This window comes from Phyllobates terribilis, unplaced genomic scaffold, assembly GCF_046119375.1.
Source record: "Phyllobates terribilis strain yellow unplaced genomic scaffold, ASM4611937v1 Scaffold_8__6_contigs__length_399053987, whole genome shotgun sequence".
Classification (NCBI taxonomy): domain Eukaryota; kingdom Metazoa; phylum Chordata; class Amphibia; order Anura; family Dendrobatidae; genus Phyllobates; species Phyllobates terribilis.
This window is the reverse complement of record NW_027362768.1, coordinates 212,241,917-212,386,095: the sequence shown is the minus strand read 5'-3', so window position 1 is coordinate 212,386,095 and position 144,179 is coordinate 212,241,917.

The window sequence follows — 144,179 nt, the reverse complement described above, 5'->3', positions numbered from 1 at the left end:
ACGAATAATACGGTGAAAGCTGTGGTCGTGGAAAGATTTAATCGCACGTTGAAAGCTCGTATGTGGTGCTATTTAACAGCTCATAAAACATTTAGATATATAGACGTATTACCTGATTTAGTGCACTCTTACAATAACGCTTATCATCGCACTATAAGATGCAGTCCTGCCTCTGTCACGAAAGCTAACTCCATGACCATATGATGCAGCGATTATTAAGACGCCTCTACAGTGAAAAGATTTAATCCTCTATTAAAACTGAGGGATAACGTCCGGATTGTATGGCATAAGCATATCTTTTCATATCTTTTCAAAAGGCTACGAGCAAACCTACATGCGTGAAATTTTCGTGGTCTCGTCCGTAAATACACGATTCAGAAAACCTCTCTACGCATTAAGCGATTTGAGCGGTGAAAGCATAGAAGGGTCTTTTTATGAAGACTAACCACAAAAGGTGCCGCAAGACGCTAATAGGACCTACAAAGTTGAAAAAGTGTTGAAAAAACGCAGGCATCGCGGTGCAACTCATTATTTTGTGAAGTGGCTCGGATATCCTGATAAATTCAACAGTTGGATAGAAGAAAATCAATTAACGTCCGTATAAAGCATGGAAGGCAATTAGTTTTACGTTACACTACCTAGCAATTCATCATCCAAAATCTACCCCAAAAATACTATTTCGAGTTACACCACCAAGTTAGCAAAGGCCATTCATCTTTCAGGAGCTTATGAAGTGGCATTAACGGAAATACAGTACCCCCATACGTGGAACACGATCGATGCTTTTGAAGGGAACTTCTACGCTGCTAAACACAAAGAGCCGTTAGAGGCTTATCATGTAAAATCAGGATTTTACCCAAACATTCAAAAGCTGGTCGGTACAGTCAATGTGCGAATAGAAACGTACAGTCAAGGCGCGAATTTATACACGCCTGCCTATAGGATACGTTATGATGATCTACGTCGAGAGGTAATCCTACCCGACCCATCCCCTATACAGTTTTCTCTGGGTACTAAGCTAAAATTTATTTTCTGACTACAGACCATCGATGATTCACCCGCAGCTTTAATGCTGTGGAATCGCCGCTTTTACCCCGATTCAAAGGCGGGTTTTTATTCGCTTTTTGTATACACTGATATAATTCAACATCAGCTTGTGGGCGACAGCTACGTTCAACTGTTACGGACTGTAGAAGTTAGCGGCGATGATAACGATATTGTCACAGTGCGCTACTCACGGCCAGATTACATACCGCTGTGCAAACAACACTTTGACTCCGTAACTTTTACTGTCATGTCGGACCAGGGTACGCCGGTTAAATTCAGATACGGAAAGTGTATAGTGCGATTACATTTTAGGCCTCGCAAGACTACGCCACGGTAAAAATGATGTCTCAAAGAGTTTATGGCGATCCCTCCTTGTACGCCCAGTACTATTTAGCTCAAGCAGGGCATGGCTTAGAGGGGTTCCGCGGTGATGAATACATGTACGGCGCCAGTCTCGGCGGTCTGTTTAGAAGTCTTTTTAGAAGAGCAGTACCGCTTTTCAGAAAAGGCCTAGAACTGGTCAAACCGCATGTAAAAACAGCCGTAAGAAACATTGCTAAAGACGCTATCACGAGTATGTCCATGGCCATAGTGGACAGATTGAATCGCACCTCTAAAAACAATCAAGAGGGCGACGGACTAATCTACGTAACCACAAAATTGCGTAAAAAAAAAAGAAAAAGAAACTCTTTGCCACGAGCGAAAAGACCCCGCTCACAACGATCCCCGCCGTGCCTCATGAATAACACCGCTCAACGTAAATCGAGTTCTCGTCAGAAGTCCGCAAGACGCCTCATGAGTGACATCTTCTAAAAACAGGTCATGGCATTTATTCACGATGCGTTGATAGAGTGCGCTAAAAGCGAACTGGATATCTTTACCATACCTCCCACGCAGACTAGCGTCAAAAAATCTTTTTTTGTCGAGGTACAACCCATCGCCGCTCTAGCTGATAACGCACCCCTGGAATTTTTCGTATCGGGAAGCAGGGAATATTATTACATTTTAAATAATACACTCTTGAACCTCCAGTGCCACATCCTGAAGCAGGACAGTACGGCTCTCGCTGCCAGCACGCGTGTGGGACTTATTAATTACCCTATAGCCACACTTTTCAATCAGGTGGACATTACTCTGGGGGACCGGTTGATTTCACAATCTGATAACCTTTATAGTTACCGGGCTTACATTGAAACGCTTTTAAACTACAGTACGCAAGCGTTGAGATCGCAATTTACAGTGGGGTTATTCTATAAAGACACGGCAGGCCATCACCAGACCAGACTGTACTCGACGGCGAAAATCAAAATCATGGGTTCGCACGCAGAGCCCACGCAACCCGTCTCTCAAGGCCTGTGGAACTCGTGGGCCTGATCTTCGGTGACATTTTTAATCAAGCGAAACTCATTTTGAACAGTCTAGATCTTAAGATCAAGTTATCAAGAAATAAGGATTCATTTTGCCTCCCGAATAGGAACCGTTTAAGGTTCAGATCGTGAACTTCGCCCTCTACGTAAAAAGAGTACAAGTCTCTCCAGCCATCAGGATCGGTCACAGCCAAGCTCTTCTATCAAGCCCCGCTAAATACGCTCTAGATAGAGCCTGTTTGAAAGTCTATAGCATCCCTGGAGGAACGAGAAATAGTAATCCTGAAAATCTTTTTCTGGGCCAGATACCAAAAATGGTGATTCAATGCTTTGTGGAAAACGAGGCCTTCAGCGGCAGTCACCAGAAAAACCCACTTTGCTTTCACCATTATAGGATCAACCACGCTGCTCTGTATTTGGATGGACAGCAGATCCCACGCCATGCCGTTTCGCCCTAATTTTGATGCTGAACATGCTGTGAGGGAATATATGGCTCTCGTTCACATCTCCGGAAAACAAAAAGCCGCCGCAGGATTAAGCGTAGACCGTGATGATTTTATGAGCAGCTACACTTTCTTCGCATTCGATTTGTCACCGGATCAGGAACCGAGCGCTCACTTTTCGCTCATTAAAATGGGTAACCTATGGGCCAAAATTCATTTTGCGGACGCCACACCACACACGGTGAATATGATCGCTTATGCTGTCAACACGGCTGTACTGGAGATTAACCAACGTTGAGAAGTCCTATACGATTTTAATTAAACTTTTGTGACTCCACAGTGGACACCATCTATAATGAATACTATGCAACTGTCATGCATTTTGAGCCGAAATCCCGTTACTCGGAGTATGTTTGGCGGCATATTTCCCTGCGACCTCTTACGACGCCACGTTATCAGGTATTGACCTAGAGCCTATATCGTCAACACAGATTCTTGGGAAGAGTCCGGTATGCATTGGCTACTCATTATTCTATGCAGGAACAAATCCTTATTTTTTGACAGTTACGGGTTACAACCTGATGCCGTCGTATTTCCGAATACGATTATACAATTTTTAAGAAGAAACACCACGACCTATTGCTATCAGAACCGCCAACTGCAAGACTCTATAGATTTGCTTGTATAATAATAATAATAATGTTTATTTTTATAGCGCCAACATATTCCGCAGCACTTTACAAATTTTAAGGGGGACTTATACAGACAATACAAAATAAGCATATCTCATATCGAAAGGAGTGAGGTCCCTGCTCGCAAGCTTACAGTCTATGAGGAAATGGGGGAGACACAAAAGGTAGAATGTACATATATTGTATAATGCAGCCTTAATATACTAAATAGGATAAATAATACATGGACTGATGTCCTGCCAGTATGTGTACAGTCCTGACCAAGGCTATTAAGTACATGGTTGGTATGAACCTGAAATTGAAGAAGATTTTAATATGGGGGAAAACTGGGACGGACAACTGGGATGGACAGGTAGTGTTTGGAGGCCATACGCCAGTCTAAAGAAATGGGTTTTTAGGGTCCGCTTGAAACTGTGGGTATTGGGAATTAATCGAATTGTCCTGGGTAGTGCATTCCAAAGAATTGGCGCAGCACACGAGAAATCTTGGAGACGGGAGTGGGAAGTTTGGAATATGGAGGATTTTAGTTTTAAGTCACTGGCAGAACGGAGGGCACGTGTAGGGTGGTAGACTGAGACAAGGGAGGAGATGTAGGGGGTACTGAAGTATGGAGCGCTTTGTGGGTAAGCGTGATAAGTTTAAATTGAACTCTATATTGGATGGGTAACCAATGCAATGACTGGCACAGGGAAGAGGCATCGGAGTAGCGGATGGTGAGGAATATGATCCTGTCTGCTGCATTAAGGACGGATTGGAGAGGGGAGAGTTTAGTAAGAGGGAGCCCGATAAGTAGAGAGTTGCAGTAGTCCAGACAGGAATGAATAAGAGCTACGGTAAGAGTTTTTGCCGAGTCAAAGGTGAGAAAAGTCCTGATTCTTGAGATGTTTTTGAGGTGTAGATAACATGAACGAGCGAGTGATTTGATGTGAGGAGTGAAAGAAAGATCTGAATCAAAAATGACCCCAAGACAGCGGGCTTGTTGCTGGGGAGTAATGGTTGAGCTGCAAACGGAAATGGCAATATCGGGCACAGGTAGGTTAGTGGATGGAGGAAAGACGAGTAGTTCAGTTTTTGACAGATTCAGTTTTAGGCAGAGGGAGGACATAATGTTAGAGACAGCAGAAAGACAATCACTGGTCTTTTGTAGTAATGCAGGGGTGATGTCCAGAGCAGAGGTGTATAATTGGGTGTCATCAGCATAGAGATGGTACTGAAAACCGAATCTACTGATTGTTTGTCCAATGGGAGCGGTGTATAAGGAGAAAAGAAGGGGGCCTAGGACTGGTCCTTGAGGAACCTCTACAGTAAGGGGAAGGAGAGAGGAGGAGGAGCCGGCGAAAGACACAGAGAAGGAGCGGTCAGAGAGATAGGAGGAGAACCAGGAGAGAACAGTGTCCTTGAGGCCAATAGTGCTGAGCATAGTGAGGAGGAGCTGATGATCCACAGTGTCGAATGCTGCAGAGAGATCCAGGAGAATCAGCAGGGAATAGTGACCATTAGATTTAGCTGTTAGTAGATCATTAGAGATTTTAGTGAGGGCAGGTTCAGTAGAATGTAAAGAGCGGAAACCAAATTGTAAAGGGTCAAGAAGAGAGTTGTCTGAAAGATAGCGGATTATACGGGAATGGACCAGGCGTTCCAGGAGTTTAGAGATAAAGGGAAGATTGGAAACAGGTCTGTAGTTGGCCGTGTAGTTCTGGTCAAGGGATGTTTTTTTAAGTAATGGATGTATACTGGCATGTTTAAAAGAAAAGGGAAAGATACTGGATGAGAGGGAGAGGTTGAAAATTTTAGTTAGGTGAGTGGTGACAGCTGGAGCAAGGGACTGAAGGAGATGTGAGGGAATAGGGTCATTGGTGCAGGTGGTAGGGCAAGAAGATGCAAGGAGCCTGATCACTTCATCTTCCGTGACTGGTTCGAAGTCAGAAAGTGAGCAAGATACAATGTGGCGGGGGAGAGCATGTATAATGTTGTATTTTTAGATCTATTTACACCTTTTGCCATATCTTGATTTGTGTATACCTCTAAGTGAAGCTACAATAAATGTATATTTTTTAAACACTTTTATTATGTCATTATTATGAACACTACAGAATGCTACCATTAACCCTAGGGATCCTGGGGCTGCCTTTTCTCATAAAAACATGTCTTGACATGTTTTTCTTACATACCGCACATACACTTTAACCTACAACCTTGGGGGAAGGGAAATTCGGCTTACACAAAGGTAATGGTGAATGTGCCAAGATTACACTTTACCCTACAACCTTGGGGGAAGGGCATGTGGGCGGTCATGGAGGATGTAACAGAGACTGAACAGGGGCTGCTTCCGGGGCGGGGACGGAACTTACGTAACAGGTATTGACACACATAGGGTCGGGGAGTGGGCGGAGTATTGGGAGGAGAGGGGAGGGGTTTAGACAGAGGAGTGGGTGGGGTTAGTGTTAGAAGCTGCCAAAAGGGGCGTGGCACCTGTCAAAACCAAAAGGGGGCGTGTTGATGAGAGGTGGGTGCTCTTACTACTTAAGTAGTTTGAACAGCAAACTGCTGTGAATTGCTTCACTGACACACTAAAGGAAATTTTTAATGGAGGCCAGAAATGGCAGTATTTTCTGACAACATACTGTATATGTGATCCGTATGAGGATTAAGATTAGAGATGAGCGTTGTTCTACTCGAACTGTTCGCCAATCTCAAATTCGAGCTGTTTTGGGCGGTGTTCGAGCCGTTCGGCGAACACGAACAATTTGAGAAAAATTCGGCTGTTCGAGGTTATGTTCGATAACTGTTCGTGCACCAAAATCATAACTGGATTTTTTCTCAGTAATGATGAAAATTAATGTTAATACGCAGTTTGAGTGTACAGCGGGGTGGGGGGAGGGGCAGGGGATGGATCTCTGCAGGAACAATGAAGATCTCCATTTTTTTTTCTCTTTCCCGCATTTGCAGTGGGGAGGTGCAATCTGTCAGCCTATCAGCAGCGCACACACGGAGCGAAGTGCTTTTTTTCACACAAGCAAGGGCATGTGTCATTGGCAGTGTATGTCACATGTCCTTGCCCTATAAGACCAAGCCATTTTCCCCGTCGCCACCATTTTCTCACTGCTGCAGCTGCGTGTTAGACGGCACCGCTGTTGCTGTGTGCGCTATACCTTGCTAATTTCAAGCCAATTTTCGCACAAATATACAGATAGCTTGGGAGTAGGGAATAGTTGTGATTGCAGTCCTTTTAAGGACTAGGTTACAGCATTTCCTACGACTTTTATCAGGGAGGTCTGTGCTCTTAAATAGATAGGTTGTGGGAGTAAAGACTAATTGTAATTGGAGTCCTTTTCAGGACTAGGTTACATCAGTTCCTATCAGTTTATGCCAGGCAGGTCTGTGCCAGTGCTGTGCAAGTTTTTTTCACAGCATTTGGCTGAATCTAGCAAAGCTAATCCTTTTTGGCCTATTGCAGAGTGTGTTAGTCAGTGGAGTAGCCTATCTGTGTTGCAAGATATACCACCTGTGTATAGAATACCAATTTTTTTACTGCACCTAGTGAAGTAAAATCTTTTGGGCATAGCATCATTCTATTAGTCCATCTATACTGACCTCCATCAGGTTGCAAATCAAAACTAATTTTTATCTGCATCTACAGTACCTCTGAAAAAATATTTGGGCTTTTAGCAGTGTGTGGGACTTGTTGTATTAGTCCATCTATACTGACCTCCATCAGGTTGCAAACTGAATATATTTTTTTCCTGCATCTACCTCTGAAAAAATACTGGGCTTCTAGCTGTGTGTGTGTCTTGTTCTATTAATCCATCTATACTGACCTCCATCAGGTTGCAAACTGAATATAATTTTTTTCTGCATCTAGCTCTGAAAAAATATTTGGCCTTCTAGTAGTGTGTCGGACTTTCTCTATTAGTCCATCTATACTGACCTCCATCAGGCTGCAAACTGAATATAATTTTTTTCTACATCTAGCTCTGAAAAAATATTTGGCCTTCTAGTAGTGTGTCGGACTTTCTCTATTAGTCCATTTATACTGACATCCATCAGGTTGCAAATTAAAACTAATTTTTATCTGCATCTACAGTACCTCTGAAAAAATATTTGGGCTTCTAGCTGTGTGTGGGACTTGTTGTATTAGTCCATCTATACTGACCTCCATCAGGTTGCAAACTGAATATATTTTTTTCTGCATCTACCTCTGAAAAAATATTGGGCTTCTAGCTGTGTGTGGGTCTTGTTCTATTAATCCATCTATACTGACCTCCATCAGGTTGCAAACTGAATATAATTTTTTTCTGCATCTAGCTCTGAAAAAATATTTGGCCTTCTAGTAGTGTGTCGGACTTTCTCTATTAGTCCATCTATACTGACCTCCATCAGGTTGCAAACTGAATATATTTTTTTCTGCATCTACCTCTGAATAAATATTGGGCTTCTAGCTGTGTGTGGGACTTGTTCTATTAATCCATCTATACTGACCTCCATCAGGTTGCAAACTGAATATCATTTTTTTCTGCATCTAGCTCTGAAAAAATATTTGGCCTTCTAGTAGTGTGTCGGACTTTCTCTATTAGTCCATCTATACTGACCTCCATCAGGTTGCAAACTGAATATCATTTTTTTCTGCATCTAGCTCTGAAAAAATATTTGGCCTTCTAGTAGTGTGTCGGACTTTCTCTATTAGTCCATCTATACTGACCTCCATCAGGTTGCAAATTAAAACTAATTTTTATCTGCATCTACAGTACCTCTGAAAAAATATTTGGGCTTCTAGCTGTGTGTGGGACTTGTTGTATTAGTCCATCTATACTGACCTCCATCAGGTTGCAAACTGAATATATTTTTTTCTGCATCTACCTCTGAAAAAATATTGGGCTTCTAGCTGTGTGTGGGACTTGTTGTATTAGTCCATCTATACTGACCTCCATCAGGTAGCAAACTGAATATATTTTTTTCTGCATCTACCTCTGAAAAAATATTGGGCTTCTAGCTGTGTGTGGGTCTTGTTCTATTAATCCATTTATACTGACCTCCATCAGGTTGCAAACTGAATATATTTTTTTCTGCATCTACCTCTGAAAAAATATTGGGCTTCTAGCTGTGTGTGGGACTTGTTGTATTAGTCCATCTATACTGATCTCCATCAGGTTGCAAACTGAAAATATTTTTTTCTGCATCTACCTCTGAAAAAATATTGGGCTTCTAGCTGTGTGTGGGTCTTGTTCTATTAATCCATCTATACTGACCTCCATCAGGTTGCAAACTGAATATAATTTTTTTCTGCATCTAGCTCTGAAAAAATATTTGGCCTTCTAGTAGTTTGTCGGACTTTCTCTATTAGTCCATCTATACTGACCTCCATCAGGTTGCAAACTGAATATATTTTTTTCTACATCTGCCTCTGAAAAAATATTTGGCCTTCTAGTAGTGTGTCGGACTTTCTCTATTAGTCCATCTATACTGACCTCCATCAGGTTGCAAGTTAAAACTAATTTTCATCTGCATCTACAGTACCTCTGAAAAAATATTTGGGCTTCTAGCTGTGTGTGGGACTTGTTGTATTAGTCCATCTATACTGACCTCCATCAGGTTGCAAACTGAATATATTTTTTTCCTGCATCTACCTCTGAAAAAATATTGGGCTTCTAGCTGTGTGTGGGTCTTGTTCTATTAATCCATCTATACTGACCTCCATCAGGTTGCAAATTCAAAATAATTTTTTTCTTCATCTAACCCAGCCAATATTTTTGGCCTATTACCACAGTTTGGCCACTCAGCTCTGCTCGGTTACCATCCATTGTTTTTTTGTGCAAACAACTCCAGAGTTGTGAATTAGTTAACCACCAAAATGAGTGGAAAAAGGCCTGCTGCTGGTGGAAAGGGGAATAGGCGTGTTGGGAAGGGGAAAAAAGGTTGTGTCCGTGGGGTAGGTGCAGAAGAAAGACCATCTTCCAGCCAAACTAAAATGTCTACTTCTTTTAGCGGACAATGTGATAAGATCCCTTTCTTACGGCCACGCCAATCGCTACAAATTCCAGATGAGGCACAAAAACAGCAGGTGCTTCAACGGATATCAAGTGCTCCTTTAAGTGGGCCCTCCTCCACATCAACTTCAACATCACAAATACTCCAGTCCTCAAAGGTGTCACCCAAATCGCACTTGCTTCCTCACAGCTCCCAAATCTCCAGCTGCCCGTCTGAGTATGAGGTAGAACAGATGGTTGAGTCTGCAGAGCTGTTTACTCATACTATAGCCTGGGAATCAGAGGTCGACTCCAGCGCTTCTGTGAATCCAGACGAGGAAATGATCTGCACTGATGCCCAGAATCTTTATGAGTCGGATCCAGGACCAGACGCAGAAGGTTCTGACCATAATGTAGACCCTCATTCCCAAACTGTAACTCCTGTTGGTGGAGACAATGAGGAAGACGATGATAAGACTCAAATACCTGATTGGAGCGACAACTTTAGTTTTTTGTCAGGGCAGGAACAGGTTGGCTCTGAGGACGACGGGTGTGATAACGCACAGGGTGATGATGATGAGGTCGGAGATCCCACTTACTGTCAACCCACAGTCAGCCAAGAGATGAGGTCAGCAGAGGAGGTGGAGGAAGATGCTAGTGACGACGAGGTCAGGTTGCGCCTTCCTGGACAGAGACGTAGTACTGGAAGCACGTCAACAACTGCATCCTCAAACACAACTCTGCCTCTCACCACAAGTCGTGGTGGCTCTTCAGGTCGCATGGGTGCTAAGCCTTGCATAGCCTGGGCATTTTTTCAGATCGATAAAGATGACCCAACTCGTGTTATCTGTAACATTTGTCAGCAAAAGCTAAGTAGAGGCCAAAAAATACATAGTTTGAGTACTTCATGCATGAACCGGCACATGGACATGAAGCATAAGTTGCAGTGGGAAGCTCAGTGTGCTACAATGCGGCCTAGCCGGCCGGGCCAACCACCGTCTGCCATATCTTGTGCATCCGCGGCCTCTTCATCCTCTGTGACTGGGGGGACAGCAGTCACACCTGTTTTGGGGCGCAGACCTGCCACCTCTTTACCCGCAACAGCCAGCGTGATTGGCAGGTCATCATTTTCTTTGGAGGTGGTAACACCAGCTGGTGTTGAGCGCTGTCCGACATCGATAGCACCACCTTTGGATCAAGGCAACCTAACATGTCCGCCTGCATCTTCCTCACAGACCGGCAGTTTGTCGGGGACACCCTTATCAACACCGTCTAAGCACAATAGCCAGCCCTCGGTCCCTCAGATGTGGACAAGTAAAAGACCATTTCCTCCTAGCCATGAGAAAGCTAAGAGGTTGAATTTCACCATCTGCAAGCTCTTGGCTACAGAAATGCTGCCTTTCCGCCTGGTGGACACAGAGGATTTTCGAGACCTTATGTCCGTCGCAGTGCCCCAGTACCAGATGCCCAGTCGGCACTACTTCTCAAAGAAAGGTGTGCCTGCGCTCCACCAGCATGTCGCACATAACATCACCGCTTCTTTGAGAAACTCTGTGTGTGACAGGGTGCATTTCACCACAGACACTTGGACGAGTAGGCATGGACAGGGGCGTTACATGTCGCTGACTGGACACTGGGTAACTATGGTGACAGCAGGACAAGGGGCTGCTGTCCAAGTCTTGCCGTCCCCACGAGTTGTGCGTCAATCCTCTTTATGTCAAAGTTCCTCCACTGCTTCTGCCTCCTCAACCTCCTCTCGGTCTTCCACCTGCACCCAAAGCCTGTCTGGTCATGCCACAAGCTTTCTAACTGCGCGGAAGGGATCCTGCACATCTCCTTACTATGCTGGCAGTAGGGCTCAACGTCATCAGGCGGTTTTTACATTGAAATGTCTGGGAAATGTGAGTCACACAGCTGAGGAGTTGTGCTCAGCTCTGGAGAACCAATTTCATGAATGGTTGTCTCCACTGGACCTGAAACCAGGGAAGGCCGTGTGCGACAATGCTGCAAACCTGGGTGCGGCCCTTCGCCGGGGCAATGTCACACACGTGCCTTGTATGGCTCACGTGTTGAACCTGGTTGTCCAGCAATTTTTAGCCCACTATCCCAGACTAGATTGCCTTCTGCAGAGGGCACGGTCGCTGTGTGCTCACTTCCGCCGTTCGCATCCCGCAGCTCAGCGACTTACATCTCTACAGAAGTCATTGGGCCTGCCACTTCACCGGCTTAAATGCGATGTGCCTACCCGGTGGAATTCAACTCTGCACATGTTGCAGCGACTGTGGCAGCACCGACAAGCCCTGGTGCAATATGTTCTGACGTATAGCCTGGGCCAACGAGATTCAGAGGTGGGGCAAATCACGCTGGAGGAGTGGTCTCAGATCAGGGACCTATGCACCCTTCTGCACAGTTTTGAAATGGCGACGAAGATGTTTAGTGCTGACGATGCCATTATCAGCATGACTATTCCGGTGATTTACATGCTGGAGCACATGTTAAACAGAATTCGGAGTCAGGTGGTGGCACAAGAGGAGGTGGAGGAAGTAGAGGAGGAGGAGTTGTATGCGGAAGGGCTAACATCTGCAAGGTCCAGACGGTCGGCAGCACCAAGGCGGCAGGCATGTGAGGGTGGGGGAGATGGTTTTACCAGGGCGCATGGTAGCAGCAAAACTAGTGAGGAAGGTGTAGGAGCCCAGGAAGAAGTGGAGGACGAACTGATGAAAGACTCATCAGATGAGGGAGACCTTGATCACATTTCTGTTGTGCGAGGTTGGGGGGAGAGGACAGAGGAAGGAAGCATGAATGTTACCTCGCCACCAACACAACAGGGACTTGGTGCTCCTGGATGCGCAACACACATGAGTGCCTTCTTGCTGCACTACCTGCAACATGACCCTCGAATTGTGAGAATTAGAAATAATCCTGACTACTGGGTTGCCACACTGTTAGATCCCCGGTACAAAAGTAAATTTGCAGAAATTATTCCTGCCATAGAAAGGGATGCACGCATGCAGGAGTATCAGCAGAGACTGTTGCAGAATCTTACATGTGCTTTTCCACAAAATACCAGTGGTGCACGTAGTGAATCTCACAGTTCCAACTTGCCAACCGTGGGACCGTCAAGTGTTCAGCACTCAAACCGTAACAGAACCACAGTATCTGCTGGTAACATCAATTTTGCGGAATCATTTCACCACTTTTTTAGCCCATCCTTTGCAAGGCCACAGGAGACAAGAAGTCTGACACGTAGTCAATGCCTAGAGACGATGGTACAGGAGTATCTCCAAGTAAACATTGAAGCCACGACTGTGTCACTGGACCCTTGCTCTTTTTGGGCTTCCAATCTGGATAAATGGCCGGAGCTAGCCACTTACGCCTTGGAGATCTTGTCATGCCCCGCAGCCAGCGTTCTGTCTGAACGTGTGTTCAGCGCTGCTGGTGGTGTGCTGACAGATAAGCGCACGCGGCTCTCCACTGATAATGTAGACAGACTCACGTTCATAAAGATGAACAAATCATGGATCCGAAACGACTTTTCTACCCCTGTGTCATCCTGGGGAGAGTAAAAGCTTGATGATTGGTTAAAATCACCCTACCAACCGTTTTAAGCTTTCAAATTACTAATCATGTTTATCTGTATCTTGACTGGAAAATAATTTGGGCTTTGTAGCAGTGTGCAGCACTGATCCTATTAGGCCATCTATACTAAAGCTTCACCAGATTTAAAATTAAAAATAATTTTTAGCTGCATCTAGCCCGGAAAATAATTTTGGGGCTCCGAGATGCGCAAGGCACATAAGTGCCTTCTTGCTGCACTACCTGCAACATGACCCTCATATTGTCAGAATTCGAAGTAATCATGACTACTGGGTTGCCACACTCTTAGATCCCCCAAACTTTTCGATCAACCTTTTCATTTTAATAAAGACCAAAAAAATGGTCATTTTTGAAATTATAAGCATTAGCAGGTTGTTAGAAATTGAAATCAAACAGTTTTCAACTCAAAACTTTATTCTAGGTGATGTTACATTTTCACATAGGACCCCTTGTTCGAAAGGAGCTTCTGAACTCTCTCGTCCATTGAATTTGTCAGGTTTTGGATGGTTTCTGCTTCAATTGTTTTGCATGAGGACAGAATACCCTCCCAGAGCTGTTGCTTAGATGTGAACTGCCTCCCGCCATCATAGACACTCCTTTTAATGATGCTCCAAAGGTTCTGAATGGGGTAGAGGTCAGGGGAGCATGGGGGTCACACCATAAGTTTGTCCCCTTTTATGCCCATATCAGCCAGAGATGCAGATGTTTTATGTGCAGCATGAGATGGTGCATTATCATGCAGAAAAATGATCTTGCTGTGAAATACACGGTTCTTCTTCTTGAACCATGGCAGGAAGTGCTGTTTGAGAAAATCCACATACATTATGGAGTTCATCTTTAGCGCCTTCAGGGATCCTAAAGGGGCCGACAATCTCTCTCCCCATGATTCCAGCCCAAAACATTACTCCACCTCCTCCTTGTTGGCGCTGTAGCCGTGTTTGCGTGGGGTGTCCATCAACCAGCCATCCTCCACTCCATCCATCTGGACCATCGAGCGCTGCACGGCACTCATCCGTGAACAAAACAGTTTTGAAATCAGTCTTCATGTAATGTTTGGCCCACTGGAGCCGTTTCTGCTTGTGTGAAGTGGATAGAGGAGGTCGACAGGATGGCGCATGCACAGCTGCAAACCTCTGAAGGACCCTGCATCTTGTTGTTCGGGGGACGTTGGAGGCACAAGCAGCTTCAAAAACTTGTCTGCTGCTATGACAAGGCTTTTTTGCTGCTGCTCTTTCAACCTGACGTAATTGCCTGTAGGAAAGAGTCCTCAATTTTCCCTTATCAGCTCGCACACGTGTGTACTGTGAATCAGCTACATACTTCTTGATTGCCAAGACACTTCATCCTGATCATCGCACAATGTTGATTGTAGTCATGCCTTGACCTAAACACTCCACAATTTGTTGCTTCTCAGCAGCCGACACATCCTTTTTCTTTCCCATTTTGGCAGAAAATGTAGGCTGCTTAATAATGTGAGAGAGCCTTCTTAAGTAGTCTTGCCTTTCATTGGACACACCTGCCAAACTAATTAGCACAGGTGTCTGCAATTGCTTACAGTGATATAAAGAGCCCTGACACACATCACCATCAATGAGTTTAACTGACAAACAAACAAATTCTTCCCTTATCACTCCTAAACACTTTTTGCATAATAATTTGGAACGCAGTGTACATGTGCTTTTCCACAAAACACCAGTGGTTCACGTAGTGAATCTTACAGTTCTAACTTGCCAACCGTGGTCTGTATGGAGTTGTTCAATAAAGGGCCCAAAATTAAGATAACATAGATGGGAGAGGTCTCTATGAATAGGAATTCCTAAGTATTTGATACCCTGTGAGGGCCAGGCAAAGGGAAAGTTGGACTGGATGGAATCCTATATGGATTTGGGGAGGGAGACATCGAGGGCCTCAGACTTCGCTGCATTGATTTTAAAATTTTACCATGTAACAAAGTGATCTATTTCAGCCATAACAGCATGGATGGATATATGTGATTGAGTGATATATACTAGGACATCATCAGCAAATAGAGAGCACTTGTACTCGGTGCCTCCCACCTCAATCCACCTAATATTGGGGTTATGGCGAATTGATGAGAGCAGGTGCTCCGTCACTAGGATGTATAAGAGAGGGGACAGAGGACATCACTGCCTTGTCCCATTGGTGATTGTGAAAGGTGATGAAAATGTTCTGACGCACCCCCTCGGCCTTGGGACACCATGAGCCGGACCCTTTTTGGTGGATGCTGGTGGTTGTAGTCTTCGTGGCGGCAACCCGGTTCCGTGGCTCAGGGCGGTCAAACCTGTGGCGGAACTATTTATGTGGTTTTGATGTTTAAATGTCCGACTACGCCACCCGTGGATTGCGGTCAGAGTGAACCGCCGCTACAGGGCAGACCGCTGAGGCTGGTGTTGTGGGTGCAGCAGAGCGTAGCATAACTCCTAACGGGAGGAGTATAGCCTCAGGGCAGTGTATGCGGAGGATGGGGGTGATGGTGCAGGGCAGCAGCAGTAACGACACGGAGTCAGTGATGCAGTTCAGGGCCTTTACTCACAGTTCTTATTATCCAGACCACGTCTGCAGGTAACGGCTGCCCACGTCGTACTGTGCTCACCAGGTGAGGGGCTCAGACAACTCCCAGATAACTTTGGAGCACTTCACAGGACCCCCTTTGTGTGTCCTTTGTCTGGCCTTTCTTACCAACACTTCTGTCCGGCTGCCTCGGGCCTCCTCTTGGTAAACTTGGCGCCAGTTTCCCTGACCCTATGTGGTGCCTTCCTAGCGGGTGTAGCGAGGGGCTGCGCCACATAAAATGTCAGAGCCTCTGGTTTCTAGCTGAGGGTCGTTTCCTGCCTCCACTAGTTCGGGGACCGGTCTCCCCCTTTGGCCTGACCCCTCCACGCAGGTGGATTCGGGCGTGCGGTGGCGACTCGCCCGTCCGCACCCCTGGGATCCCTTCATTCCTCGTTCCTGGAGCCTTCTCCACTCCTCTTCCTTCCTTCTCCCTCTTCCAGGCCTGGGCCTCTGTTACTAGGCCCGCCTCCGGAGCAGAGCTCATGCAGAGCCCCTGCTCCCTGACACTTCTGCTCAGACTTCTCTGCACTGAACTAAGATGGTGCCCACCTTTTATACTCCCTTCTCAATGCACCCAGGAACTGCTTCCTCCCTGCTCCTGCACTACAGGGTTCCCCTTCCTCAGTGTTCCCTCCCCCCACTCCAGCCAGGGACAGGGACTGTCGTGCCCATCTCAGGGGCATATTGGTCGCCCTGCCTCACGGCAATGTTGTGTAATGCATGCAGGTGTCGGGTCCTGATCCACACTCCATTCTTACCTGAGAGTGAGATATCACACCTCTGGGTGAGGTGCAATACGTCTGTAGCAACCGAGCCCTCAGGGTGCTACAGTTCCATTTATCTTCAGCCTAGGTGACGTATTGCGATACAGGGCCGTGATTTTGGCTATAAAAGGGTCCCCTAGACCCCTACCCCAAGCTTTTTAAGAGAATCATATATGGCGTGCCAGGAGACTCTATGGAATGCTTTCTCAGCATCCAACGAGAGTATCTAATTACAAATTTTTAACTGCATCTAGCCCAGGAAATACTTTGTGCCTAGTAGCAGTGTCTGCGAGTCAGCGGATTATCCCGGCTGTTAAGCAAGCTGCACCACCTGTAGTTTAGACACTTAATTTTTTCAAAGGAAATGCTTCGGGACCATGGGATACTTAGTGAAGAGCATCAGGAGGCACCCCAAGGCATAGGGGCTGGGACTGGCAGTAGGATGCCTTGCGGTGGACAGCCGAGCTCGATCCTTATAAAAGCTTTTTAACTGCAGCAGCTTTAGTGGACGCTACTGGAGCTGGAATTACCGCGGCTGCTGGCATGAGACTTGCCCTCCAATAGATCCTTGTAAATGGATTTAAAGTGTATTCATTCAAATTAGAGAGACAATTTAAATTAAAAAGCTTAGAGCTGCCTCCACCACAGGGGGGCTCGCTCGACCCACCAGCGGACAGGCACCAGTATTGGGAGAGGGGGGCTGGCCGTCAGGGTTCACCGCGGCTCTGGCACAAACCCGGCGACACGGAGGTGGCACGGGCAGGAGCGGACTGGCCGTGTCGGCTTCTCACTTTTTGGATTTTAGAAGGGCATGACATGCCTATATCTGTGTCTCCCCCTCCTTTTACTCCTCCACCTCTTTTATTTTCGCGTGACTATATGTACTTGTCACTTTTCCATGTGTTAGTTATGTCTTCTGAGCAGTTTGTCAGCTTTTGGACACCTTTGAAGGTGTTTTCTATGTGTTTTTGTTTGCCTGCCATTGGTTTTAATGGTGTTCGAAGGTGTTCGACGAACAGTTCGACGAACAGTTCGGCGAACACACGGGTGTTCGACGAACCGAACCGAACTCGAACACTACGGGGGTGGCTCAACACTAATTAAGATCCAAAAAAAAGTATTCCTGGCCCCTGAGACCTGGGTCTTTGTATAGAAATATCTAACAGAAGCAGAAGGCAGAATTGGAATGGAGTCTCTTGTGCTATATGCACTGCAGTCTGCTATATACACTGCCTGCCTGCCTATATGCACTGCCTGCCTGATATCTCTGCAGATGGATTAGTTAGTCCTCAAAAGGACTGTTTGTTAAGATGGATATTTGTAATGTACGTTTTTTCTCCCTACACTACCTAATACACAAGCAAATCTCTCCCTGATGCAGCAGCACCTCTCCCTACTCTGCCTGATTCTGGAGTGACTGTGACAATCACAGTGGCGCCAGGTCTGATATAGACCTGATGACGCTGTGCGGCCAGCCAATCACTGTACTGTCACAACCACCATGGCTGCAGCAGTACAATGAGTGGCAGGCAATCCCTGCATGTTAATTGGTGCTCTAAAGAGAGCCAAACATGTAGGGAGGGGACCCAAGCTCCCACTGAGCAACCCCGGAAATACTCGGCGAGCGCCGAACATCTCGAGCAGTGAGATACTCGGGCGAGCATGCTCGCTCATCACTACTTACAGCCAATGAAAACACAAAAGTAATTTTCTCAGTAAATTAAAATAATTAACAAACAACACCTGCAAAGGCTTCCTAAGTATTTAAAAAGGTCCCTTAGTCTGTTTCAGTAGGCTCCACAATCATGGGGAAGACTGCTGACTTGACAGATTACAGAAGGCAGTCATTGGCACACTCCATAAGGTCCCAGGGTTACAATTTTCATTTTGAAATCAAGGTCCCAATGTCGGAGGAAGAGTGGAGAGGCACACAATCCAAGCTGCTTGAGGTTCTAGTGTGAAGGTTCCACAATCATATGCTGGTGTAGGTCCACTGTGTTTTATCAAGACCAAAGTCAGCACAGCCATCTTCCAGGAAATTTTAGAGCACTTCATGCTTCCCTCTGCCGACAAGCTTTGTGGAGATGGAAATTTCATTCTCCAGCAGTACTTGCCCCCAGTCCACACTGGCAAAAGTACTAATACCTGGTTTACAAACAACAGTATCACTGTGCTTGATTGGCCAGCAAACTCGCCTGACCTTGTCAAGATGAAGATGAGAAACACCTGACCCAACAATGCAGATGAGCTGAAGGATGCTATCAAAGCAGCCTGGGCTTAAAATAACACCTCAGCAGTGCCACAGGTTGATCGCCTCCATGCCACGCCGCATTCATGCAGTAATTGATGCAAAAGGAGCCCCGACCAAGTAATGAGTGCATTTATTGAACATACATTTCAGTAGGCCAACATTTCGGATTTTAAAAACATTTTTCAAGCTGTTGTTATAAAATGTTCTAATTTACTGAGATAATGACTTTTGTGTTTTCACATCATCAACATTAACACAAATAAACATTTGAAATAGATCACTATGTTTGTAATGAATCTATATAATATATGAGTTTCACTTTTTGTATTGAAGAACTGAAATAAATTAACTTTTTGATGATATTCTAATTCAGTGAGATGCACCTGTACATACATATATATACATACTGTGCATATATACATATATATATATATATATGTATATATTGTAATGCAGCGGCTTGCTTGACATTACTGTAATGGTCCAGGAGGTGTTTTGGGCTGACCATGTACCTCTCCCTCAGGTGACTGGTCAAATGACTGTGACATAGCACAGGTCCTGTGCACACAGAATGTCTGATCACATGACTATGACATCAGCACAGGTCATGTGGGTGTGTACTACAGGATATATAAACCCTGGTAGTCTTGAGACAGGGGGTGTAAGGCGTGAGGACTGTTCCTGTGTGGGACACCGCTAGAGTGTGAGGCCTAGTGAGGCCTATTGAAGCCTGGTGAAGCCTGAAAGGCGGATGCTGGAACCTTAGCTGTGTAAGTGATCCCAGTAGCCTTAGAGGGCCAGAGACTTGGAAGGCAAGAGCCTGAAAGGCAGAGGCTGGATGTTGGCTGTGTAAGCATACCAGTAGCCTTGGATGGTACGAGGACTGGAGGCCCCCATCGGGGAAGCCATAAAGCCACAGTGGTGGCAGAATAAACCTGAAGCAGCTAAAAACCCGCCAAAGGTAAAAAGACTGCGTTATGTGGACATTTATGTTGTTGCCTAGCTGAGGGCTGTAACTGGCGCCAAGTGGACGTGTCTGTCGCTGGAAAGGCTCCCGAATGTTATGTGTGTAATATGCCGGTGAGCCACTAAGGTGGACTGTGTGATAAGCAGTTATGAAGTGCAATAAACTGCTGAATTTGGAAAACTGAAAAACGTGGCTGGTGTGCTTTAATTGATCCGGTGCAGCGAGTATCCCCCAGTATGATGACTTGCGCTGCCTTACATGTGGTGGAGAATGCGGGCAATTGCAGCCCGGTTGCTAGGGGCAACGGCAGCCTTGTTGCTAGAGGTAACGGCATTGAGCGACGAGTGTGGATGCAAGCATCTTGCAGTGGCTCAGCGGGGTCACGAAGATTAAAGCATCTGGCTGCAACTCGGTGGGGTTGCGAAGATTGCCGTTGCACTCAAACCCGGTTTTGCTGTGGCTCGGCGGGGTCACAAAGATTAAAGCATCTTGCTGTGGCTCGGCGGGGTCATGAAGATTAAAACATCTTGCGGTAACTCGGCAAGGGTTACGAAAATTGTCGTCGCACTCAAACCTGGTTTGCTGTGGCTCGGTGGGGCCACGAAAATTTTCTGGGGAGAGCGGTGTGTGTGAATAGTGTACCGCGATGGCTTTGAATGGAGCAGCAAAAGAAAATGAAGCTATTGAGCGATTGAAGTGCCGGTTAAAACCGCAGCAGGTATTTGGGAAACTTCTATTGGACATGGTGCAGGAACCGCAGGAGCGATGGGCACCGTATAGAATGGCAGCAGTGGACCATTCTGTGAACTCTCCGGGGGCGTGATTGTTGTTCCAGAGTGCCCAGGGAGGTGGTAAGTAGAGATGAGCGTTGTTCTACTCGAACTGTTCGCCAATCTCAAATTCGAGCTGTTTTGGGCGGTGTTCGAGCCGTTCGGCGAACACGAACGATTTGAGAAAAATTCGGCTGTTCGAGGTTATGTTCGATAACTGTTCGTGCACCAAAATCATAACTGGATTTTTTCTCAGTAATGATGAAAATTAATGTTAATACGCAGTTTGAGTGTACAGCGGGGTGGGGGGAGGGGCAGGGGATGGATCTCTGCAGGAATAATGATGAACTCCATTTTTTTTTCTCTTTCCCGCATTTACAGTGGGGAGGTGCAATCTGTCAGCCTATCAGCAGCGCACACACGGAGCGAAGTGCTTTTTTTCACACAAGCAAGGGCATGTGTCATTGGCAGTGTATGTCACGTGTCCTTGCCCTATAAGACCCAGCCATTTTCCCCGTCGCCACCATTTTCTCACTGCTGCAGCTGCGTGTTAGACGGCACCGCTGTTGCTGTGTGCGCTATACCTTGTTAATTTCAAGCCAATTTTCGCACAAATCTACAGATAGCTTGGGAGTAGGGAAGAGTTGTGATTGCAGTCCTTTTAAGGACTAGGTTACAGCATTTCCTACGACTTTTATCAGGCAGGTCTGTGCTCTTAAATAGATAGATTGTGGGAGTAAAGACTAATTGTAATTGCAGTGCTTTTCAGGACTAGGTTACATCAGTTCCTATCAGTTTTTGCCAGGCAGGTCTGTGCCAGTGCTGTGCAAGTTTTTTTCACAGCATTTGGCTGAATCTAGCAAAGCTAATCCTTTTTGGCCTATTGCAGAGTGTGTTAGTCAGTGGAGAAGCCTATCTGTGTTGCAAGATATACCACCTGTGTATGGAACACCAATTTTTTTACTGCACCTAGTGAAGTAAAATCTTTTGGGCATAGCATCATTCTATTAGTCCATCTATACTGACCTCCATCAGGTTGCAAATTGAATATAATTTTTTTCTGCATCTAGCTCTGAAAAAATATTTGGGCTTCTAGCAGTGTGTGGGACTTGTTTTATTAGTCCATCTATACTGACCTCCATCAGGTTCTAAATTGAATATAATTTTTTTCTGCATCTAGCTCTGAAAAAATATTTGGGCTTCTAGCAGTGTGTGGGACTTGTTTTATTAGTCCATCTATACTAACCTCCATCAGGTTCTAAATTGAATATAATTTTTTTCTGCATCTAGCTCTGAAAAAATATTTGGCCTTCTAGCAGTGTGTGGGACTTTCTCTATTAGTCCATCTATACTGACCTCCATCAGGTTGCAAATTAAAAATAATTTATATCTGCATCTAGCTCTGAAAAAATATTTGGCCTTCTAGCAGTGTGTGGGACTTTCTCTATTAGTCCATCTATACTGACCTCCATCAGGTTGCAAATTAAAAATAATTTTTATCTGCATCTAGCTCTGAAAAATTATTTGGCCTTCTAGCAGTGTGTGGGACTTTCTCTATTAGTCCATCTATACTGACCTCCATCAGGTTGCAAATTACAAAATAATTTTTATCTGCATCTAGCTCTGAAAAAATATTTGGCCTTCTAGCAGTGTGTGGGACTTTCTCTATTAGTCCATCTATACTGACCTCCATCAGGTTGCAAATTCAAAATAATTTTTTGTCTGCATCTAGCTCTGAAAAAATATTTGGCCTTCTAGCAGTGTGTGGGACTTTCTCTATTAGTCCATCTATACTGACCTCCATCAGGTTGCAAATTAAAAATAATTTTTATCTGCATCTAGCTCTGAAAAAATATTTGGCCTTCTAGCAGTGTGTGGGACTTTCTCTATTAGTCCATCTATACTGACCTCCATCAGGCTGCAAATTAAAAATAATTTTTATCTGCATCTACCTCTGAAAAAATATTTGTGCTTCTAGCTGTGTGTGGGACTTGTTCTATTAGTCCATCTATACTGACCTCCATCAGGTTGCAAATTCAAAATAATTTTTTGTCTGCATCTAGCTCTGAAAAAATATTTGGCCTTCTAGCAGTGTGTGGGACTTGTTCTATTAGTCCATCTATACTGACCTCCATCAGGTTGCAAATTGAATATAATTTTTTTCTGCATCTAGCTCTGAAAAAATATTTGGGCTTCTAGCAGTGTGTGGGACTTGTTCTATTAGTCCATCTATACTGACCTCCATCAGGTTGCAAACTGAATATAATTTTTTTCTGCATCTAGCTCTGAAAAAATATTTGGCCTTCTAGCAGTGTGTGAGACTTTCTCTATTAGTCCATCTATACTGACCTCCATCAGGTTGCAAATTAAAAATAATTTATATCTGCATCTAGCTCTGAAAAAATATTTGGCCTTCTAGCAGTGTGTGGGACTTTCTCTATTAGTCCATCTATACTGACCTCCATCAGGTTGCAAATTAAAAATAATTTTTATCTGCATCTAGCTCTGAAAAAATATTTGGACTTCTAGCAGTGTTTGGGACTTTCTCTATTAGTCCATCTATACTGACCTCCATCAGGCTGCAAATTAAAAATAATTTTTATCTGCATCTACCTCTGAAAAAATATTTGGGCTTCTGGCTGTGTGTGGGACTTGTTCTATTAGTCCATCTATACTGACCTCCATCAGGTTGCAAATTCAAAATAATTTTTTGTCTGCATCTAGCTCTGAAAAAATATTTGGCCTTCTAGCAGTGTGTGGGACTTGTTCTATTAGTCCATCTATACTGACCTCCATCAGGTTGCAAATTGAATATAATTTTTTTCTGCATCTACTTCTGAAAAAATATTTGGGCTTATAGCAGTGTGTGGGACTTGGTCTATTAGTCCATGTACACTGATCTCCATCAGGTTGCAAATTAAAAATAATTTTTATCTGCATCTAGCTCTGAAAAAATATTTGGGCTTCTAGCAGTGAGTGGGACTTGTTCTATTAGTCCATCTATACTGACCTGCATCAGGTTCTAAATTGAATATAATTTTTTTCTGCATCTAGCTCTGAAAAAATATTTGGGCTTCTAGCAGTGTGTGGGACTTTCTCTATTAGTCCATCTATACTGACCTCCATCAGGTTGCAAATTAAAAATAATTTTTATCTGCATCTAGCTCTGAAAAAATATTTGGCCTTCTATCAGTGTGTGGGACTTTCTCTATTAGTCCATCTATACTGACCTCCATCAGGTTGCAAATTCAAAATAATTTTTTGTCTGCATCTAGCTCTGAAAAAATATTTGGCCTTCTAGCAGTGTGTGGGACTTTCTCTATTAGTCCATCTATACTGACCTCCATCAGGTTGCAAATTCAAAATAATTTTTTGTCTGCATCTAGCTCTGAAAAAATATTTGGCCTTCTAGCAGTGTGTGGGACTTTCTCTATTAGTCCATCTATACTAACCTCCATCAGGCTGCAAATTAAAAATAATTTTTATCTGCATCTACCTCTGAAAAAATATTTGGGCTTCTATCTGTGTGTGGGACTTGTTCTATTAGTCCATCTATACTGACCTCCATCAGGTTGCAAATTGAATATCATTTTTTTCTGCATCTAGCTCTGAAAAAATATTTGGGCTTCTAGCAGTGTGTGGGTCTGGGTCTATTAGTCCATCTATGCTGACCTCCATCAGGTTGCAAACTGAAAATAATTTTTTGTCTGCATCTAGCTCTGAAAAAATATTTGGCCTTCTAGCAGTGTGTGGGACTTGTTCTATTAGTCCATCTATACTGACCTCCATCAGGCTGAAAATTAAAAATAATTTTTATCTGCATCTAGCTCTGAAAAAATATTTGGGCTTCTAGCAGTGTGTGGGACTCATTGTATTAGGCCATCTATACCAAGCTCCACCAGCTTTGAAATTAATAATAATTTTTAGCTGCATCTAGCCCTGAAAATAATTTTTCCCAATAGTGGTAGCAATAGAAATATGGAGCGCGCGCCTGGCTAACAAAAATATACGCTTCATAACACAAAACACCAGCCTAGCGCACTGCATTAATAAGATGGCATCATCGTCTCTCCCAGTGCTAGGCCTACTACACAGGCTAGCATTCCTGTGCCTAAAACACAATGTATGGGTCCGCGCTAGCCACTATGCTGAGGGGTATAAAGCTGCTGCTAACGCTTTATAACAATTCAATTGGCAGATTTTCACAGAGCTCTTCCACAACGCCCACCCATCGGGCAACAGTTGCCCACCCTCCCTATGGGATCTAGTGGCGAATAGTTGATGCCATTATTCAGAGCGTCAGTTGCCCCATCAACGTGGCAAGCATACGGTAAGGCATGGGAAGAGTGGACACGACTAGTAGCAGGCAGACGGGTTGACCAATGTGAACAAGCCAGATCACAAGTCACCATAGAATTTCTCCACCAGCTAATGATGAGGGGCATATCAGGGGCGTCAGCGCAGCGGTGTCTGACCGGAGTAGCATTTCACTTCCAACTACTGAATTGGGGAGATGTGACAAAGATTCATCATCAGACAATCCATAAAAGGGTGGAAAAGGGGTCAGCCAAGTCAGGAATGTAGACGTCCCGTCCCGTGTCACTAAAACTGATTTCTCACATCTTATCCCTAACACCATTAACATGACACTCACAATTTGAAGCAACACTAATGTCTACTGCATTTGTGATCGCCTTCTTCGGGGCGCTATGTATAAGCGAATTAGTCCCTCAATCCAAAATTACCACCAGTGGAGGCTTATTACACCAGGACGTAGTCATAGCCAATAATGCAATACGTCTAAGCATACACCAATCGAAAATGGTTCCAGCGGGCAGTGGTACTTGGGTACTTCTACAACCCACAAACGGTACACTGAGTCAGGTAACAATAGTAAAAACATATCTAACTATCAGATCACAAAGTAGTTTCTTCCTATCACACATTGATGGAACGCCATTATCAAGATATCTGTTCCAAGCTATATTTAATAAATGCATAACATCGGCAGGGAACCACCCCAAAGATTACGGGACACACTCATTCCGCATAGGTGCGGCCATGGAAGCAGCAAGAGCAGGACTGTCAGAAACGGAAGTTCAGAGGATAGGGAGATGGCGATCCACGTGTTTGGTGAGATACATAAGACCGGACTTGTCATCCTAACATGGTTTGTTTCTTTTACAGGTGACGCTAAGCCAACAGTGTGAGTGATAGGCCACTCGTATATATATTGGGCACAAAAAAGGGCGAAAGTCCGCCCAGGCGGGAGGAAATTAGAGTTTCATAACACATATTTCAACTGGAGAGGTATTAGAGGCCTGCTATTGCCACAGGTACTAATGGAGGTAATGAAGGTAGGGAGAGAGGCAAGAGGTCCGGTCATCTTAGTTATACAGGCCGGGGGAAACAACCTAGGTCATCACAAGAGCACATAACAAATGGCAATAATGAAACTAGACACTGAGCGATTCAGAGAATTTTTCACAAAATTAGCTATAGTATGGTCAGAGATTGTGCCGATAGCGGTATGGCAAGGTGCGCGAGACATCACGGCCATCGAATGGACAAGGCGGGTAATAAATATTCGGATGGCAAAATTTAGAAGAGACAGAGGCGGTGTAGTGATACGACACCGACAACTGGAAGGAGATAAAGCAGGCCTCATACGGCCCGACGGTGTTCACTTAATAGATATTGGACTGGACATATTCCTGTCAGGACTCCAGGACGGAGTGGAACAAGCGTTAAGAGTGATGGGTGGGGGTCAGAGTCCTGCATACGAGTACGCTGGATCCTCCGTGGCCTGGAAATAGAAAGGACAAGTTGGAGAGTTACACTTGTTGGCCAACTTGCCGGAGTGGGGACCCAGGGCATGCTGCAACAAGCTGAATTATTTTAGAAATAAAATGCCTTTCTAATGGAATGAGTATAAAGAGATAATAAAGCTGTGACCGATCCTCACCCATCCAGTTGTAAGAGTTACATTATTGTATTGTCCATGAAAGGGGGGCGGTAGGGGGGCTGAGCGTTTGGGTTTGGTTGGGGGTCCCCACAGTCTGCCTAGGCTAGATTCATTTAAAAATTCTTATTAGATACACAGGCGGTGCAGCTTGCTTCGCAGCTGGGCTACTACGCCCAAAGTATTGCCTAGGCTAGATGCAGTTAAAAATTCTACGCTGACTAGCAGACACTGAAGATTTGGAGCAGACCTCTGAGTAAACAGCTCTTCAGACTCAACCATCTGTGTTACCCCAAGCCATAGTGTATGTAGTTTCTTACAGTTAAAAGGGGGGGGGTGCGACCCAACCCACCTGGAATTGATGATGCCAACGTCACGTAAGACACAGCAAGGGGACTCCCAAAATTGTGGAACAGACACCACTTAACCCTAGAACGCATACCTGTGGCCTTGCAGGCCCGTCCAGTTAATTGTTTTCTATTTTCTGCAAGATTACTTTAGTTAGAATTTTGAAACTCTAGGTATTCTTCATGTATATAGTTGTTTGTCATTTGAGTTTGAGTTATTCCATGTTATTTGCACACGGGCCTAAAGGGTCCCAGGTATGTGAAAGTGTAGATTTTTATGGTCATGCGTTCTAGGGTTAAGTGGCATAAATTGCCCCACTGTTGCTTAAAACGGTTGGTGAGGTGATTTTACCAAATCCCCAAGCTTTTAGTCTCCCAAGGATGACACAGGGGTAGAAATGTCCTTGCGAATCCATGATTTGTTCATCTTTATGAACGTGAGTCTGTCTACATTCTCAGTGGACATCCGCGTGCGCTTATCTGTCAGCACACCACCAGCAGCGCTGAACACACGTTCAGAGAGAACGCTGGCTGCATGGCATGACAAGATCTCCAAGGCGTGAGTGGCGAGCTCCGGCGATTTTTCCAGATTGGAATACCAAAATAAGCAAGGGTCCAGTGACACAGTCATGGCTTCGATGTTCACTTGGAGATTCTCCTGTACCATCCTCTCTAGGCATTGACTATGTGTCAGACTTCTTGTCTCCTGTGGCCTTGCAAAGGATGGGCTAAAAAAGTGGTGAAACGATTCCACAAAATTGCTGTTACCAGCAGATACTGTGTTACTGTTACTGTTTGAGTGATGAAGACTCGACAGTCCCACCGTTGGCAAGTTAGAACTGTGAGATTCACTACGTGCACCACTGGTGTTTTGTGGAAAAGCACATGTAAGATTCTGCAACAGCGTCTGCAGATACTCCTGCATTTGTCAATACCTTTTTATGGCAGGAATTATTTCGGCAAATATACTTTTGTACCGGGGATCTAAGAGTGTGGCAACCCAGTAGTCGGGATTACTTCGAATTCTGACAATCCGGGGGTCATGTTGCAGATAGTGCAGCAAGAAGGCACTCATGTGTCTTGCGCATCCAGAAGCACCAAGTCCTTGTTGTGTTGGTAGCGAGGTAAGAATCATGCTTCCTTCCTCTGCCCTCTCCCTCCAACCTCGCACAACAGAAATGTGATCAAGGTCTCCCTCATCTGATGAGTCTTCCATGCCCATCGCCAGTTCGTCCTCCACTTCTTCCTCGGCTCCTGCACCTTCCTCAACAGTTTGGCTGCTACCATGCGCCCTGGTTAATCCCTCTCCCCCACCCTCCCATGCCTGCCGCCTTGGTGCTGCCAACCGTCTGGACCTTGGAGATGTTATCCCTTCCGCATACGACTCCTCCTCTACTTCCTCCACCTCCTCTTGTCCCACCACCTGACTCTGAATTCTGTTTAATGTGTGCTCCAGCATGTAAATCACCGGAATAGTCATGCTGATAATGGCATCGTCGTCAGCACTAAACATCTTCGTCGCCATTTCAAAACTGTGCAGAAGGGTGTGTGGCGCCCCTGAGGGTTCAGTCGCCACAGAGTTACTGCATCTCACCCAGAGGTGTGGTATCTCACCCTCAGGTAAGGAAGGTGTATGGCTCGGGACCCTAACTCCTGCATCCAACACATACCCGCAGGCCGAGATTGCTCCTAAGGGAGAGCACAGTCCCAGGTCCCTAGCTGGTTTGAGGGTCCTATGTAGTGGGTGCATAGGGGAGCAGCTTAGGGGAGCACATGACAAGGAGAGTATAAATAGGAAGCCATCTTAGAAAGAGCAAGCCAGACAGAGGAGGAAAAGTGACAGGAGCAGAGACTAGGCATGAGCTCTGCTCCGGAGGCGGGCCTAGCCTGGGAGGCCCAGGACTGAAGGAGAGAAGAGAGGAGTGGGAGCTGGAAGGCTCCAGGAACCGAAGGGACCCTACGGCTACGGGCCGTGCAGAAGGCCACCCGTACTCCTGCTGCTACCAGGAGGTAGAGGGGTCTGGCCAGATAAGGGGAACCGGTCCCTCAACTAGCGGAGAAACAGCAAGGCTCAACTAGAAACCGGAGGCTGCTGCATTTCATGTACTGCAGGCCAAAGTCCACTCCAGTCTCACTAAGAAGGTAGCCACATAGGACCCAGGGGACGGAACACACGTCACCCGCCAAGGCCCGAGGATACCGGATAGAAGTGTCACTGGGTGTGAGGTGCAGGGAGAAGGCCAGAGAAAGGACACACAGAAGGGGGTCCTGCTAAGTACTCCGGAGCTATCTGGGGGTGGACTGAGCCCCTCACTGAGTATGCACAGCACGACGGGGGAGATTGCTCTGATACCTGTAATCTGGACTACAACAACTGTGAGTAATATCTTGAGACGGCATCACACGGACTCTGTGTTCATTACTGACTCCCTGCACTACAACCACCATCATCCACCCACACTGCCCTGAAGCTACACTCTTCCTGTGGTGAGTAATAATACCGTTGCTGCAAAACCACCAGCTTCAGAGGACTGTTCCGCAGCGGCGGCCCCTTTGGCCGCACTCCACAGGTGGCGTAGTCAGACATTATAAAATCCATATATACAAATTACCCTTGGATTGACCGCCCTGGGTCATGGACTGGGTCACCGCCACAGTGACTACAACCCCCAGCGTCTACCGGCCCGGCTCAGGGTACCCCATGGCCCAGGGGGCGCGTCAACTTCATTGGTCCCTGATCTGAGACCACTCCTGCAGCATGATTTTCCCCACCTCTGGATCTCGTTGGCCCAGGCTATGCGTCAGAACGTATTGCACCAGGGCTTGTTGGTGCTGCCACAGTCGCTGCAACATGTGCAGAGTTGAATTCCACCGTGTCGGCACATCGCATTTCAGCCGGTGAACTGGCAGGCCCAGCGACTTCTGTAGAGATGTAAGTCGTTGAACTGCGGGGTGCAAACGGCGGAAGTGAGCACACAGCGACCGTGCCCTCTGCAGAAGGCCATCTAGTCCGGGATAGTGGGCTAAAAATTGCTGGACAACCAGGTTCAACACGTGAGCCATACAAGGCACGTGTGTGACATTGCCCCGGCGAAGTGCCGCACCCAGGTTTGCAGCATTGTCGCACATGGCCTTCCCTGGTTGCAGGTCCAGTGGAGACAACCTTTCATGAAACTGGGTCTCCAGAGCTGACCACAACTCCTCAGCTGTGTGACTCACATTTCCCAGACATTTCAAAGTAAACACTGATGCCGTTGAGCCCTGCTGTCAGCATAGTAAGGAGGTGTGCAGGATTCCTTCTGCGCAGTTAGAAAGCAGGTGGCATTGCCAGACAGGCTTTGGGTGCAGGTGGCGGACCGAGAGGAGGTTGAGGAGGCAGAAGCAGTGGAGGAATTTCGAGATAAAGAGGATTGACGCACAACTCGTGGGGACGGTAAGACTTGGACAGCAGCCCCTTGTCCTGCTGTCACCATGGATACCCAGTGCCCAGTCAGCGACATGTAACGCCCCTGTCCATGCCTACTCGTCCAAGTGTCTGTGGTGAAGTGCACCCTGTCACACACAGAGTTTCTCAAAGAAGCGGTGAAGTTGTGTGCGACATTCTAGTGGAGCGCAGGCACACCTTTCTTTGAGAAGTAGTGCCGACTGGGCATCTGGTACTGGGGCACTGTGACGCACATAAAGTCTTGAAAATCCTCTGTGTCCTCTAGGTGGAAAGGCAGCATTTCTGTAGCCAACAGCTTGCAGATGGTGAAATTCAATCTCTTAGCTTTCTCATGGCTAGGAGGAAATGGTCTTTTACTTTTCCACATCTGAGGGACCGAGGGCTGGCTGTTGTGCTTAGACGGTGTTGAGTAGGGTGTCCCCGGCAAACTGCCGCTCTGTGAGGAAGATGCAGGCGGACATGTTAGGTTGCCTTTATCCAAAGGTGGTGCTCTCGATGTCGGAGAGCGCTCAACACTAGCAGGTGTTTCCATTTCCCAATGAACTGACGACCTGCCAATCACACTGGCTGTTGCGGGTAAAGAGGTGGCAGGTCTGCGTCCAAAAACATGTGTGACTGCTGTCCCCCCAGTCACAGAGGATGAAGAGGCTGCGGATGCACAAGATGGGGCAGACGGTGGCTGGTCCAGCCGGCTAGGCCGCATTGTAGCACAGTGAGCTTCCCACTGCAACTTATGCTTCATATCCATGTGACGGTACATGCATGAAGTACTCAAACTATGGATTTTTTGGCCTCTACTTAGCTTTTGCTGACAAATATTACAGATAACACGAGTTGGGTCATCCTTATCGATCTGAATAAATGCCCAGGCTATGCAAGGCTTAGAGCCCATGTGACCTGAAGAGCCACTACGACTTGTGGTCAGAGGCAGAGTTGTGGTTGAGGATGCAGTTGTTGACGTGCTTCCAGTACTCCGTCTCTGTTCAGGAAGACGCAACCTAACCTCGTCATCAATAGCATCTGTGATGCCCCGCTGCGCTTGGTATCACAGATCCTAGAAGAGTGCATTGATGGAATCCTCCACAAGAGGCCCCCATAAACAGTCACACATCTCCACCTTCCACCTCAGACCAGCAGAGGGAGCCCGTTAGGGATATAAATAGGGAAGGTGGAGCTAGGCAGTTCAGTTCCTCTGAAGAGTTCCTGCAGTAGAGAAGCCTAAGAGAGGTCAGTCTGCAGTGGAGCTCAGTCTAGTCTAGAGAACGTAGTTAATAGTTCAGCAGTGGAGCACGAGGCTCCTGCTTGCTAGATTCAGGGAGCCCAGATAGAGCTTAAGGTGTGCCGGTGCCGTAAGATCAGTGAAGCGCGGCAAGCTGCCGTTAGTGTGTATAGCCTAGTGAGGGCCCGAGTAGGCGGAAGGCGAGTGGCGAGTTAGTACATAAGGGGCAGAGGAGATTAACCAGCTCACCCCGAAGCATTTACCGGACACAGGATCCGAGCTTACCGGTATCTCTATGACCCAGTAAGGCATAACCGGAATCCCTGGAGAACTACAAGTCCCAGGATCGCTAAGGTGCTGATATGTAACAGAGCCAGGAGACGCTTAGGCCCCGCATACTGGGAGCGTGAACTCCAAGAGAAGGCCCTACCACAAGGTCAGCCAGCGCAGGACAGAGACAAAGTTAGGCCTAGCTCCAGGCAGGTCAAAAACTTACTACGCAGAGGCAAGAAACAGGAGGCCCTACACCCACTCATTGGGGAGGATCCTGATATGCACCCTTCACCCTACAGTGCTCCGGGATGTGCCTGAATTTCCACCAGTAAAAGGTACTGAAGTGACTACCGTGTCCGTTCCCGTTCTTGCTCTGACCCAGCTGGGTCTCGCCTGTCCTGCATTCCCCCTGCATACGCTGCCCTGAGACCTAGCTCCACCTGTGGGGAGCTATACCATCGAGCTGCCTTATCACCGGCCTCAGTGGACTGCTGCAGCGCTGGTGCTTGTCACCAGATACCACAGGTGGCGTCATGAACTTTTATAAAATTAACAATTATCCACCCTTTTAAAGAGAGACCCCAGGGTACGGGCCAGGGAGCCGACCACCGCGACATCCCCAAGGCCAGGCAAATGCCCGGGTACCGAGTCATCCCCATCCCCAGGGCTAGTCACATCCTCCTCCACCTCCTCTGCTGACCTCATCGACTGGCTGACTGTGGGTTGACAGTAAGTGGGATCTCCAACCTCGTCATCATCACCCTGTGTGTTATCACACCCGTCGTCCTCAGAGCCAACCTCTTCCTGCCCTGACCGAAAAGTCAAGTTGTCGCTCCAATCAGGTATTTGAGTCTCATCATCGTCTTCATCATTGTCTCCACCAACAGGAGTTACAGTTTGGGAACAAGGGTCTACATTATGCTCAGAACCTTCTTCATCTGGTCCTGGATCCGACTTATAAAGATTCTGGGCATCAGATCAGATAATTTCCTCATCTGGATTAACAGAAGCTCTGGAGCAGACCTCAGTTTCCCAGGCTATAGTATGAGTAAACAGCTGTGCAGACTCAACCATCTGTGTTACCCCATACTCAGACGGGCAGCTGGAGACTTGGGAGCTGTGAGGAAGCAAGTGCGATTGGGGTGACACCTCTGAGGACTGGAGTATTGGTGATGTTGAAATTGAGGTGATGGAGAGCCTACTTGAAGGAGCACTTGATATCCGTAGAAGCACCTGCTGTTTTTGTGCCTCATCTAGAATTTGTAGCGATGAGCGTGTCCGTAAGAATGGGATCGTATCACATTGTCCACAAAAAGAAGTCGACATCTTAGTTTGGCTGGAAGATGGTCTTTCTTCTGCAGATGTTACTCCCCCCCCCACCGTGGCTCGACCCACCAGCGGACAGGCACCAGTATTAGGAGAGGGGGGCTGGCCATCAGGGTTCACCGCGGCTCTGGCACAAACCCGGCGACACGGAGGTGGCACGGGCAGGAACGGACTAGCCGTGTCGGCTTCTCACTTTTTGGATTTTAGAAGGGCATGACATGCCTATATCTGTGTCTCCCCCTCCTTTTACTCCTCCACCTCTTTTCTTTTCGCATGACTATATGTACTTGTCACTTTTCCATGTGTTAGTTGTGTCTTCTGAGCAGTTTGTCAGCTTTTGGACACCTTTGAAGGTGTTTTCTATGTGTTTCTATGTGTTTTTGTTTGCCTGCCATTGGTTTTAACGGTGTTCGAAGGTGTTCGACGAACAGTTCGACGAACAGTTCGGCGAACACACGGGTGTTCGACCAACCGAACCGAACTCGAACACTACGGGGGTGGCTCAACACTAGTGGTAAGAGCTGTTGTGAACTGAGTCCTAAGACTATTGTTGATTTTACGTGTAAAAATTCCCCTACCGGTGTGGTTGTTAAAAATGGGGCGGAGTCTAAAAAAGGGGTGGTTGTTCAAAACAGCGTGGAGCATAGAAAATCAAAAAAATTTACTGGTGGTGGGTTGGTACCGCCTAAAAATGACAATGTGACCGTTGATAATGGAGTAGCTCCAGTAGAATTGGGTGACGTCAAGGTGGGACGTGACTTTTTGGTCCATGACACCATAGTGAGTGACGCAGACCTCACAACTGACAGTGACACTACAAAAGTAGAAAGAAAGTTCAGTCAGGAGGGGCTAGATGAGGGGAGAACGTCCCCCTCTCGTCGTCGACGGCGCAAGGGCCACAAAAAGGTTGCTCCTGTAGTCTTTGCTGAAAGTGAAAATAAAGAAAGTGTGGTACTGTGTGCATTTGTTTCAAGTGTGGATCCTCCTTTAGAGGCAGAAGACGAGGTGATGTTGCCAGTAGCAACCTCTGGTACAGTACTGAGTCAGAAGGATCTGACAGCCCTGAAGGAGGAGACGGCCAGTCATGACCAAGAGCTGGAGCCTATCAGGCAGCAGTATCAGAGTGACGTGCAGCAACTAAGGAAAAACCTGGAGAACATGTCCTCAGACCAGCTGAACCTGGAGTCTGAACAGCAGAAAATATACCATGTTGTGAGGAACTGTCAGCGAGACCTGGAGGGAAGCGATGAGGAGGTTAACCAATGGAAGGAAGCGTTCTACGAAATAGAGGAGGACCGCCGCAAAATCAATGAGGAGGTTTTTCAATTGGAGATTGACAAAGCAGAGTGTGAAGATGAGTTGTGAGAGGTGAAAGGTCGCTTCTCTCTGGTACAGTAAGAGCTGTCTGCTCTCAAGGAGGCGCTGCAGGATATAGTTTCTGGGCGTGAACAAAACCTAAAACGACTGCGCGAACAGTTCAACCGGGAGCTGTGTGAATCCAAGAAGGAAAATAGTTAACGCAGTGGGGAACTGCAACAAATTAAAAGAGACTATGAGGATCTCCTCAGGGTTAAAGAAAAACTAGAGGATGATAAGGCGGGTGCAGAACACATGCGCCAAGTGGCTGAGACCACTCTGCAGGACACCCGTGATGAAAATGGAGTTCTCCGCAGAAAGACCCTAGGTCTGGAGGCTCAGGTGAAGGAGCTGCAGACGTTCTGTGATAATCTCCAGAGGGCAGAGCCGTGCCTTAAGGAAAGAATCAGCAAGATGGAAGCTGAGCGGAAAAAGATGGAGGAGTCTATCAGAGAAGCCACAGACCAGGCCAGGAGTTGGCCACTGGAGATGGGAGATATGAAACAGATACCTCCTCGAATAATGCGAGCTCGGATGATTCGGTGGATGTAGGAGCCGAGATCAAGGAGCTCAAGGAGTCGCTACAAGCCCATTTGAAGCAAGAGAAGCTTTAGAGACTGGCTGTTGAGAGCCGAGTGGGTGCATTGGAGACAGAGAGGTCTGAGAGAACTCTACTGTTAAAGGAGCAGCTGAAGCAGGAAGAGCTTCAGAGATGGGCTGCTGAGAGGCGAGTAGCTGAGCTAGAGGAAGAAGTTTTCAAGCTCAAAAGTCGCCTGGCAAAGTATCACTCAGTGAACGAGGCCTCCTTGGAGAAGGAAAAGGAAGAAAAAGTTGCACTCACTCCCTTGTACCATGAGAAGGTGGACCTGAGGAGAGCTAAGAGAGTGTTAACAGAGGATAAATATGAGATGGAAGTGGTCAAGACGAAAATTCTTGAAGTTGTAGCTGTGAGTCGGCTCAGGGGAAGCATACAGGGTGAAGAAGCTGAGGGTCAGTTGTCCCTGCAACCTGAGCCGGATGACTGTTTTGAACCCACTGGTGAGACAGCGGCATCTCAGTACGAGTGTCGCATAGATGTACCCGAGGATTTGAGGAAAGAATGCACCAGTGAGTCCGTGCATGAAGCGTTTAAGAAGGCCGTGGGAGCCTGTAAGGTGTACTCGACCTCAGAAGCTAAACAGCTCGTGGTCCTGTCCACGACCGAAGTCACTGAGAAGAGGGTGGCGATCCTAAGTGACATGCACTGGCGATGTATTCGCACGAAGTGGTTTCTCTGGTTGAAGACGGAACAAGCAGTTAGACAACTGGAGCTTATGAGAAAAGCTCAAAGTCTGCGGGAAGAGGTCATCCGGGTGCCTCATGTTCTGGTGAGAAAGCTCATTGGGAGGAATGGCCGAGCCATGCAGATGATGGTAAAGAAGTCTGGTGTGGTGAAAGTAAGCAGTCCACGTGATCGTCAGGACTGGATACCAGATGAAGACGGCATGGTGTCATTCTCCGATGTAGGAACAGAAGAAAGTCTTGCATATGTGCGCATGCTGATGGAGTACTGAGTGACCTACCTGCGGGAGGTAGAACAGTTGAATCTCGCTAGACTGCGAGTGCATAGACAGCATCATCTGAGCAGCAGAAGATGGCAGCCATCAAGAAATTGTGAGACCAGATGGAGAAAGGGCCCCCTAAGTAACAGAACAGCTACAGCTGAAGTTAGTGATCTTTCAAGATGTCCTGAGTAGTGTTGAGCCACCCCCGTAGTGTTCGAGTTCGGTTCGGTTCGTCGAACACCCGTGTGTTCGCCGAACTGTTCGTCGAACTGTTCGTCGAACACCTTCGAACACCGTTAAAACCAATGGCAGGCAAACAAAAACACATAGAAACACATAGAAAACACCTTCAAAGGTGTCCAAAAGCTGACAAACTGCTCAGAAGACATAACTAACACATGGAAAAGTGACAAGTACATATAGTCATGCGAAAATAAAAGAGGTGGAGGAGTAAAAGGAGGGGGAGACACAGATATAGGCATGTCATGCCCTTCTAAAATCTAAAAAGTGAGAAGCCGACACGGCCAGTCCGCTCCTGCCCGTGCCACCTCCGTGTCGCCGGGTTTGTGCCAGAGCCGCGGTGAACCCTGACGGCCAGCCCCCCTCTCCCAATACTGGTGCCTGTCCGCTGGTGGGTCGAGCGAGCCCCCCTGTGGTGGAGGCAGCTCTAAGCTTTTTAATTTAAATTGTCTCTCTAATTTGAATGAATACACTTAAAATCCATTTACAAGGATCTATTGGAGGGCAAGTCTCATGCCAGCAGCCGCGGTAATTCCAGCTCCAGTAGCGTCCACTAAAGCTGCTGCAGTTAAAAAGCTTTTATAAGGATCGAGCTCGGCGGTCCACCGCAAGGCATCCTACTGCCAGTCCCAGCCCCTATGCCTTGGGGTGCCTCCTGATGCTCTTCACTAAGTATCCCATGGTCCCGAAGCATTTCCTTTGAAAAAATTAAGTGTCTAAACTACAGGTGGTGTAGCTTGCTTAACAGCCGGGATAATCCGCTGACTAGCAGACACTGCTACTAGGCACAAAGTATTTCCTGGGCTAGATGCAGTTAAAAATTTGTAATTAGATACTCTCGTTGGATGCTGAGAAAGCATTCCATAGAGTCTCCTGGCACGCCATATATGATTCTCTTAAAGAGCTTGGGGTAGGGGTCTAGGGGACCCTTTTATAGCCAAAATCACGGCCCTGTATCGCAATACGTCACCTAGGCTGAAGATAAATGGAACTGTAGCACCCTGAGGGCTCGGTTGCTACAGACGTTTTGCACCTCACCCAGAGGTGTGATATCTCACTCTCAGGTAAGGATGGAGTGTGGATCAGGACCCGACACCTGCATGCATTACACCACATTGCCGTGGGGCAGGGCGACCAATATGCCCCTGAGATGGGCACGACAGTCCCTGTCCCTGGCTGGAGTGGGGGGAGGGAACACTGAGGAAGGGGAACCCTGTAGTGCAGGAGCAGGGAGGAAGCAGTTCCTGGGTGCATTGAGAAGGGAGTATAAAAGGTGGGCACCATCTTAGTTCAGTGCAGAGAAGTCTGAGCAGAAGTGGCAGGGAGCAGGGGCTCTGCATGAGCTCTGCTCCGGAGGCGGGCCTAGTAACAGAGGCCCAGGCCTGCAAGAGGGAGAAGGAAAGAAGAGGAGCGGAGAAGGCTCCAGGAACGAGGAATGAAGGGATCCCAGGGGTGCGGACGGGCGAGTCGCCACCGCACGCCCGAATCCACCTGCGTGGAGGGGTCAGGCCAAAGGGGGAGACCGGTCCCCGAACTAGTGGAGGCAGGAAACGACCCTCAGCTAGAAACCGGAGGCTCTGACATTTTATGTGGCGCAGCCCCTTGCTCCACCCGCTAGGAAGGCACCACATAGGGTCAGGGAAACTGGCGCCAAGTTTACCAAGAGGAGGCCCGAGGCAGCCGGACAGAAGTGTTGGTAAGAAAGGCCAGACAAAGGACACACAAAGGGGGTCCTGTGAAGCGCTCCAAAGTTATCTGGGAGTTGTCTGAGCCCCTCACCTGGTGAGCACAGTACGACGTGGGCAGCCGTTACCTGCAGACGTGGTCTGGATAATAAGAACTGTGAGTAAAGGCCCTGAACTGCATCACTGACTCCGTGTCGTTACTGCTGCTGCCCTGCACCATCACCCCCATCCTCCGCAAACACTGCCCTGAGGCTATACTCCTCCCGTGGGGAGTTATGCTACGCTCTGCTGCACCCACAACACCAGCCTTAGCGGTCTGCCCTGTAGCGGCGGTTCACTCTGACCGCAATCCACGGGTGGCGTAGTCGGACATTTAAACATCAAAACCACATAAATAGTTCCGCCACTGGTTTGACCGCCCTGAGCCACGGAACCGGATCGCCGCCACGAAGACTACAACCACCAGCATCCACCAAAAAGTGTCCGGCTCCGGGTGTCCCAAGGCCCAGGGGGTGCGTCAGAACATTTTCATCACCTTTCACAATCACCAATGGGACAAGGCAGGGATGTCCTCTGTCCCCTCTCTTATACATCCTAGTGACGGAGCACCTGCTCTCATCAATTCGCCATAACCCCAATATTAGGTGGATTGAGGTGGGAGGCACCGAGTACAAGTGCTCTCTATTTGCTGATGATGTCCTAGTATATATCACTCAATCACATATATCCATCCCTGCTGTTATGGCTGAAATAGATCACTTTGTTACATGGTAAAATTTTAAAATCAATGCAGCGAAGTCTGAGGCCCTCGTTGTCTCCCTCCATAAATCCATATAGGATTCCATCCAGTCCAACTTTCCCTTTGCCTGGCCCTCACAGGGTATCAAATACTTAGGAATTCCTATTCATAGAGACCTCTCCCATCTATGTTATCTTAATTTTGGGCCCTTTATTGAACAATTCCATACAGACCACGGTTGGCAAGTTAGAACTGTAAGATTCACTACGTGAACCACTGGTATTTTGTGGAAAAGCACATGTAAGATTCTGCAACAGTCTCTGCTGATACTCCTGCATGCGTGCATCCCTTTCTATGGCAGGAATAATTTCTGCAAATTTACTTTGGTACCGGGGATCTAACAGTGTGGCAACCCAGTAGTCAGGATTATTTCTAATTCTCACAATTCGAGGGTCATGTTGCAGGTAGTGCAGCAAGAAGGCACTCATGTGTGTTGCGCATCCAGGAGCACCAAGTCCCTGTTGTGTTGGTGGCGAGGTAACAATCATGCTTCCTTCCTCTGTCCTCTCCCCCCAACCTCGCACAACAGAAATGTGATCAAGGTCTCCCTCATCTGATGAGTCTTCCATCAGTTCGTCCTCCACTTCTTCCTGGGCTCCTGCACCTTCCTCACTAGTTTGGCTGCTACCATGCGCCCTGGTAAAATCATCTCCCCCACCCTCACATGCCTGCCGCCTTGGTGCTGCCGACCGTCTGGACCTTGCAGATGTTAGCCCTTCCGCATACAACTCCTCCTCCTCTACTTCCTCCACCTCCTCTTGTGCCACCACCTGACTCCGAATTCTGTTTAACATGTGCTCCAGCATGTAAATCACCGGAATAGTCATGCTGATAATGGCATCGTCAGCACTAAACATCTTCGTCGCCATTTCAAAACTGTGCAGAAGGGTTCATAGGTCCCTGATCTGAGACCACTCCTCCAGCGTGATTTGCCCCACCTCTGAATCTCGTTGGCCCAGGCTATACGTCAGAACCTATTGCACCAGGGCTTGTCGGTGCTGCCACAGTCGCTGCAACATGTGCAGAGTTGAATTCCACCGGGTAGGCACATCGCATTTTAGCCGGTGAATTGGCAGGCCCAACGACTTCTGTAGAGATGTAAGTCGCTGAGCTGCGGGATGCGAACGGCGGAAATGAGCACACAGCGACCGTGCCCTCTGCAGAAGGCCATCTAGTCTGGGATAGTGGGCTAAAAATTGCTGGACAACCAGGTTCAACACGTGAGCCATACAAGGCACGTGTGTGACATTGCCCCGGCGAAGTGCCGCACCCAGGTTTGCAGCATTGTTGCACACGGCCTTCCCTGGTTTCAGGTCCAGTGGAGACAACCATTCATGAAATTGGTTCTCCAGAGCTGACCACAACTCCTCAGCTGTGTGACTCACATTTCCCAGACATTTCAATGTAAAAACCGCCTGATGACGTTGAGCCCTACTGCCAGCATAGTAAGGAGGTGTGCAGGATCCCTTCTGCGCAGTTAGAAAGCTTGTGACATGACCAGACAGACTTTGGGTGCAGGTGGAAGACCGAGAGGAGGTTGAGGAGGCAGAAGCAGTGGAGGAACTTTGACATAAAGAGGATTGACGCACAACTCGTGGGGACGGCAAGACTTGGACAGCAGCCCCTTGTCCTGCTGTCACCATAGTTACCCAGTGCCCAGTCAGCGACATGTAACGCCCCTGTCCATGCCTACTCATCCAAGTGTCTGTGGTGAAATGCACCCTGTCACACACAGAGTTTCTCAAAGAAGCGGTGATGTTGTGTGCGACATGCTGGTGGAGCGCAGGCACACCTTTCTTTGAGAAGTAGTGCCGACTGGGCATCTGGTACTGGGGCACTGCGACGGACATAAGGTCTCGAAAATCCTCTGTGTCCACCAGGCGGAAAGGCAGCATTTCTGTAGCCAAGAGCTTGCAGATGGTGAAACTCAACCTCTTAGCTTTCTCATGGCTAGGAGGAAATGGTCTTTTACTTGTCCACATCTGAGGGACCGAGGGCTGGCTATTGTGCTTAGACGGGGTTGGTAAGGGTGTCCCCGGCAAACTGCCGGTCTGTGAGGAAGATGCAGGCGGACATGTTAGGTTGCCTTGATCCAAAGGTGGTGCTATCGATGTCGGACAGCGCTCAAGACCAGCTGGTGTTACCACCTCCAAAGAAAATGATGACCTGCCAATCACGCTGGCTGTTGCGGGTAAAGAGGTGGCAGGTCTGCGCCCCAAAACAGGTGTGACTGCTGTCCCCCCAGTCACAGAGGATGAAGAGGCCGCGGATGCACAAGATATGGCAGACGGTGGTTGGCCCGGCCGGCTAGGCCGCATTGTAGCACACTGAGCTTCCCACTGCAACTTATGCTTCATGTCCATGTGCCGGTTCATGCATGAAGTACTCAAACTATGTATTTTTTGGCCTCTACTTAGCTTTTGCTGACAAATGTTACAGATAACACGAGTTGGGTCATCTTTATCGATCTGAAAAAATGCCCAGGCTATGCAAGGCTTAGCACCCATGCGACCTGAAGAGCCACCACGACTTGTGGTGAGAGGCAGAGTTGTGTTTGAGGATGCAGTTGTTGACGTGCTTCCAGTACTACGTCTCTGTCCAGGAAGGCGCAACCTGACCTCGTCGTCACTAGCATCTTCCTCCACCTCCTCTGCTGACCTCATCTCTTGGCTGACTGTGGGTTGACAGTAAGTGGGATCTCCGACCTCATCATCATCACCCTGTGCGTTATCACACCCGTCGTCCTCAGAGCCAACCTGTTCCTGCCCTGACAAAAAACTAAAGTTGTCGCTCCAATCAGGTATTTGAGTCTTATCATCGTCTTCCTCATTGTCTCCACCAACAGGAGTTACAGTTTGGGAATGAGGGTCTACATTATGGTCAGAACCTTCTGCGTCTGGTCCTGGATCCGACTCATAAAGATTCTGGGCATCAGTGCAGATCATTTCCTCGTCTGGATTCACAGAAGCGCTGGAGTCGACCTCTGATTCCCAGGCTATAGTATGAGTAAACAGCTCTGCAGACTCAACCATCTGTTCTACCTCATACTCAGACGGGCAGCTGGAGATTTGGGAGCTGTGAGGAAGCAAGTGCGATTTGGGTGACTCCTTTGAGGACTGGAGTATTTGTGATGTTGAAGTTGATGTGGAGGAGAGCCCACTTAAAGGAGCACTTGATATCCGTTGAAGCACCTGCTGTTTTTGTGCCTCATCTGGAATTTGTAGCGATTGGCGTGGCCGTAAGAAAGGGATCTTATCACATTGTCCGCTAAAAGAAGTAGACATTTTAGTTTGGCTGGAAGATGGTCTTTCTTCTGCACCTACCCCACGGACACAACCTTTTTTCCCCTTCCCAACACGCCTATTCCCCTTTCCACCAGCAGCAGGCCTTTTTCCACTCATTTTGGTGGTTAACTAATTCACAACTCTGGAGTTGTTTGCACAAAAAAACAATGGATGGTAACCGAGCAGAGCTGAGTGGCCAAACTGTGGTATTAGGCCAAAACTATTGGCTGGGTTAGATGCAGAAAAAAATTATTTTTAATTTGCAACCTGATGGAGGTCAGTATAGATGGACTAATAGACCAAGTCCCACACACCGCTAGAAGCCCAAATATTTTTTCAGAGCTAGATGCAGAAAAAAATTATATTCAATTTGCAACCTGCTGGAGGTCAGTATAGAAGGACTAATAGAACAAGTCCCACACACTGCTAGAAGCCCAAATATTTTTTCAGAGCTAAATGAAGAAAAAAATTATTTTTAATTTGCAACCTGATGGAGGTCAGTATAGATGGACTAATAGACCAAGTCCCACACACCGCTAGAAGCCCAAATATTTTTTCAGAGCTAGATGCAGAAAAAAATTATATTCAATTTGCAACCTGCTGGAGGTCAGTATAGAAGGACTAATAGAACAAGTCCCACACACTGCTAGAAGCCCAAATATTTTTTCAGAGCTAAATGAAGAAAAAAATTATTTTTAATTTGCAACCTGATGGAGGTCAGTATAGATGGACTAATAGACCAAGTCCCACACACTGCTAGAAGCCCAAATATTTTTTCAGAGTTAGATGCAGAAAAAAATTATTTTTAATTTGCAACCTGATGGAGGTCAGTATAGATGGACTAATAGACCAAGTCCCACACACTGTTAGAAGCCCAAATATTTTTTCAGAGCTAGATGCAGAAAAAAATTATTTTTAATTTGCAACCTGATGGAGGTCAGTATAGATGGACTAATAGACCAAGTCCCACACACTGCTAGAAGCCCAAATATTTTTTCAGAGCTAGATGCAGAAAAAAATTATTTTTAATTTGCAACCTGATGGAGGTCAGTATAGATGGACTAATAGACCAAGTCCCACACGCTGCTAGAAGCCCAAATATTTTTTCAGAGATAAATGAAGAAAAAAATTATTTTTAATTTGCAACCTGATGGAGGTCAGTATAGATGGACTAATAGACCAAGTCCCACACACCGCTAGAAGCCCAAATATTTTTTCAGAGCTAGATGCAGAAAAAAATTATATTCAATTTGCAACCTGCTGGAGGTCAGTATAGAAGGACTAATAGAACAAGTCCCACACACTGCTAGAAGCCCAAATATTTTTTCAGAGCTAAATGAAGAAAAAAATTATTTTTAATTTGCAACCTGATGGAGGTCAGTATGGATGGACTAATAGACCAAGTCCCACACACTGCTAGAAGCCCAAATATTTTTTCAGAGCTAGATGCAGAAAAAAATTATATTCAGTTTGCAACCTGATGGAGGTCAGTATAGATGGACTAATAGAATGATGCTATGCCCAAAAGATTTTACTTCACTAGGTGCAGTAAAAAAATTGGTATTCTATACACAGGTGGTATATCTTGCAACACAGATAGGCTACTCCACTGACTAACACACTCTGCAATAGGCCAAAAAGGATTAGCTTTGCTAGATTCAGCCAAATGCTGTGAAAAAAACTTGCACAGCACTGGCACAGACCTGCCTGGCAAAAACTGATAGGAACTGATGTAACCTAGTCCTGAAAAGGACTCCAATTACAATTAGTCTTTACTCCCACAATCTATCTATTTAAGAGCACAGACCTGCTTGATAAAAGTCGTAGGAAATGCTGTAACCTAATCCTTAAAAGGACTGCAATCACAACTATTCCCTACTCCCAAGCTATCTGTATATTTGTGCGAAAATTGGCTTGAAATTAACAAGGTATAGCGCACACAGCAACAGCGGTGCCGTCTAACACGCAGCTGCAGCAGTGAGAAAATGGTGGCGACGGGGAAAATGGCTTGGTCTTATAGGGCAAGGACATGTGACATACACTGCCAATCACACATGCCCTTGCTTGTGTGAAAAAAAGCACTTCGCTCCGTGTGTGCGCTGCTGATAGGCTGACAGATTGCACCTCCCCACTGCAAATGCGGGAAAGAGAAAAAAAAATGGAGATCTTCATTGTTCCTGCAGAGATCCATCCCCTGCCCCTCCCCCCGCCCCGCTGTACACTCAAACTGCATATTAACATTAATTTTCATCATTACTGAGAAAAAATCCAGTTATGATTTTGGTGCACGAACAGTTATCGAACATAACCTCGAACAGCCGAATTTTTCTCAAATTGTTCGTGTTCGCCGAACGGCTCGAACACCGCCCAAAACAGCTCGAATTTGAGATTGGCGAACAGTTCGAGTAGAACAACGCTCCTCTCTAGTCCTGAGACTAGTGGATGTGGGTTTAGAGGTAGTGAGACCTCCAGTATCTCAGGTTTGAGTGGCCCATACAAACGACCTAATAGAGGACAGGACAGTATGGAGTCGAACCGGACCTTAGATACCAGGGCATGTGAGTCACACTGCTGTATTGACCGCTGGGAGCGGGGGAGGTCTGACAAGGTTACGACTGACCGCTGGGAGCAGGGGAGGTCTGACAAAGTTACGACCCGGAAATGTGACTTGACGAGGTCAGTGACAATGACGAATGGTAGGTCCCTAAGGAATGGGCTAATGTCGATGACTAATGTTCCAGGCGCTGAACAGCACAATTGTCAAGTACATGGTCTCGGTGTGAACTGTGGGTTATGAGGTAATTGTGTATACTATGTGTTCAACCCCACAAGTTTGAACAGAGGGGGGATATGTAATGCAGCGGCTTGCTTGGCATTACTGTAATGGTCCAGGAGGTGTTTTGGGCTGACCATGTACCTCCCCCTCAGGTGACTGGTCAAATGACTGTGACATAGCACAGGTCCTGTGCTCACAGAATGTCTGATCACATGACTATGACTTCAGCACAGGTCCTGTGGGTGTGTACTACAGGATATATAAACCCTGGTAGTCTTGAGACAGGGGGTGTAAGGCATGATGCCTGTTCCTGTGTGGGACACCGCTAGAGTGTGAGGCCTAGTGAGGCCTATTGAAGCCTGGTGAAGCCTGAAAGGTGGATGCTGGAACCTTAGCTGTGTAAGTGATCCCAGTAGCCTTAGAGGGCCAGAGACTTGGAAGGCAAGAGCCTGAAAGGCAGAGGCTGGATGTTGGCTGTGTAAGCATACCAGTAGCCTTGGATGGTACGAGGACTGGAGACCCCCATCGGGGAAGCCATAAAGCCACAGTGGTGGCAGAATAAACCTGAAGTAGCTAAAAACCCGCCAAAGGTAAAAAGACTGCGTTATGTGGACATTTATGTTGTTGCCTAGCTGAGGGTTGTAACTGGAGCCAAGTGGACGTGTCTGTCGCTGGAAAGGCTCCCGAATGTTATGTGTGTAATATGCCGGTGAGCCACTAAGATGGACTGTGTGATAAGCAGTTATGAAGTGCAATAAACTGCTGAAGTGTGAAAACTGAAAAACGTGGCTGGTGTGCTTTAATTGACCCGGTGCAGCGAGTATCCCCCAGTATGATGACTAGCGCTGCCTTACAATATATATATAAATTTATATATGTAGTGAAGAATATTGCCATAGAAAACTATGTGTAAAAGCCCTAGACAATTTTCCTATGTAAAAGCCCATCTTAAAATCGCATTGCATACGGATTGCATATGGATGTCACATGGGTATCATACAGATGCTAGGTGCTAGAAGCATAGCAATCGCATGGCACTCATATGTCACTCGTACATTTTTTTCTGTCCAGAAATCAGAAAGTTTTTTTCACACATATGAGTATGTGCCCTTAGAGTATGTGCACACGATCCTGAGCCGCTGTGGGTTTGACGCTGCGTGCTTATGCAATGTCAAACCCGCAGCGCCAGATGTTACAGCATAGTGGATGGGATTTGTAGAAATGTCATGTCTACTATGCGTTCATCTGTGCCTGCTGATCACCCGCGGACACGGACATGCGGCACATCTTTTAAGACTGCACCATGTCAATTTCTCTTGCGGAGTCGCTAGTTTCCACAAGAGAAATCTGTTCAGTATTGAATGCAGTGAATCCACATGGTTCAATGAACACAGACGGATTCATCTGCGTTCAATAGAATGCAGCGCTTTGACGCAGCATAAAGTATACTGTGTCCAAAGCGCTGCTTGTCCGGATCATGTGCACATACCTTAACCCTTTGATTATCGTCAGACCAGGAGTGAGTATTTTCGCTGTGTCTGAAACGCTGTGCTCTAATGCCGCACTTGTTTTGTCAGTACATTAGAATCCACCGCATGTAATGACATTTCAATCGGTCAAAATCTGCAGCGGACAGTTGAGTCTCTGCCACACAAATTGACATGCTGTGGGTGAGTTTATGCAGTGTGAAAAACAAGCACAGTGGGCATGGGATTTCTTATAAATTAAATAAAATGAAGAATTAAATAAAAAAAATTGTGTGGACTCCCGCATCATTTTCATAACCAGCAGCTGGGGGCTGATAATACTAGCTGGGGAGGAGGCCATTAGCTGAAGATGTTCCCTGGCTATTAATAACAGCTCACAGCTATTTGCTTAGCCTTTACTGGCTAAATTAAAAGGGACAAGAAAAACATTGATGTAGGGTCCCCCTATAGCATCTAACCAGCAAAGGCTAAACATACAGCTGTGAGCTGATATTAATAGCTAGGGAAGGGGCCATGGATCCTGGCCCCCTCTGAGGCTAATTGCATCAGCCCTCAGCACACCCAAAAATGGCGCATCCATAAGATACGCAAAATCTGGCGCTTAGCCTTGCTCTTCCCACTGCCGTGTAGCAATGGTGAGTGGGGTAATAGGGTTGGGGTTCGTGTCAGCCTTGTATTAGCGGCTGATGTGAAGCCCAGGTTAGTAATGGAGAGGTGTCTATAAGACGTCCCCATTAGTAACTGCACAGTAAAGGTTTATGGCGCCTTTTCAATAAAGACACCGCCACAATAAAATCTTTTATTGAAATAAAATGACACACGGTTTTAAAAATGTATTTATTCAGTCCCCGAAGCCCTTGATCTTCTGTAAAAAAATAAAAATAAATAAAAAACAACCATATCCCCCACCTGTCCGCCGTCATGACATAATCCGAGTGTCTCACGGCGATCCGGGTCACTCGGATGTGACTGCTGTAGCACTGTAAATTGACAGGAGTGTAATCACTTCTGTCAGTGTATAGTGCTGTGCTGCAGGGATGAGGTCACTTGTGTTCAAATAGCTGAAGATCAGCTGAGAGCTTAAGTGATCTCACTTACATGACAATGGAAATTGGCAAGTCATACGTTGGGTTACCTTAAACCTATACCATTCCCGCACCCCTTCCCCAAAATAAATAGGCTGACACCAGAAGTGGATTAAATTGGCCACAGCAGCCATTTATTTAACAAACAAAATGTAAGATAAAACCTATTAACATTGGAGAATGGTCCTTGAATTCTCAGACCTGCAACGGGCAGCGTCCATATATGCCTATCCACAACTGCTCAGGGTTGACTTCTACCTCTAGCCGTATATTACCAGCTCAGAGGCACCTGGTAAGCAACTAGACTTTTTACCCATAGTCCACTAAGGCTGGCCCTTCTAGCCTTAAGGTGGGAATTCCACTTCCCACTACCACTTACTTATGTTCACTTGGGGGGTCTAGAACCTTATGTGTCCACCCCACTATTTTTTCCACCAACCACCAACTTCGAGGACCATTCCCCCTTACGCCATTCTGCTATGACAAAGAAATTACATTATTACTAAAACAATACAAAGTGACAACGCCAACGGAGATGTAGCCCCCGCCTCTGCTTATCTAATGTACGCCGAACAAATTCGCTCATCTCTAATCATCATCCACCTTTTGCTACAGTAATTGCACTTTCCCACTGTCACCTTCGTGTGACCATGGTGGCTGAAATATTTAGGCATTGCTACATACGATCTCCTGTTGCCCCTGTTGAAGCGGACCGAGCGAGAGGCCAGAACCTATAAATGGAAAGATGAACAAAACAGCTCTTCAAGTGTGGGATCAGTTGTCTCAGGGCACTCAGCATGGTGGAAGGAAGGAGGATCAGGGTGAGGAATATGCTGACTCCAAGTAAAAAAAATCTCCCCGATCCTCACATTCCTCAAACAAGAATCTGCAAAAAACACTAGTGCATGCCCTCATCATCTCCCATCTTGACTACTGCAACCTCCTGCTCTGTGACCTCCCTTCTAACAGTCTCACATCCCTCCAATCTACCCTAAATTCTGATGCCCAACTAATCCATCTGTTCCCCTGTTATGCCTCGGCCTCTCCTCTCTGTCAATCCCTTCACTGGCTCCTCATTGCCCAGAGACTCCAATTCAAAACCCTAACCTTGGCATGCCAAGCCATCCATAACCTGTCTCCTCCATACATCTGTGGCCTAGTCTCCTGGTACTTACCTGCACACAACCTCCAATCCTCACAAGATCTCCTTCTCTACTCCCCTCTTATCTCCCCTTTCCACAATCGCATACAAGATTTCTCCCATACATCCCCCTTACTCTGGAACACTCTACCCCAACATATCAGACTCTCGCCTACTGTTGAAACCTTCAAAAGGAACCTGAAGACTCACCTCTTCCCACAAGCATACAACCAGCAGTAACCCTCGCTCCACTATATTGCTGCAAGACCAGCTCTACCTTCACTTACTGTATCCTATTCCTCACCCATCTATTGTAGACTGTGAGCCCTTGCGGGCAGGGTCCTCTCTCCTCCTGTACCAGACGTTATCAAGTTTTTGTTCAAGATTATTGTAATTATTTTTGGTATGTATACCCCTTTTTCACATGTATGGCGCTCTAATAATAAATAATAATTATAATGTGGTCCAGACTCATGGCTACTGAGACTGGACCATGTGGAAGACAGAGTGATGGTGGTTGCAAACTGACTGGAAGCATTATTTATTTATCTGCTATCCAACCAATAACCTTTTCACACTTGTCTAGCTTCAAGAGTGGTATTCCACGGCCCTCTAGAAAGTGGGACAGGAAGCTAGGTCGACATGATGCGGGTGCTTGTTGAGCTACCTCAACAGGCACAGTTACATCTTGCCCACGGCCTCAGCCTCTGCATGCACCATCACCATTACGCTCACTTCCCCGTCCCTTGCCATGCGCCTTGCCCAATTTAAATGGAGTTTAATATTTGTCACGTTGCCAAAAATGTCTGTACTTTTACCGCAATAATATACAACCCCTGGCAAAAATTATGGAATCATCGGGGCTCGGAGGATGTTAATTCAGTTGTTTAATGTTGTAGAAAAAAATCAGATCACAGACATGACACAAAACTAAAGTCATTTCAAATGGAAGCTTTATGACTTTAAGAAACACTAAAATAAATCAAGATAAAAAATGTGTTACTCAGTAAGGGTAATTTTTTTCAGACCAAGCAGAGGGAAAAAATTATGGAATCTCTCAATTCTGAGAAAAAAATTATGGAATCACCCTGTAAATTTTTATTTCCAAAACTAACACCTGCAGCAAATTAGATCTGCTCTTTAGCCTGCATCTAAAAAGGAGTGATCACACCTTGGAGAGCTGTTGCACAAAGTGGACTGACATGAATCATGGCTCCAACATGAGAGATGTTATAGTTATATGAAAAAGTTTGGGCACCCCTATTAATCTTAAGCTTAATGTTTTATAAAAATTGGTGTTTTTGCAACAGATATTTCAGTTTGATATATGTAATAACTGTTGGACACAGTAATGTTTCTGCCTTGAAATGAGGTTTATTGTACTAACAGAAAATGTGCAATCTGCATTCAAACAAAATTTGACAGGTGCATAAGTATGGGCACCCTTATCATTTTCTTGTTTTAAATACTCCTACCTACTTTTTACTGACTTGCTAAAGCACTTTTTTTGATTTTGTAACCTCATTGAGCTTTTAACTTCATAGCCAGGTGTATGCAACCATGAGAAAAGCTACTTAAAGTGACCACTTGCAAGTTGTTCTCCTGTTTGAATCTCCTCTGAAGAGTGGCATCATGGGCTCCTCAAAACAACTGTAAAATGATCTGAAAACAAAGATTATTCAACATAGTTGTTCAGGGGAAGGATACAAAAAGCTGTTTCAGAGATTTAACCTGTCAGTTTCCACTGTGAGGAACATAGTAAGGAAATGGAAGAACACAGGGACAGTTCTTGTTAAGGCCAGAAGTGGCAGGCCAAGAAAAACAACAGAAAAGCAGAGAAGAAGAATGGTGAGATCAGTCAAGGACAATCCTCATACCACCTCCAGAGAGCTGCAGCATCAACTTGCTGCAGATGGTGTCACTGTGCATAGGTCAACTATACAACACACTTTGCACAAGGAGAAGCTGTATGGGAGAGTGATGCAAAAGAAGCCGTTTCTGCAAGCACGCCACAAACAGAGTCGGCTGAGGTATGCAAAAGCACATTTGGAGAAGCCAATTTCTATTTGGAAGAAGGTCCTGTGGACTGATAAAACCAAGATTGAGTTGTTTGGTCATACACAAAGGCGTTATGCATGGCGGCAAAAAAACACAGCATTCCAAGAAAAACACTAGCTACCCACAGTAAAATTTGGTGGAGGTTCCATCATGCTTTGGGGCTGTGTGGCCAATGCCGGCACCGGGAATCTTGTTAAAGTTGAGGGACACATGGATTCCACTCAGTATCAGCAGATTCTTGACAATAATGTTCAAGAATCAGTGACAAAGTTGAAGTTACACAGGGGATGTATCTTTCAGCAAGACAATGATCCAAAACACCGCTCCAAATCTACTCAGGCATTCATGCAGAGGAAAAATTACAATGTTCTGGAATGGCCATCCCAGTCCCCAGACCTGAATATCATTGAACATCTGTGGGATCATTTGAAGAGGGCTGTCCATGCTTGGCGACCATCAAACTTAACTGAACTGGAATTGTTTTGTAAAGAGGAATGGTAAAAAATACCTTCATCCAGGATCCAGGAAATCATTAAAAGCTACAGGAAGCGACTAGAGGCTGTTATTTTTGCAAAAGGAGGATCTACTAAATATTAATGTCACTTTTCTGGTGAGGTGCCCATACTTATGCACCTGTCAAATTTTGTTTGAATGCAGATTGCACATTTTCTGTTATTACATTAAACCTCATTTCAAGGCAGAAACATTACTGTGTCCAACAGTTATTACATATATCAAACTGAAATAGCTGTTGCAAAAACACCAATTTTTATAAAACATTAAGCTTAAGATTAATAGGGGTGCCCAAACTTTTTCATATAACTGTAATTGAAACAAAGTAGAGGATTATCAAACTCTTAAAAGGTAAATCATCACGCAATGTTGCAAAAGATGTTGGTTGTTCACAGCTGTGTCTAAAATCTGGACCAAATACATACAACATGGGAAGGTTGTTAAAGGCAAACATCCTGGTAGACCAAGGAAGACATCAAAGTGTCAAGACCGGAAACTTAAAGCAATATGTCTCCAAAACAGGAAATGCACAGCAAAACAAATGAGGAACAAATGGAAGGAAACTGGAGTCAATGTCTGTGACCGAACTATAAGAAACCGCCTAAAGGAAATGGGATTTACATACAGAAAAGCTAAACAAAAGCCTTCATTAACACCTAAACTGAAAAAACAAGGTTACAATGGGCTAAGGAAAAGCAATCGTGGACTGTGGATGACTGGATGAAAGTCATATTCAGTGATGAATTGGGCAATCTGCATTGGGCAAGGTGATGATGCTGGAACTTTTGTTTGGTGCCGTTCCAATGAGATTTTTAAAGATGACTGCATGAAGAGAACATGCAAATTTCCACAGTCATTGATGATATGGGGCTGCATGTCAGGTAAAGGCACTGGGGAGAAGGCTGTCATTACATCTTCAATAAATGCCCAAGTTTACAATGATATTTTGGACAGTTTTCTTAGCCCATCAATTGAAAGGATGTTTGGGGATGATGACATCATTTTTAAAGATGATAATGCATCCTGCCATAGAGCTAAAACTGTGAAAACATTCCTTGAAAGAAAACACATAAGGTCAATGTCATGGCCTGCAAATAGTCTGGATCTCAATCCAATTGAAAATCTTTGGTGGAAGTTGAAGAAAATGGTCCATGACAAGGTTCCAACCTGCAAAGGTGACCTGGCAACAGCAATCAGAGAAAGTTGGAGCCAGATTGATGAAGAATACTGTTTGTCACTCATTAAGTACATGCCTCAGAGACTGCAAGCTGTTATTAAAGCCAGAGGTGGTGCAACAAAATACTAGTGATACATTGGAGTGTTCTTTTGTGTGTTTGTTTTTCATGATTCCATAATTTTTTCCTCAGAATTGAGTGATTCTATATTTTTTTCCCTCTGCTTGGTCTGAAAAATATTACCCTTACCATTCTTTATCTTGATTTCTTTTAGTGTTTCTTAAAGCCATAAAGTTGGCATTTGAAATGACTTTAGTTTTGCGCCATGTCTGTGATCTGCTTTTTTCAACAACATTAAACAACTGAATGAACATCCTCCGAGCCCGGATGATTGCATAATTTTTGCCAGGGGTTGTAGTATCATGTCTGATGACCATGGTTTTAGGCAGTGACCTGGGAGTCAGAGATGCTTCCAGGGGTCTTTCCCATGCTGTTCCCATGTAATTTCAGCACTGTATGGCTGTGTCTGATCAAGTCTCACACATCACATGGCCAGATAAGGTAGTAAAATGTTAAAATGACATTTATTGGTAAATGTATTTTTCACCATTGAAAACAATGCAAAAGTGCAAAAGAGCATCAAAAAAGCGACAGTATATGTGAACATAACCCAAGGTGTGTAGGAGCATTTTTTTTTGGGGGGGGGGGGTTATTTATATTGCCTTATATACAAGTCATCACCCTGAAAAGAATGTTCCTTAACAATTTTTCCAGGAAAATACATTTTGGTTTCGTTTTTGTATGTTTAATTGTGAGTCCTTAAAAGTGGCGTAATACTCTGACAACATTGTTCACAGCAGTGACCTGAGGGTCTTCCCCATGCTGTTCCCATATCATTTGAGCGCTGTTTGCATCGATTTGGCCAATTTATAGGTCCCCTGCAGACCTCCGGGGGGGCCGCCGTAAAAATGATCGAGTTTCCTATAGGCTTACATTGGGCTCGTTGCTAGGGTTAAGCACCCGAGCATTACGATCTGCTTGACCCGAGCAATGAGCATCCGAGCAGTTTAGTGCTCGCTCATCACTATTAGTGACTCAAACCTTGGATTTTTTTGAATTTTTGCTGAAAAATCTTAAATTGTATGGCCAGCTTTAGTGGGCATAAATAGTAAATCTTTCATGTTAATGATTTGCAATATACTGCATCATCACACTGTGCATCGTTGAGAAAACATATTATTATGTCAGTGTTGTACTGTTGTGTACTGTCGTCTTGACATTTTCTTATTTAGGGAGTTTATTACAAAAAGTGCTTAGCTACTGTATGCTAAGACATTTGGCTGACCACAACTAGGTATCTAAAATACAAAGGTATAGGTATCTATAGTACAAAGGAGCACAACTAGATATCTATAATACCCATTGCCTTCACAAGTATACCTGCTGGGTGCAGTAGGTTCTACATTGTGTGGTTTCCATAGTAACTGCCTGCCTGCAATTAGTAATGGATTTCTTATCTAGAAACAATTTTGTGGATGGTGTATTGAGACAAATCTATAATGTTTCTGTCTCCATGGGAATGAATGTGCACAAGAGGAAGCTCCACTAGTCAGAGAAGCAATATTTTCTAACAAAGGAGCTTTGATCTAAATGATTGATTAGTGTTTGTAGAAATGGCTACTGAAGTCCAAATACCTTTAGATGCATGCAATGATATACAAATAGAGAATTACAACATTTATCTTTTAGATTAGTTGATTTTTTTATTTGTGGATCTTTAGTATGGAAGTAAAATATAGAATTGTAAACTACTTCATATACTGTTAAACAAATGAATCACATTTATCTACATAATTTCTGCTGTTGGATACAAAGAACATCCTCTCATTGCATGCAGGCACTGCTGATAGCTTTTTATTTAACCCCAGACTGCTGATATGCCTTGTGACAGTAAAGGGGGGGTTTGTTCCTCTGTGAAACAGAGAAACAAAAAGATGGCCACACAAGTTCAAAATAGTAAAGAAGTAAGAAAATTCCTTTATTAACACATGTAGTAAACACAAATTAAAAAGGTTTTCCTACCGAAACGTGCGTCGGGGTGACGGTAGCAGAGCCTGTCTGGTGGCCTTGCCCAGGTACACAGCTATTTCAGCTTATTTATGACCAATTGTCTATATTACTTCTATCTGTATAAGGGTTTTAACCCTTTTGTTTCTGGGTATTTGGATTGTGATGGGATATTATTGTTTAGGGGGTACTATTTGGAAAAGGTATTTTTGATGGGTAGTATATATTTATTAATACATGTGACCCTGTTGCTATCCCCCTTATATCTCCACTTGCTATATAGGCTAACCTTTCAGGCGCTGTGTCACAGTTTTTAACATTGTTTTATTCATGTGGATCCAGCACTCTGTGTCCATTCTGTCGTCCGCACTTATCTTTGTAATTTGTGTTTACTACATGTGTTAACAAAGGAATTTTCTTACTCCTTTACTATTTTGAACTTGTGTGGCCATCTTTTTGTTTCTCTGTTTCACAGAGGAATAAACCCCCCCCTTTACTGTTACAAGATGATGGCCCGTTCTTTTTATTAGTCCTATATGCAATAACATGGGTCCATTGGGATCAGACCTATCTTTACTGTGTTGTTTGCATCTGTGTTTCTGTCTCTCACCTGATATGCCTTGTGGTAGCACATAGAGGTAGACACAGGAAAACTGTCTCTAGAAATCTTCCGTTGGTTTCTTAAGAGTACTGCACAAACCATGGCAACATTAGCAAAACAAACATGGCCTTCCCAGCCTAACAGGAAAATTGAAACATAACGTATGGCACATTCCTTGTTGCTACGGGTAACTGCCCGCTTCATAAATAAACAACACAAGGTTTAGCTTTCCTTCACATGGCAGTACAACTCCACAGCTTTCACCTCCAGGCCCACCCCAGACACATTGCTCTAGAAAGCTGGGTATTTATCCTCTGGACTTCTCCCTCTCTACAGGTGTTTAATTACCCTAGCGCTAAACACAGCTGATTAACGACTTTCACCACTTTGCTGCTGCAGCATTTTCCTATGTTTATATTACTGGAGCTAACAATCTCAGTGCTACATATCTCCTCTCCAGTACTTTGCCAGGGACTTTGTCACAGCCTTTTCATGCTTGATATTCAGGAACAAGTTTTTAATAGGTCATGAACTGGGTAAGGAAAGGCCCAAGGACTGCAAGGGAGTAGTGAAGGGTTTAATAAAAGAGCGGAAAAATAGAGGGCTGAACTATTTTTTAAGGGTGTGGATATGGGGTCATATATAAGTTGTTTTGGCACCAAAAGGTCAGTTGGGGGGCAGTCTGACCAGAGGAACACAGTCTTACCAGATCAGGATGGCAGTAGAGATGAGCTTTGTTCGACTCGAACTGTTCGCCAATCTCAAATACGAGCTGTTTTGGGCGGTGTTCGAGCCGTTCGGCGAACACGAACGATTTAAAAAAAATCAGCTGTTCGAGGTTATGTTCGATAACTGTTCGTGCACCAAAATCATAACTGAATTTTTTCTCAGTAATGATGAAAATTAATGTTAATACGCAGTTTGAGTGTACAGCGGGGCGGGGGGAGGGCAGGGGATGGATCTCTGCAGGAATAATGAAGATCTTCATTTTTTTTTCTCTTTCCCGCATTTACAGTGGGGAGGTGCAATCTGTCAGCCTATCAGCAGTGCACACACGGAGCGAAGTGCTTTTTTTCACACAAGCAAGGGCATGTGTCATTGGCAGTGTATGTCACATGTCCTTGCCCTATAAGACCCAGCCATTTTCCCCATCGCCACCATTTTCTCACTGCTGCAGCTGCGTGTTAGACGGCACCGCTGTTGCTGTGTGCGCTATACCATGTTAATTTCAAGCCAATTTTCGCACAAATCTACAGATAGCTTGGGAGTAGGGAATAGCTGTGATTGCAGTCCTTTTAAGGACTAGGTTACAGCATTTCCTACGACTTTATCAGGCAGGTCTGTGCTCTTAAATAGATAGTTTGGGAGTAAAGACTAATTGTAATTGCAGTCCTTTTCAGGACTAAGTTACATCAGTTCCTATCAATTTTTGCCAGGCAAGTCTGTGCCAGTGCTGTGCAAGTTTTTTTCACAGCATTTGGCTAAATCTAGCAAAGCTAATCCTTTTTCGCCTATTGCAGAGTGTGTTAGTCAGTGGAGTAGCCCATCTGTGTTGCAAGCTACACCACCTGTGTATAGAATACCATTTTTTTTACTGCAACTAGTGAAGTAAAACCTTTTGGGCATAGCATCATTCTATTAGTCCATCTATACTGACCTCCATCAGGTTGCAAATTGAATATAATTTTTTTCTGCATCTAGCTCTGAAAAAATATTTGGGCTTCTAGCAGTGTGTCGGACTTGTTCTATTAGTCCATCTATACTGACCTCCATCAGGTTGCAAATTGAATATAATTTTTTTCTGCATCTAGCTCTGAAAAAATATTTGGGCTTCTAGCAGTGTGTGGGACTTGTTCATTAGTCCACCTATACTGACCTCCATCAGGTTGCAAATTGAATATAATTTTTTTCTGCATCTAGCTCTGAAAAAATATTTGGGCTTCTAGCAGTGTGTGGGACTTGGTCTATCAGTCCATCTACACTGACCTCCATCAGGTAGCAAATTAAAATATTTTTTTTCTGCATCTAGCTCTGAAAAAATATTTTGGCTTCTAGCAGTTTGTGTGACTTGTTCTATTAGTCCATCTATACTGACCTCCATCAGGTTGCAAATTTAATATATTTTTTTTCTGCATCTAGCTCTGAAAAAATATTTGGGCTTCTAGCAGTGTGTGGGACTTGGTCTATCAGTCCATCTACACTGACCTCCATCAGGTAGCAAATTAAAATATTTTTTTTCTGCATCTAGCTCTGAAAAAATATTTTGGCTTCTAGCAGTTTGTGTGACTTGTTCTATTAGTCCATCTATACTGACCTCCATCAGGTTGCAAATTTAATATATTTTTTTTCTGCATCTAGCTCTGAAAAAATATTTGGGCTTCTAGCAGTGTGTGGGACTTGGTCTATCAGTCCATCTATACTGACCTCCATCAGGTTGCAAATTAAAAATAATTTTTTTCTGCATCTAGCTCTGAAAAAATATTTGGGCTTCTAGCAGTGTGTGGGACTTGTTCTATTAGTCCATCTATACTGACCTCCATCAGGTTGCAAAGTGAATATTATTTTTTTCTGCATCTAGCTCTGAAAAAATATTTGGGCTTCTAGCAGTGTGTGGGACTTGGTCTATTAGTCCATCTATATTGACCTCCATCAGGTTGCAAATTGAATATAATTTTTTCTGCATCTAGCTCTGAAAAAATATTTGGCCTTATAGCAGTGTGTGGGACTTGTTCTATTAGTCCATCTATACTGACCTCCATCTGGTTGCAAATTGAATATATTTTTTTTCTGCATCTAGCTATGAAAAAATATTTGGGCTTCTAGCAGTGTGTGGGACTTGGTCTATTAGTCCATCTATACTGACCTCCATCAGGATGCAAATTAAAAATAATTTTTTTCTTCATCTATCTCTGAAAAAATATTTGGCTTCTAGCAGTGTGTGGGACTTGTTCTATAAGTCCATCTATACTGACCTCCATCAGGTTGCAATTTGAATATAATTTTTTTCTGCATCTAGCTCTGAAAAAATATTTGGGCTTCTAGCAGTGTGTGGGACTTGTTCTATTAGTCCATCTATACTGACCTCCATCAGGTTGCAAATTAAAATAATTTTTTTCTACATCTAGCTCTGAAAAAATATTTGGGCTTCTAGCAGTTTGTGGGACTTGTTCTGTTAGTCCATCTATACTGACCTCCATCAGGTTGCAAATTAAAAATAATTTTTTTCTGCATCTAGCTCTGAAAAAATATTTGGGCTTCTAGCAGTGTGTGGGACTTGTTCTATTAGTCCATCTATACTGACCTCCATCAGGTTGCAAATTGAATATAATTTTTTTCTGCATCTAGCTCTGAAAAAATATTTGGGCTTCTAGCAGTGTGTGGGACTTGGTCTATCAGTCCATCTATACTGACCTCCATCAGGTTGCAAATTAAAAATAATTTTTTTCTGCATCTAGCTCTGAAAAAATATTTGGGCTTCTAGCAGTGTGTGGGACTTGTTCTATTAGTCCATCTATACTGACCTCCATCAGGTTGCAAATTGAATATGATTTTTTTCTGCATCTAGCTCTGAAAAAATATTTGGGCTTCTAGCAGTGTGTGGGACTTGTTCTATTAGTCCGTCTATACTGACCTCCATCAGGTTGCAAATTGAATATATTTTTTTTCTGCATCTAGCTCTGAAAAAATATTTGGGCTTCTAGCAGTGTGTGGGACTTGGTCTATTAGTCCATCTATACTGACCTCCATCAGGTTGCAAATTAAAAATAATTTTTTGCTGCATCTAGCTCTGAAAAATATTTGGGCTTCTAGCAGTGTGTGGGACTCGTTCTATTAGTCCATCTATACTGACCTCCATCAGGTTGCAAATTGAATATATTTTTTTTCTGCATCTAGCTCTGAAAAAATATTTGGGCTTCTAGCAGTGTGTGGGACTTGGTCTATCAGTCCATCTATACTGACCTCCATCAAGTTGCAAATTAAAAAGAATTTTTTTCTGCATCTAGCTCTGAAAAAATATTTGGGCTTCTAGCAGTGTGTGGGACTAGTTGTATTAGTCCATCTATACTGACCTCCATCAGGTTGCAAATTCAATATTATTTTTTTCTGCATCTAGCTCTGAAAAAATATGTGGGCTTCTAGCAGTGTGTGGGACTTGATCTATTAGTCCATCTTTACTGACCTCCATCAGGTTGCAAATTGAATATAATTTTTTTCTGCATCTAGCTCTGAAAAAATATTTGGGCTTCTAGCAGTGTGTGGGACTTGGTCTATTAGTCCATCTATACTGACCTCCATCAGGTTGCAAATTAAAAATATTTTTTTTCTGAATCTACCTCGGAAAAAATATTTGGGCTTCTAGCAGTGTGTGGGACTTGTTCTATAAGTCCATCTATACTGACCTCCATCAGGTTGCAATTTGAATATAATTTTTTTCTGCATCTAGCTCTGAAAAAATATTTGGGCTTCTAGCAGTGTGTGGGACTTGTTCTATTAGTCCATCTATACTGACCTCCATCAGGTTGCAAATTAAAATAATTTTTTTCTACATCTAGCTCTGAAAAAATATTTGGGCTTCTAGCAGTTTGTGGGACTTGTTCTGTTAGTCCATCTATACTGACCTCCATCAGGTTGCAAATTAAAAATAATTTTTTTCTGCATCTAGCTCTGAAAAAATATTTGGGCTTCTAGCAGTGTGTGGGACTTGTTCTATTAGTCCATCTATACTGACCTCCATCAGGTTGCAAATTGAATATAATTTTTTTCTGCATCTAGCTCTGAAAAAATATTTGGGCTTCTAGCAGTGTGTGGGACTTGGTCTATCAGTCCATCTATACTGACCTCCATCAGGTTGCAAATTAAAAATAATTTTTTTCTGCATCTAGCTCTGAAAAAATATTTGGGCTTCTAGCAGTGTGTGGGACTTGTTCTATTAGTCCATCTATACTGACCTCCATCAGGTTGCAAATTGAATATGATTTTTTTCTGCATCTAGCTCTGAAAAAATATTTGGGCTTCTAGCAGTGTGTGGGACTTGTTCTATTAGTCCGTCTATACTGACCTCCATCAGGTTGCAAATTGAATATATTTTTTTTCTGCATCTAGCTCTGAAAAAATATTTGGGCTTCTAGCAGTGTGTGGGACTTGGTCTATTAGTCCATCTATACTGACCTCCATCAGGTTGCAAATTAAAAATAATTTTTTGCTGCATCTAGCTCTGAAAAATATTTGGGCTTCTAGCAGTGTGTGGGACTCGTTCTATTAGTCCATCTATACTGACCTCCATCAGGTTGCAAATTGAATATATTTTTTTTCTGCATCTAGCTCTGAAAAAATATTTGGGCTTCTAGCAGTGTGTGGGACTTGGTCTATCAGTCCATCTATACTGACCTCCATCAAGTTGCAAATTAAAAAGAATTTTTTTCTGCATCTAGCTCTGAAAAAATATTTGGGCTTCTAGCAGTGTGTGGGACTAGTTGTATTAGTCCATCTATACTGACCTCCATCAGGTTGCAAATTCAATATTATTTTTTTCTGCATCTAGCTCTGAAAAAATATGTGGGCTTCTAGCAGTGTGTGGGACTTGATCTATTAGTCCATCTTTACTGACCTCCATCAGGTTGCAAATTGAATATAATTTTTTTCTGCATCTAGCTCTGAAAAAATATTTGGGCTTCTAGCAGTGTGTGGGACTTGGTCTATTAGTCCATCTATACTGACCTCCATCAGGTTGCAAATTAAAAATATTTTTTTTCTGAATCTACCTCGGAAAAAATATTTGGGCTTCTAGCAGTGTGTGGGACTTGTTCTACTAGTCCATATATACGGACCTCCATCTGGTTGCAAATTGAATATAATTTTTTTCTGCATCTAGCTCTGAAAAAATATTTGGGCTTCTAGCAGTGTGTGGGACTTGTTTTATTAGTCCATCTATACTGACCTCCATCAGGTTGCAAATTGAATATAATTTTTTTCTGCATCTAGCTCTGAAAAAATATTTGGGCTTCTAGCAGTGTGTGGGACTTGTTCTATTAGTCCATCTCTACTGACCTCCATCAGGTTGCAAATTGAATATAATTTTTTTCTGCATCTAGCTCTGAAAACATATTTGGGCTTCTAGCAGTGTGTGGGACTTGTTCTATTAGTCCATCTATACTGACCTCCATCAGGTTGCAAATTGAATATAATTTTTTTCTGCATCTAGCTCTGAAAAAATATTTGGGCTTCTAGCAGTGTTTGGGACTTGGTCTATAAGTCCATCTATACTGACCTCCATCAGGATGCAAATTAAAAATTATTTTTTTCTTCATCTAGCTCTGAAAAAATATTTGGGCTTCTAGCAGTGTGTGGGACTTGTTCTATAAGTCCATCTATACTGACCTCCATCAGGTTGCAAATTGAATATAATTTTTTTCTGCATCTAGCTCTGAAAAAATATTTGGGCTTCTAGCAGTGTGTGGGACTTGTTCTATTAGTCCATCTATACTGACCTCCATCAGGTTGCAAATTGAATATGAATTCTTTCTGCATCTAGCTCTGAAAAAATATTTGGGCTTCTAGCAGTGTGTGGGACTTGTTCTATTAGTCCATCTATACTGACCTCCATCAGGTTGCAAATTGAATATAATTTTTTTCTGCATCTAGCTCTGAAAAAATATTTGGGCTTCTAGCAGTGTGTGGGACTTGTTCTATTAGTCCATCTATACTGACCTCCATCAGGTTGCAAATTGAATATGATTTCTTTCTGCATCTAGCTCTGAAAAAATATTTGGGCTTCTAGCAGAGTGTGGGACTTGTTCTATTAGTCCATCTATACTGACCTCCATCTGGTTGCAAATTGAATATAATTTTTTTCTGCATCTAGCTCTGAAAATATATTTGGGCTTCTAGCAGTGTGTGGGACTTGGTCTATTGGTCCATCTATACTGACCTCCATCAGGTTGCAAATTAAAAATAATTTTTTTCTGCATCTAGCTCTGAAAAAATATTTGGGCTTCTAGCCGTGTGTGGGACTTGTTCTATTAGTCTATCTATACTGACCTCCATCAGGTTGCAAATTGAATATAATTTTTTTCTGCATCTAGCTCTAAAAAAATATTTGGGCTTCTAGCAGTGTGTGGGACTTGGTCTATCAGTCCATCTATACTGACCTCCATCAGGATGCAAATTAAAAATAATTTTTTTCTTCATCTAGCTCTGAAAAAATATTTGGGCTTCTAGCAGTGTGTGGGACTTGTTCTATATGTCCATCTATACTGACCTCCATCAGGTTGCAAATTGAATATGATTTCTTTGTGCATCTAGCTCTGAAAAAATATTTGGGCTTCTAGCAGTGTGTGGGACTTGTTTTATTAGTCCATCTATACTGACCTCCATCAGGTTGCAAATTGAATATAATTTTTTTCTGCATCTAGCTCTGAAAAAATATTTGGGCTTCTAGCAGTGTGTGGGACTTGTTCTATTAGTCCATCTATACTGACCTCCATCAGGTTGCAAATTGAATATGATTTCTTTCTGCATCTAGCTCTGAAAAAATATTTGGGCTTCTAGCAGTGTGTGGTACTTGTTCTATTAGTCCATCTCTACTGACCTCCATCAGGTTGCAAATTAAAAATAATTTTTTTCTGCATCTAGCTATGAAAAAATATTTGGGCTTCTAGCAGAGTGTGGGACTTGTTCTATTAGTCCATCTATACTGACCTCCATCTTGTTGCAAATTGAATATAATTTTTTTCTGCATCTAGCTCTGAAAAAATATTTGGGCTTCTAGCAGTGTGTGGGACTTGGTCTATTGGTCCATCTAGACTTACCTCCATCAGGTTGCAAATTAAAAATAATTTTTTTCTCCATCTAGCTCTGAAAAAATATTTGGGCTTCTAGCAGTGTGTGGGACTTGTTCTATTAGTCTATCTATACTGACCTCCATCAGGTTGCAAACTGAATATAATTTTTTTCTGCATCTAGCTCTAAAAAAATATTTGGGCTTCTAGCAGTGTGTGGGACTTGGTCTATCAGTCCATCTATACTGACCTCCATCAGGATGCAAATTAAAAATAATTTTTTTCTTCATCTAGCTCTGAAAAAATATTTGGGCTTCTAGCAGTGTGTGGGACTTGTTCTATATGTCCATCTATACTGACCTCCATCAGGTTGCAAATTGAATATAATTTTTTTCTGCATCTAGCTCTGAAAAAATATTTGGGCTTCTAGTAGTGTGTGCGACTTGGTCTATTAGTCCATCTATACTGACCTCCATCAGGTTGCAAATTAAAAATAATTTTTTTCTGCATCTAGCTCTGAAAAAATATTTGGGCTTCTAGCAGTGTGTGGGATTTGGTCTATCAGTCCATCTATACTGACCTCCATCAGGTTGCAAAGTAAAATAATTTTTTTCTGCATCTAGCTCTGAAAAAATATTTGGGCTTCTAGCAGTTTGTGGGACTTGTTCTATTAGTCCATCTATACTGACCTCCATCAGGTTGCAAATAAAAATAATTTTTTTCTGCATCTAGCTCTGAAAAAATAATTGGGCTTCTAGCAGTGTGTGGGACTTGTTCTATTAGTCCATCTATACTGACCTCCATCAGGTTGCAAATTGAATATAATTTTTTTCTGCATCTAGCTCTGAAAAAATATTTGGGCTTCTAGCAGTGTGTGGGACTTGGTCTATTGGTCCATCTAGACTTACCTCCATCAGGTTGCAAATTAAAAATAATTTTTTTCTCCATCTAGCTCTGAAAAAATATTTGGGCTTCTAGCAGTGTGTGGGACTTGTTCTATTAGTCTATCTATACTGACCTCCATCAGGTTGCAAACTGAATATAATTTTTTTCTGCATCTAGCTCTAAAAAAATATTTGGGCTTCTAGCAGTGTGTGGGACTTGGTCTATCAGTCCATCTATACTGACCTCCATCAGGATGCAAATTAAAAATAATTTTTTTCTTCATCTAGCTCTGAAAAAATATTTGGGCTTCTAGCAGTGTGTGGGACTTGTTCTATATGTCCATCTATACTGACCTCCATCAGGTTGCAAATTGAATATAATTTTTTTCTGCATCTAGCTCTGAAAAAATATTTGGGCTTCTAGTAGTGTGTGCGACTTGGTCTATTAGTCCATCTATACTGACCTCCATCAGGTTGCAAATTAAAAATAATTTTTTTCTGCATCTAGCTCTGAAAAAATATTTGGGCTTCTAGCAGTGTGTGGGATTTGGTCTATCAGTCCATCTATACTGACCTCCATCAGGTTGCAAAGTAAAATAATTTTTTTCTGCATCTAGCTCTGAAAAAATATTTGGGCTTCTAGCAGTTTGTGGGACTTGTTCTATTAGTCCATCTATACTGACCTCCATCAGGTTGCAAATAAAAATAATTTTTTTCTGCATCTAGCTCTGAAAAAATAATTGGGCTTCTAGCAGTGTGTGGGACTTGTTCTATTAGTCCATCTATACTGACCTCCATCAGGTTGCAAATTGAATATAATTTTTTTCTGCATCTAGCTCTGAAAAAATATTTGGGCTTCTAGCAGTGTGTGGGACTTGGTCTATCAGTCCATCTATACTGACCTCCATCAGGTTGCAATTTAAAAATAATTTTTTTCTGCATCTAGCTCTGAAAAAATATTTGGGCTTCTAGCAGTGTGTGGGACTTGTTCTATTAGTCCAACTATACTGACCTCCATCAGGTTGCAAATTGAATATATTTTTTTTCTGCATCTAGCTCTGAAAAAATATTTGGGCTTCTAGCAGTGTGTGGGACTCGTTCTATTAGTCCATCTATACTGACCTCCATCAGGTTGCAAATTGAATATATTTTTTTTCTGCATCTAGCTCTGAAAAAATATGTGGGCTTCTAGCAGTGTGTGGGACTTGGTCTATTAGTCCATCTATACTGACCTCCATCAGGTTGCAAATTGAATATAATTTTTTTCTGCATCTAGCTCTGAAAAAATATTTGGGCTTCTAGCAGTGTGTGGGACTTGTTCTATTAGTCCATATATACGGACCTCCATCTGGTTGCAAATTGAATATAATTTTTTTCTGCATCTAGCTCTGAAAAAATATTTGGGCTTCTAGCAGTGTGTGGGACTTGTTTTATTAGTCCATCTATACTGACCTCCATCAGGTTGCAAATTGAATATAATTTTTTTCTGCATCTAGCTCTGAAAAAATATTTGGGCTTCTAGCAGTGTGTGGGACTTGTTCTATTAGTCCATCTCTACTGACCTCCATCAGGTTGCAAATTGAATATAATTTTTTTCTGCATCTAGCTCTGAAAACATATTTGGGCTTCTAGCAGTGTGTGGGACTTGTTCTATTAGTCCATCTATACTGACCTCCATCAGGTTGCAAATTGAATATAATTTTTTTCTGCATCTAGCTCTGAAAAAATATTTGGGCTTCTAGCAGTGTTTGGGACTTGGTCTATAAGTCCATCTATACTGACCTCCATCAGGATGCAAATTAAAAATTATTTTTCTCTTCATCTAGCTCTGAAAAAATATTTGGGCTTCTAGCAGTGTGTGGGACTTGTTCTATAAGTCCATCTATACTGACCTCCATCAGGTTGCAAATTGAATATAATTTTTTTCTGCAACTAGCTCTGAAAAAATATTTGGGCTTCTAGCAGTGTGTGGGACTTGTTCTATTAGTCCATCTATACAGACCTCCATCAGGTTGCAAATTGAATATGATTTCTTTCTGCATCTAGCTCTGAAAAAATATTTGGGCTTCTAGCAGTGTGTGGGACTTGTTCTATTAGTCCATCTATACTGACCTCCATCAGGTTGCAAATTGAATATAATTTTTTTCTGCATCTAGCTCTGAAAAAATATTTGGGCTTCTAGCAGTGTGTGGGACTTGTTCTATTAGTCCATCTATACTGACCTCCATCAGGTTGCAAATTGAATATGATTTCTTTCTACATCTAGCTCTGAAAAAATATTTGGGCTTCTAGCAGAGTGTGGGACTTGTTCTATTAGTCCATCTATACTGACCTCCATCTGGTTGCAAATTGAATATAATTTTTTTCTGCATCTAGCTCTGAAAAAATATTTGGGCTTCTAGCAGTGTGTGGGACTTGGTCTATTGGTCCATCTATACTGACCTCCATCAGGTTGCAAATTAAAAATAATTTTTTTCTGCATCTAGCTCTGAAAAAATATTTGGGCTTCTAGCCGTGTGTGGGACTTGTTCTATTAGTCTATCTATACTGACCTCCATCAGGTTGCAAATTGAATATAATTTTTTTCTGCATCTAGCTCTAAAAAAATATTTGGGCTTCTAGCAGTGTGTGGGACTTGGTCTATCAGTCCATCTATACTGACCTCCATCAGGATGCAAATTAAAAATAATTTTTTTCTTCATCTAGCTCTGAAAAAATATTTGGGCTTCTAGCAGTGTGTGGGACTTGTTCTATATGTCCATCTCTACTGACCTCCATCAGGTTGCAAATTAAAAATAATTTTTTTCTGCATCTAGCTCTGAAAAAATATTTGGGCTTCTAGCAGTGTGTGGGACTTGTTCTATTAGTCCATCTATACTGACCTCCATCTGGTTGCACATTGAATATAATTTTTTTCTGCCTCTAGCTCTGAAAAAATATTTGGGATTCTAGCAATGTGTGGGACTTGGTCTATCAGTCCATCTATACTGACCTCCATCAGGTTGCAAATTAAAAATAATTTTTTTCTGCATCTAGCTATGAAAAAATATTTGGGCTTCTAGCAGAGTGTGGGACTTGTTCTATTAGTCCATCTATACTGACCTCCATCTTGTTGCAAATTGAATATAATTTTTTTCTGCATCTAGCTCTGAAAAAATATTTGGGCTTCTAGCAGTGTGTGGGACTTGGTCTATTGGTCCATCTAGACTGACCTCCATCAGGTTGCAAATTAAAAATAATTTTTTTCTCCATCTAGCTCTGAAAAAATATTTGGGCTTCTAGCAGTGTGTGGGACTTGTTCTATTAGTCTATCTATACTGACCTCCATCAGGTTGCAAACTGAATATAATTTTTTTCTGCATCTAGCTCTAAAAAAATATTTGGGCTTCTAGCAGTGTGTGGGACTTGGTCTATCAGTTCATCTATACTGACCTCCATCAGGATGCAAATTAAAAATAATTTTTTTCTTCATCTAGCTCTGAAAAAATATTTGGGCTTCTAGCAGTGTGTGGGACTTGTTCTATATGTCCATCTATACTGACCTCCATCAGGTTGCAAATTGAATATAATTTTTTTCTGCATCTAGCTCTGAAAAAATATTTGGGCTTCTAGTAGTGTGTGCGACTTGGTCTATTAGTCCATCTATACTGACCTCCATCAGGTTGCAAATTAAAAATAATTTTTTTCTGCATCTAGCTCTGAAAAAATATTTGGGCTTCTAGCAGTGTGTGGGATTTGGTCTATCAGTCCATCTATACTGACCTCCATCAGGTTGCAAAGTAAAATAATTTTTTTCTGCATCTAGCTCTGAAAAAATATTTGGGCTTCTAGCAGTTTGTGGGACTTGTTCTATTAGTCCATCTATACTGACCTCCATCAGGTTGCAAATAAAAATAATTTTTTTCTGCATCTAGCTCTGAAAAAATAATTGGGCTTCTAGCAGTGTGTGGGACTTGTTCTATTAGTCCATCTATACTGACCTCCATCAGGTTGCAAATTGAATATAATTTTTTTCTGCATCTAGCTCTGAAAAAATATTTGGGCTTCTAGCAGTGTGTGGGACTTGGTCTATCAGTCCATCTATACTGACCTCCATCAGGTTGCAAGTTAAAAATAATTTTTTTCTGCATCTAGCTCTGAAAAAATATTTGGGCTTCTAGCAGTGTGTGGGACTTGTTCTATTAGTCCAACTATACTGACCTCCATCAGGTTGCAAATTGAATATATTTTTTTTCTGCATCTAGCTCTGAAAAAATATTTGGGCTTCTAGCAGTGTGTGGGACTCGTTCTATTAGTCCATCTATACTGACCTCCATCAGGTTGCAAATTGAATATATTTTTTTTCTGCATCTAGCTCTGAAAAAATATGTGGGCTTCTAGCAGTGTGTGGGACTTGGTCTATTAGTCCATCTATACTGACCTCCATCAGGTTGCAAATTGAATATAATTTTTTTCTGCATCTAGCTCTGAAAAAATATTTGGGCTTCTAGCAGTGTGTGGGACTTGTTCTATTAGTCCATATATACGGACCTCCATCTGGTTGCAAATTGAATATAATTTTTTTCTGCATCTAGCTCTGAAAAAATATTTGGGCTTCTAGCAGTGTGTGGGACTTGTTTTATTAGTCCATCTATACTGACCTCCATCAGGTTGCAAATTGAATATAATTTTTTTCTGCATCTAGCTCTGAAAAAATATTTGGGCTTCTAGCAGTGTGTGGGACTTGTTCTATTAGTCCATCTCTACTGACCTCCATCAGGTTGCAAATTGAATATAATTTTTTTCTGCATCTAGCTCTGAAAACATATTTGGGCTTCTAGCAGTGTGTGGGACTTGTTCTATTAGTCCATCTATACTGACCTCCATCAGGTTGCAAATTGAATATAATTTTTTTCTGCATCTAGCTCTGAAAAAATATTTGGGCTTCTAGCAGTGTTTGGGACTTGGTCTATAAGTCCATCTATACTGACCTCCATCAGGATGCAAATTAAAAATTATTTTTTTCTTCATCTAGCTCTGAAAAAATATTTGGGCTTCTAGCAGTGTGTGGGACTTGATCTATAAGTCCATCTATACTGACCTCCATCAGGTTGCAAATTGAATATAATTTTTTTCTGCAACTAGCTCTGAAAAAATATTTGGGCTTCTAGCAGTGTGTGGGACTTGTTCTATTAGTCCATCTATACTGACCTCCATCAGGTTGCAAATTGAATATGATTTCTTTCTGCATCTAGCTCTGAAAAAATATTTGGGCTTCTAGCAGTGTGTGGGACTTGTTCTATTAGTCCATCTATACTGACCTCCATCAGGTTGCAAATTGAATATAATTTTTTTCTGCATCTAGCTCTGAAAAAATATTTGGGCTTCTAGCAGTGTGTGGGACTTGTTCTATTAGTCCATCTATACTGACCTCCATCAGGTTGCATATTGAATATGATTTCTTTCTGCATCTAGCTCTGAAAAAATATTTGGGCTTCTAGCAGAGTGTGGGACTTGTTCTATTAGTCCATCTATACTGACCTCCATCTGGTTGCAAATTGAATATAATTTTTTTCTGCATCTAGCTCTGAAAAAATATTTGGGCTTCTAGCAGTGTGTGGGACTTGGTCTATTGGTCCATCTATACTGACCTCCATCAGGTTGCAAATTAAAAATAATTTTTTTCTGCATCTAGCTCTGAAAAAATATTTGGGCTTCTAGCCGTGTGTGGGACTTGTTATATTAGTCTATCTATACTGACCTCCATCAGGTTGCAAATTGAATATAATTTTTTTCTGCATCTAGCTCTAAAAAAATATTTGGGCTTCTAGCAGTGTGTGGGACTTGGTCTATCAGTCCATCTATACTGACCTCCATCAGGATGCAAATTAAAAATAATTTTTTTCTTCATCTAGCTCTGAAAAAATATTTGGGCTTCTAGCAGTGTGTGGGACTTGTTCTATATGTCCATCTATACTGACCTCCATCAGGTTGCAAATTGAATATGATTTCTTTGTGCATCTAGCTCTGAAAAAATATTTGGGCTTCTAGCAGTGTGTGGGACTTGTTTTATTAGTCCATCTATACTGACCTCCATCAGGTTGCAAATTGAATATAATTTTTTTCTGCATCTAGCTCTGAAAAAATATTTGGGCTTCTAGCACTGTGTGGGACTTGTTCTATTAGTCCATCTATACTGACCTCCATCAGGTTGCAAATTGAATATGATTTCTTTCTGCATCTAGCTCTGAAAAAATATTTGGGCTTCTAGCAGTGTGTGGTACTTGTTCTATTAGTCCATCTCTACTGACCTCCATCAGGTTGCAAATTAAAAATAATTTTTTTCTGCATCTAGCTCTGAAAAAATATTTGGGCTTCTAGCAGTGTGTGGGACTTGTTCTATTAGTCCATCTATACTGACCTCCATCTGGTTGCACATTGAATATAATTTTTTTCTGCATCTAGCTCTGAAAAAATATTTGGGATTCTAGCAATGTGTGGGACTTGGTCTATCAGTCCATCTATACTGACCTCCATCAGGTTACAAATTAAAAATATTTTTTTTCTGCATCTAGCTCTGAAAAAATATTTGGGCTTCTAGCAGAGTGTGGGACTTGTTCTATTAGTCCATCTATACTGACCTCCATCTTGTTGCAAATTGAATATAATTTTTTTCTGCATCTAGCTCTGAAAAAATATTTGGGCTTCTAGCAGTGTGTGGGACTTGGTCTATTGGTCCATCTAGACTGACCTCCATCAGGTTGCAAATTAAAAATAATTTTTTTCTCCATCTAGCTCTGAAAAAATATTTGGGCTTCTAGCAGTGTGTGGGACTTGTTCTATTAGTCTATCTATACTGACCTCCATCAGGTTGCAAACTGAATATAATTTTTTTCTGCATCTAGCTCTAAAAAAATATTTGGGCTTCTAGCAGTGTGTGGGACTTGGTCTATCAGTCCATCTATACTGACCTCCATCAGGATGCAAATTAAAAATAATTTTTTTCTTCATCTAGCTCTGAAAAAATATTTGGGCTTCTAGCAGTGTGTGGGACTTGTTCTATATGTCCATCTATACTGACCTCCATCAGGTTGCAAATTGAATATAATTTTTTTCTGCATCTAGCTCTGAAAAAATATTTGGGCTTCTAGTAGTGTGTGCGACTTGGTCTATTAGTCCATCTATACTGACCTCCATCAGGTTGCAAATTAAAAATAATTTTTTTCTGCATCTAGCTCTGAAAAAATATTTGGGCTTCTAGCAGTGTGTGGGATTTGGTCTATCAGTCCATCTATACTGACCTCCATCAGGTTGCAAAATAAAATAATTTTTTTCTGCATCTAGCTCTGAAAAAATATTTGGGCTTCTAGCAGTTTGTGGGACTTGTTCTATTAGTCCATCTATACTGACCTCCATCAGGTTGCAAATAAAAATAATTTTTTTCTGCATCTAGCTCTGAAAAAATATTTGGGCTTCTAGCAGTGTGTGGGACTTGTTCTATTAGTCCATCTATACTGACCTCCATCAGGTTGCAAATTGAATATAATTTTTTTCTGCATCTAGCTCTGAAAAAATATTTGGGCTTCTAGCAGTGTGTGGGACTTGGTCTATCAGTCCATCTATACTGACCTCCATCAGGTTGCAATTTAAAAATAATTTTTTTCTGCATCTAGCTCTGAAAAAATATTTGGGCTTCTAGCAGTGTGTGGGACTTGTTCTATTAGTCCAACTATACTGACCTCCATCAGGTTGCAAATTGAATATATTTTTTTTCTGCATCTAGCTCTGAAAAAATATTTGGGCTTCTAGCAGTGTGTGGGACTCGTTCCATTAGTCCATCTATACTGACCTCCATCAGGTTGCAAATTGAATATATTTTTTTTCTGCATCTAGCTCTGAAAAAATATGTGGGCTTCTAGCAGTGTGTGGGACTTGGTCTATTAGTCCATCTATACTGACCTCCATCAGGTTGCAAATTGAATATAATTTTTTTCTGCATCTAGCTCTGAAAAAATATTTGGGCTTCTAGCAGTGTGTGGGACTTGTTCTATTAGTCCATCTATACTGACCTCCATCAGGTTGCAAATTGAATATGATTTCTTTCTGCATCTAGCTCTGAAAAAATATTTGGGCTTCTAGCAGTGTGTGGGACTTGTTCTATATGTCCATCTATACTGACCTCCATCAGGTTGCAAATTGAATATGATTTCTTTCTGCATCTAGATCTGAAAAAATATTTGGGCTTCTAGCAGTGTGTGGGACTTGTTCTATTAGTCCATCTATACTGACCTCCATCAGGTTGCAAATTGAATATAATTTTTTTCTGCATCTAGCTCTGAAAAAATATTTGGGCTTCTAGCAGTGTGTGGGACTTCTTCTATATGTCCATCTCTACTAACCTCCATCAGGTTGCAAATTAAAAATAATTTTTTTCTGCATCTAGCTCTGAAAAAATATTTGGGCTTCTAGCAGTGTGTGGTACTTGTTCTATTAGTCCAACTATACTGACCTCCATCAGGTTGCAAATTGAATATATTTTTTTTCTGCATCTAGCTCTGAAAAAATATTTGGGCTTCTAGCAGTGTGTGGGACTCGTTCTATTAGTCCATCTATACTGACCTCCATCAGGTTGCAAATTGAATATATTTTTTTTCTGCATCTAGCTCTGAAAAAATATGTGCGCTTCTAGCAGTGTGTGGGACTTGGTCTATTAGTCCATCTATACTGACCTCCATCAGGTTGCAAATTGAATATAATTTTTTTCTGCATCTAGCTCTGAAAAAATATTTGGGCTTCTAGCAGTGTGTGGGACTTGGTCTATTAGTCCATCTATACTGACCTCCATCAGGTTGCAAATTAAAAATATTTTTTTTCTGAATCTACCTCGGAAAAAATATTTGGGCTTCTAGCAGTTTGTGGGACTTGTTCTATTAGTCCATCTATACTGACCTCCATCTGGTTGCAAATTGAATATAATTTTTTTCTGCATCTAGCTCTGAAAAAATATTTGGGCTTCTAGCAGTGTGTGGGACTTGTTTTATTAGTCCATCTATACTGACGTCCATCAGGTTGCAAATTGAATATAATTTTTTTCTGCATCTAGCTCTGAAAAAATATTTGGGCTTCTAGCAGTGTGTGGGACTTGGTCTATCAGTCCATCTATACTGACCTCCATCAGGATGCAAATTAAAAATTATTTTTTTCTTCATCTAGCTCTGAAAAAATATTTGGGCTTCTAGCAGTGTGTGGGATTTGTTCTATAAGTCCATCTATACTGACCTCCATCAGGTTGCAAATTGAATATAATTTTTTTCTGCATCTAGCTCTGAAAAAATATTTGGGCTTCTAGCAGTGTGTGGGACTTGTTCTATTAGTCCATCTATACTGACCTCCATCAGGTTGCAAATTGAATATGATTTCTTTCTGCATCTAGCTCTGAAAAAATATTTGGGCTTCTAGCAGTGTGTGGGACTTGTTCTATATGTCCATCTCTACTAACCTCCATCAGGTTGCAAATTAAAAATAATTTTTTTCTGCATCTAGCTCTGAAAAAATATTTGGGCTTCTAGCAGTGTGTGGGACTTGTTCTATTAGTCCATCTATACTGACCTCCATCAGGTTGCAAATTGAATATAATTTTTTTCTGCATCTAGCTCTGAAAAAATATTTGGGATTCTAGCAGTGTGTGGGACTTGGACTATCAGTCCATCTATACTGACCTCCATCAGGTTGCAAATTAAAAATAATTTTTTTCTGCATCTAGCTCTGAAAAAATATTTGGGCTTCTAGCAGTGTGTGGGACTTGTTCTATTAGTCCATCTTTTCTGACCTCCACCAGGTTGCAAATTGAATATTATTTGTTTTCTGCATCTAGCTCTGAAAAAATATTTGGGCTTCTAGCAGTGTGTGGGACTTGGTCTATTAGTCCATCTATACTGACCTCCATCAGGTTGCAAATTGAATATAATTTTTTTCTGCATCTAGCTCTGAAAAAATATTTGGGCTTCTAGCACTGTGTGGGACTTGGTCTATTAGTCCATCTATACTGACCTCCATCAGGTTGCAAATTAAAAATATTTTTTTTCTGCATCTAGCTCTGAAAAAATATTTGGGCTTCTAGCAGTGTGTGGGACTTGGTCTATTAGTCCATCTATACTGACCTCCATCAGGTTGCAAATTGAATATAATTTTTTTCTGCATCTAGCTCTGAAAAATATTTGGGCTTATAGCAGTGTGTGGGACTTGGTCTATTAGTCCATCTATACTGACCTCCATCAGGTTGCAAATTAAAAATAATTTTTTTCTGCATCTAGCTCTGAAAAAATATTGGGGCTTCTAGCAGTTTGTGGGACTTGTTCTATTATTCCATCTATACTGACCTCCATCAGGTTGAAAATTAAAAATAATTTTTTTCTGCATCTAGCTCTGAAAAAATATTTGGGCTTCTAGCAGTGTGTGGTACTTGTTCTATTAGTCCAACTATACTGACCTCCATCAGGTTGCAAATTGAATATATTTTTTTTCTGCATCTAGCTCTGAAAAAATATTTGGGCTTCTAGCAGTGTGTGGGACTCGTTCTATTAGTCCATCTATACTGACCTCCATCAGGTTGCAAATTGAATATATTTTTTTTCTGCATCTAGCTCTGAAAAAATATGTGCGCTTCTAGCAGTGTGTGGGACTTGGTCTATTAGTCCATCTATACTGACCTCCATCAGGTTGCAAATTGAATATAATTTTTTTCTGCATCTAGCTCTGAAAAAATATTTGGGCTTCTAGCAGTGTGTGGGACTTGGTCTATTAGTCCATCTATACTGACCTCCATCAGGTTGCAAATTAAAAATATTTTTTTTCTGAATCTACCTCGGAAAAAATATTTGGGCTTCTAGCAGTTTGTGGGACTTGTTCTATTAGTCCATCTATACTGACCTCCATCTGGTTGCAAATTGAATATAATTTTTTTCTGCATCTAGCTCTGAAAAAATATTTGGGCTTCTAGCAGTGTGTGGGACTTGTTTTATTAGTCCATCTATACTGACGTCCATCAGGTTGCAAATTGAATATAATTTTTTTCTGCATCTAGCTCTGAAAAAATATTTGGGCTTCTAGCAGTGTGTGGGACTTGGTCTATCAGTCCATCTATACTGACCTCCATCAGGATGCAAATTAAAAATTATTTTTTTCTTCATCTAGCTCTGAAAAAATATTTGGGCTTCTAGCAGTGTGTGGGATTTGTTCTATAAGTCCATCTATACTGACCTCCATCAGGTTGCAAATTGAATATAATTTTTTTCTGCATCTAGCTCTGAAAAAATATTTGGGCTTCTAGCAGTGTGTGGGACTTGTTCTATTAGTCCATCTATACTGACCTCCATCAGGTTGCAAATTGAATATGATTTCTTTCTGCATCTAGCTCTGAAAAAATATTTGGGCTTCTAGCAGTGTGTGGGACTTGTTCTATATGTCCATCTATACTGACCTCCATCAGGTTGCAAATTGAATATGATTTCTTTCTGCATCTAGCTCTGAAAAAATATTTGGGCTTCTAGCAGTGTGTGGGACTTGTTCTATTAGTCCATCTATACTGACCTCCATCAGGTTGCAAATTGAATATAATTTTTTTCTGCATCTAGCTCTGAAAAAATATTTGGGCTTCTAGCAGTGTGTGGGACTTGTTCTATTAGTCCATCTCTACTAACCTCCATCAGGTTGCAAATTAAAAATAATTTTTTTCTGCATCTAGCTCTGAAAAAATATTTGGGCTTCTAGCAGTGTGTGGGACTTGTTCTATTAGTCCATCTATACTGACCTCCATCAGGTTGCAAATTGAATATAATTTTTTTCTGCATCTAGCTCTGAAAAAATATTTGGGATTCTAGCAGTGTGTGGGACTTGGACTATCAGTCCATCTATACTGACCTCCATCAGGTTGCAAATTAAAAATAATTTTTTTCTGCATCTAGCTCTGAAAAAATAATTGGGCTTCTAGCAGTGTGTGGGACTTGTTCTATTAGTCCATCTTTTCTGACCTCCACCAGGTTGCAAATTGAATATTATTTGTTTTCTGCATCTAGCTCTGAAAAAATATTTGGGCTTCTAGCAGTGTGTGGGACTTGGTCTATTAGTCCATCTATACTGACCTCCATCAGGTTGCAAATTGAATATAATTTTTTTCTGCATCTAGCTCTGAAAAAATATTTGGGCTTCTAGCACTGTGTGGGACTTGGTCTATTAGTCCATCTATACTGACCTCCATCAGGTTGCAAATTAAAAATATTTTTTTTCTGCATCTAGCTCTGAAAAAATATTTGGGCTTCTAGCAGTGTGTGGGACTTGGTCTATTAGTCCATCTATACTGACCTCCATCAGGTTGCAAATTGAATATAATTTTTTTCTGCATCTAGCTCTGAAAAAATATTTGGGCTTATAGCAGTGTGTGGGACTTGGTCTATTAGTCCATCTATACTGACCTCCATCAGGTTGCAAATTAAAAATAATTTTTTTCTGTATCTAGCTCTGAAAAAATATTTGGGCTTCTAGCAGTTTGTGGGACTTGTTCTATTATTCCATGTATACTGACCTCCATCAGGTTGCAAATTAAAAATAATTTTTTTCTGCATCTAGCTCTGAAAAAATATTTGGGCTTCTAGCAGTGTTTGGGACTTGTTCTATTAGTCCATCTATACTGACCTCCATCAGGTTGCAAACTGAATATAATTTTTTTCTGCATCTAGCTCTGAAAACATATTTGGGCTTCTAGCAGTGTGTGGAACTTGGTCTATCAGTCGATCTATACTGACCTCCATCAGGATGCAAATTAAAAATAATTTTTTTCTTCATCTAGCTCTGAAAAAATATTTGGGCTTCTAGCAGTGTGTGGGACTTGTTCTATATGTCCATCTATACTGACCTCCATCAGGTTCCAAATTGAATATAATTTTTTTCTGCATCTAGCTCTGAAAAAATATTTGGGCTTCTAGCAGTGTGTGGTATTTGTTCTATAAGTCCATCTATACTGACCTCCATCAGGTTGCAAATTGAAAATAATTTTTTTCTGCATCTAGCTCTGAAAAAATATTTGGGCTTCTAGCAGTGTGTGGGACTTGTTCTATTAGTCCATCTATACTGACCTCCATCAGGTTGCAAATTGAATATGATTTCTTTCTGCATCTAGCTCTGAAAAAATATTTGGGCTTCTAGCAGTGTGTGGGACTTGTTCTATATGTCCATCTATACTGACCTCCATCAGGTTGCAAATTGAATATGATTTCTTTCTGCATCTAGCTCTGAAAAAATATTTGGGCTTCTAGCAGTGTGTGGGACTTGTTCTATTAGTCCATCTATACTGACCTCCATCAGGTTGCAAATTGAATATAATTTTTTTCTGCATCTAGCTCTGAAAAAATATTTGGGCTTCTAGCAGTGTGTGGGACTTGTTCTATTAGTCCATCTCTACTAACCTCCATCAGGTTGCAAATTAAAAATAATTTTTTTCTGCATCTAGCTCTGAAAAAATATTTGGGCTTCTAGCAGTGTGTGGGACTTGTTCTATTAGTCCATCTATACTGACCTCCATCAGGTTGCAAATTGAATATAATTTTTTTCTGCATCTAGCTCTGAAAAAATATTTGGGATTCTAGCAGTGTGTGGGACTTGGACTATCAGTCCATCTATACTGACCTCCATCAGGTTGCAAATTAAAAATAATTTTTTTCTGCATCTAGCTCTGAAAAAATAATTGGGCTTCTAGCAGTGTGTGGGACTTGTTCTATTAGTCCATCTTTTCTGACCTCCACCAGGTTGCAAATTGAATATTATTTGTTTTCTGCATCTAGCTCTGAAAAAATATTTGGGCTTCTAGCAGTGTGTGGGACTTGTTCTATTAGTCCATCTATACTGACCTCCATCAGGTTGCAAATTGAATATAATTTTTTTCTGCATCTAGCTCTGAAAAAATATTTGGGCTTCTAGCACTGTGTGGGACTTGGTCTATTAGTCCATCTATACTGACCTCCATCAGGTTGCAAATTAAAAATATTTTTTTTCTGCATCTAGCTCTGAAAAAATATTTGGGCTTCTAGCAGTGTGTGGGACTTGGTCTATTAGTCCATCTATACTGACCTCCATCAGGTTGCAAATTGAATATAATTTTTTTCTGCATCTAGCTCTGAAAAAATATTTGGGCTTATAGCAGTGTGTGGGACTTGGTCTATTCGTCCATCTATACTGACCTCCATCAGGTTGCAAATTAAAAATAATTTTTTTCTGCATCTAGCTCTGAAAAAATATTTGGGCTTCTAGCAGTTTGTGGGACTTGTTCTATTATTCCATGTATACTGACCTCCATCAGGTTGCAAATTAAAAATAATTTTTTTCTGCATCTAGCTCTGAAAAAATATTTGGGCTTCTAGCAGTGTTTGGGACTTGTTCTATTAGTCCATCTATACTGACCTCCATCAGGTTGCAAACTGAATATAATTTTTTTCTGCATCTAGCTCTGAAAACATATTTGGGCTTCTAGCAGTGTGTGGAACTTGGTCTATCAGTCGATCTATACTGACCTCCATCAGGATGCAAATTAAAAATAATTTTTTTCTTCATCTAGCTCTGAAAAAATATTTGGGCTTCTAGCAGTGTGTGGGACTTGTTCTATATGTCCATCTATACTGACCTCCATCAGGTTCCAAATTGAATATAATTTTTTTCTGCATCTAGCTCTGAAAAAATATTTGGGCTTCTAGCAGTGTGTGGGACTTGTTCTATTAGTCCATCTATACTGACCTCCATCTGGTTGCAAATTGAATATAATTTTTTTCTGCATCTAGCTCTGAAAAAATATTTGGGCTTCTAGCAGTGTGTCGGACTTCGTCTATTGGTCCATCTATACTGACCTCCATCAGGTTGCAAATTAAAAATATTTTTTTTCTGCATCTAGCTATGAAAAAATATTTGGGCTTCTAGCAGTGTGTGGGACTTGTTCTATTAGTCCATCTATACTGACCTCAATCAGGTTGCAAATTGAATATAATTTTTTTCTGCATCTAGCTCTGAAAAAATATTTGGGCTTCTAGCAGTGTGTGGGACTTGGTCTATCAGTCCATCTATACTGACCTCCATCAGGTTGCAAATTAAAAATATTTTTTTTCTGCATCTAGCTCTGAAAAAATATTTGGGCTTCTAGCAGTGTGTGGGACTTGTTCTATTAGTCCATCTATTCTGACCTCCACCAGGTTGCAAATTGAATATTATTTGTTTTCTGCATCTAGCTCTGAAAAAATATTTGGGCTTCTAGCAGTGTGTGGGACTTGGTCTATTAGTCCATCTATACTGACCTCCATCAGGTTGCAAATTGAATATAATTTTTTTCTGCATCTAGCTCTAAAAAATATTTGGGCTTCTAGCAGTGTGTGGGACTTGGTCTATTAGTCCATCTATACTGACCTCCATCAGGTTGCAAATTAAAAATATTTTTTTTCTGCATCTAGCTCTGAAAAAATATTTGGGCTTCTAGCAGTGTGTGGGACTTGTTCTATTAGTCCATCTATACTGACCTCCATCAGGTTGCAAATTAAAAATATTTTTTTTCTGCATCTAGCTCTGAAAAAATATTTGGGCTTCAAGCAGTGTGTGGGACTTGTTCTATTAGTCCATCTATTCTGACCTCCACCAGGTTGCAAATTGAATATTATTTGTTTTCTGTATCAAGCTCTGAAAAAATATTTGGGCTTCTAGCAGTGTGTGACATGGTCTATTAGTCCATCTATACTGACCTCCATCAGGTTGCAAATTGAATATAATTTTTTTCTGCATCTAGCTCTGAAAAAATATTTAGGCTTCTAGCAGTGTGTGGGACTTGATCTATTATTCCATCTATACTGACCTCCATCAGGTTGCACATTAAAAATATTTTTTTTCTGCATCTAGCTTTGAAAAAATATTTGGGCTTCTAGCAGTGTGTGGGACTTGGTCTATTAGTCCATCTATACTGACCTCCATCAGGTTGCAAAATGAATATAATTTTTTTCTGCATCTAGCTCTGAAAAAATATTTGGGCTTCTAGCAGTGTGTGGGACTTGGTCTATTAGTCCATCTATACTGACCTCCATCAGGTTGCAAATTAAAAATAATTTTTTTCTGCTTATAGATCTGAAAAAATATTTGGGCTTCTAGCAGTGTGTGGGACTTGGTCTATTAGTCCATCTATACTGACCTCCATCAGGTTGCAAATTAAAAATATTTTTTTTCTGCATCTAGCTCTGAAAAAATATTTGGGCTTCTAGCAGTGTGTGGGACTTGTTCTGTTAGTCCATCTATACTGACCTCCATCAGGTTGCAAATTGAATATAATTTTTTTCTGCATCTAGCTCTGAAAAAATATTTGGGCTTCTAGCAGTGTGTGGGACTTGGACTATAAGTCCATCTATACTGACCTCCATCAGGTTGCAAATTTAATATAATTTTTTTCTGCATCTAGCTCTGAAAAAATATTTGGGCTTCTAGCAGTGTTTGGGACTTGGTCTATTAGTCCATCTTTACTGACCTCCATCAGGTTGCAAACTAAAAATAATTTTTTCTGCATCTAGCTCTGAAAAAATATTTGGGCTTCTAGCAGTGTGTGGGACTTGTTCTATAAGTCCATCTATACTGACCTCCATCAGGTTGCAAATTGAATATAATTTTTTTCTGCATCTAGCTCTGAAAAAATATTTGGGCTTCTAGCAGTGTGTGGGACATGTTCTATTAGTCCATCTATACTGACCTCCATTAGGTTGCAAATTGAATAGAATTTTTTTCTGCATCTAGCTCTGAAAAAATATTTGGGATTCTAGCAGTGTGTGGGACTTGTTCTATTAGTCCATCTATACTGACCTCCATCAGGTTGCAAATTGAATATATTTTTTTTCTGCATCTAGCTCTGAAAAAATATTTGGGCTTCTAGCAGTGTGTGGGACTTGTTCTATTAGTCCATCTGTACTGACCTCCATCAGGTTGCAAATTAAAAATAATTTTTTTCTGCATCTAGCTCTGAAAAAATATTTGGGCTTCTAGCAGTGTGTTGGACTTGTTCTATTAGTCCATCTATACTGACCTACATCTGGTTGCAAATTGAATATAATTTTTTTCTGAATCTAGCTCTGAAAAAATATTTGGGCTTCTAGCAGTGTGTGGGACTTGATCTATTAGTCCATCTATACTGACCTCCATCAGGTTGCAAATTGAATATGATTTCTTTCTGCATCTAGCTCTGAAAAAATATTTGGGCTTCTAGCAGTGTGTGGGACTTGTTCTATTAGTCCATCTATACTGACCTCCATCAGGTTGCAAATTGAATATAATTTTTTTCTGCATCTAGCTCTGAAAAAATATTTGGGCTTCTAGCAGTGTGTGGGACTTGTTCTATTAGTCCATCTATACTGACCTCCATCAGGTTGCAAATTGAATATGATTTCTTTCTGCATCTAGCTCTGAAAAAATATTTGGGCTTCTAGCAGTGTGTGGGACTTGTTCTATTAGTCCATCTCTACTGACCTCCATCAGGTTGCATATTAAAAATAATTTTTTTCTGCATCTAGCTCTGAAAAAATATTTGGGCTTCTAGCAGTGTGTGGGACTTGTTCTATTAGTCCATCTATACTGACCTCCATCAGGTTGCACATTGAATATAATTTTTTTCTGCATCTAGCTCTGAAAAAATATTTGGGATTCTAGCAGTGTGTGGGACTTGGTCTATCAGTCCATCTATACTGACCTCCATCAGGTTGCAAATTAAAAATACATTTTTTATGCATCTGGCTCTGAAAAAATATTTGGGCTTCTAGCAGAGTGTGGGACTTGTTCTATTAGTCCATCTATACTGACCTCCATCTGGTTGCAAATTGAATAAAAAAATTTTCTGCATCTAGTTCTGAAAAAATATTTGGGCTTCTAGCAGTGTGTGGGACTTGGTCTATTGGTCCATCTATACTGACCTGCATCAGGTTGCAAATTAAAAATAATTTTTTTCTGCATCTAGCTCTGAAAAAATATTTGGGCTTCTAGCAGTGTGTGGGACTTGTTCTATTAGTCTATCTATACTGACCTCCATCAGGTTGCAAATTGAATATAATTTTTTTCTGCATCTAGCTCTAAAAAAATATTTGGGCTTCTAGCAGTGTGTGGGACTTGGTCTATCAGTCCATCTATACTGACCTCCATCAGGATGCAAATTAAAAATAATTTTTTTCTTCATCTAGCTCTGAAAAAATATTTGGGCTTCTAGCAGTGTGTGGGACTTGTTCTATATGTCCATCTATACTGACCTCCATCAGGTTGCAAATTGAATATAATTTTTTTCTGCATCTAGCTCTGAAAAAATATTTGGGCTTCTAGTAGTGTGTGGGACTTGGTCTATTAGTCCATCTATACTGACCTCCATCAGGTTGCAAATTAAAAATAATTTTTTTCTGCATCTAGCTCTGAAAAAATATTTGGGCTTCTAGCAGTGTGTGGGATTTGGTCTATCAGTCCATCTATACTGACCTCCATCAGGTTGCAACTTAAAATATTTTTTTTCTACATCTAGCTCTGAAAAAATATTTGGGCTTCTAGCAGTTTGTGGGACTTGTTCTATTAGTCCATCTATACTGACCTCCATCAGGTTGCAAATAAAAATAATTTTTTTCTGCATCTAGCTCTGAAAAAATATTTGGGCTTCTAGCAGTGTGTGGGACTTGTTCTATTAGTCCATCTATACTAAAATCCATCAGGTTTCAAATTGAATATAATTTTTTTCTGCATCTAGCTCTGAAAAAATATTTGGGCTTCTAGCAGTGTGTGGGACTTGGTCTATCAGTCCATCTATACTGACCTCCATCAGGTTGCAAATTAAAAATAATTTTTTTCTGCATCTAGCTCTGAAAAAATATTTGGGCTTCTAGCAGTGTGTGGGACTTGTTCTATTAGTCCAACTATACTGACCTCCATCAGGTTGCACATGGAATATAATTTTTTTCTGCATCTAGCTCTGAAAAAATATTTGGGCTTCTAGCAGTGTGTGCGACTTGTTCTATTAGTCCGTCTATACTGACCTCCATCAGGTTGCAAATTGAATATATTTTTTTTCTGCATCTAGCTCTGAAAAAATATTTGGGCTTCTATCAGTGTGTGGGACTTGGTCTATTAGTCCATCTATACTGACCTCCATCAGGTTGCAAATTAAAAATAATTTTTTTCTGCATCTAGCTCTGAAAAAATATTTGGGTTTCTAGCAGTGTGTGGGACTTGTTCTATTAGTCCATCTATACTGACCTCCATCAGGTTGCAAATTGAATATATTTTTTTTCTTCATCTAGCTCTGAAAAAATATTTGGGCTTCTAGCAGTGTGTGGGACTCGTTCTATTAGTCAATCTATACTGACCTCCATCAGGTTGCAAATTGAATATATTTTTTTTCTGCATCTAGCTCTGAAAAAATATGTGGGCTTCTAGCAGTGTGTGGGACTTGGTCTATTAGTCCATCTATACTGACCTCCATCAGGTTGCAAATTGAATATAATTTTTTTCTGCATCTAGCTCTGAAAAAATATTTGGGCTTCTAGCAGTGTGTGGGACTTGGTCTATTAGTCCATCTATACTGACCTCCATCAGGTTGCAAATTAAAAATATTTTTTTTCTGAATCTAGCTCTGAAAAAATATTTGGGCTTCTAGCAGTGTGTGGGACTTGTTCTATTAGTCCATCTATACTGACCTCCATCTGGTTGAAAATTGAATATAATTTTTTTCTGCATCTAGCTCTGAAAAAATATTTGGGCTTCTAGCAGTGTGTGGGAATTGTTTTATTAGTCCATCTATACTGACCTCCATCAGGTTGCAAATTGAATATAATTGTTTTCTGCATCTAGCTCTGAAAAAATATTTGGGCTTCTAGCAGTGTGTGGGACTTGGTCTATCAGTCCATCTATACTGACCTCCATCAGGATGCAAATTAACAATTATTTTTTTCTTCATCTAGCTCTGAAAAAATATTTGGGCTTCTAGCAGTGTGTGGGATTTGTTCTATAAGTCCATCTATACTGACCTCCATCAGGTTGCAAATTGAATATAATTTTTTTCTGCATCTAGCTCTGAAAAAATATTTGGGCTTCTAGCAGTGTGTGGGACTTGTTCTATTAGTCCATCTATACTGACCTCCATCAGGTTGCAAATTGAATATGATTTCTTTCTGCATCTAGCTCTGAAAAAATATTTGGGCTTCTAGCTGTGTGTGGGACTTGTTCTATTAGTCCATCTATACTGACCTCCATCAGGTTGCAAATTGAATATGATTTCTTTCTGCATCTAGCTCTGAAAAAATATTTGGGCTTCTAGCAGTGTGTGGGACTTGTTCTATTAGTCCATCTATACTGACCTCCATCAGGTTGCAAATTGAATATAATTTTTTTCTGCATCTAGCTCTGAAAAAATATTTGGGATTCTAGCAGTGCGTGGGACTTGGACTACCAGTCCATCTATACTGACCTCCATCAGGTTGCAAATTAAAAATAATTTTTTTCTGCATCTAGCTCTGAAAAAATATTTGGGCTTCTAGCAGTGTGTGGGACTTGTTCTATTAGTCCATCTATACTGACCTCCATCAGGTTGCAAATTGAATATAATTTTTTTCTGCATCTAGCTCTGAAAAAATATTTCTGCTTCTAGCAGTTTGTGGGACTTGGTCTATTAGTCCATCTATACTGACCTCCATCAGGTTGCAAATTAAAAATAATTGTTTTCTGCATCTAGCTCTGAAAAAATATTTGGGCTTCTAGCAGTGTGTGGGACTTGTTCTATTAGTCCATCTATACTGACCTCCATCAGGTTGCAAATTGAATATAATTTTTTTCTGCATCTAGCTCTGAAAAAATATTTGGGCTTCTAGCAGAGTGTGGGACTTGGTCTATCAGTCCATCTATACTGACCTCCATCAGGATGCAAATTAAAAATAATTTTTTTCTTCATCTAGCTCTGAAAAAATATTTGGGCTTCTAGCAGTGTGTGGGACTTGTTCTATATGTCCATCTATACTGACCTCCATCAGGTTCCAAATTGAATATAATTTTTTTCTGCATCTAGCTCTGAAAAAATATTTGGGCTTCTAGCAGTGTGTGGGACTTGTTCTATTAGTCCATCTATACTGACCTCCATCTGGTTGCAAATTGAATATAATTTTTTTCTGCATCTAGCTCTGAAAAAATATTTGGGCTTCTAGCAGTGTGTGGGAATTGTTTTATTAGTCCATCTATACTGACCTCCATCAGGTTGCAAATTGAATATAATTTTTTTCTGCATCTAGCTCTGAAAAAATATTTGGGCTTCTAGCAGTGTGTGGGACTTGGTCTATCAGTCCATCTATACTGACCTCCATCAGGATGCAAATTAAAAATTATTTTTTTCTTCATCTAGCTCTGAAAAAATATTTGGGCTTCTAGCAGTGTGTGGGATTTGTTCTATAAGTCCATCTATACTGACCTCCATCAGGTTGCAAATTGAATATAATTTTTTTCTGCATCTAGCTCTGAAAAAATATTTGGGCTTCTAGCAGTGTGTGGGACTTGTTCTATTAGTCCATCTATACTGACCTCCATCAGGTTGCAAATTGTATATGATTTCTTTCTGCATCTAGCTCTGAAAAAATATTTGGGCTTCTAGCAGTGTGTGGGACTTGTTCTATTAGTCCATCTATACTGACCTCCATCAGGTTGCAAATTGAATATGATTTCTTTCTGCATCTAGCTCTGAAAAAATATTTGGGCTTCTAGCAGTGTGTGGGACTTGTTCTATTAGTCCATCTATACTGACCTCCATCAGGTTGCAAATTGAATATCATTTTTTTCTGCATCTAGCTCTGAAAAAATATTTGGGCTTCTAGCAGTGTGTGGGACTTGTTCTATTAGTCCATCTCTACTAACCTCCATCAGGTTGCAAATTAAAAATAATTTTTTTCTGCATCTAGCTCTGAAAAAATATTTGGGCTTCTAGCAGTGTGTGGGACTTGTTCTATTAGTCCATCTATACTGACCTCCATCAGGTTGCAAATTGTATATAATTTTTTTCTGCATCTAGCTCTGAAAAAATATTTGGGATTCTAGCAGTGTGTGGGACTTGGACTACCAGTCCATCTATACTGACCTCCATCAGGTTGCAAATTAAAAATAATTTTTTTCTGCATCTAGCTCTGAAAAAATATTTGGGCTTCTAGCAGTGTGTGGGACTTGTTCTATTAGTCCATCTTTTCTGACCTCCACCAGGTTGCAAACTGAATATTATTTGTTTTCTGCATCTAGCTCTGAAAAAATATTTGGGCTTCTAGCAGTGTGTGGGACTTGGTCTATTAGTCCATCTATACTGACCTCCATCAGGTTGCAAATTGAATATAATTTTTTTCTGCATCTAGCTCTGAAAAAATATTTGGGCTTCTAGCACTGTGTGGGACTTGGTCTATTAGTCCATCTATACTGACCTCCATCAGGTTGCAAATTAAAATTATTTTTTTTCTGCATCTAGCTCTGAAAAAATATTTGGGCTTCTAGCAGTGTGTGGGACTTGTTCTATTAGTCCATCTATACTGACCTCCATCAGGTTGCAAATTGAATATAATTTTTTTCTGCATCTAGCTCTGAAAAAATATTTGGGCTTCTAGCAGTTTGTGGGACTTGGTCTATTAGTCCATCTATACTGACCTCCATCAGGTTGCAAATTAAAAATAATTTTTTTCTGCATCTAGCTCGGAAAAAATATTTGGGCTTCTAGCAGTTTGTGGGACTTGTTCTATTATTCCATCTATACTGACCTCCATCAGGTTGCAAATTAAAAATATTTTTTTTCTGCATCTAGCTCTGAAAAAATATTTGGGCTTCTAGCAGTGTGTGGGACTTGTTCTATTAGTCCATCTATACTGACCTCCATCAGGTTGCAAATTGAATATAATTTTTTTCTGCATCTAGCTCTGAAAAAATATTTGGGCTTCTAGCAGAGTGTGGGACATGGTCTATCAGTCCATCTATACTGACCTCCATCAGGATGCAAATTAAAAATAATTTTTTTCTTCATCTAGCTCTGAAAAAATATTTGGGCTTCTAGCAGTGTGTGGGACTAGTTCTATATGTCCATCTATACTGACCTCCATCAGGTTCCAAATTTAATATAATTTTTTTCTGCATCTAGCTCTGAAAAAATATTTGGGCTTCTAGCAGTGTGTGGGACTTGTTCTATTAGTCCATCTATACTGACCTCCATCTGGTTGCAAATTGAATATAATTTTTTTCTGCATCTAGCTCTGAAAAAATATTTGGGCTTCTAGCAGTGTGTGGGACTTGTTCTATTAGTCCATCTATACTGACCTCCATCAGGTTGCAAATTGTATATGATTTCTTTCTGCATCTAGCTCTGAAAAAATATGTGGGCTTCTAGCAGTGTGTGGGACTTGTTCTATTAGTCCATCTATACTGACCTCCATCAGGTTGCAAATTGAATATGATTTCTTTCTGCATCTAGCTCTGAAAAAATATTTGGGCTTCTAGCAGTGTGTGGGACTTGTTCTATTAGTCCATCTATACTGACCTCCATCAGGTTGCAAATTGAATATAATTTTTTTCTGCATCTAGCTCTGAAAAAATATTTGGGCTTCTAGCAGTGTGTGGGACTTGTTCTATTAGTCCATCTCTACTAACCTCCATCAGGTTGCAAATTAAAAATAATTTTTTTCTGCATCTAGCTCTGAAAAAATATTTGGGCTTCTAGCAGTGTGTGGGACTTGTTCTATTAGTCCATCTATACTGACCTCCATCAGGTTGCAAATTGTATATAATTTTTTTCTGCATCTAGCTCTGAAAAAATATTTGGGATTCTAGCAGTGTGTGGGACTTGGACTACCAGTCCATCTATACTGACCTCCATCAGGTTGCAAATTAAAAATAATTTTTTTCTGCATCTAGCTCTGAAAAAATATTTGGGCTTCTAGCAGTGTATGGGACTTGTTCTATTAGTCCATCTATACTGACCTCCATCAGGTTGCAAATTGAATATAATTTTTTTCTGCATCTAGCTCTGAAAAAATATTTGGGCTTCTAGCAGTGTGTGGGACTTGGTCTATTAGTCCATCTATACTGACCTCCATCAGGTTGCAAATTGAATATAATTTTTTTCTGCATCTAGCTCTGAAAAAATATTTGGGCTTCTAGCACTGTGTGGGACTTGGTCTATTAGTCCATCTATACTGACCTCCATCAGGTTGCAAATTAAAAATATTTTTTTTCTGCATCTAGCTCTGAAAAAATATTTGGGCTTCTAGCAGTGTGTGGGACTTGTTCTATTAGTCCATCTATACTGACCTCCATCAGGTTGCAAATTGAATATAATTTTTTTCTGCATCTAGCTCTGAAAAAATATTTGGGCTTCTAGCAGTTTGTGGGACTTGGTCTATTAGTCCATCTATACTGACCTCCATCAGGTTGCAAATTAAAAATAATTTTTTTTTGCATCTAGCTCTGAAAAAATATTTGGGCTTCTAGCAGTTTGTGGGACTTGTTCTATTATTCCATCTATACTGACCTCCATCAGGTTGCAAATTAAAAATAATTTTTTTCTGCATCTAGCTCTGAAAAAATATTTGGGCTTCTAGCAGTGTGTGGGACTTGTTCTATTAGTCCATCTATACTGACCTCCATCAGGTTGCAAATTGAATATAATTTTTTTCTGCATCTAGCTCTGAAAAAATATTTGGGCTTCTAGCAGAGTGTGGGACTTGGTCTATCAGTCCATCTATACTGACCTCCATCAGGATGCAAATTAAAAATAATTTTTTTCTTCATCTAGCTCTGAAAAAATATTTGGGCTTCTAGCAGTGTGTGGCACTTGTTCTATATGTCCATCTACACTGACCTCCATCAGGTTCCAAATTGAATATAATTTTTTTCTACATCTAGCTCTGAAAAAATATTTGGGCTTCTAGCAGTGTGTGGGACTTGTTCTATTAGTCCATCTATACTGACCTCCATCTGGTTGCAAATTGAATATAATTTTTTTCTGCATCTAGCACTGAAAAAATATTTGGGCTTCTAGCAGTGTGTCGGACTTGATCTATTGGTCCATCTATACTGACCTCCATCAGGTTGCAAATTAAAAATATTTTTTTTCTGCATCTAGCTCTGAAAAAATATTTGGGCTTCTAGCAGTGTGTGGGACTTGTTCTATTAGTCCATCTATACTGACCTCCATCAGGTTGCAAATTGAATATAATTTTTTTCTGCATCTAGCTCTGAAAAAATATTTGGGCTTCTAGCAGTGTGTGGGACATGGTCTATCAGTCCATCTATACTGACCTCCATCAGGTTGCAAATTAAAAATATTTTTTTTCTGCATCTAGCTCTGAAAAAATATTTGGGCTTCTAGCAGTGTGTGGGACTTGTTCTATTAGTCCATCTATACTGACCTCCATCAGGTTGCAAATTGAATATAATTTTTTTCTGCATATAGCTCTGAAAAAATATTTGGGCTTATAGCAGTGTGTGGGACTTGGTCTATTAGTCCATCTATACTGACCTCCATCAGGTTGCAAATTAAAAATATTTTTTTTCTGCATCTAGCTCTGAAAAAATATTTGGGCTTCTAGCAGTGTGTGGGACTTGTTCTATTAGTCCATCTATACTGACCTCCATCAGGTTGCAAATTGAATATAATTTTTTTCTGCATCTAGCTCTGAAAAAATATTTGGGCTTCTAGCAGTGTGTGGGACTTGGTCTATCAGTCCATCTATACTGACCTCCATCAGGTTGCAAATTAAAAATAATTTTTTTCTGCATCTAGCTCTGAAAAAACATTTGGGCTTCTAGCAGTGTGTGGGACTTGTTCTATTAGTCCATCTATTCTGACCTCCACCAGGTTGCAAATTGAATATTATTTGTTTTCTGTATCAAGCTCTGAAAAAATATTTGGGCTTATAGCAGTGTGTGACATGGTCTATTAGTCCATCTATACTGACCTCCATCAGGTTGCAAATTGAATATAATTTTTTTCTGCATCTAGCACTGAAAAAATATTTGGGCTTCTAGCAGTGTGTGGGACTTGGTCTATTAGTCCATCTATACTGACCTCCATCAGGTTGCACATTAAAAATATTTTTTTTCTGCATCTAGCTCTGAAAAAATATTTGGGCTTCTAGCAGTGTGTGGGACTTGTTCCATTAGACCATCTATACTGACCTCCATCTGGTTGCAAATTGAATATAATTTTTTTCTGCATCTAGCTCTGAAAAAATATTTGGGCTTCTAGCAGTGTGTGGTACTTGGTCTATTAGTCCATCTATACTGACCTCCATCAGGTTGCAAAATGAATATAATTTTTTTCTGCATCTAGCTCTGAAAAAATATTTGGGCTTCTAGCAGTGTGTGGGACTTGGTCTATTAGTCCATCTATACTGACCTCCATCAGGTTGCAAATTAAAAATAATTTTTTTCTGCTTATAGATCTGAAAAAATATTTGGGCTTCTAGCAGTGTGTGGGACTTGTTCTATTTGTCCTTCTATACTGACTTCCATCAGGTTGCAAATTGAATATAATTTTTTATTGCAGCTAGCTCTGAAAAAATATTTGGCCTTCTAGCAGTGTGTGGAACTTGGTCTATTAGTCCATCTATACTGACCTCCATCAGGATGCAAATTAAAAATATTTTTTTTCTGCATCTAGCTATGAAAAAATATTTGGGCTTCTAGCAGTGTGTGGGACTTGTTCTATAAGTCAATCTATACTGACCTCCATCAGGTTGCAAATTGAATATAATTTTTTTCTGCATCTAGCTCTAAAAAAATATTTGGGCTTCTAGCAGTGTGTGGGACTTGGTCTATTAGTCCATCTATACTGACCTCCATCAGGTTGCAAATTAAAAATATTTTTTTTCTGCATCTAGCTCTGAAAAAATATTTGGGCTTCTAGCAGTGTGTGGGACTTGTTCTGTTAGTCCATCTATACTGACCTCCATCAGGTTGCAAATTGAATATAATTTTTTTCTGCATCTAGCTCTGAAAAAATATTTGGGCTTCTAGCAGTGTGTGGGACTTGGTCTATAAGTCCATCTATACTGACCTCCATCAGGTTGCAAATTTAATATAATTTTTTTCTGCATCTAGCTCTGAAAAAATATTTGGGCTTCTAGCAGTGTTTGGGACTTAGTCTATTAGTCCATCTTTACTGACCTCCATCAGGTTGCAAACTAAAAATAATTTTTTTCTGCATCTAGCTCTGAAAAAATATTTGGGCTTCTAGCAGTGTGTGGGACTTGTTCTATAAGTCCATCTATACTGACCTCCATCAGGTTGCAAAGTGAATATAATTTTTATCTGCATCTATCTCTGAAAAAATCTTTGGCCTTCTAGCAGTCTGTGGGACTTGGTCTATTAGTCCATCTATACTGACCTCCATCAGGTTGCAAATTAAAAATAATTTTTTTCTGCATCTAGCTCTGAAAAAATATTTGGGCTGTTAGCTGTGTGTGGGACTTGTTCTATTAGTCCATCTATACTGACCTCCATCAGGATGCAAATTAAAAATAATTTTTTTCTTCATCTTGCTCTGAAAAAAATATTTGGGTTTCTAGCAGTGTGTGGGACTTGTTCTATATGTCCATCTATACTGACCTCCATCAGGTTGCAAATTGAATATAATTTTTTTCTGCATCTAGCTCTGAAAAAATATTTGGGCTTCTAGCAGTGTGTGGGACTTGTTCTATTAGTCCATCTATACTGACCTCTATCAGGTTGCAAATTGAATATAATTTTTTTCTGCATCTAGCTCTGAAAAAATATTTGGGCTTCTAGCAGTGTGTGGGACTTGTTCTATTAGTCCATCTATACTGACCTCCGTCAGGTTGCAAATTGAATATATTTTTTTTCTGCATCTAGCTCTGAAAAAATATTTGGGCTTCTAGCAGTGTGTGGGACTTGTTCTATTAGTCCATCTATACTGACCTCCATCAGGTTGCAAATTAAAAATAATTTTTTTCTGCATCTAGCTCTGAAAAAATATTTGGGCTTCTAGCAGTGTGTGGGACTTGGTCTATTTGTCCATCTATACTGACCTCCATCTGGTTGCAAATTGAATATAATTTTTTTCTGCATCTAGCTCTGAAAAAATATTTGGGCTTCTAGCAGTGTGTGGGAGTTGGTCTATTGGTCCATCTATACTGACCTCCATCAGGTTGCAAATTAAAAATAATTTTTTTCTGCATCTAGCTCTGAAAAAATATTTGGGCTTCTAGCAGTGTGTGGGACTTGTTCTATTAGTCCATCTATACTGACCTCCATCAGGTTGCAAATTGAATATAATTTTTTTCTGCATCTAGCTCTGAAAAAATATTTGGGTTTCTAGCAGTGTGTGGGACTTGTTCTATTAGTCCATCTATTCTGACCTCCACCAGGTTGCAAATTGAATATTATTTGTTTTCTGCATCTAGCTCTTAAAAAATATTTGGGCTTCTAGCAGTGTGTGGGACTTGGTCTATTAGTCTATCTATACTGACCTCCATCAGGTTGCAAATTGAATATAATTTTTTTCTGCATCTAGCTCTGAAAAAATATTTGGGCTTCTAGCAGTGTGTGGGACTTGGTCTATTAGTCCATCTATACTGACCTCCATCAGGTTGCAAATTAAAAATATTTTTTTTCTGCATCTAGCTCTGAAAAAATATTTGGGCTTCTAGCAGTGTGTGGGACTTGTTCCATTAGACCATCTATACTGACCTCCATCTGGTTGCAAATTGAATATAATTTTTTTCTGCATCTAGCTCTGAAAAAATATTTGGACTTCTAGCAGTGTGTGGGACTTGTTCTATTAGTCCATCTATACTGACCTCCATCAGGTTGCAAATTGAATATAATTTTTTTCTGCATCTAGCTCTGAAAAAATATTTGGGCTTCTAGCAGTGTGTGGGACTTGGTCTATCAGTCCATCTATACTGACCTCCATCAGGTTGCAAATTAAAAATATTTTTTTTCTGCATCTAGCTCTGAAAAAATATTTGGGCTTCTAGCAGTGTGTGGGACTTGTTCTATTAGTCCATCTCTTCTGACCTCCACCAGGTTGCAAATTGAATATTATTTGTTTTCTGCATCTAGCTCTGAAAAAAATATTTGGGCTTCTAGCAGTGTGTGGGACTTGGTCTATTAGTCCATCTATACTGACCTCCATCAGGTTGCAAATTGAATATAATTTTTTTCTGCATCTAGCTCTGAAAAAATATTTGGGCTTCTAGCAGTGTGTGGGACTTGGTCTATTAGTCCATCTATACTGACCTCCATCAGGTTGCAAATTAAAAATATTTTTTTTCTGCATCTAGCTCTGAAAAAATATTTGGGCTTATAGCAGTGTGTGGGACTTGTTCCATTAGACCATCTATACTGACCTCCATCTGGTTGTAAATTGAATATAATTTTTTTCTACATCTAGCTCTGAAAAAATATTTGGGCTTCTAGCAGTGTGTGGGACTTGTTCTATTAGTCCATCTATACTGACCTCCATCTGGTTGCAAATTGAATATAATTTTTTTCTGCATCTAGCTCTGAAAAAATATTTGGGCTTCTAGCAGTGTGTGGGACTTGGTCTATTGGTTCATCTATACTGACCTCCATCAGTTTGCAAATTAAAAATAATTTTTTTCTGCATCTAGCTCTGAAAAAATATTTGGGCTTCTAGCAGTGTGTGGGACTTGTTCTATTAGTCCATCTATACTGACCTCCATCAGGTTGCAAATTGAATATAATTTTTTTCTGCATCTAGCTCTGAAAAAATATTTGGGCTTCTAGCAGTGTGTGGGACTTGGTCTATCAGTCCATCTATACTGACCTCCATCAGGTTGCAAATTAAAAATATTTTTTTTCTGCATCTAGCTCTGAAAAAATATTTGGGCTTCTAGCAGTGTGTGGGACTTGTTCTATTAGTCCATCTCTTCTGACCTCCACCAGGTTGCAAATTGAATATTATTTGTTTTCTGCATCTAGCTCTGAAAAAAATATTTGGGCTTCTAGCAGTGTGTGGGACTTGGTCTATTAGTCCATCTATACTGACCTCCATCAGGTTGCAAATTGAATATAATTTTTTTCTGCATCTAGCTCTGAAAAAATATTTTGGCTTCTAGCAGTGTGTGGGACTTGGTCTATTAGTCCATCTATACTGACCTCCATCAGGTTGCAAATTAAAAATATTTTTTTTCTGCATCTAGCTCTGAAAAAATATTTGGGCTTCTAGCAGTGTGTGGGACTTGTTCCATTAGACCATCTATACTGACCTCCATCTGGTTGCAAATTGAATATAATTTTTTTCTGCATCTAGCTCTGAAAAAATATTTGGGCTTCTAGCAGTGTGTGGGACTTGGTCTATTAGTACATCTATACTGACCTCCATCAGGTTGCAAAATGAATATAATTTTTTTCTGCATCTAGCTCTGAAAAAATATTTGGCCTTCTAGCAGTGTGTGGAACTTGGTCTATTAGTCCATCTATACTGACCTCCATCAGGTTGCAAATTAAAAATAATTTTTTTCTGCATCTAGCTCTGAAAAAATATTTGGGCTTCTAGCAGTGTGTGCGACTTGTTCTATTAGTCCATCTATTCTGACCTCCACCAGGTTGCAAATTGAATATTATTTGTTTTCTGTATCTAGCTCTGAAAAAATATTTGGGCTTCTAGCAGTGTGTGGGACTTGGTCTATTAGTCCATCTATACTGACCTCCATCAGGTTGCAAATTGAATATAATTTTTTTCGGCATCTAGCTCTGAAAAAATATTTGGGCTTCTAGCAGTGTGTGGGACTTGGTCTATTAGTCCATCTATACTGACCTCCATCAGGTTGGAAATTAAAAACATTTTTTTTCTGCATCTAGCTCTGAAAAAATATTTGGGCTTCTAGCAGTGTGTGGGACTTGTTCCATTAGACCATCTATACTGACCTCCATCTGGTTGCAAATTGAATATAATTTTTTTCTGCATCTAGCTCTGAAAAAATATTTGGGCTTCTAGCAGTGTGTGGGACTTGGTCTATTAGTCCATCTATACTGACCTCCATCAGGTTGCAAAATGAATATAATTTTTTTCTGCATCTAGCTCTGAAAAAATATTTGGGCTTCTAGCAGTGTGTGGGACTTGGTCTATTAGTCCATCTATACTGACCTCCATCAGGTTGCAAATTAAAAATAATTTTTTTCTGCATATAGCACTGAAAAAATATTTGGGCTTCTAGCAGTGTGTGTGACTTGTTCTATTTGTCTATCTATACTGACTTCCATCAGGTTGCAAATTAAATATAATTTTTTTCTGCATCTAGCTCTGAAAAAATATTTGGCCTTCTAGCAGTGTGTGGAACTTGTTCCATTAGACCATCTATACTGACCTCCATCTGGTTGCAAATTGAATATAATTTTTTTCTGCATCTAGCTCTGAAAAAATATTTGGGCTTCTAGCAGTGTGTGGAACTTGGTCTATTAGTCCATCTATACTGACCTCCATCAGGTTGCAAATTAAAAATAATTTTTTTCTGCATCTAGCTCTGAAAAAATATTTGGGCTTCTAGCAGTGTGTGGGACTTGGTCTATTAGTCCATCTATACTGACCTCCATCAGGTTGCAAAATGAATATAATTTTTTTCTGCATCTAGCTCTGAAAAAATATTTGGGCTTCTAGCAGTGTGTGGGACTTGGTCTATTAGTCCATCTATACTGACCTCCATCAGGTTGCAAATTAAAAATAATTTTTTTCTGCATCTGACTCGCCCCCTGGGCCGTTGGGCACGCGGATCCGGGCGATAGGGAGAAGCTGGGAGTAGTAGTGGCGGCCCGGACCCGCGGCTCAGGGTGGTCAGTCCAGTGGTAGTCTTTCAGAAGTTTTAGATAATGTCCGACTACGCCACCCGTGGATTGCGGCTATTAGGAACCGCCGCTGCATGCAGACCGCTGGGGCTGATGAGGTGTGCAGCTAGGGTAGTGTGACTCCCTACGGGAAGAGTGCGGCCCCAGGGCAGTATAGTGGATGGTGGGAGTGATGGTAGTGAGAGTCCCAGTGCTGGTAGTGCTGGAGGCGCGAAGGAGCACACAGACAACAAGTTACAGTCCAGGGTCTTTACTCACAGTTAGTTTCCAAGTCACTTCAGCTGGCAATGACTGCCCGAGCCGTGCTGCGTCCACCAGGTGCGGAGCTCGGTCAACTCCCAGGCAGTTCCGGAGCATAGCACAGGACCCCCTTTTATCCTTTCTATGGCCTGCCTCACCAGTGACCCACTTTTGTCCAGCTGCCGCGGACCTGTGCGGTTAAACGTGAGCCCCGTTCTCCGCTGTCCTATATGGTGCCTTCCTATCAGGTTTGATGAGGTGTCGCACCAATATATGATCACGACGACCGGTCTTTGGCTGAGGGTAGCTTTTCCTCCACCAACTTGGGATCCGTTACCCTTAATCTGCCTGACCCTTCACCCTGGATTCTCGTGGGTTCTTAGGGTCCCTTCCACCTTCTTGTTCCTGAGTCCCTCTGTTTCTCTGGCTCTCCTCCGTCTTTCCTGTTCTTTCTTCTCCTCCCTTTCTCGTGGAGCTGGGCTCAGGTGGCACCACAGCTCCCCTTCACCTCCTCCTCGGCCTCTCACCAGGCCCTCCTGGAGTAGAGCTCCTACAGAGCCTCTACTCCCTGTCTTCTCCCCTCTAGACTGAACCCAGATCTAAGATGGTGCCCACCTTTTATACCTCCCTCTGACCATGAGCCCAGGTGACCAGCAACCAATGAGCTCCTTCCTACGCTCAGGAACCAACCCCTATCTGCCCCTACAGCACTGGGTGTTCCACCCCCCTCCCTACTCCAGCAGGGAAATGGTCGGGCTTGCCTGCACTTCTGTCTAGTGGGAGCACCGTTGAGCTGTCCCTCGGAAATGGGGTGTGTGTGCTGTATGCAGCTAACTGAGCCCTGGTCCATACTCCATCCTTACCTGGGAGTGGAATATCACACCTCTGGTCTGAGGTGCAATACCCCTGTAGCGGCCGAACCCTCGGGGCGCTACATTCCCCCCTGGTAAAGCACAGCACGTCCTCGGGCTGGAAAAGAGCAAAAACAGTTGATTACAGGACATGCAAAACTTTTTCAATAACTTTTTACATTTAGAAACGGACGACATTGTTCAGTTCCCTTTATGGGACACATCTTTCTTTTTCTTGTCACACTATCATAAAACACATATTAATACTTCTGGAACTCTTTTGTATGAAACATCTTATAAAACATTTGCATTATCATCTAGCAGCATATAAAACTTTCTCATGTAAAACATTTTTAAGTAAAGCGCATTCTTGGATTCTTGGATTATGGCCGCGGTGCAACTTGCGACCAGGTGTTCTTTCTTCTTCTAAGTGCAACAGTCCAGCAAATTTGTCTTGAGGTAGACCGTGAAGGCTTTTTATAAAACCAGTAGGGGGCGCTTTAAGAAGCGCAACTGTATACATGGGATTGGCCATTCCCAGTCCGCGGCCGGTGGGGGTAGTGGAATGGCTGCTCACAGTCCTCAGCCTGTTAGGGGAAGAGGGATGGCTGTTCTCAGTCCTCAGCCAGGTTACTTAGGGGATAGGGCAATTTTTAAACAGTCCTATATCAGTCCCAACGGGGACCACACTCACTTTGAAACAGTCCCACACAGTTCCTTTTCACCCTTACGGGTAACTATTTACAATGCCACTTGACCGTTCACTGGTAACGGTGTCTTCGTGACGCTCCTTCTTCCTCCTCATACTGATCTTCAGGCCCGTCCGGGCCCTCCTGGTACTCGGCGTCCGAGTAGTGCTGTTCCTCCTCCTCTACTACTCGGCGGACGTGTAGGGCGTACCATCCCTTCACGCCCTGGTGTCGGGTGTAAGACACCACATTGCCTGGAAAGAGATCCCACCCACGATGGCCTTCCGGTAGGTGACTCTCCACATCTCTCCTTGTCACAAAGACATCACTGATGGTCTCGGGGTCTCGGATGAAACCCCAGCCGCGCTCCATCTGGAACTTCACAACAGTCCCGGTGACTCGGGGTCTGCGGGCAGTTCGGGGATCTCGCCGCGCCTTCATTTTCTGCTCCGCGCTCTGGACCTGCAGCTTCTCTTGCTTCACCCGCCGCTCTCGCTGCTCCTTCTCAAACATCTTCAGCTGTTGGCGGCAGGGCTCCCGCCGTTCAGCTGCGCCCGCTCGTGTTTCTTTCATGAACCCCATCAGGTCCTCCCCTGTGGGGTCCCATTCAAACTGGGCGTCTTCCAATGGCAGCTGGGGGATTTCCTGAGGCGCCGGAGCAGGTATGAGGGGCTCAGAGGGTACATCGACCTCTGCGGGCGGGCTCCTCCGGAAGCGGGGTTTGACAAATTCGGGGGGCCAGATGAAAGGCCGCCCATCTGGAGTGGTGTGTTGGGCGAAGAGATCCGCGCCCAGTGGTGGTACTGCAGCAGCAGGGGGCGCAAGTGGGTTGGCGGCGCCCGGGGGCACGTGACCTTGCGACCAGGCCCGTGCTGATCGTTTCCTTGTTGCTCCCAAGGGTGGTACAGCAGGTGCGGGGGGTTCCGTCAGGGCAGCGGCGCCCGGGGTCACAGAGCCTTGCGGCCGGGCCTGCGATGGCGGTTGGCTGAGCACGCCCGGGGTCAGAGGGTACGGCGTGGGGCGGGGCTCACTGGCAGCGTCTGCGGCCTGGGGGCCGGTTGATGGCGGTGGGGGCACGGTGTCGACGGCGGGTCCCGGTGCGTTGGGCTCCGCGACGGGGTGCAGGGGCAGATCGGCGGCCTTAGGATTCGGTGCAGGGGCGTCTCCGTTACCTGCCTCTGCTGTCGCGGCCTCCTCCGCGGCGTCGTCCTTGGTCTCCGCTCTGCCTTCACTGCCCTCGGTGGCTGGTGCGTTGCTCGTCGATGGCGCCTTCGGCTGCAGGATCACAGCCCGCCGGGCCACTTCCTTCTTCCATCCGGCGATCACGTCCTGCTGCGCCCGGACCATCCTCCGGTCCAGCTCTTCCAACGTCGCCCGTGTATATTCGGGGTCCTCCTTGGGGAGATAGGCTAACAGCTCGGTGAGGCTGCATGGTGGTGTAGCTTGCAGCAGGCCCTTTGCCAGGGTACTGGAACTGATTTCCCCCTTCATCTCCGGTGCGGCCTGGCCAGACTGATCCAGACCGCGCCCTGCCCCACAGTTTTCTTCTCTTTCTGCCCCCATGGGGGGTGGTCCTGGGGCATTCTGCTGACAATCACTTTCAGGGGCAGCCCCCCCATGTTGATGGACATCTCCACTGCTGCATTCATGGCTGGTGGGGGCGGGCTTCTTCTTTGGCGCCATTCTGGGATCTGGCCCACGATGGGAGGTGGCTTCCTGCTGTCTTTTGGTGCGCACATAATGGCGTCCGCTCTGCCAGGGCGGGAAAAACGGATGAAGATGGCGGGAAATGGTCCAAGATGGCGTCTGATGGCGGGAATCGGCTCCAGATGGCGGGAAACGACTCCGGACGGCGGGAAACTTCTTTTTAAGGTACATGTGCTATTTTCTTCAGGCACGCAATACCCGCTTGTGGCGGGTTGGTAATGATCCTGCCGACTACGCCAAAGCTGACTCGCCCCCTGGGCCGTGGGGCACGCGGATCCGGGCGATAGGGAGACGCTGGGAGTAGTAGTGGCGGCCCGGACCCGCGGCTCAGGGTGGTCAGTCCAGTGGTAGTCTTTCAGAAGTTTTAGATAATGTCCGTCTACGCCACCCGTGGATTGCGGCTATTAGGAACCGCCGCTGCATGCAGACCGCTGGGGCTGATGAGGTGTGCAGCTAGGGTAGTGTGACTCCCCACGGGAAGAGTGCGGCCCCAGGGCAGTATAGTGGATGGTGGGAGTGATGGTAGTGAGAGTCCCAGTGCTGGAAGTGCTGGAGGCGCGAAGGAGCACAGAGACAACAAGTTACAGTCCAGGGTCTTTACTCACAGTTAGTTTCCAAGTCACTTCAGCTGGCAATGACTGCCCGAGCCGTGCTGCGTCCACCAGGTGCGGGGCTCGGTCAACTCCCAGGTAGTTCCGGAGCATAGCAGAGGACCCCCTTTTATCCTTTCTCTGGCCTGCCTCACCAGTGACCCACTTTTGTCCAGCTGCCGCGGACCTGTGCAGTTAAACGTGGGCCCCTTTCTCCGCTGTAATATATGGTGCCTTCCTAGCAGGTTTGATGAGGTGTCGCACCAATATATGATCACGACGACCGGTCTTTGGCTGAGGGTAGTTTCTCCTCCACCAACTTGGGATCCGGTACCCTTAATCTGCCTGACCCTTCACCCTGGATTCTCGTGGGTTCTTAGGGTCCCTTCCACCTTCTTGTTCCTGAGCCCCTCTGTTTCTCTGGCTCTCCTCCATCTTTCCTGTTCTTTCTTCTCCTCCCTTTCTCATGGAGCTGGGCTCAGGTGTCACCACAGTTCCCCTTCACCTCCTCCTCGGCCTCCCACCAGGCTCTCCTGGAGTAGAGCTCCTACAGAGCCTCTACTCCCTGTCTTCTCCCCTCTAGACTGAACCCAGATCTAAGATGGTGCACACCTTTTATACCTCCCTCTGACCATGAGCCCAGGTGACCAGCAACCAATGAGCTCCTTCCTACGCTAAGGAACCAACCCCTATCTGCCCCTACACCACTGGGTGTTCCACCCCCCTCCCCACTCCAGCAGGGACATGGTCGATCGTGCCTGCACTTCTGTCTAGTGGGAGCACCGTTGAGCTGTCCCTCGGAAATGGGGTGTGTGTGCTGTATGCAGCTAACTGAGCCCTGGTCCTAACTCCATCCTTACCTGGGAGTGGAATATCACACCTCTGGTCTGAGGTGCAATACCCCTGTAGCGGCCGAACCCTCGGGGCGCTGCACATCTAGCTCTGAAAAAATATTTGGGCTTCTAGTAGTGTGTGGGACTTGTTCTATAAGTCCATCTATACTGACCTCCATCAGGTTGCAAATTGAATATAATTTTTTTCTGCATCTAGCTCTGAAAAAATATTTGGGCTTCTAGCAGTGTGTGGGACTTGGTCTATTAGTCCATCTATACTTACCTCCATCAGGTTGCAAATTGATTGTAATTTTTTTCTGCATCTAGCTCTGAAAAAATTTTTGGGCTTCTAGCAGTGTGTGGGACTTGTTCTATAAGTCCATCTATACTGACCTCCATCAGGTTGCAAATTGAATATAATTTTTTTCTGCATCTAGCTCTGAAAAAATATTTGGCCTTCTAGCAGTGTGTGGGACTTGGTCTATTAGTCCATCTATACTGACCTCCATCAGGTTGCAAATTAAAAATATTTTTTTTCTGCACTTAGCTCTGAAAAAATATTTGGGCTTCTAGCAGTGTGTGGGAGTTGTTCTATTAGTCCATCTATACTGACCTCCATCAGGTTGCAAATTGAATATAATTTTTTTCTGCATCTAGCTCTGAAAAAATATTTGGGCTTCTAGCAGTGTGTGGGAATTGGTCTATTAGTCCATCTATACTGACCTCCATCAGGTTGCAAATTGAATATAATTTTTTTCTGCATCTAACCCAGCCAATAATTTTGGCCTAATACCACAGTTTGGCCACTCAGCTCTGCTCGGTTCCCATCCATTGTTTTTTTGTGCAAACAACTCCAAAGTTGTGAATTAGTTAACCACCAATATGAGTGAAAAAAGGCCTGCTGCTGGTGGAAAGGGGAATAGGCGTGTTGGGAAGGGGAAAAAAGATTGTGTCCATGGGGTAGGTGTTAAAGCAACAGTAACATCTGCAGAAGAAAGACCATCTTCCAGCCAAACTAAAATGTCTACTTCTTTTAGCGGACAATGTGATAAGATCCCTTTCTTACGGCCACGCCAATCGCTAGAAATTCCAGATGAGGCACAAAAACAGCAGGTGCTTCAACGGATATCAAGTGCTCCTTTAAGTGGGCTCTCCTCCACATCAACTTCAACATCACAAATACTCCAGTCCTCAAAGGTGTCACCCCAATCGCACTTGCTTCCTCACAGCTCCCAAATCTCCAGCTGCCCGTCTGAGTATGAGGTAGAACAGATGGTTGAGTCTGCAGAGCTGTTTACTCATACTATAGCCTGGGAATCAGAGGTCGGCTGCAGAGCTTCTGTGAATCCAGACGAGGAAATGATCTGCACTGATGCCCAGAATCTTTATGAGTCGGATCCAGGACCAGACGCTGAAGGTTCTGACCATACTGTAGACCCTCATTCGAAAACTGTAACTCCTGTTGGTGGAGACAATGAGGAAGACGATGATGAGACTCAAATACCTGATTGGAGCGACAACTTTAGTTTTTTGTCAGGTCAGGAACAGGTTGGCTCTGAGGACGACGGGTGTGATAACGCACAGGGTGATGATGATGAGGTTGGAGATCCCACTTACTGTCAACCCACAGTCAGCCAATAGATGTGGTCAGCAGACGAGGTGGAGGAGAATGCTAGAGACGACGAGGTCAGGTTGCGCCTTCCTGGATAGAGACGTAGTACTGGAAGCACGTCAACAACTGCATCGTCAAACACAACTCTGCCTCTCACCACAAGTCGTGGTGGCTCTTCAGGTCCCATGGGTGCTAAGCCTTGCATAGCCTGGGCATTTTTTCAGATCGATAAAGATGACCCAATTCGTGTTATCTGTAACATCTGTCAGCAAAAGCTAAGTAGAGGCCAAAAAATACATAGTTTGAGTACTTCATGCATGAATCGGCACATGGACATGAAGCGTAAGTTGCAGTGGGAAGCTCACTGTGCTACAATGCGGCCTAGCCGGCCGGGCCAACCACCGTCTGCCATATCTTGTGCATCTGCGGCCTCTTCATCTTCTGTGACTGGGGGACAGCAGTCAGACCTGTTTTGGGACGCAGACCTGCCACCTCTTTACCTGCAACAGCCAGCTTGATTGGCAGGTCATCATTTTCTTTGGAGGTGGTAACACCAGCTGGTGTTGAGCGCTGTCCGACATCGATAGCACCACCTTTGGATCAAGGCAACCTAACATGTCCACCTGCATCTTCCTCACAGACCGGCAGTTTGCCGGGGATACCCTTATCAACCCCGTCTAAGCACAATAGCCAGCCCTCGGTCCCTCAGATGTGGACAAGTAAAAGACCATTTCCTCCTAGCCATGAGAAAGCTAAGAGGTTGAATTTCACCATCTGCAAGCTCTTGGCTACAGAAATGCTGCCTTTCCGCCTGGTGGACACAGAGGATTTTCGAGACCTTATGTCCGTCGCAGTGCCCCAGTACCAGATGCCCAGTCGGCACTACTTCTCAAAGAAAGGTGTGCCTGCGCTACACCAGCATGTCGCACACAACATCACCGCTTCTTTGAGAAACTCTGTGTGTGACAGGGTACATTTCACCACAGACACTTGGACGAGTAGGTATGGACAGGAGCGTTACATGTCGCTGACTGGGCACTGGGTAACTATGGTGACAGCAGGACAAGGGGCTGCTGTCCAAGTCTTGCCGTCCCCACGAGTTGTGCGTCAATCCTCTTTATCTCAAAGTTCCTCCACTGCTTCTGCCTCCTCAACCACCTCTCGGTCCTCCACCTGCACCCAAAGCCTGTCTGGTCATGCCACAAGCTTTCTAACTGTGCAGAAGGGATCCTGCACACCTTCTTACTATGCTGGCAGTAGGGCTCAATGTCATCAGGCGGTTTTTACTTTGAAATGTCTGTGAAATGTGAGTCACACAGCTGAGGAGTTGTGGTCAGCTCTGGAGAACCAATTTCATGAATGGTTGTCTCCACTGGACCTGAAACCAGGGAAGGCGTGTGCGACAATGCTGCAAACCTGGGTGCGGCCTTTCGCCGGGGCAATGTCACACACGTGCCTTGTATGGCTCACGTGTTGAACCTGGTTGTTCAGCAATTTTTAGCCCACTATCCCGGACTAGATGGCCTTCTGCAGAGGTCACAGTCGCTGTGTGCTCACTTCCGCCATTCGTATCCCGCAGCTCAGCGACTTACATCTCTACAGAAGTCGTTGGGCCTGCCACTTCACCGGCTAAAATGCGATGTGCCTACCCGGTGGAATTCAACTCTGCACATGTTGCAGCGACTGTGGCAGCACCGACAAGCCCTGGTGCAATACGTTCTGACGTATAGCCTGGGCCAACGAGATCCAGAGGTGGGGCAAATCACGCTGGAGGAGTGGTCTCAGATCAGGGACCTATGCACCCTTCTGCACAGCTTTGAAATGGCGACGAAGATGTTTAGTGCTGACGATGCCATTATTAGCATGACTATTCCGGTGATTTACATGCTGGAGCACATGTTAAACAGAATTCGGAGTCAGGTGGTGGCACAAGAGGAGGTGGAGGAAGTAGAGGAGGAGGAGTTGTATGCGGAAGGGCTAACATCTGCAAGTTCCAGACAGTCGGCAGCACCAAGGCGGCAGGCATGTGAGGGTGGGGGAGATGGTTTTACCAGGGCGCATGGTAGCAGCCAAACTAGTGAGGAAGGTGCAGGAGCCCAGGAAGAAGTGGAGGACGAACTGATGGAAGACTCATCAGATGAGGGAGACCTTGATCACATTTCTGTTGTGCGAGGTTGGGGGGAGAGGACAGAGGAAGGAAGCATGATTGTTAGCTCGCCACCAACACAGCAGGGACTTGGTGCTCCTGGATGCGCAAGACACATGAGTGCCTTCTTGCTGCACTACCTGCAACATGACCCTCGAATTGTGAGAATTAGAAATAATCCTGACTATTGGATTGCCACACTGTTAGATCCCCGGTACAAAAGTAAATTTGCAGAAATTATTCCTGCCATAGGGATGCACGCATGCAGGAGTATCAGCAGAGACTGTTGCAGAATCTTACATGTGCTTTTCCACAAAACACCAGTGGTGCACGTAGTGAATCTTACAGATCCAACTTGCCAACCGTGGGACCGACGAGTGTTCAGCACTCAAACCGTAACAATAAAGATGAACAAATCATGGATCCGAAACAACTTTTCTACCCCTGTGTCATCCTGGGGAGAGTAAAAGCTTGATGATTGGTTAAAATCACCTCACCAACTGTTTTAAGCATTCAAATTACTAATCATGTTTATCTGTATCTTGGCTGGAAAATAATTTGGGCTTTGTAGCAGTGTGCAGCACTGATTCTAATAGGCCAGCTATACTAAGCACCACCAGATTTAAAATTATTAATTATGTTTATCTGTATCTTGGCTGGAAAATAATTTGGGCTTTGTAGCAGTGTGCAGTACTGATTCTATTAGGCCATCTATACTAAGCTCCCCAGATTTAAAATTACTAATCATGTTTATCTGTATCTTGGCTGGAAAATAATTTGGGCTTTGTAGCAGTGTGCAGTACTGATTCTATTAGGCCATCTATACTAAGCTCCACCAGATTTAAAATTACTAATCATGTTTATCTGTATCTTGGCTGGAAAATAATTTGGGCTTTGTAGCAGTGTGCAGTAATGATTCTATTAGGCCATCTATACTAAGCTTCACCAGATTTAAAATTACTAATCATGTTTATCTGTATCTTGGCTGGAAAATAATTTGGGCTTTGTAGCAGTGTGCAGTACTGATTCTATTAGGCCATCTATGCTAAGCTCCACCAGATTTAAAATGAATAATAATTTTTAGCTGCATCTAGCCCGGAAAATAATTTTGGGGCTCCGAGATGCGCAAGACAAATAAGTGGCTTCTTTGCTGCACTACCTGCAACATGACCCTCAGATTGTCAGAATTCGAAGTAATCCTGACTACTGGGTTGCCACACTCTTAGATCCCCCACACTCTTCGATCAACCTTTTCATTTTAATAAAGACCAAAAAAATGGTCATTTTTGAAATTATAAGCATTAGCAGGTTATTAGAAACTGAAATCAAACAGTTTTCAACTCAAAACTTTATTCTAGGTGATATTACATTTGCACATAGGACCCCTTGTTCGAAAGGAGCTTCTGAACTCTCTCGTCCGTTGAATTTGTCAGGTTTTGGATGGTTTCTGCTTCAATTTTTTTGCATGAGGACAGAATACCCTCCTAGAGCTGTTGCTTAGATGTGAACTGCCTCCCGCCATCATAGACACTCCTTTTGATGATGCTCCAGAGGTTCTGAATGGGGTAGAGGTCAGGGGAGCATGGGGGTCACACCATAAGTTTGTCCCCTTTTATGCCCATATCAGCCAGAGATGCAGATGTGTTATGTGCAGCATGAGACGGTGCATTATCATGCATAAAAATGATCTTGCTGTGGAATACACGGTTCTTCTTCTTGAACCATGGCAGGAAGTGCTGTTTGAGAAACTCCACATACATTATGGAGTTCATCTTTACCCCTTCAGGGATCCTAAAAGGGCCGACAATCTCTCTCCCCATGATTCCAGCCCAAAACATTACTCCACCTCCTCCTTGTTGGCGCTGTAGCCGTGTTTGCGTGGGGTGTCCATCAACCAGCCATCCTCCACTCCATCCATCTGGACGATCGAGCGTTGCACGGCACTCATCCGTGAACAAAACAGTTTTGAAATCAGTCTTCATGTAATGTTTCGCCCACTGGAGCTGTTTCTGCTTGTGTGAAGTGGATAGAGGAGGTCGACAGGATGGCGTACGCACAGCTGCAAACCTCTGAAGGACCCTGCATCTTGTTGTTCGGGGGACGTTGGAGGCACCAGCAGCTTCAAAAACTTGTCTGCTGCTATGACAAGGCTATTTTGCCGCTGCTCTTTTAACCTGACATAATTGCCTGTAGGAAAGAGTCCTCAATTTGCTCTTATCAGCACGCACACGTGTGTACTGTGATTCAGCTACATACTTCTTGATTGCCAAGACACTTCATCCTGATCATCGCACAATGTTGATTGTAGCAATGCCTTGACCTAAACACTCCACAATTTGTTGCTTCTCAGCAGCCGACACATCCTTTTTCTTTCCCATTTTGGCAGAAAATGTAGGCTGCTTAATAATGTGGGACAGCCTTCTTAAGTAGTCTTGCCTTTCATTGGACACACCTGCCAAACTAATTAGCACAGGTGTCTGCAATTGCTTACAGTGATATAAAGAGCCCTGACACACATCACCATCAATGAGTTTAACTGACAAACAAACAAATTCTTCCCTTATTACTACTAAACACTTTTTGCATAATAATTTGGAACACAGTGTACATGTGCTTTTCCACAAAACACCAGTGGTTCACGTAGTGAATCTTACAGTTCTAACTTGCCAACCATGGTCTGTATGGAGTTGTTCAATAAAGGGCCCAAAATTAAGATAACATAGACGGGAGAGGTCTCTATGAATAGGAATTCCTAAGTATTTGATACCCTGTGAAGGCCAGGCAAAGGGAAAGTTGGACTGGATGGAATCCTGTATGGATTTGGGGAGGGAGACATCGAGGGCCTCAGACTTCGCTGCATTGATTTTAAAATTTGACCATGTTACAAAGTGATCTATTTCAGCCATAACAGCATGGATGGATATATGTGATTGAGTGATATATACTAGGACATCATCAGCAAATAGAGAGCACTTGTACTCGGTGCCTCCCACCTCAATCCACCAAATATTGGGGTTATGGCGAATTGATGAGAGCAGGTGCTCCGTCACTAGGATGTATAAGAGAGGGGACAGAGGACATCCCTGCCTCGTCCCATTGGTGATTATGAAAGGTGATGAAAATGTTCTAATGCACACCCTGGGCCTTGGGACACCCGGAGCCGGACCCTTTTTGGTGGATGCTGGTGGTTGTAGTCTCCGTGGCGGCGACCCGGTTCCGTGGCTCAGGGCGGTCAAACCAGTGGCGGAACTATTTATGTGGTTTTGATGTTTAAATGTCCGACTACGCCACCCGTGGATTGCGGTCAGAGTGAATCGCCGCTGCAGGGCAGACCGCTGAGGCTGGTGCTGTGGGTGCAGCAGAGCGTAGCATAACTCCCCACGGGAGGAGTATAGCCTCAGGGCAGTGTATGCGGAGGATGGGGGTCATGGTGCAGGGCAGCAGCAGTAACGACACGGAGTCAGTGATGCAGTCCAGGGCCTTTACTCACAGTTCTTATTATCCAGACCACTTCTGCAGGTAATGGCTACCCACGTCGTACTGTGCTCACCAGGTGAGGGGCTCAGACAACTCCCAGATAACTTTGGAGCACTTCACAGGACCCCCTTTGTGTGTCCTTTGTCTGGCCTTTCTTACCAGCCCTTCTGTACGGCTGCCTCGGGCCTCCTCTTGGTAAACTTGTCGCCAGTTTCCCTGACCCTATGTGGTGCCTTCCTAGCGGGTGTAGCGAGGGACTGCGCCACATAAAATGTCACAGCCTCCGGTTTCTAGCTGAGGGTCGTTTCCCGCCTCCACTAGTTTCGGGGACCGGTCTCCCCCTTTGGCCTGACCCCTCCACGCAGGTGGATTCGGGCGTGCGGTGGCGACTCGCCCGTCCGCACCCCTGGGATCCCTTCGTTCCTCATTCCTGGAGCCTTCTCCGCTCCTCTTCCTTCCTTCTCCCTCTTCCAGGCCTGGGCCTCTGTTACTAGGCCCGCATCCGGAGCAGAGCTCATGCAGAGCCCCTGCTCCCTGTCACTTCTGCTCAGACTTCTCTGCACTGAACTAAGATGTTGCCCACCTTTTATACTCCCTTCTCAATGCACCCAGGAACTGCTTCCTCCCTGCTCCAACACTACAGGGTTCCCCTTCCTCAGTGTTCCCTCCCCCCACTTCAGCCAGGGACAGGGACTGTCGTGCCCATCTCAGGGGCATATTGGTCGCCCTGCCCCACGGTAATGTGGTGTAATGCATGCAGGTGTTGGGTCCTGATCCACACTCCATCCTTACCTGAGAGTGAGATATCACACCTCTGGGTGAGGTGCAATACCTCTGTAGCAACCGAGCCCTCAGGGTGCTACAGTTCCATTTATCTTCAGCCTAGGTGACGTATTGCGATACAGGGCCGTGATTTTGGCTATAAAAGGGTCCCCTAGACCCCTACCCCAAGCTTTTTAAGAGAATAATATATGGCGTGCCAGGAGACTCTATGGAATGCTTTCTCAGCATCCAACGAGAGTATCTAATTACAAATTTTTAACTGCATCTAGCCCAGGAAATACTTTGTGCCTAGTAGCAGTGTCTGCTAGTCAGCGGATTATCCCGGCTGTTAAGCAAGCTACACCACCTGTAGTTTGGACACTTAATTTTTTCAAAGGAAATGCTTCGGGACCACGGGATACTCAGTGAAGAGCATCAGGAGGCACCCCAAAGCATAGGGGCTGGGACTGGCGGTAGGATGCCTTGCGGTGGACAGCCGAGCTCGATCCTTATAAAAGCTTTTTAACTGCAGCAGCTTTAGTGGACGCTACTGGAGCTGGAATTACGCGTCTGCTGGCATGAGACTTGCCCTCCAATAGATAATTGTAAAAGGATTTAAAGTGTATTCATTCAAATTAGAGAGACAATTTAAATTAAAAAGCTTAGAGCTGCCTCCACCACAGGGGGGCTCGCTCGACCCACCAGCGGACAGGCAACAGTATTGGGAGAGGGGGGCTGGCCATCAGGGTCCACCACAGCTCTGGCACAAACCCGGCGACACGGAGGTGGTACGGGCAGGAACGAACTGGCCGTGTCGGCTTCTCACTTTTTGGATTTTAGAAGGGCATGACATGCCTATTTCTGTGTCTCCCCCTCCTTTTACTCCTCCACCTCTTTTCTTTTCGCATGACTATATGTACTTGTCACTTTTCCATGTGTTAGTTATGTCTTCTGAGCAGTTTGTCAGCTTTTGGACACCTTTGAAGGTGTTTTCTATGTGTTTCTATGTGTTTTTGTTTGCCTGCCATTGGTTTTAACGGTGTTCGAAGGTGTTAGACGAACAGTTCGACGAACAGTTCGGCGAACACACGGGTGTTCGACGAACCGAACTGAACTCGAACACTACGGGGGTGGCTCATCACTAGATGGCAGGCCTGGAGGATCAGATATGAGCCAGGATCGAGCAGAAGGGCCTGAGAAGGCTGCAAGGTTTCCTGGCTGGGAATCAGCAGGCAGAGAGAGCGGAGGACACATCGGAGGAAGGGAGGATATCAGAGCGCGGCATGCACCGCCATCACGTGGGAGCACCAGAGAGTCTGAGCCCCAGCTCTGTCTCCTGGGGCATCGGAGGCGCGGGACACAGGAAGATGACATCACACATGTGCACCCAGAGCAAAGGACCCAGTGAAGCATACAGCCAGTCTGCGGGGTGGTGATCAAACTAAGAATGCCAGGTGGATGATTACAGTAGCAGCAGACTCAGGGGAGAGCAGGACTGTGAAGCAGGAAGAAGAGCAGGGACGGAGTGCTGCATGACAGACTCATTTAAAGGGACAGCAGCACATTTTAGGCGCCCGTACAGATGCAGTTTATGGATGACCAAGTACAGGCCATTGGGAGTAGACAGAGACAGGAAAGTGACAGGAAGCCAGAAGGGGAGGGGCAATGGCTAGGATTTATGATGGCAGCAGGAGCTGCTATAGCAGCGCAGATGCAAGCAGCCAGAGATAATGTAGACATTTCCATATCGGATAATGTTATGGGACAGTATCGACAGCCATCAGGAACGAGGACCAGGGGACTGGATCATACAGGTTAGGTAATCATGGATCGGGCCATACTCATAGCATGGTGGACTACAGTATAGAAGCGGCTTTGTCTTCTGATTTTTCTTTTACAGGTTCCATTGCTAGACGGAAAACGAAGCCTCAGAGGGGAAGTGCTCGGCATGGTCACCATGGATTGGAATGGATTCATCGGGTCGGGAGAAGGTCTTCGCTGGGGTAAGCGAGATCGGAATCGGGCACTTCAGCTTCCTTATCAGATAGGAGAAGATCGAGATGGTCCATCAACATTGACCGTTATGTATCGTCAGAAAATTGGAGATCAGCACGGAGGGCAAGCGAGGCTAATATTAGGGGAACCGAATAATTGCAGCCTGCAGGGCCAGCCTGTGCTTCACCAAGAAGCCAGATCGGGAGTCGCACGGATGGTGAGTGTCCCATTCTACCGGCATGGTCCACACTTTAACACGCACATGACACCAGTAAGGATTTAGCTTTTGTACTTAGAACACTTTTGAATGGTTTAGAAAGTGGACAGGGGTTGCACAATCCTCAGGTTTTACTAGGTGGGAGATTCCTCCTCAGCCATCAGGGATGGTAGTAGCTCAGGGTTTAACGTTTAGGGATTCAGTTTTCTGTGGGGTTGCTCTTCTGGGTACTTACTTGAGCATGGAAACCAGGGAAAAACGTAGATGAGATAAATGCATCAACGTTTAGTCCTTGGTTTCCATTGATCAGCTGACGATCAACAAGGAGCGAGTTTTTGAGAGAGGTGATAGAAAACGGAAAGTGGCTAAAAATTTGGGTAATTGGCTGCAGGATTTCTTGGTGGTGGCCAAGAGAATTGTCGTGGATAGCCTGAGAAGGGTCCGGAGCTATTGATATATATAGATATGATTTTCAGCACTCATAAATTACACAGAGGAGCGGCATGGTGGAGGTATGATGAAGACTTGCACTTTGTCTGAATGTTGGGTGGGCCGCAAAAGCAACGGATTGGTGGATACAATTATTGGATTCACAGAAAACCACATGTTTGGTGAGGGTTCAGTAATTATTCATAATTATCTCCCACCTATTATCCCTATCGGAACATGATGTCTTATGGAAAGCACACTCCATAGTAAACATACAACCTACAAGCACCAATCGGAGTCATATGCTTAAGTAAAATCACAATAACTTTATTAAATATGCAAAAATACAAAAAATACTTAAAAATAGAGGTGTAATTGAAGAGACTCAATATATAGTCTCTGCAAGGTGGGAGATACCACATACGATGTAGTGAGTCAGTAAATCATACTCATCATATTATATATGTATATAAATTATTAATACAACCCTGTAAGCAAATGTTAGTTCCTGCCATCAGCATAGGAAATAGAAAAAGGGCCATATAACGAAACAAATTCGTGCTTATTTATGATACAAGTTACATTACAAAGACTCACCCATTCTGTCTGTGGGACTCCAACCTAGGAGACACCCTTGGACGCGCGTTTCGCGTTTAGCTTTTTCAATATTTCCTATGCTGATGGCAGGGACTAACATTTGCTTATAGGGTTGTATTAATAATTTATATACATATATAATATGATGAGTATGATTTACTGACTCACTACATCGTATGTGGTATCTCCCACCTTGCAGAGACTATATATTGAGTCTCTTCAATTGCACCTCTATTTTTAAGTATTTTTGGTATTTATGCATATTTAATAAAGTTATTGTGATTTTACTTAAGCATATGACTCCGATTGGTGCTTGTAGGTTGTAGGATTGGTGGATACAGCTGATTTTAGCACAGAGACTGGTACAACATTCCTTTCCCCGGGGGGACCACCCCTGCTGGACAGTCTCCAGCAGTGGCTGTCTCTAAGCCCATGGAAACTTGCTGGCTGTATAACGAAGAACACTGTCGCTTCTATGCAACCTGCAAGTTCAAGCACAATTTCTCAATATGTAGGGGGGCACACTTGGCCATACGTTGCTTCTGTAGACAGAAGCCAGGTACTAAAATGGGCAGTGCCAGTACAGCAGAGTACACCGGTGAGAAGGGAGGTGCTACAGTTTTGGTTAAAACAGTATCCCAGGAAAAAGGAGGCAGAGGTCCTTCTGGAGGGATTTAGTCAGGGTTTTTACATACCGCATCTTTTTTCGCCGGTAGATGCTTCTAATCTAAAATCAGTTGGAGAACAGAGGCAGGTGATTAGGGACAAGTTGATGAAAGAGCTGTCAGCTGGCAGGATGACTGTCCCTTTTAGTCACCCACCCTGCAAGAATTTGAGAACGGGCATCTTATCTACAACACATTACCTCAATGACTTTCTTTTTGTAGGTCCAGGTGCTTCGAGAGTTTGTAAATATTTATTGGATACATTTGAAGTTTTAATGGCAGAGTTAGGTGTTCCACTGTCAGCTGAAAAAACGGAGGGCCCATGTACGTGTTTAATGTTTCTGGGTAGACACAGAGCAGATGGCTTTCAGGTTGCCGGAAGACAAAGTGGTGAAGCTAATGGTTTGAAGGGCTAGGAAATTAACACTGAATTAGCTGCAGGTATTGTTGGGCCTTCTGATTTTTGCTTGTAAAGTGATGCCTATGGGCAGGGCTTTCTCTTGAAGGTTATCTTTAGCCACTAGGGGTGTTTCTCAGCCGCACCATTTTATTAGGCTAACCGGTAACATGAGGAAAGATTTGGAAGTGTGGAAGGAGTTTTTACAGTCTTTTAATGGTAGGACATTGTTCCAAGAGGAGGAGGTGTCTAGCAAAGATCTTAGTTTGTTTACGGATGCTGCAGGAGGTGACAGTTTCGCCGCTATTTTCGGTATGCACTGATACAAGGGCGAATGGCCTCCATATTGGAAAGAAAAAATGTTATTGAAAAATATGACGCTTCTCAAATTGTTCCCAATTATAGTGGCTCTAGAGTTGTGGGGTGAGAAGATGAGTAATGAGAGTATTTGTTTTTGGACGGATAATAGCTCAGTGATGGTTATGGTGAACTCACAAACATCAGCATCTTCTCCAGTTTTGTCATTGTTGCGACATTTGGTGTTGAAATGTTTACAACACAACATATGGTTTAAAGCAAAATATGAGCCAAATAGTTAGAATGTAGTGATTGATGCTTTATCCAGTTCACAGATTTGAGCCTTCAGGGAGTTGCATCTGAGTGTAGAAATGATGGGTAACACTTGCCCCAATTTCATATGAATGTTTGTAGAGCAGAATTTATTGAGCTAGTGCGCATTTCGGTGTCAGGGAATACATGGTGGGCGCAAATGTCAGCTCAGAGTGAGTGGCTGTTGTATGCAAAGAACAGTTTACCAGAAAGTGCTATTGTCAGTAACGTTAGAGTATTTAAGTAAATTGAGGGGAATTGGTGCATCAGTGAGCAGAGCTCAGAAAGGTTTAGCAGAGATTGCATTTGCATGAGAGGGTAGATGTGACAAAGGCATTTGCTGTTAGGCAGATTTTGAAAGGTTGGAGTAAGGAGACAGGTGGTTTGCGCCCTGTATCTTTCAATTTATTAGAAAAATTTATGCAAATTTTGATCATAGTACGAGTGAATAAAGATGAAGTGGCTTTATTTAGAGCTGCTTTTGCTTTGGCCTTTTATGGGGCTTTAAGAATCAGAGGGTTGGTTCTGTGTCGCCCAGGGGGATATAGGGGACTTGGTACCCGGGACTTTTACCTTGTTAAGGATGTCACGGCAGTCGGCTCCCGGGCCCATACTCTGGGGTCTCTCTTGAAAAAGTTTTTTTTTTTAGTGTATAGTTTGTTTCGTGACGCCACCTGTGGTTTCCGGTAGTGGTTACCGGCGCTGCTGCAGACCTCCGGCGGTGATGGGATGTTTCTGCTCCCCACAGGCGGAGCGGGCCCCCGGGGCAGTATAGGTGCAGACAGTGATGCTGGGACTTGTGGTGCAGAAGAGATGGCGCAGCGGAAATAACTGACCGAGGCAGTGAAGTGAAGTCATCCGAGTTTTACTCACAGTTCTTGTTCAAGTTTCTCAGATACACAGTATGGGTGTCAGCCTCCGCGTCGCACTGCGTCCACCAGACAAGGGGTTCAGCTCTTTCTCAGATATATCAGGAGTGCTTGACGGAACCCCGCTTTCCTTATGTTCCTTAATAGACCGACTTCCCGCGCTAGGTCTTCTCCCTCCTGCCCTGCGCTTCCCCACACACAGTTCGGATCGGGTGCTCTGAAGTCCCTCTGGGCAACCTGGAGTTCCCGGACCTACTTGATGCCCTTCACGGTGACTAGGGTGAGACTGTGGCAACTGCACCATGGAAGTGCAGAAGCCTCCGGTTTTCCAGCTGAGACCTGGAGTAACACGTCTGGTCCAGGGACCGGTTCCCTTCTTGCGGCCTGAGCCCTCTGACGCCTGGCAGATTCGGGCGTACGGGTGCCGTCCTGAACTCATCGTACCCCCTGGGATCCCTTCTGTTACCGGAGCCTTTCTCTTCTGCTCCCCTCCTGGGCCTCTCTTACTAGGCCCCACTTGTGGAGCAGAGCTCCTGAAGAGACTCAGCTCCCCTCCTCTCCTTACTACTCACTGACTGACTGACCTGCCACCCTAAGATGGCTTCCCTTTATATACCTCCTATAATCGTGCTCCACTACTCTACATCCTCCACCCGCACCCACTACTGGTTCCCCCTCTCTTTGGTTCCCCCACTCCAACCAGGGACAGGGCTCAGCAGAAACACAGTGCATCTTGCCCTTCCAGCCGGCCTGGAGTAGTGTAGTGTTGGATGCAGGTTATGGGGTTCCGGGCAGCACTCCCTCCTTACCTGAGAGAAGGAGACACCACACCTGTGGGTGAGGTGCAGTACCTCTGTGGCAACTAAACCCTCAGGGGCGCCACAGTTCCACCAAGCAAAAACACAGTTAAAGGTCTGTTGATGAAGGACGTAGTAATGTTACAGTCTATGTAGAAGATTTGTATGAGAAGGTCTGAGACGGACGTTTTTGGAAAAGGTATGTGGCGCCCTGCTGTGCACTGTTGCCACAGAACCCAGAAGGGTGCATGGATGGACTTCTCCACGAGAGGCCCTCACACATTCACACACCTTCACCCTACCACCTCAGACCAGCAGAGGGAGCCCGTTAGTGACATATATAGGGAGGGTGGAGCCAGGCAGCTCAGTTAGTGTTCAGAGACAGAGAGGGACAGAGCTCAGAGTTGAGCAGAGAGCGTGCTGACGCTCAGAGAGCAGCGAAGAGGCAGCGCGCTCGCTGCTGTACTTAGGCGAGCCAAGGACTACAGAACGTGTGAAGGCCTAGTGAGGGCCCCGAGTGTGGCCAAAGGCGAGAGGAGAAGGAAGAAGTAGCGAGGGGGCAGAGGAGCATACCAGGCTCACCCCGAGTTATATACCGGACACCGGGTCCGCGCCTACAGGGACCCTTTTCACCCAGTAGGAACCACCGGAACCCCTGGAGGACTACAGGTCCCAGGTTCACCAAATGCTGATTGCAGTACCAGGGCTAGGAGTCATGGAGGCCCCAGCAACCAGGGAGAGTGATCTCCATGAGAAGGCCCTACCACCAGGTCAGCAGGTGCAAGAGAGAGACATTAACCAAGCTAGGCCTAGCTCCAGGCAGGTCAAAAGCTTAGAGAGTAAACCACGGATCAGGAGGCCCTATACCCGCTCACTGGGGAAAGTCCAAAAGTGCACCCTTCGTCCGGAGTACCCTGGACCGTGCCTGCAACATCACCAGTAAAGGTACTGAAGCTTACCCCAGTGTGAGTGTCCGTCTTTCCTCCGGGACCATCCTGCCGTCTCTCCCCTGCACCACCATCCATTACACCCCACGCTGCCCTTTAGCTAGCTCTACCTGTGGAGAGCCACACTATCCCTGTTGCCGTAACACCAGCTCCAGAGGACTGCTCCGCAGCGGCGGCACCCCTTAGCCGCATTCCAAAGGTGGCGTCACAAAGTTTCCAAATCCCCTATATAATCTCTCCCTTTTACTGACCAGCCACCGTGATATCCCCCATACCGGCATCCATAGGCCCGGCTGCCGAGTACCCCACGGCCCAGGGGGCGCGTCAGGTACATGGTTGTCAATCAAGGAAGTAGGGACAGAATTTTGTCCAGTAAAGCTGGTTAAGCAATATATGTTGATGGGAGGCTTTGGGGAAGTTTTTCTTTTGCACAGGGATAATTCACCACTGACTAGATATCAGTTTTCGGCAATATGTAAGACAGGGCTTAGGGAACTAGGCTTTTGGTACACGCTCGTTCAGGATAGGGGCGGCTACTATGGCAGTTGCATGTGGTATTCCAGCTAGCAAGGTAAAGGAGTTGGGTCATTGGAAATCAGAGTGTTTTCAAAGGTACATTCATCCAGATTTGGTTAATAAAGGTTTTTAAATAATGGAAAAATTTGTGTCAGGAATGTCAGAGTTTAAGTTAATAATAAGGTTTGGTATTATTGATTGTTTGCATTATGTTTTGCAGGTTCTACTCAGTCAAAGGTAGTATTTATAGTAGGACACTCCTACATGTTCTGGGTGGAAAGGAGAGCAGACAGGCACCCAGAAGGGCTAAATTTGGGTATTCCACAAGTGTCGGTGGTCTGAATAGGTGTTAGAAGTTAGCAGTGTTACAGCAAATTATAGTGTAGTAAGCAATATGTGGAAAATGTGATATTGGTGATTCATGCAGGTGGCAATGATCTCTGTAAAGTAAAGGTGGGAAATCTTTGGCGCTAGTGAAGCAGGATTTATCTAGATTTAAGGTTTTTTTCAGCAAGGCCTGTATAGTATGGTCTGAGATTGTGCAATGATTATATTGATGAGGAGCAAGAAGTCTGCACAGAGTGGAGAATGCTCAAGAGATTGTTAAATGTGAGGGTATCTAAGCATGTGCAATCAATGGGTGATGTATTTGTTAGACATAAAGAATTAGAAGGTGATAATGCCAATTTATTGCTGAAGGATGGAGTACATTTAATTTAATTGAGATCGGTATAGACATATTCCTGTCAGGTTTACAGGATGGTGTGGAGAAGGCGTTAATTCTTTCAGGTGGGGTTGGTCGGGGACAATGTAGGTGTACATTGTGTGCCTCCATGGAGATGTCTTTTCCATGCCCAATTAAGTTTTTAATTGCAAGGCCTGCTGTATAACAACGGTTGGCTTTTGGTTTAAAAAGGACATGGGAGAAGAAAAGAAATAGACATGGAATGAGTTATGTTTTTTGTACAGTTTTTGGATTATAATAAACCCGTGGCCAATCCCTTCACCCACAAAGGTGTTAGAGAGTTATTTTAAGCTTTTGGTTTAAATAGCCCAAAGTTTTGTTGGGGCTAAGGTTTACACTCCTTGCAGTCTACTTCTGACATATAGAAGATAAGACACAAACTGTTATTTTGACACTTCTTCCATCTCAATCAGGGGCAGACACTGACAGTAAATGGCCTCTGTACAGGACTTGTGTCTGGACCCCCAGATCCTTCATGTCTCACTCTAGTTAACATTTACATGCATACAATTACAATATAATAAAATATGCACATGGAATCGTCATACATGCATTTACACATTTCTCCCAAATACATATAGTGTACATATAGTGCATACTTGCGTACAAACATTCATGAAATAAGCACATACATATCATCAGTGTCAGACTGGGGTGCCAAGGGGCCACCAGTAACCAACTCCATGGCCCCCCTTTTCAGCTAATTGCAAATGTGACATTTTCCTCAATAACAAATTTATATAACAATGAACTGGATAGATTGCTAAATGAATAAAATGCTGCCTTTGTCTGTACATAGTAATTCAAGTGATTCAAGTATATTGTGCTAAGTACTGATCATATAAGAGGGTGGTAGACCACAGGGGCCCACTGGAGGATTCTCCTGTTCTTCTGTGGGTCAGTCCATACGCAGTGACATTTTTGTGACATGGTCACATGACCAGATTATTTTTTTTTTGGGGTGGTGGAGGGGTTGGGTCTTTTATTTACTGTATAGTTGAAACAGCCATAAATTTTTAATTTTTACATAAGTTTTACTTTATGAGTCTTTGTTATTTTTGAGAGACGAGCTGTAATTTTTTAAGTGCCATTCTCTGTACTTTGTATCAACTAAAATGTATTCAAATATTGAATATATGAAATTTAAACTGCATTACTGTTGTATAGTACATACCTATATAATGAAGATGCTTAGTGCAAAAATTAATTGGACAATTCATGTGCGCCCACTAACCACAGTAAGGCGACCTTTATCAGATGGAACCCTAAACCTAATTGTCAAGGATGACACTGGAGAGATGACACAGAATCTCACCTCTGCAACCAATTGTCAAAGATCACAGTCGGTGAGGTTGCACAGATCCACGTGCTTTTACTGTTTTTGTCATGAACAGCCCTCTGCTGCCCCTTATTGTCAGGACAGCTACTGGATTGATAGACGATTAACAGAGGAGGCTGCGGCTGTTTCCACTAAGACCGGTTATTGATAAATTAACACTAAACACCTCTGATTCCAAAGCATGGAATATGTGTATATACCCCAGGTACGGTGACTGCTAACACCACGATAAACCAAGAACTACTCGCTGCCACCACTAGTCATTTTTATAAACCCCGATTGAACGCCATGGTTCCGGTAGCGTAGGGCTTCGGGGTGCAGTTTACAGGAACAGAACTATTACATTTTATATTTAATCCAGAATGGTAGGCAGTGTTTATAAAAATATACCAAAGTTTTTACAAAGGGGGCAAAACAATACAGCATATAAAATTACATAAAATAAACAGGATTAACAGAGAAACTTACTAGGCTGGTCACAGAGATGATTCAGCTAAGCGAAGGAGAGCACTTTGATTGAAAATGTCCAGTGAACGGGATCATGCACACACTGTGAAACGGGTCTGGGAGGTAGAACCTCTGAGCTACTATACAAAGGGGCAGTCCTTGTAAGGAAGCGGGTAGCTCCCAGGGAAAGCGGGCAGGCAGTCACGTCAAGTGACAGGGATAGTCTCTGGGTAGAAGGGCAGGAGGTCACGGCGAGTGACGGGGACAGTCTCTTGACAGGCGGGTGGTCACTGCAAGTGACAGCAGGACAAGAGTCTCTGGACAGGCAGGTGGTCACGGCAAAGGACAGCAGGGTAAGAGTCTCTGGACAGGCAGATGGTCACAGCAAGTGACGGCTAAGCCTCCAGGTAGGCTAGCAGGCGGTTAGCAGGTGAGCACTCCCAGGTGAGCGGGTAAGAGTCTCTGGACAGGCTGGCAGGCAGGCAGGTATCAGGCAGGTATCAGGCAGGTGCTTCCTGGTCCGCAGGCGGACTGATCCATAGACAGACTGGCAGATGCTGGTAGGCAAACTGTCGGACCGCAGGATTGCAAGCAGGTAGACAGCATTGGAAAACAAGCTGGCAACGGGACCTGAGGGCTGAAGCAGAGTTGAAAGGCTTTGCAACAACATTGCTCGGGCACCTCCATTTTGGAGGAGGTGCCTTATATATGGTGAGATCCTCCGGCCATTGGCCGGGGACTCCTTAGAACGGCGCGCACGTCCCCATTAAAAGAGAGGGAGCGCGCGCGCGCCCTAAGCACAGTGACCGGGAAGCAGCGCGCGCTGCCAGCAGAGCGGGAGGAGGACGCCGGGCACGGAACGGAGAGGTGAGGGGAACGGCTACAGTACCCCCCCCTTTACGCCCCCCTTTTTTAGGCCAGAGAGAAATTTATCAAGGATGAGAGGGGCATGGATGTTCTCCCGGGGCTCCCACGTTCTCTCCTCATGACCAAACCCCTTCCAATCCACTAGAAAAAAGGTCTTTCCTCTTACCCTTTTGGTGGCCAGAATGTTCTCTACCTCAAACTCATTTTCAGCGGAAACCGGAGCAGGAGGCGTACCTGTAGACTTGGAAAAAGAGTTAAGTACAACGGGTTTGAGTAGAGATAAATGGAAGGAGTTAGGGATCCGCAAGTTGGCCGGGAGTTTCAATTTATAGGCCATCGGGTTGATTTGTTTGATAACTTCCAGTGGGCCGATGAACCGAGGCCCTAACTTGTAGGAAGGAATCTTGAGCCGGACATATTTGGACGAGAGCCAGACTTTATCTCCAGGACGGAATTGTGGCGGATCCAGACGTCTTTTGTCAGCCTGTTTTTTCATCCGCTCCGATGACTGAAGAAGTGCGGATCTGGTACTTTCCCAAATGGAGGAAAATTCGCTAACAAGAGATTCCGCAGCCGGATTGTCCACCGAGGTCGAGACAGTAAACGGGATCCGAGGATGCTGACCGTAGACTATAAAAAGCGGGGATTTGGAGGAAGATTCGCTCTCGTGATTATTGTAGAAAAATTCGGCCCACGGTAAAAGATCCACCCAGTCGGAATGGTGAGCATTAACAAAGTGCCAGAGGTAACTGGTTAAAATTTGGTTGATCTGCTCTACTTGACCATTGGACTGTGGGTGATAAGCAGAAGAGAAGTCCAAGGTGACCCCCAGCAATTTACACATGGCTCGCCAGAAGCGAGAGGTGAACTGAACTCCTCGGTCAGATACGATGTGGAGAGGGAGACCATGAAGACGGAAAATATGATGGATAAAGTCTTTAGCCAACTCAGATGCAGATGGGAGGCCCGGCAGGGGAATGAAGTGAGCCATCTTAGAAAAGCGGTCAGCGACCACCCAAATGACCGTACAACCGGCAGAGACAGGGAGGTCCGTTATAAAGTCCATGGCTATATGCTGCCACGGGGCAGCAGGTACAGGAAGAGGCAGGAGGCAGCCGGCTGGCAGGTGTCTAGGAACCTTGTTGCGGGCGCAGGACGCACAGGCTGAAACAAAGTCTATTACGTCCTTGTGCAGGGTAGGCCACCAGTAATGCCGGGTAATAAGCTGGAGGGTCTTTTTCTGACCAGCATGGCCAGCTAGCTTAGACGAATGTCCCCAGTGTAGGACCTTCTCACGATCAGGTACTGTTACGAACGTCTTACCGGGTGGAAGACGATTTAGATTCACGGGGGCCACGTGCATTACTTTGGCGGGGTCGATGATGTGCTTAGGCTCCTCCTCTAGATCAGAGACCAAAAAGGATCGGGACAAGGCATCAGCTTTGATGTTTTTGTCTGCCGGGCGAAAATGAAGAATGAAATCAAAGCGGGCGAAGAACAAGGACCACCGGGCTTGGCGCGGGTTAAGTCTCTGGGCACTCTGGAGGTAAGCCAAGTTCTTGTGGTCCGTGTAAATTATTACCGCGTGAAGAGCCCCCACGAGCAGGTAATGCCACTCCTCCAGTGCCAGCTTAATGGCTAATAATTCTCGGTCTCCTATAGAATAATTGCGCTCAGAAGAGGAGAAGAGTTTGGAGAAGAAGCCGCAGGTTACCATTCTTCCGGAAGACGACTTTTGGGTGAGTACCGCTCCGGCTCCGGAGGAGGAAGCGTCTACTTCTAGGAAGAATTTTTTGTTGCCGTCCGGACGATGCAGCACAGGGGCAGAGGAGAAAGCTTGTTTCAAGGAAAGGAAGGCCTCCTCTGCTTCGGGCGGCCATTCTTTGGGATTAGCGCCCTTACGGGTGAGCGCAGAGATAGGGGCTGTCCGGGAAGAGAAGTGCGGAATGAAGAGGCGGTAGTAGTTGGCAAAGCCCAGGAACTGCTGAATAGCCTTCAACCCCTCCGTTCGGGGCCACTTCTGGATGGCAGACAGTTTCTCAGGATCCATTCGTAGGCCGGTCTGAGAGATTATGTAGCCCAGAAACGGAAGCGAGGTCTGCTCAAAGAGGCACTTCTCATATTTTGCGTAGAGGTGGTTCTGCCTGAGCCTGAGCAGGACCTGACGAACGTCCCTCCGGTGTGTGGGAAGATCCGGAGAGAAGACCAAGATGTCGTCCAGGTACACCACCACGCAGGAGTAGAGAATGTCACGGAAGATGTCATTGACCAACTCTTGAAAGACGGCGGGAGCATTACAGAGACCGAAGGGCATTACGAGGTATTCATAGTGGCCGTCCCGTGTGTTGAATGCCGTCTTCCATTCATCTCCCTGACGGATACGGACCAGGTTATACGCCCCATGGAGATCCAGCTTGGTGAAGATTCTAGCACCCCTCAGACGGTCAAATAATTCAGGAATGAGCGGAAGGGGGTATTTATTTTTCACTGTGATCTGGTTAAGGCCTCTATAGTCTATACAGGGACGTAGTGAGCCGTCTTTCTTTTTGACGAAGAAGAAGCCTGCTCCCGCCGGGGAGGTAGATTTCCGGATAAATCCCCGGGCCAGATTCTCCTCGATATATTCAGACATGGACCGGGTTTCAGCAGCAGACAAAGGGTAAATACGCCCACGGGGAGGAGTAGCGCCGGGTATCAGGTCGATTGGGCAATCGTATGGTCTATGAGGGGGTAATGTCTCTGCTTCTCTTTTGTTAAAGACGTCCGCATAAGACCAATAGGGAACCGGTAGGCCGGGTACATTGGCTGGGGTAGGAGAAGGACGGGCAGGACGAACAGGAACTAAACAAGTCTTATGGCAGTCCTGCCCCCAACGAAGGACTTCTCCGGTCTGCCAATCAAGCACGGGTGCATGTCTCTGGAGCCAAGGTAGGCCTAGCAAGAGGGCGTGAGAGAGTCCAGGCAGAACATGGAAGAAGATGCTCTCAGAGTGCAGCATTCCCACCTGCAGAGTTATGGATTCGGTGATGAGTTGGATGGGATGCGGTAAGAGACCCCCATCCACGGAGGCGACAGATAAGGGTACAGCCAGAGGTTTGGTGGGAATGCGGTATTTCTCTACCAGGGACTGAGAAATGAGATTTCCAGCAGCTCCAGAATCAAGTTGAGCTAGTTCGAAGTAACGGTTTTCCCTGCAGATGATAGAAACCGACAGCGATCCTAGACACAGGCGTTTCCCAACCTCTCCGGGCAGGAACGGATCCGGTGCTCCTTACTGCCACAGTAGAAGCAGCTCCCCTCGGCACGGCGTGATTCTTGACGGGTTTTGACCATCTTGGTCTGGTCGACCTGCATAGGCTCGGGTGAGTGCGCCTGGGGAGTAACAAAGGAAGTGACGGAATACTGGAAGGTAGGAGCAAGGCGAGGAAACCTCCTCTCACGGGTGACCTCTTTGGTATGCTCCTGGAACCGGATGTCAATCCGGGTGGCAAGTGTTATTAAGTCGTCGAGAGTGGTAGGAATGTCCCGACCGGCAAGTTCATCTTTAATTCGACCGGATAGACCCTCCCAGAAGACGGACACCAGAGCGTCGTTATCCCAGGCAAGCTCAGAAGCAAGGGTACGGAACCGTATGGCATATTGGCCCACAGTGAGATTCCCTTGACGGAGGCGTAGCAGAGATGAGGCGGATGAGGTCTTTCGTCTTGGTTCGTTGAAGACTTTCCGGAAGGCCGTGAGAAAGACTGGCAAGTTGGACACCAGGGGGTCTCCTCTCTCCCATAGAGGATTTAGCCAAGCCACCGCCTCCCCAGTGAGATGGGACATGATGAAGGCCACTTTGGCTCGGTCGGTGGAAAACTGGTGTGCCAAAAGTTCGAAGTGCAGGGTGCACTGGTTAATGAAGCCCCGTGCCTCACCGGGATCTCCACAAAAACTAGGCGGGGTGGAAAGGCGGGGACCGGGAAGGGATGCCATGGTATTGATGGGCAGCGACGCTGCCGGGGTAGGAGTCGTGCGACTGGAAGCAGGTCCCGAAGAGGTAGTCAGTGTGTCCAGGCGGGAGTTAACACTACGCAGGTGGCTCAGGATTGACTACTGTTGGGACCTCTGACGGGATAGTTCATGGCATAGGTCTGAGAGCGAGGGAGCTTGAGTGCCACCGGGTTCCATGGCCAGAGCAAACTGTAACGGGTCTGGGAGGTGGAACCTCTGAGCTACTATACAAAGGGGCAGTCCTTGTAAGGAAGCGGGTGGCTCCCAGGGAAAGCGGGCAAGCAGTCACGTCAAGTGACAGGGATAGTCTCTGGGTAGAAGGGCAGGAGGTCACGGCGAGTGACGGGGACAGTCTCTTGACAGGCGAGTGGTCACGGCAAGTGACAGCAGGATAAGAGTCTCTAGACAGGCGGGTGGTCACGGCAAGTGACAGCAGGGTAAGAGCCTCTCGACAGGCAGGTGGTCACGGCAAGTGACAGCAGGATAAGAGTCTCTGGACAGGCAGGTGGTCACGGCAAGTGATAGCAGGGTAAGAGTCTCTGGACAGGCAGGTGGTCACAGCAAGTGACGGCTAAGCCTCCAGGTAGGCTAGCAGGCGGGTAGCAGGTGAGCGTTCCCAGGTGAGCGGGTAAGAGTCTCTGGACAGGCTGGCAGGCAGGCAGGTATCAGGCAGGTATCAGCCAGGTATCTGGCAGGTGCTTCCTGGTCCGCGGGGGGACTGATCCATAGACAGACTGGCAGATGCTGGTAGGCAGACTGTCGGACCGCAGGATTGCAAGCAGGTAGACAGGTATCAGGCAGGTATCAGTCAGGTATCTGGCAGGTGCTTCCTGGTCCGCAGGCGGACTGATCCATAGACAGACTGGCAGATGCTGGTAGGCAGACTGTCGGACCGCAGGATTGCAAGCAGGTAGACAGCACTGGAAAACAAGCTGGCAACGGGACCTGAGGGCTGAAGCAGAGTTGAAAGTCTTTGCAACAACATTGCTCGGGCACCTCCATTTTGGAGGAGGTGCCTTATATATGGTGAGATCCTCCGGCCATTGGCCGGGGACTCCTTAGAACGGCGCGCGCGTCCCCTTCAAGAGAGAGTGAGCGCGCCCGCGCCCTAAGCACAGTGACCGGGAAGCAGCGCGCGCTGCCAGCAGAGCGGAAGGAGGACGCCGGGCATGGAGCGGAGAGGTGAGTGGAAAGGCTTCCCTGCCTAGCAGGAGGCAGGGACGCTGACGCTACACACTGACATATTTCTCTCTACAGGAACACAGATCATAATTCACCTTGTCCTTTTATCAGCACCTAAGTTGCACCCACACACCGCCCCCCTTGATGGCCTCACGTGGGCCGGGTTGTGGGATGTTCTCAGCCATTCAGGATTTTCTGAAATTCCCAACTTATGTATCTTTGCCTCTGAAGATTACAGACGTTTGATATCTCCATCATATTTTTTACCGGGATTTTATCTTTCCATAGAAAGATAGGAAACATAACATGGCTGGTGTCAGCGATCTGAACACTATTGATATGGTGGATAGGCAGGTGCCCCAGTTATGAGAAAATATGCATGTTCTTCCCAGATTAGTCGTGAAGTTGAAAAATTATGTCCTATTAATATCGGATCTAGAGAAACCCCAATATTCATAACTTTCCATGGTGTCCCAGTGTCTAGCTGCAAGTGTAACACTTCCTCTGAAGGGAACAAAAGTTTCCTTTCAACTTAGGATGTCTTGCTGGGGACAAAGGAGACTTCTCTACTTCTCTGTATATGCATAAACACATGTCCCTTTTGTTATCTGGACCTCAGAAAAAATCTTTTCTATCTAATTACCTGTAATCTGTAGGGAGAACTTGAATGGTTAACTTTTCCTATCCTAATTGGTTTTCTCCCCCCTAGCTATATGTAATTTACTCTCTTCCAATATGTTGAATATGTGACCCTATGACCAAAAGAGGTTTGTAGATTGTAAGCTTTTTCTCCTACTGTTATTCTGTGTGAGAGAGGAGGGGGGATGACTGCCCCAGCACTGGAGTTTGCTATAGATCTTAATACTTTATATGAAACTAATAGTTATTGGGGCAGTATGGTGGCTCAATGATTAGCATTTCAGCGCTGGGGTCCTGGGTTCAAATCCAACAAAGGGCAACATCTTCAAGGAGTTTGTATGTTCTCCCAGTGTTTGTGTGTGTTTCCTCCAGGTTCTCCGGTTTCCTCCCACACTCCAAATACATACTGATAGAGACAGTGCCAATAATGTCTGTAAAGTGTAGTGGAATTAATGGCGCTATATAAGTGAGTAAAATAAATAAATAAACATGTTTTTTCTAGAGATGAGCGTTGTCCGACTCGAACTGTTCGCCAATCTCAAATTAGAGCTGTTTTGGGCGGTGTTCGAGCCGTTCGGCGAACACGAACGATTTGAAAAAAATCCGGCTGTTCGAGGTTATGTTCGATAACTGTTCTTGCACCAAAATCATAACTGGATTTTTTCACAGTAATGCTGATAATCAATGTTAATACGCAGTTTGAGTGTACAGCGGGGCGGGGGGGGGAGGGGCAGGGGATGGATCTCTGCAGAAATAATGAAGATCTCCATTTTTTTTTCTCTTTCCCGCATTTACAGTGGGGAGGTGCAATCTGTCAGCCTATCAGCAGCGCACACACGGAGCGAGCTGGTTTTTTTCGCACAAGCAAGGGCATGTGTCATTGGCTGTGTATGTCACATGTCCTTGCCCTATAAGACCCAGCCATTTTCCCCGTCGCCACCATTTTCTCACTGCTGCAGCTGCATGTTAGGTGGCACCGCTGTTGCTGTGTGAACTACACTTTCAGTGTTAATTTCAAGCCAATTTTCTCTGAAATCTACAGATAGCTTGGGAGTAGGGAATAGTTGTGATTGCAGTCCTTTTGAGGACTATGTTATAGCATTTCCTACGACTTTTAGCAGACAGGTCTGTGCTCTGAAATAGATAGGTTGGGAGTAGGGACTAATTGTAATTGCAGTCCTTTTGAGGACTATTTTACAGCATTTCCTAGGACTTTTTGCCAGGCAGGTCTGTGCCAGTGCTGTGCAAGTGTTTTTCACAGCATTTGACTAAATCTAGCTAAGCAAATCCTTTTTGGCCTCTTGCGCAGTGTGTGTTAGTCAGTGGAGTAGCGTATCCGTGTTGCAAGCTACACCACCAGTGTATAGAATACAATTTTTTTTACTGAACCTAGCCAAGTAAAACCTTTTGGGCAAAGCATCATTCTATTAGGCCATCTATACTAAGCTCCACCAGCTTGCAAATTAGTAATAATTTTTATCTGCATCTAGCTCGGAAAATAATTTTGGGCTTGTACAAGTGTGTGGGACTTATTCTTAGTCCTTCTATAGTAAGCTCCTCCAGCTTGCAAATTTCAAATAATCTTTATCTGCATCTAGCTCGGAAAATAATTTTGGGCATAGTAGTAGTGTGTGGTACTCATTGTATTAGGCCATCTATACCAAGCTCCACCAGCTTTGAAATTAATAATAATTTTTAGCTGCATCTTGCCTGTAAAATAATTTTGGGCATAGTAGCAGTGTGTGGTACTCATTCTGTTAGGTCATCTATACCAAGCTCCACTAGGTTTGAAATTAATAATAATTTTTAGCTGCATCTTGCCTGTAAAATAATTTTGGGCATAGTAGCAGTGTGTGGTACTCATTGTATTAGGCCTTCTATACCAAGCTCCAACAGGTATGAAATTAATAATAATTTTTACCTGCATCTTGCCTGTAAAATAATTTTGGGCATATTAGCAGTGTGTGGTACTCATTCTATTAGGCCATCTATTCTAAGCTCCACCAGCTTTCAAATTACTAATAATTTTTAGCTGCATCTTTCCTGTAAAATAATTTTGGGCATATTAGCAGTGTGTGGTACTCATTCTATTAGGCCATCTATACTAAGCTCCACCAGCTTTCAAATTACTAATAATTTTTAGCTGCATCTTGCCTGGAAAATAATTTTGGGCATAGTAGCAGTGTGTGGTACTCATTGTATTAGGCCATCTATACCAAGCTCCACCAGGTTTAAAATTAATAATAATTTTTAGCTGCATCTTGCCTGTAAAATAATTTTGGGCATATTAGCAGTGTGTGGTACTCATTCTATTAGGCCATCTATACTAAGCTCCACCAGCTTTCAAATTACTAATAATTTTTAGCTGCATCTTGCCTGTAAAATAATTTTGGGCATAGTAGCAGTGTGTGGTACTCATTGTATTAGGCCATCTATACCAAGCTCCACCAGATTTGAAATTAATAATAATTTTTAGTTGCATCTAGCCCGGAAAATAATTTTTCTGCCCAATAGTGCTAGCAATAGAAATATGGGGCGCACGCCTGGCTAACAAAAATATATGCTTCATAACAAAAAACACCAGCCTAGCGCACTGCATTAATAAGATGGCATCATCGTCTCTCCCAGTGCTAGGCGTACTACGCCGGCTAGCATTCCGGTGCCTAAAACACAATGTATGGGTGCGCGCTAGCCACGATGCTGAGGGGTCTAAAGCTGCTGCTATTGCTTTATCACAATTCAATTGGCAGATTTTCACAGAGCTCCTCCCCAACAGTTGTCCTCCCTCCCTATGGGATCTAGTGGCGAATAGTTGATGCCATTAATCAGAGCGTCAGTTGCAACCGTCGACGTGGCAAGCATACGGTAAGGCATGGGAAGATTGGACACGACTAGTAGCAGGCAGACGGGTTGACCAATGTGAACAAGACAGATTACAAGTCACCATAGAATTTCTCCACAGCTAATGATGAGGGGCATATCAGGGGCGTCAGCGCAGCGGTGTCTGACCGGAGTAGCATTTCACTTCCAACTACTGAATTGGGGAGATGTGACAAAGAGATTCATCATCAGACAATCCATAAAAGGGTGGAAAAGGGGTCAGCCAAGTCAGGAGTGTAGACGTCCCGTCCCGTGTCACTAAAACTGATTTCTCACATCATATCCCTAACACCATTAACATGACACTCACAATTTGAAGCAACACTACTGTCTACTGCATTTGCGATTGCCTTCTTTGGGGCGCTTTGCATAAGCGAATTAGTCCCTCCATCCAAAATTATCCCCAGTGGAGGCTTATTACACCAGGACGTAGTCATAGCCAATAATGCAATACGTCTACGCATACGCCAATCGAAAACGGTTCCAGCGGGCAGGGGCACTTGGGTACTTCTACAACCCACAAACGGTACACTCTGGTAACAATAGAAAAAACATATATAACCATCAGATCACAAAGTAATTTCTTCCTATCACAGATTGATGGAATGCCATTATCAAGATACCAGTTCCAAGCTATATTTAATAAATGCATAACATCGTGAGGGAACCACCCCAAAGATTACGATACACACTCATTCCGCATAGGAGCGGCCACGGAAGCAGCAAGAGCAAAACTGTCAGAAACGGAAGTTTAGAGGATAGGGAGATGGCGATCCATGTGTTTGGCAAGATACATAAGACCAGACTTGTTATCCTAAGGTGGTTTGTTTCTTTTACAGGTGACGCTAAGCCAACAGTGTGGGTGATAGGCCACTCGTATATATATTGGGCAGAAAAAAGGGCGAAAGTCCTCCCAGGCTGAAGGAAATTAGAGTTTCATAACACATATTTCAACTGGAGAGGTATTAGAGGCCTGCTATGGCCACAGGTACTAATAGAGGTAATCAAGGTAGGGAGAGAGGCAAGAGGTACGGTCATATTAGTTATACAGGCCCAGGGAAACGACCTAGGTCATCACAAGAGCACATAACTAATGGCAATAATGAAACTAGACACTGAGCGCTTCAGAGAATTTTTCACAAAACTAACTATAGTATGGTCAGAGATTGTACAGATAGCGGTAAGACAAGGTGCGCGAGACATCACGGTCATCGAACGGACAAGGCGGGTAATAAATATTCGGATGGCAAAATTTAGAAGAGACAGAGGCGGTGTAGTGGTACGATACCGACAACTGGAAGGAGATAAAGCAGGCCTCATACTGCCCGACTGTGTTCATTTAATGGATATTGGACTGGACATATTCCTGCCAGGACTCCAGGACGGAGTGGAACAAGCGTTAAGAGTGATGGATGGGGGTCAGAGTCCAAGTACGCAGGATCCTCCTTGGCCTGGAAATAGAAAGGACATGTTGGTAAGTTACACTTGTTGGCCAACTTGCCGGTGTGGAGACCCAGGGCATGCTGCAACAAGCTGAATTATTTTAGAAATAAAATGCCTTTCTAATGGAATGAGTATAAAGAGTTAATAAAGCTGTGACCGATCCTCACCCATCCAGTTGTAAGAGTTACATTATTGTATTGTCAAGGAAAGGGGGGCGGTAGGGGGGCTGAGCGTCTGGGTTTGGTTGGACGTCCCCACAGTCTGCCTAGGCTAGATGCATTTAAAACTGCTTATTAGATACACAGGTGGTACAGCTTTCTTCACAGCTGGTCTACTATGCCCAAAGTATTGCCTAGGCTAGATGCAATTAAAAATTCTACGCTGACTAGCAGACACTGAAGCTTTGGAGCAGACCTCTGAGTAAACAGTAGTGTTGAGCCACCCCCGTAGTGTTCGAGTTCGGTTCGGTTCGTCGAACACCCGTGTGTTCGCCGAACTGTTCGTCGAACTGTTCGTCGAACACCGTTAAAACCAATGGCAGGCAAACAAAAACACATAGAAACACATAGAAAACACCTTCAAAGGTGTCCAAAAGCTGACAAACTGCTCAGAAGACACAACTAACACATGGAAAAGTGACAAGTACATATAGTCATGCGAAAAGAAAAGAGGTGGAGGAGTAAAAGGAGGGGGAGACACAGATATAGGCATGTCATGCCCTTCTAAAATCCAAAAAGTGAGAAGCCGACACGTTCAGTCCGCTCCTGCCCGTGCCACCTCCGCGTCGCCGGGTTTGTGCCAGAGCCGCGGTGAACCCTGACGGTCAGCCCCCCTCTCCCAATACTGGTGCCTGTCCGCTGGTGGGTCGAGCGAGCCCCCCTGTGGTGGAGGCAGCTCTAAGCTTTTTCATTTGAATTGTCTCTCTAATTTGAATGAATACACTTTAAATCCATTTACAAGGATCTATTGGAGGGCAAGTCTCATGCCAGCAGCCGCGTAATTCCAGCTCCAGTAGCGTCCACTAAGGCTGCTGCAGTTAAAAAGCTTTTATAAGGATCGAGCTCGGCTGTCCACCGCAAGGCATCCTACTGCCAGTCCCAGCCCCTATGCCTTGGGGTGCCTCCTGATGCTTTTCACTGACTATCCCGTGGTCCCGAAGCATTTCCTTTGAAAAAATTAAGTGTCCAAACTACAGGTGGTGTAGCTTGCTTAACAGCCGGGATAATCCGCTGACTAGCAGACACTGCTACTAGGCACAAAGTATTTCCTGGGCTAGATGCAGTTAAAAATTTGTAATTAGATACTCTCGTTGGATGCTGAGAAAGCATTCCATAGAGTCTCCTTGAACGCCTTATATGATTCTCTTAAAAAGCTTGGGGTAGGGGTCTAGGGGACCCTTTTATAGCCAAAATCACGGCCCTGTATCGCTATACGTCACCTAGGCTGAAGATAAATGGAACTGTAGCACCCTGAGGGCTCGGTTGCTACAGAGGTATTGCACCTCACCCAGAGGTGTGATATCTCACTCTCAGGTAAGGATGTAGTGTGGATCAGGACCCGAAACCTGCATGCATTACACCACATTGCCGTGGGGCAGGGTGACCAATATGCCCCTGAGATGGGCACGACAGTCCCTGTCCCGGGCTGGAGTGGGGGGAGGGAACACTGAGGAAGGGGAACCCTGTAGTGCAGGAGCAGGGAGGAAGCAGTTCCTGGGTGCATTGAGAAGGGAGTATAAAAGGTGGGCACCATCTTAGTTCAGTGTAGAGAAGTCTGAGCAGAAGTGGCAGGGAGCAGGGGCTCTGCATGAGCTCTGCTCCGGAGGTGGGCCTAGTAACAGAGGCCCAGGCCTGGAAGAGGGAGAAGGAAGGAAGAAGAGCGGAGAAGGCTCCAGGAACGAGGAACGAAGGGATCCCAGGGGTGCGGACGGGCGAGTCGCCACCGCACGCCCGAATCCACCTGCGTGGAGGGGTCAGGCCAAAGGGGGAGACCGGTCCCCGAAACTAGTGGAGGCAGGAAACGACCCTCAGCTAGAAACAGGAGGCTGTGACATTTTATGTGGCGCAGCCCCTCGCTACACCCGCTAGGAAGGCATCACATAGGGTCAGGGAAACTGGCGCCAAGTTTACCAAGAGGAGGCCCGAGGCAGCCGGACAGAAGGGTTGGTAAGAAAGGCCAGACAAAGGACACACAAAGGGGGTCCTGTGAAGCGCTCCAAAGTTATCTGGGAGTTGTCTGAGCCCCTCACCTGGTGAGCACAGTACGACGTGGGCAGCCGTTACCTGCAGACGTGGTCTGGATAATAAGAACTGTGAGTAAAGGCCCTGGACTGCATCACTGACTCGGTTTCGTTACTGCTGCTGCCCTGCACCATCACCCCCTTCCTCCGCATACACTGCCCTGAGGCTATACTCCTCCCGTGGGGAGTTATGCTACGCTCTGCTGCACCCACAACACCAGCCTCAGCGGTCTGCCCTGGAGCGGCGGTTCACTCTGACCGCAATCCACGGGTGGCGTAGTCGGACATTTAAACATCAAAACCACATAAATAGTTCCGCCACTGGTTTGACCGCCCTGAGCCACGGAACTGGGTCGCCGCCACGGAGACTACAACCACCAGCATCCACCAAAAAGGGTCCGGCTCCGGGTGTCCCAAGGCCCAGGGGGCGCGTCAGAACATTTTCATCACCTTTCACAATCACCAATGGGACAAGGCAGGGATGTTCTCTGTCCCCTCTCCTATACATCCTAGTGACGGAGCACCTGCTCTCATCAATTCGCCATAACCCCAATATTAGGTGGATTGAGGTGGGAGGCACCGAGTACAAGTGCTCTCTATTTGCTGATGATGTCCTAGTATATATCACTCAATCACATATATCCATCCATGCTGTTATGGCTGAAATAGATCACTTTGTTACATTGTCAAATTTTAAAATCAATGCAGTGAAGTCTGAGGCCCTCGATGTCTCCCTCCCCAAATCCATATAGGATTCCATCCAGTCCAACTTTCCCTTTGCCTGGCCCTCACAGGGTATCAATTACTTAGGAATTCCTATTCATAGAGACCTCTCCCATCTATGTTATCTTAATTTTGGGCCCTTTATTGAACAACTCCATACAGACCACGGTTGGCAAGTTAGAACTGTAAGATTCACTACGTGAACCACTGGTGTTTTGTGGAAAAGCACATGTACACTGTGTTCCAAATTATTATGCAAAAAGTGTTTAGGAGTGATAAGGGAAGAATTTGTTTGTTTGTCAGTTAAACTCATTGATGGTGATGTGTGTCAGGGCTCTTTATATCACTGTAAGCAATTGCAGACACCTGTGCTAATTAGTTTGGCAGGTGTGTCCAATGAAAGGCAAGACTACTTAAGAAGGCTGTCTCACATTATTAAGCAGCCTACATTTTCTGCCAAAATGGGAAAGAAAAAAGATGTGTCGGCTGCTGAGAAGCAACAAATTGTGGAGTGTTTAGGTCAAGGCATGACTACAATCAACATTGTGCGATGATCAGGATGAAGTGTCTTGGCAATCAAGAAGTATGTAGCTGATTCACAGTACACACGTGCTGATTAGGGCAAATTGAGGACTCTTTCCTACAGGCAATTACGTCAGGTTGAAAGAGCAGCGGCAAAAAAGCCTTGTCATAGCAGCAGACAAGTTTTTGAAGCTGCTGGTGCCTCCAACGTCCCCCGAACAACAAGATGCAGGGTCCTTCAGAGGTTTGCAGCTGTGCATACGCCATCCTGTCGACCTCCTCTATTCACTTCACACAAGCAGAAACGGCTCCAGTGGGCCAAACATTACATGAAGACTGATTTCAAAACTGTTTTGTTCACGGATGAGTGCCGCTCAGCGCTCGATGGTCCAGATGGATGGAGTGGAGGATGGCTGGTTGATGGACACCCCACGCAAACACGGCTACAGCGCCAACAAGGAGGAGGTGGAGTAATGTTTTGGGCTGGAATCATGGGGAGAGAGATTGTCGGCCCCTTTAGGATCCCTGAAGGCGCTAAAGATGAACTCCATAATGTATGTGGATTTTCTCAAACAGCACTTCCTGCCATGGTTCAAGAAGAAGAACCGTGTATTTCACAGCAAGATCATTTTTTTGCATGATAATGCACCATCTCATGCTGAACATAAAACATCTGCATCTCTGGCTGATATGGGCATAAAAGGGGACAAACTTATGGTGTGACCCCCATGCTCCCCTGACCTCTACCCCATTCAGAACCTTTGGAGCATCATTAAAAGGAGTGTCTATGATGGCGGGAGGCAGTTCACATCTAAGCAACAGCTCTGGGAGGGTATTCTGTCCTCATGCAAAACAATTGAAGCAGAAACCATCCAAAACCTGACAAATTCAATGGACGAGAGAGTTCAGAAGCTCCTTTCGAACAAGGGGTCCTATGTGAAAATGTAACATCACCTAGAATAAAGTTTTGAGTTGAAAACTGTTTGATTTCAGTTTCTAACAACCTGCTAATGCTTATAATTTCAAAAATGACCATTTTTTTGGTCTTTATTAAAATGAAAAGGTTGATCGAAAAGTTTGGGGGATCTAAGAGTGTGGCAACCCAGTAGTCATGATTACTTCGAATTCTGACAATATGAAGGTCTTGCTGCAGGTAGTGCAGCAAGAAGGCACTTATGTGTCTTGCGCATCTCGGAGCCCAAAATTTTTTTCCGGGCTAGATGCAGCTAAAAATTATTATTAATTTTAAATCTGGTGAAGCTTTAGTATAGATGGCCTAATAGGATCAGTGCTGCACACTGCTACAAAGCCCAAATTATTTTCCAGTCAAGATACAGATAAACATGATTAGTAATTTTAAATCTGGTGGAGCTTATTATAGATGGCCTAATAGAATCAGTGCTGCACACTGCTACAAAGCCCAAATTATTTTCCAGCCAAGATACAGATAAACATGATTAGTAATTTGAAAGCTTAAAACGGTTGGTAGGGTGATTTTAACCAATCATCAAGCTTTTACTCTCCCCAGGATGACACAGGGGTAGAAAAGTCGTTTCGGATCCATGATTTGTTCATCTTTATGAACGGGAGTCTGTCTACATTATCAGTGGAGAGCCGCGTGCGCTTATCTGTCAGCACACCACCAGCAGCGCTGAACACACGTTCAGACAGAACGCTGGCTGCGGGGCATGACAAGATCTCCAAGGCGTAAGTGGTTAGCTCCGGCCATTTATCCAGATTGGAAGCCCAAAAAGAGCAAGGGTCCAGTGACACAGTCATGGCTTCAATGTTTACTTGGAGATACTCCTGTACCATCGTCTCTAGGCGTTGACTATGTGTCAGACTTCTTGTCTCCTGTGGCCTTGCAAAGGATGGGCTAAAAAAGTGGTGAAATGATTCCGCAAAATTGATGTTACCAGCAGATACTGTGGTTCTGTTACGGTTTGAGTGCTGAACACTTGACGGTCCCACAGTTGGCAAGTTGGAACTGTGAGATTCACTACGTGCACCACTGGTATTTTGTGGAAAAGCACATGTAAGATTCTGCAACAGTCTCTGCTGATACTCCTGCATGCGTGCATCCCTTTCTATGGCCGAATAATTTCTGCAAATTTACTTTTGTACCGGGGATCTAACAGTGTGGCAACCCAGTAGTCAGGATTATTTCTAATTCTCACAATTCGAGGGTCATGTTGCAGGTAGTGCAGCAAGAAGGCACTCATGTGTGTTGCGCATCCAGGAGCACCAAGTCCCTGTTGTGTTGGTGGCGAGGTAACAATCATGCTTCCTTCCTCTGTCCTCTCCCCCCAACCTCGCACAACAGAAATGTGATCAAGGTCTCCCTCATCTGATGAGTCTTCCATCAGTTCGTCCTCCACTTCTTCCTGGGCTCCTGCACCTTCCTCACTAGTTTGGCTGCTACCATGCGCCCTGGTAAAACCATCTCCCCCACCCTCACATGCCTGCCGCTTTGGTGCTGCCGACCGTCTGGACCTTGCAGATGTTAGCCCTTCCGCATACAACTCCTCCTCCTCTACTTCCTCCACCTCCTCTTGTGCCACCACCTGACTCCGAATTCTGTTTAACATGTGCTCCAGCATGTAAATCACCGGAATAGTCATGCTGATAATGGCATCGTCAGCACTAAACATCTTCGTCGCCATTTCAAAACTGTGCAGAAGGGTGCATAGGTCCCTGATCTGAGACCACTCCTCCAGCGTGATTTGCCCCACCTCTGGATCTCGTTGGCCCAGGCTATACGTCAGAACGTATTGCACCAGGGCTTGTCGGTGCTGCCACAGTCGCTGCAACATGTGCAGAGTTGAATTCCACCGGGTAGGCACATCGCATTTTAGCCGGTGAAGTGGCAGGCCCAACGACTTCTGTAGAGATGTAAGTCGCTGAGCTGCGGGATGCGAACGGCGGAAGTGAGAACACAGCAACCGTGCCCTCTGCAGAAGGCAATCTAGTCTGGGATAGTGGGCTAAAAATTGCTGGACAACCAGGTTCAACACGTGAGCCATACAAGGCACGTGTGTGACATTGCCCCGGCGAAGGGCCGCACCCAGGTTTGCAGCATTGTCGCACACGGCCTTCCCTGGTTTCAGGTCCAGTGGAGACAACCATTCATGAAATTGGTTCTCCAGAGCTGACCACAACTCCTCAGCTGTGTGACTCACATTTCCCAGACATTTCAATGTAAAAACCGCCTGATGACGTTGAGCCCTACTGCCAGCATAGTAAGGAGGTGTGCAGGATCCCTTCTGCGCAGTTAGAAAGCTTGTGGCATGACCAGACAGGCTTTGGGTGCAGGTGGAAGACCGAGAGGAGGTTGAGGAGGCAGAAGCAGTGGAGGAACTATGACATAAAGAGGATTCATAGAATCATAGAATGTAGAGTTGGAAGGGACCTCTTGGGTCATCTGGTCCAACCCCCTGCTCAAAGCAGTATTCACTAGATCATCTCAGACAGATGTCTGTCCAGCCTCTGTTGAAGACTTCCATTGAAGGGGAACTCACCACCTCTCGTGGCAGCCTGTTCCACTCATTAATCACCCTAACTGTCAAAAAGTTTTTTCTAATATCTAATCTGTGTCTCCTCCCATTTAGTTTCATCCCATTGCTTCTAGTCTTTCCTTGTGCAAATGAGAATAAAGATGATCCTTCTACAATGTGACAGCCCTTGACATATTTGTAGACAGCTATTAAGTCTCCTCTCAGTCTTCTTTTTTGCAAGCTAAACATTCCCAAATCCTGCAACCGTTCCTCATAGGACATGGTTTGCAGACCAGTCACCATTCTGGTCGCTCTTCTCTGAACTTGCTCCAGTTTGTCTATGTCTTTTTTAAAATGTGGTGCCCAAAACTGTACACAGTATTCCAGATGAGGTCTGACCAAAGAGGAGTAAAGACCGATAATGACTTCACGTGATCTAGACTGTATGCTTCTGTTAATACATCCCAGAATTGTATTTGCCTTTTTTGCTGCTGCATCACACTGATTGACGCACAACTCGTGGGGACGGCAAGACTTGGACAGCAGCCCCTTGTCCTGCTGTCACCATAGTTACCCAGTGCCCAGTCAGCGACATGTAACGCCCCTGTCCATGCCTACTCGTCCAAGTGTCTGTGGTGAAATGCACCCTGTCACACACAGAGTTTCTCAAAGAAGCGGTGATGTTGTGTGCGACATGCTGGTGGAGCGCAGGCAAACCTTTCTTTGAGAAGTAGTGCCGACTGGGCATCTGGTACTGGGGCACTTCGACGGACATAAGGTCTCGAAAATCCTCTGTGTCCACCAGGCGGAAAGGCAGCATTTCTGTAGCCAAGAGCTTGCAGATGGTGAAATTCAACCTCTTAGCTTTCTCATGGCTAGGAGGAAATGGTCTTTTACTTGTCCACATCTGAGGGACCGAGGGCTGGCTATTGTGCTTAGACGGGGTTGATAAGGGTGTCCCCGGCAAACTGCCGGTCTGTGAGGAAGATGCAGGCGGACATGTTAGGTTGCCTTGATCCAAAGGTGGTGCTATCGATGTCGGACAGCGCTCAACACCAGCTGGTGTTACCACCTCCAAAGAAAATGATGACCTGCCAATCACGCTGGCTGTTGCGGGTAAAGAGGTGGCAGGTCTGCGCCCCAAAACAGGTGTGACTGCTGTCCCCCCAGTCACAGAGGATGAAGAGGCCGCGGATGCACAAGATATGGCAGACGGTGGTTGGCCCGGCCGGCTAGGCCGCATTGTAGCACACTGAGCTTCCCACTGCAACTTATGCTTCATGTCCATGTGCCGATTCATGCATGAAGTACTCAAACTATGTATTTTTTGGCCTCTACTTAGCTTTTGCTGACAAATGTTACAGATAACACGAGTTGGGTCATCTTTATCGATCTGAAAAAATGCCCAGGCTATGCAAGGCTTAGCACCCATGCGACCTGAAGAGCCACCACGACTTGTGGTGAGAGGCAGAGTTGTGTTTGAGGATGCAGTTGTTGACGTGCTTCCAGTACTACGTCTCTGTCCAGGAAGGCGCAACCTGACCTCGTCGTCACTAGCATCTTCCTCCACCTCCTCTGCTGACCTCATCTCTTGGCTGACTGTGGGTTGACAGTAAGTGGGATCTCCAACCTCATCATATTCACCCTGTGCGTTATCACACCCGTCGTACTCAGAGCCAACCTGTTCCTGCCCTGACAAAAAACTAAAGTTGTCGCTCCAATCAGTTATTTGAGTCTCATCATCGTCTTCCTCATTGTCTCCACCAACAGGAGTTACAGTTTGGGAATGAGGGTCGACATTATGGTCAGAACCTTCTGCGTCTGGTCCTGGATCCGACTCATAAAGATTCTGGACATCAGTGCAGATCATTTCCTCGTCTGGATTCACAGAAGCGCTGGAGTCAACCTCTGATTCCCAGGCTATAGTATGAGTAAACAGCTCTGCAGACTCAACCATCTGTTCTACCTCATACTCAGACGGGAAGCTGGAGATTTGGGAGCTGTGAGGAAGCAAGTGCGATTGGGGTGACACCTTTGAGGACTGGAGTATTTGTGATGTTGAAGTTGATGTGGAGGAGAGCCCACTTAAAGTAGCACTTGATATCCGTTGAAGCACCTGCTGTTTTTGTGCCTCATCTGGAATTTGTAGCGATTGTCGTGGCCATAAGAAAGGGATCTTATCACATTGTCCGCTAAAAGAAGTAGACATTTTAGTTTGGCTGGAAGATGGTCTTTCTTCTGCAGATGTTACTGTTGCTTTAACACCTACCCCACGGACACAACCTTTTTTCCCCTTCCCAACACGCCTTTTCCCCTTTCCACCAGCAGCAGGCCTTTTTCCACTCATTTTGGTGGTTAACTAATTCACAACTCTGGAGTTGTTTGCACAAAAAAACAATGGATGGGAACCGAGCAGAGCTGAGTGGCCAAACTGTGGTATTAGGCCAAAACTATTGGCTGGGTTAGATGCAGAAAAAAATTATATTCAATTTGCAACCTGATGGAGGTCAGTATAGATGGACTAATAGAACAAGTCCCACACACAGCTAGAAGCCCAAATATTTTTTCAGAGGTAGATGCAGAAAAATTTTTTATTCAGTTTGCAACCTGATGGAGGTCTGTATAGATGGACTAATAGAGAAAGTCCCACACACTGCTAGAAGGCCAAATATTTTTTCAGAGCTAGATGCAGACAAAAATTATATTCAATTTGCAACCTGATGGAGGTCAGTATAGATGGACTAATAGAACAAGTCCCACACACACCTAGAAGCCCAAATATTTTTTCAGAGGTACTGTAGATGCAGATAAAAATTATTTTTAATTTGCAACCTGATGGAGGTCAGTATAGATGGACTAATAGAGAAAGTCCCACACACTGCTAGAAGGCCAAATATTTTTTCAGAGCTAGATGCAGAAAAAAATTATATTCAGTTTGCAACCAGATGGAGGTCTGTATAGATGGATTAATACAACAAGTCCCACACACAGCTAGAAGCCCAATATTTTTTCAGAGGTAGATGCAGAAAAAAATATATTCAGTTTGCAACCTCATGGAGGTCAGTATAGATGGAGTAATAGAACAAGTCCCACACACAGCTAGAAGCCCAAATATTTTTTCAGAGGTAGATGCAGATAAAAATTATTTTTAATTTGCAACCTGATGGAGGTCAGTAAAGATGGACTAATAGAGAAAGTCCCACACACTGCTAGAAGGCCAAATATTTTTTCAGAGCTAGATGCAGATAAAAATTATATTCAATTTGCAAACTGATGGAGGTCAGTATAGATGGACTAATAGAGAAAGTCCCACACACTGCTAGAAGGCCAAATATTTTTTCAGAGCTAGATGCAGATAAAAATTATATTCAATTTACAACCTGATGGAGGTCAGTATAGATGGACTAATAGAACAAGTCCCACACACAGCTAGAAGCCCAAATATTTTTTCAGAGGTACTGTAGATGCAGATAAAAATTATTTTTAATTTGCAACCTGATGGAGGTCAGTACAGATGGACTAATAGAGAAAGTCCCACACACTGCTAGAAGGCCAAATATTTTTTCAGAGCTAGATGCAGAAAAAAATTATATTCAGTTTGCAATCTGATGGAGGTCAGTATAGATGGACTAATAGAGAAAGTCCCACACACTGCTAGAAGGCCAAATATTTTTTCAGAGCTAGATGCAGATAAAAATTATTTTTAATTTGCAACCTGATGGAGGTCAGTATAGATGGACTAATAGAGAAAGTCCCACACACTGCTAGAAGGCCAAATAATTTTTCAGAGCTAGATGCAGATAAAAATTATATTCAATTTGCAACCTGATGGAGGTCAGTATAGATGGACTAATAGAACAAGCCCCACACACAGCTAGAAGCCCAAATATTTTTTCAGAGGTACTGTAGATGCAGATAAAAATTATTTTTAATTTGCAACATGATGGAGGTCAGTATAGATGGACTAATAGAGAAAGTCCCACACACTGCTAGAAGGCCAAATATTTTTTCAGAGCTAGATGCAGAAAAAAATTATATTCAGTTTGCAACCTGATGGAGGCAGTATAGATGGACTAATAGAGAAAGTCCCACACACTGCTAGAAGGCCACATATTTTTTCAGAGGTAGATGCAGAAAAAAATATATTCAGTTTGCAACCTGATGGAGGTCAGTATAGATGGACTAATACAACAAGTCCCACACACAGCTAGAAGCCCAATATTTTTTCAGAGGTAGATGCAGAAAAAAATATATTCAGTTTGCAACCTGATGGAGGTCTGTATAGATGGATTAATAGAACAAGTCCCACACACAGCTAGAAGCCTAATATTTTTTCAGAGGTAGATGCAGAAAAAAATATATTCAGTTTGCAACCTGATAGAGGTCAGTATAGATGGACTAATACAACAAGTCCCACACACAGCTAGAAGCCCAATATTTTTTCCGAGGTAGATGCAGAAAAAAATATATTCAGTTTGCAACCTGATGGAGGTCTGTATAGATGGATTAATAGAACAAGTCCCACACACAGCTAGAAGCCCAATATTTTTTCAGAGGTAGATGCAGATAAAAATATATTCAGTTTGCAACCTGATGGAGGTCAGTATAGATGGACTAATACAACAAGTCCCACACACAGCTAGAAGCCCAATATTTTTTCAGAGCTAGATGCAGAAAAAAATTATATTCAATTTCAACCTGATGGAGGTCAGTATAGATGGACTAATAGAATGATGCTATGCCCAAAAGATTTTACTTCACTAAGTGCAGTAAAAAAATTGGTATTCTATACACAGGTGGTATATCTTGCAACACAGATAGGCTACTCCACTGACTAACACACTCTGCAATAGGCCAAAAAGGATTAGCTTTGCTAGATTCAGCCAAATGCTGTGAAAAAAACTTGCACAGCATTGGCACAGACCTGCCTGGCAAAAACTGATAGGAACTGATGTAACCTAGTCCTGAAAAGGACTCCAATTACCATTAGTCTTTACTCCCACAATCTATCTATTTAAGAGCACAGACCTGCCTGATAAAAGTCGTAGGAAATGCTGTAACCTAGTCCTTAAAAGGACTGCAATCACAACTATTCCCTACTCCCAAGCTATCTGTAGATTTGTGCGAAAATTGGCTTGAAATTAACAAGGTATAGCGCACACAGCAACAGCGGTGCCGTCTAACACGCAGCTGCAGCAGTGAGAAAATGGTGGCGACGGGGAAAATATCTTGGTCTTATAGGGCAAGGACATGTGACATACACTGCCAATGACACATGCCCTTGCTTGTGTGAAAAAAAGCACTTCGCTCCGTGTGTGCGCTGCTGATAGGCTGACAGATTGCACCTCCCCACTGTAAATGCGGGAAAGAGAAAAAAAAAATGGAGATCTTCATTGTTCCTGCAGAGATCCATCCCCTGCCCCTCCCCCCACCCCGCTGTACACTCAAACTGCGTATTAACATTAATTTTTATCATTACTGAGAAAAAATCCAGTTATGATTTTGGTGCACGAACAGTTATCGTACATAACCTCGAACAGCCGAAAACAGCTCGAATTTGAGATTGGCGAACAGTTCGAGTAGAACAACGCTCATCTCTAGTTGACAGTAAGTGGGATCTCCAACCTCGTCATCATCACCATGTGTGTTCTCACACCCGTCGTCCTCAGAGCCAACCTCTTCCTGCCCTGACCGAAAAGTCAAGTTGTCGCTCCAATCAGGTATTTGAGTCTCATCGTCGCCTTCATCATTGTCTCCACCAACAGGAGTTACAGTTTGGGAACGAGGGTCTACATTATGCTCAGGGAAAACAAAAGCAGTAAGAGCGCCAATGGTGAAGAGCCTGAGGTTTGGGGGGGAAATGAAGGGGGAGATGTTGTGACCACTCACCTGGTCCTGTTGTGCAAAGGAACCCCGCACAACAAGGGTAAACGCTTCCAGGTGGGAGTCTGTATGATGAACTGCTGTAGGGAGTTTCTGTCTGCTTCAGCAGTCACATGACCAGGACCGTGTGACCGAAGTGGGCGTTCCACAATGACATCACGGCAGGTCCTGTAGTGAGCTAGTTATAAACACAGCAGCTTCCACCACTCTCCACAGGGGAGATTAGCAATCAAGAAAGAAGGAATTGTGCGGTGTTAGTGAAGCGCTAGAACAACTAGACAGGGGATTAGGTTATAACACACAAACCTTTTATTGTTTAGTACGCTCTCTAACGCCACAACGCGTTTCGATAGCAGACGCTATCTTCCTCAGGTAGATGCCTGAAGAAGATAGCGTCTGCTATCGAAGAACGTCGTGGCGTTAGAGAGCGTACTAAACAATAAAAGGTTTGTGTGTTATAACCTAATCCCCTGTCTAGTTGTTCTAGCGCTTCACTAACACCGCACAATTCCTTCTTTCTTGATTACATTATGCTCAGAACCTTCTTCATCTGGTCCTTCATCATTGTCTCCACCAACAGGAGTTACAGTTTGGGAACGAGGGTCTACATTATGCTCAGGGAAAACAAAAGCAGTAAGAGCGCCAATGGTGAAGAGCCTGAGGTTTGGGGGGGAAATGAAGGGGGAGATGTTGTGACCACTCACCTGGTCCTGTTGTGCAAAGGAGCCCCGCACAACAAGGGAAAACGCTTCCAGGTGGGAGTCTGTATGATGAACTGCTGTAGGGAGTTTCTGTCTGCTTCAGCAGTCACATGACCAGGACCGTGTGACCGAAGTGGGCGTTCCACAATGACATCACGGCAGGTCCTGTAGTGAGCTAGTTATAAACACAGCAGCTTCCACCACTCTCCACAGGGGAGATTAGCAATCAAGAAAGAAGGAATTGTGCGGTGTTAGTGAAGCGCTAGAACAACTAGACAGGGGATTAGGTTATAACACACAAACCTTTTATTGTTTAGTACGCTCTCTAACGCCACAACGCGTTTCGATAGCAGACGCTATCTTCCTCAGGTAGATGCCTGAGGAAGATAGCGTCTGCTATCGAAACGCGTCGTGGCGTTAGAGAGCGTACTAAACAATAAAAGGTTTGTGTGTTATAACCTAATCCCCTGTCTAGTTGTTCTAGCGCTTCACTAACACCGCACAATTCCTTCTTTCTTGATTACATTATGCTCAGAACCTTCTTCATCTGGTCCTGGATCCGACTCAAAGATTCTTGGCATCAGTGCAGATTATTTCCTCGTCTGGATTAACAGAAGCTCTGGAGCAGACCTCCGCTACACAGGCTATAGTATGAGTAAACAGCTGTGCAGACTCAACCATCTGTGTTACCCCATACTCAGACGGGCAGCTGGAGACTTGGGAGCTGTGAGGAAGCAAGTGCGATTGGGGTGACACCTCTGAGGACTGGAGTATTTGTGATGTTGAAGTTGATGTGGAGGAGAGCCCAC